This window comes from Mobula hypostoma, chromosome 4, assembly GCF_963921235.1.
Source record: "Mobula hypostoma chromosome 4, sMobHyp1.1, whole genome shotgun sequence".
Classification (NCBI taxonomy): Eukaryota; Metazoa; Chordata; class Chondrichthyes; order Myliobatiformes; family Myliobatidae; genus Mobula; species Mobula hypostoma.
This window is the reverse complement of record NC_086100.1, coordinates 193,922,236-194,066,414: the sequence shown is the minus strand read 5'-3', so window position 1 is coordinate 194,066,414 and position 144,179 is coordinate 193,922,236. Positions and strand designations below refer to the sequence as shown.

Below are 144,179 nucleotides of genomic sequence, written 5' to 3'. Positions count from 1 at the left end.
GCTGAGGTCATCCTTGTTGCCCAGCTCAGAGTCAGATCTGCAAGAAATTCTTTGAGTAAAGAACTAACACGCGGGTGCCATGAGTCATTAAAACCAAACCTGCCACGTTCATTGTCAACTCCGAGCTTCACTATACATGGCGCAGGCTCTCCCTCAGCTGGTGACGGACCAGCATTACACTGAGCAGCAATACTACCTCAGGTCAGTCCAAACTCTGCAATACTACTGTTGTCACAGTTAATTTATTTTCAAAGTATGTACCTGTCTCTGTACACCACCTAGAAATTAATCTTCTTGCGGGAAAATAAAGATTTACAATCAAACTTATGAAAAACTATACATAAAAAAGGGTCCTTGATGATGGATATTGTTTTCTTGTCCCAGTGCTCCTTGTAGATGAGCTCAGTGGTAAGGCAGGCTTTACCTGTGATGGACTGGACTGCATCTAACACTTTCTGTGGGCCTTTCTGTTCCTGGGCATTGGTGTTTCCATTCAAGATGAAGGGGAATTCATTAGACCAGAGAGTGGTGAATCTGTGGAATTCACTGCCACAGGCAGCTGTGAAGGCCAAGTCACTGGGTATATTTAAGGCAGAGGGTGACAGATAACCTGATCTGATGCAATCTCCTACTATCATGGAGGAGGTACAGGAGTCCAAAGATCCATACTCAAAAGTTTTAGGGTCGAAAGCCCATGAACAATACTATTTCTCTTTTGCATTATTTATAAGTAATGCCCTGGTTCAGGTGGTTCATATTTTTTTCTCTGGTACGCTGCTTGTTTGGGTTACTGTTGAAGATAAGAGTCAGGAGAATTGTATCCCATCCAATTAGGAAGGCTGGATTTAGGGGAGGTTTCTCCAGTGAGGGACATTAAGGGTGGGCCTGGAGGCTTTGTTGGGGAAGAAGAGAGCAGAGGTCGCAGGACTCACCCGGAGGGGGGCTGTGATTCGATGAAGCCTGCGGAGATCGAAAGAGGAGCGGCGAAGGGGAAACCGTGAGCTCCAGCTTCTGCATGTTAGATTGTTTCATTAAAATGGGCCCTTTTTATTTTTTTTTTGTTTATCTTTTACTGACCCTTTAGTCAAATTAAGAATGATAAAGCTAAGTCTTTTACTGTATGTGGCGTGCTGTCTGTTCTTTCGTGGTGCTGATTCGTAGCGGGGGAACAAGTCACGCAGTATCCACACAAACGGGGATTCGACGGGGGGCTTGTACTTCAATCTCCCACGTTTGATGGGGTTGGAGATTGTCTCCCCTAGACTGATGCAGCCAATGGAACCAGCGTGTTATGTATATTGTTATTTTTGTTTTGCACTGTACTGCTGCAACAAGAAAGACATTTCAGACATATGTCAGTGATAATAAACCTGATTCATCAAAGACTCTTGCAAATTTCTACAGATGTACGGTAGAGAGAGTCCTGACTGGTGCAAAACTACCTGGTAAGGAGGCTCCAATGCAGAGGATTGCAAGAGGTTCTCAGAGGATTGTCGACTGAGCCAGCTCATTCACAGGCACAACCCTCCCCAGCTGGTTGAGTGGTGTTAAAAACATAGAACATAGAACATTGAAAAGTACAGCACAGTACAGGCCCTTCGGCCTACAATGTTGTGCTGACCCTCAAACCCTGCCTCCCATATAAGCCCCCACCTTAGATTCCTCCATATACCTGTCTAGTAGTCTCTTAAACTTCACTAGTGTATCTGCCTCCACCACTGACTCAGGCAGTGCATTCCACGCACCAACCACTCTCTGAGTAAAAAACCTTCCTGTAATATCCCCCTTGAACTTCCCACCCCTTACCTTAAAGCCATGTCCTCTTGTATTGAGCAGTGGTGCCCTGGGGAAGAGGCGCTGGCTATCCACTCTATCTATTCCTCTTATTATCTTGTACACCTCTATCATGTCTCCTCTCATCCTCCTTCTCTCCAAAGAGAAAAGACCTAACTCCCTTAATCTCTGATCATAATCCATACTCTCTAAACCAGGCAGCATCCTGGTAAATCTCCCCTGTACCCTTTCCAATGCTTCCACATCCTTCCTATAGTGAGGCAGCAACAACCTTGCACTCAATATCAGCAGACCAAAGAATTGATTGTGGACTTCAGAAAGGGTAAGATGAGGGAATGCACACCAGTCCTCATCGAGGGATCCGAAGTGGAAAGAGTGAGCAATTTCAAGTTCCTGGGTGTCAAGATCTCTGCGGATCTAACCTGGACACAACATATCGATGCAGTTACATTGCAGGCACGATGGTGGCTACGTTTCATTGGGAGCTTAAGGAGATTTGGTATGTCACCAAAGAAACTCACTGATTTCTACAGATGTACCGTGGAGGGCATTCTAACTGGCTGCATCACCGTCTGGTATGGGGTGAGTACTCTGATCGGGTGCAGAGTGAAGGGAGAGGGTGAACAGCCAGAAGTCTTGGTACACGTAGGTATCAATGATATAGGTAGAAAAAGGGAGGAGGTCCTGAAGAGAGAATTCGAGGAGTTGGGTAGGAAGCTAAAAAGCAGGACCTCCAGGGTAATAATTTCAGGACTGGTGCCTGTGCCATGTGCTAACGAGCGCAAGAATAGCATGATCAGGCATATTAATGATGACTGAAAGACTGGTGTAGGGAGCAGGGCTTTGGGTTCCTGGATCATTGGAGCCTCTTCTGGGGGAGGTACAACCTGTACAAAAAGGAAGGTTACACCTGAACCCAAAGGGGTCCAACATCCTAGCAAGCAGGTTTAATAAAGCTGTCATGGAGGGTTTAAACTAATTTGGCAAGGGGATGGGAACCGGAGTGATAGGGCTGAGGAAGGGAAAAATAGAAATAAATCAAAGATAGTGTGCAACAGAGATGATAGAAAGGACAGGCAGGAGATGATGCATAATCACAGCCAGTTTGATGACGTTCAGGGCAACAGAGGCGTGGTGCAGTTAAAACAGAAAGCAGCAAATACTGGACTGAAAGTGTATTTTTGAATGCACACAGCATAAGAAATAAAATGGACGATCTTGAAATTCAGCTACAGATTGGCAAATATGACGCTGTGGCCATCTCTGAAACTTGGCCAAAGGATGGCTGCCATTGGGAGCTGAACATCCAAGTATATACGGTGTATCAGAAAGATAGTAGGCAGAGGGTGTGGTGTGGCCCTGTGTATAAGAAATAATATTAAATCATTAGAAAGGGATGACATAGGATTGGAAGGTGTAGAGTTTCTATGGGTTGAGTTAAGAAATGGCAAGGGTAAAAGGACCCTAATGGCAGTTGTATAGAGGCCTCCAAACAGCAGCTGGGATGTGGATTACAAATTATAGCAGGAGATAGAAAAGGTGTGTCAAAAGGGCAATGTCATGATAATTGTTGGAGATTTTAACATGAAAGTGGATTGGAAAAACAAGGCCAGTACTGGACTTCAAGAAAGTGAATTTGTAGAATGTCTAAGGGATGGCCTTTCAGAACAGCTTGGTGTTGAGCCCACTAGGGGATTGGCTGTGCTGGATTGAGTGTTGTGCAATGATCCGGAGATGATAAGAGAACTTAAGGTTAAGGAACCCTTAGGGAACAGTGATCACAATATGATTGAGTTCACTTTAAATTTGAGAAGGAGAAACTAAATTCTAACGTGTTGGTATTTCAGTGGAATAAAGGAAATTACAATGACATGAGAGGGGAACTGGCTAAGGTTGACTGGAAAGAGACACGAGCAGGAAGGACGGTAGAGCAGCAATGGCTGGAGTTTCTTCAAATACTGAGGGAAGTGCAAGACAGATATATTCCAAATAAGAAAAAATCTTTGAATGAAAGATGGACACTATCATGGCTGACAAGCGAAGTCAGAGCCAAAGTAAAAGCAAAAGAGAGAGCATACAATGAAGCCAAAGCTAGTGGGAAGATAGAGGATTGGGAAGCTTTTAAAAACTTTCAGAAGGAAACTAGGAAAGTCATTAGGAAGGAAAAGATGAATTATGAAAGGAATCAAGTGATTAATATCAAAAAAGATACGAAAAGCTTTTTTAAGTATATAAAGAGTAAAAGAAAGTTGAGGGTAGATATAAGACCAATACAAAATGATGCTGGAGATATTGTAATGAGAGATGCAGAGATGGCAGAGGAACTGAATGCTTATTTTGCATCAGTCTTCACAGTGGAAGACGTCTGCAGTATACCGGACATTCAAGAGTGTCAGAGAAGTGAAGTATGTGCAGTGAAAATTACGACTGAGAAGGTGCTCAGGAAGCTTAATGGCCTGAGGGTGGATAAATCTCCTGGACCAGATGGAATGCACCCTTGGGTTCTGAAGAAGTAGCTGGAGAGATTGCGGAGGCATTAACAATGATATTTCAAGAATCAATAGAATCTGGCATTGTACCGAATGATTGGAAAATTGCAAATGTTACTCCATTATTAAAGCAGGGTGAGAGACAGCAGAAAGGAAACTATAGACCTGTTAGCCTGACATCAATGGTAGGGAAGTTGTTGGAATTGATTATTAGGGGTGAGATTACAGAATACCTGGAGGCATATGACAAGATAGGCCAAAGCCAGCATGGTTTCCTGAATGGAAAATCCTACCGTGACAAACCTACTGCAATTCTTTGAGGAAATTACAAGCAGGGTAGATGAAGGAGATGCGGTAGATGTGGTGTACTTGGATTTTCAGAAGGCCTTTGACAAGATGCCGCACATGAGGCTGCTTAGCAAGATAAGAGCCCATGGAATTACAGGAAGTTACTAGCATGGGTGGAGCATTGGCCGGTCGGCAGAAAACAGAGAGTGGGAATAAAGGGATCCTATTCTGGCTGGCTGCCGGTTACCAGCGGAGTTCCACAGGGGTCGGTGTTGGGACCGCTGCTTTTTACAATGTATGTCAATGATTTGGATTATGGGATTAATGGATTTGTGGCTACATTTGCTGATGATATAAAGATAGGTGGAGGAGCGGGTGGTGTTGAGGAAGCAAAGAGCCTGCAGAGAGACTTAGATAGTTTAGGGGAATGGGCAAAGAAGTGGCAAATGAAATACAATGTTGGAAAGTGTATGGTCACGCAGGTTGGTGGAAAAAATAAATGGGTAGACTATTATTTAGATGGGGAGAGAATTCAAAATGCAGAGGTGCAAAGGGACATTTGGAGTCCGTGTGCAGGATATCCTAAAGGTTAACCTCCAGGTTGAGTCAGTGGTGATGAAGGCGAATGCAATGTTGACGTTCATTTCTAGAGGTACAGAATGTAAGAGCAGGGATGTAATGTTGAGGCTCTTTAAGACACTGTGAGTCCACACTTGGAGTATTGTGTGCAGTTTTGGGCTCCTTATTTTAGAAAGGATATACTGACTTTGGAGAGGATTCAGAGAAGAGTCATGAGAATGACTCCAGGAATGAAAGGGTTACCATATGAGGAACGTCAGGCAGCTCTTGGGCTGTATTTCCTGGAGTTCACGAGAATGAGGGGGGATCTCATAGAAACATTCCGAATGTTAAAAGGCCTGAACAGATTAGATATGGCAAAGTTAGTCTAGGACAAGACGGCACAACTTCAGGATTGAAGGGCATCCTTTTAGAACAGAGATGCAGAGAAATTAATTTAGTCAGAGAGCGTTAAATCTGTGGTATTTGTTGCCATGAGCAGCTGTGGAGGCCAAGTCATTGGGTGCATTCAAGGTGGAGATAGACAGGTTCTTGATTAGCCAGGGCTTCAAAGGGTATGGGGAGAAGGCAGGGGAGTGGGGATGACTGGAAGAATTGAATCAGCCCATGATTGAATTGCAGAGCAGACTCGATGGGCCGAATGGCCTACTTCTGCTCCTATATCTTATGGTCTCACTGTACAGGATCGAAATAAGTTGCAGTAAGTTGTAAATTCAGTCAGCTCCATCATGGGTACTGGCCTCCAAAGTATCCATGACATCTTCAAGGAGCGATGCCTCAAAAAGGCAGCATCCATCATTAAAGACGCCCGTCAGCCAGGACATACCCACTTCTGATTGTTACCATTAGGGAGGAGGTACAGGAGCCTGGAGACACACATCCAATGATTCAGGAACAGCTTCTTCCTATTTGCCATCAGATTTCTGAATTGGCATTGAACCCATGAACACTACCTCACCACTTGTTTTGCACAACTTATTTAATTTAACAACCTGGACTGGGACTGGGAGAAATTCAGAGTTCAGCAGAGGAGGACAAAGGGCTTAACTAGGAAGGGGAAAAAAGATTATGAGAGGAAACTGGCAGGGAACATAAAAACGGACTGTAAAAGCTTTTATAGATATGTAAAAAGGAAAAGACTGGTAAAGACAAATGTAGGTCCCCTACAGACAGAAACAGGTGAATTGATTATGGGGAGCAAGGACATGGCAGACCAATTGAATAATTACTTTGGTTCTGTCTTCACTAAGGAGGACATAAATAATCTTCCAGAAATAGTAGGGGACAGAGGGTCCAGTGAGATGGAGGAACTGAGTGAAATACATGTTAGTAGGGAAGTGGTGTTAGGTAAGTTGAAGGGATTGAAGGCAGATAAATCCCCAGGGCCAGATGGTCTGCATCCTAGAGTGCTTAAGGAAGTAGCCCAAGAAATAGTGGATGCATTAGTGATAATTTTTCAAAACTCGTTAGATTCTGGACTAGTTCCTGGAGGATTGGAGGGTGACTAATGTAACCCCACTTTTTAAAAAAGGAGGGAGAGAGAAACTGGGGAATTATAGACCGGTTAGCCTAACGTTGGTGGTGGGGAAACTGCTGGAGTCAGTTATCAAAGATGTGATAACAGCACATTTGGAAAGCGGTGGAATCATCAGACAAAGTCAGCATGGATTTGTGAAAGGAAAATCATGTCTGACGAATCTCATAGAATTTTTTGAGGATGTAACTAGTAGAGTGGATAGGGTGTGTTGTATATTTGGATTTTCAAAAGGCTTTTGACAAGGTCCCACAGAGGAGATTAGTGTGCAAACTTAAAGCACACGGTATTGGGGGTAAGGTATTGATGTGGATAGAGAATTGGTTAGCAGACAGGAAGCAAAGAGTGGGAATAAATGGGACCTTTTCAGAATGGCAAGCGGTGACTAGTGGGGTACCGCAAGGCTCAGTGCTGGGACTCCAGTTGTTTACAATATATATTAATGACTTGGATGAGGGAATTAAATGCAGCATCTCCAAATTTGCGGATGACACGAAGCTGGGTGGCAGTGTTAGCAGTGAGGAGGATGCTAAGAGGATGCAGAGTGACTTGGATAGGTTGGGTGAGTGGGCAAATTCATGGCAGATGCAATTTAATGTGGATAAATGTGAAGTTATCCACTTTGGTGGCAAAAATAGGAAAAGAGATTATTATCTGAATGGTGGCCGATTAGGAAAAGGGGAGGTGCAACGAGACCTGGGTGTCATTATACACCAGTCATTGAAAGTGGGCATGCAGGTACAGCAGGCGGTGAAAAAGGTGAATGGTATGCTGGCATTTATAGCAAGAGGATTCGAGTACAGGAGCAGGGAGGTACTACTGCAGTTGTACAAGGCCTTGGTGAGACCACAGCTGGAGTATTGTGTGCAGTTTTGGTCCCCTAATCTGAGGAAAGACATCCTTGCCATAGAGGGAGTACAAAGAAGGTTCACCAGATTGATTCCTGGGATGGCAGGACTTTCATATGAAGAAAGACTGGATGAACTGGGCTTGTACTCGTTGGAATTTAGAAGATTGAGGGGGGATCTGATTGAAACGTATAAAATACTAAGGGGATTGGACAGGCCACATGCAGGAAGATTGTTCCCGATGTTGGGGAAGTCCAGAACGAGGGGTCACAGTTTGAGGATAAAGGGGAAGCCTTTTAGGACCGAGATTAGGAGAAACTTCTTCACACAGAGAGTGGTGAATCTGTGGAATTCTCTGCCACAGGAAACAGTTGAGGCCAGTTCATTGGCTATATTTAAGAGGGAGTTAGATATAGCCCTTGTGGCTACGGGGATCAGGAGGTATGGAGGGAAGGCTGGGGCGGGGTTCTGAGTTGGATGATCAGCCATGATCATAATAAGTGGCGGTGCAGGCTTGAAGGGCCGAATGGCCTACTCCTGCACCTATTTTCTATGTTTCTATGTTTCTATGAGAGGTGATTGATAAGATTGTCACCTTACGAGGGGTGATTGATAAGTTTGTCGCCTCAGGTAGAAGGAGTCAATTTTAGAAAACCTAGCACATTTATTTTTCAACATAGTCCCCTCCTACATTTACACACTTAGTCCAGCGGTCGTGGAGCATACGGATCTTGGACCTTCAGAAAATGTCCACAGCAGGGGTGATTGATAAAGTCATGCCCTAAAGTAGAAGATGAGTTATTAACTTCAAACTTCCTGCATTTTCACTCAAAGAGTTGAACTGCACATGCATGTAACAAGAGCTGTATAATTCATCTCCTTCTGTAAAACTACTATATATTTAGCATAGTAAATTTTAAACTGTCCTATTCGGGCCTAAAGATTTAACCACCGTGGAGGATTGCTTACTCTTGTGGGATGAAGTCTGTCCTGACAAGAGGGATCACTCTGCTTGGCAGGTGAGACTTGTGGTGGTGAAAAATTCTCAGGTTCGGGGGCCGCCTCTGTGGTGGTTGTAGGAGTTGACTCTGAGACTGCAGGAAGTGGTTCTGATGGCTCTCAACACATTTCTTCTCCTTTTCCCGGCTTTTCTCTCTGGATCTACTTCGATCCTAAATTAACTTGTTTTTCTTTCACTTGCTTTCCCTCTTATTCTAATTTCTTGTGAGTATCTGAATTTGCTAATTTCTTGAAAATACGGTAGGTCTCGTTTATCCTTTTCTATTTCCATAGAAATTATGCCATCCTCCTTTTTGTTCTTTCCAGGGCGTACATCTTGATCTTGGCATAGCATATGTACATTTACATCACTGTAGTATTCTCAAATAAATCCTTCTAGTCATAGTCATAGTCATACTTTATTGATCCCGGGGGAAATTGTTTTTCGTTACAGTTGCACCATAAATAATAAATAGTAATAGAACCATAAATAGTTAAATAGTAATATGTAAATTATGCCAGTAAATTATGAAATGAGTCCAGGACCACCCTATTGGCTCAGGGTGTCTGACCCTCCAAGGGAGGAGTTGTAAAGTTTGATGGCCACAGGCAGGAATGACTTCCTATGACGCTCTGTCCTGCATCTCGGTGGAATGAGTCTCTGGCTGAATGTACTCCTGTGCCCACCCAGTACATTATGTAGTGGATGGGAGACATTGACCAAGATGGCATGCAACTTAGACAGCATCCTCTTTTCAGACACCACCGTGAGAGAGTCCAGTTCCATCCCCACAACATCACTGGCCTTACAAATGAGTTTGTTGATTCTGTTCTGCTCCCTTCTCAATCTGATCTCTCCTCTTGGTTTCCTCATCCACATCACCTGGCGAATCCTCTGTCTTCATATCTCCATTGACTCCGTTCTTATTGACCTTCCATTCATCCAGCTCAGCTTTGCTCTTTGCATCTACTTTTACAAGCAGCCTTGTGTCTCCCACATGACGTTTATGCAATAACCTTAATGCGTGCAGAGTAGATCCTGGTTCTTTATACTCACAAAAGCTGAAGGTTTGTAACTTTCCTGAAGCTCCTTAAACTCTCTTCCAGCTGAAAACCAAGCCACATTTCACAAGTAACTGCCCAATTAATGTATCAGAAGCTTTCTCAATTACGTTGCCTCCAAAAACTGTTCTAGTTGGGTCACTGCTTTCGTCACTTTTACAGTTCCTCTGAGCAGCATGGGCCTTCCTTGGTCCAATATGCTTTCCAAGCTGAGGAGGAGTTTGGCACCAACACGTATTTTCCTTCTGTTAGGCAACGGTTCGTGGTATACTGCATGTAGACAGCTGTGGCATCATTCGGTACCTTTCCTAATTCACTTTCAGTTGATTCTATTACAGAGGATGTGACGCGCAAATGGTGGATGGATCTCCAATCAAGTTGTAGTTGTCTCGGCCACTCACACTCCCAAAATGCTGACCCTCCTGTTTTTACCACATACAAGCTCAATGTGGCTTGTTGGTTGCTGTATTTCACTGTTACGAATGTTTTTCTCCCAGGAGTTATCTTTTCTCCAGTATAAATTCTTAATTAAAGTCAAAGTTCATTTCATTATCATAGTATGTATAAATTATATAACATAGAAACATAGAAAACCTACAGCACTATAGAGGCCCTTTGGCTCACAATGCTGTGCTGAACATGTACTTACTTTAGAAATTACCTAGGGTTATCCATAACCCTCTATTTTTCTAAGCTCCATGTACCTGTCCAGGAGTCTCTTAAAAGACCCTATCGTATCCACCTCCCCCACCGTCGCTTGCAGCTCATTCCATACACTCACCACTCTGCATAAAAATCTTACCCCTGACATCTCCTCTGTACCTACTTCCAAGCACCTTAAAACTGTGCCCTGTCATGTTAGCCATTTCAGCCCTAGGGAAAAGCCTCTGACTATCCACACGATCAATGTCTCTCGTCATCTTATACAACCTTGAGATTCGTCTGCTTAACAGGCAGCCACAAAACAAGGAACCAGAAAAAATCTAATTTTGGAAAAGAGACCAAAGTACAGGAGAGAGAAAAGAAAACAAATCCAGTCAAGTGCTACAAGACAATAAGGCAAACGTTGTCATTCATGGGCTCACAGTCGCAGTCTCAGTCCATCATACAGAGGCAAATCACAGCAAAGTTCACAGAAAAAGAACCCTAGGCACGACACAGCTTCAGCCTCAGGGCTGAGGAGAGTGGAGTAAAATGTCACAGAGCAGAATTGGCTCGATCCTTGCACCTGGTCCTGGCAGCTTCCCTTTTCAGTCTATCTGGCCCAGCGTTTAAATTGTCCAGGCACTGGGTTGTCCCCCGAACCTGAGCCCGAGCTCTGGCCCTGCCGCATCAATATGCTCCAGCCCGTATTCAACCTTTCTAAGTCAGCATGGTGCTTAGATGGATCAAACCTCGCTCCCAGTTTGGGCGGACAGGCTCTGAAACAGCTCAGCTTCAGCTTTTCTCCGCTCCGCTCGCTCCAACCGTGTCTTCGATTCCAACTCCATCTTCTCCAGGAACACGCCTCGACCTCTCTCCGGCTCTGCCTCGCACCCACGTCTCAACCCTCAGATCAGCCTTGATTTTTCTGTGGTGATTTTTTACCAAAATTTAATATATGAAAATGTTATTAAGAGAGTATTTAGTTGCATTTCATGCTTTGAGATCCGCCAGTTGGATCTGCAGGCTTCAGTTTAGTATTTTTGAAATGCCATTCAAATTCATTTTATTGGAATGACTGAAACAACGCAGCCAGTGTCCAATTCCATTTTAATTAATTTGCTGCTCACTTCTGGTGTAAACCATATTGCTTGTCTATTGTCAGTTTTCACATGTTAAATCTCAAGGCTATTCAGTCCTGTATCACTTTCATTGTTATCAGATTTTTCATCAACAGCGTGCAGATTAGTGTTCATTTTGAAACTGTAACTTGACTGTAAGTTTCTCCGTTATATCTGTATTGGTCTGATGTATGTGAGCCGTGCCACAATGGTAACACAATTTGTTTGGCCAGCTGGTTTTTGCTTAGACATTGAGACTTTGTTCACTCTTACATTCATTCTAGACTGCAACTCAATTGCATCTCTCTCTGCTGTTTCCTTTGATACAGCTATTTCAACTGCTCTTTTAAATGTAAGTTGCGCTTCAGTAGGAGCCATTTTTGAATGTTTTCTCATAAAATTTCACAAACTAAATGGTCTTTCAGTGCATCATTAAGCCCATTACTGAACTGATGATGCTCAGAGAACTTCTCCCTCAGCATACGCATCACCGAGGACCTCACGTGGTCGCTACACACCAGCTGTGGGGTGGAAAAGGCACAACAGCACCTCTTTCACCTCAGACAGTTGAGGAAGTTTGGTATGGGCCCCCAGATCCTAAGAACTTTCAACAGGGGCACAATTGAGAGCATCCTTACTGGCTGCATCACTGCTTGGTATGGGAACTGTACCTTCCTTAATCGCAGGTCTCTGCAGAGAGTGGTGCAGACAGTCCAGCACAGTAGTTGTGAAATTCCCATGATGCAGGACATTTACAAAGACAGGTATGTAAAAAGGACCCAAAGGATCATTGGGGACGTGAGTCACCCCAACCACAATCTATTCCAGCTGCTACCATCTGGGAAATGGTACCACAATATAAAAGCCAGGACCAACAGACTCCGGGACAGCTTCTTCCACCAGTCCATCAGACCGATTAACTCACGCTGATATGAGTGTATTTCTATGTTACATTAACTGCTTTATTTATTATAAATTATTATAAATTACTATGATTGCACATTGCACAGAGACATAACGAAACGATTTTTACTTCTCATGTATGTGAAGGAAATAAAGTCAATTGAATTGAATTTAATTCAATTTTTCAATTCAGTCATGTACGCTTCAATTTAACCCCTTCCTTTTGATTCCACTTATGAAACCTAAAGCAGTCTGCAACCAACAATAGCTTTGGTTCTAAATGTCCCTGCATTACTTTCACGATATTAGCAAAGCTCACTTCTGCTGCTTTGGTTGTATCAGTCCAACTTCAAAACAAACTGTATGCCTTTAAATCCAATGTATGCAGCAAAATTAGTGCTTGTTACTAGATGGCTATTACGTTTGCTTTAAAATACTGCTCAATCCATTCAATATACTGTATAATATCCAGTTATCTGTTGTGTAATCAAATGCATTGATCTTTCCCATGTAACCGGATATTTCTGCTCTTTTTTTAAAATGATCATTTTTACCTGGTGCCCACTGTTTATGAACCCGTGAATCCTTCCATTTCCCTGCCAGTTTTCTTAAACTGGATCATGTTTCCTTTTGCAAAACAAAAATGTTGTGCTGCTTTTTTTTACTCAACCGCTTCTTCTTGTGCTTTTTAAAAAACTCAAACATTTCACTGTGCTTCAAGAGGTGGGTAGTTGTCAAAGAGTTCATTTAAAACTTCCTCATCACCACTATCAACAAATAAGAGAAAATCTGCAGATGCTGTAAATCCAAGCAACACACACAAAATGCTGGAGGAACTCAGCAGCCAGGCAGCATTTATGAAAGAGTAAACAGTCGATGTTTTCGGCCCAGACCCAAAGGGCTTGCTGGGTTCCTCCAGCATTTTGTCTGTGTTGTTTGTCACCACTGTTACGTTTGTAACTTCAAAACATGAAACTAATTGAAAGGCAAAGACGGGAGTTTGAATTATGAGTCCAACTTCATTTTTTACTTCAAGCGAAGTGAATTTGTATCACATGGTGGTGTCATGACGTATGCAATACACTTATTTTTACACATAATCTGTAATGAACTACTTAAACAAACAAGAATGCTTAATCAACAACAAATTTACAATATTACTCAAATATTACCGAAATATTACATACACAATACCACCCAGTCTTAAAAAATACAATGGGACGATTAAGGAAATGCTTTATAATAAAGCAATCACAGTGTGTAGCATTACTGTGCATGTAAATGTCCATTGGATCGATGAAACCTTCGTAACATGACTGAATTTTATATTGAGTTTGGGGGAAAACAAGAACTAGTATTTCTTATTTTGGCTTCTTTCTGATTCTTTTCATTTCCTGATGAAAGGTTTTGGCCCAAAACATCAACTGTTTATTCCCCTCCATAGATGCTGCCTGACCTGCTGAGTTCCTCCAGCATTTTGTGCGTGTTGCTCGGATTTCCGGCATCTGCACAATCTCTTTGTGTCTAGTGTTCTATATTTAAAATGAGGGTTACTGACCACAGAGCTCACCAATGTGAATGGCAAGTTAGGTTACAGGATTGGGTAGCGCAGATGCAATGGCAGACCTGTTGGGAATTCTTTTGGAACACACAGAATGGATGTATTCCAACAAGAAAGAAAAGCGTCATCGCAAGGAACTGTTATCAATGGTAGTTAACAATTGTTAAAGATGGTGATACAAATGCTGGCTTATCTATTACAATCTTGTCCTGACCTAATCAAATTGAGGAAATTTATTTTACTACACTAATAACAATATAGAAACATAGAAACATAGAAAATAGGTGCAGGAGTAGGCCATTCGGCCCTTCGAGCCTGCACCGCCATTCAGTAGGATCATGGCTGATCATCCAACTCAGAACCCTGTACCAGCCTTCCCTCCATACCCCCTGATCCCTTTAGCCACAAGGGCCATATCTAACTCCCTCTTAAATATAGCCAATGAACTGGCCTCAACTGTTTCCTGTGGCAGGGAATTCCACAGATTCACCACTCTCTGTCTGAAGAAGTTTTTCCTAATCTCGGTCCTAAAAGGCTTCCCCTTTATCCTCAAACTGTGACCCCTCGTTCTGGTGCCTCATTCAAGTAAACACAGTCCTGTTTCACCTTCTGCTGTTCTTGGCAAAGCTATTGTTTGTCATCAATAGTCCTTTATATCCAGTTCTAGTCTCACCCAACCTCAGTGGAAAAAGCCTGCTTGCATTTACCCTATCTATACCCCTCAGAATTTTGTATACCTCTGTCAACTCTCCCCTCATTCTCCTATGAACCTCTGTGAATCTATATTCCAATTTCCTCATTCTCCTGTGCTCCGGGGAATGAAGCCCTAACTTTATTCAACCTTTCCTATAACTCAGATCCTCAAGTACCAACAACATTCTTGTAAATTTTCTCTGCACTTTTTCAATCTTATTGATATGAAATTGGTGTAGCTACAAGTGGAATAGAGTCGATCCTTACTTAAAGGAGGATTTAAATACACTGGAAACAGTTCAGAAAAGGTTTACTTTCTTAATAATTAGAAGGGGCGAGTTGCCTTATGAGGATAGGTTAGACAGCTCATCTGTCAAAGCAGATATGGAGAGAAAGATTCCCCTTGTGAAAGAACAGATCACTGAGAGTCACTGTTTGAAAATAAGATTCAAAACCCATGAAGCAAAAGGTTTTCTCTCAAAGGCTGTGGGTCACTGGAACACTCCCTGATACAGAGGGCTCTGTCATTACCTGAGAGAGTGTGAGAGAGAGAGAGAGTGAGAGAGAGTGTGAGAGAGTGTGAGAGAGAGAGAGTGTGAGAGGGAGAGTGTGGACACTTGCAGGCTGTCCCCAGCATACCCTTTGTGATGGTTGTTAACGTAAATGACATATTTCACTGTACATTTTAATGTATTCGTGATAAACAAATGAATCTGAATCACAAATCTCACTGTCCACCAGATGGCAGTGCTGCCCACTGCTGCCTCGTACTGAGCATTTTGAGCATTTTTTTGCTTTTCAGACATTTTCCGGGCCTAGAGTGTCCAGAAACAGAAATCACTGTGTCAGAGCAATAGGTTGCCTATTGATAGAGACATGCATGATAGAGTCTGGCCCTTCAGCCCAACATGCCAATTCTGAACATTTTGCCCTTCTACACTATGAGGCCTTCCATTGGTTGGGGTTGACCATGCACATTGTGTCCTAGCTGTCTACGTGATACACAAGCCAGGGTTGTATGATATGGAGAGCATGTTGCCCATATAGTAGGCTCCTCCAGTCCATGGAGCTGAAAGATCCAAAGGAACAACAAAGACCGATTCTGCAGGAACACCCATCTCCCCTTCCCCCTCCACCATTCTGCAGTCCCGTGTCTCTCAGGTCCTACTGCCAGCTCTTGGGTCCTCAGAGACTCTATCTTCCTCTCACCCCACCATCCCTGAATGCCCCAACACTCCCCTTTCCTCGGACGCTACCAACCCCCTTCCCCCCTCTGATCCCAGCTCTCATCCGTGCTGGGTCTTCACCATCCCCTCTCTGAGGCAGAACGTTCTGTCCTCAGTAAGGGTCTCACCTTTGTCCCCCTGCACCCAAGAAAAAAATTTAAAAAATAAAAAAAATCTTTTTTTCCTAGTCCTAGTGAAGGGTCTCAGCCCAAAACATTAACTGTACTCTTTTCCATGGATGCTGCCTAGCCTGCTGAGTTCCTCCAGCATTTTGAGTAGCAAAGCCCGACACAGTTTGGCACCAACAGCATTGCAGGAGTTGCCAGTCAACGCTCAATGCAATATAGGACTGCCTTAGGGACTTCAGATCCAGATTTTTCCTCAGGGTTTACTCCCAAAGCCTTCCCCCGAGTGGGTATAGTCGTGTGGCAGCGGAGGTTTGAGTTCAGACCTCCTCCTAGATGAGGTGCCAACCATGGCTTACAAGTCCAAAGTGACTGGTTTTAAGGTGCCAGTAACACACCTTTGCCCCTTTTCCTATCAGTAAAACTGGCTCCACCAGGCTTAGTAGTTAAGTTGGCATGTGAAGCCCAGGAATTGGACATGATTGTCAGAGACTATTTGGGAGCATTTAACCGGTCGTGAGAACTTGTCCCCATTACCACACCTGCCCCCCCCATCCAGGCTGTGACATTAAGGAACCCCATCTACACTAATTTGTCCACATTAGGACCACATACCTTGCCGACTAGAGTGCAAGCCTAAGCATCTAAACGCCTCTTAAAAGTAATTATTTTTTCTGGCTCCACAGCTCCTCTGGCAGCTTTCATCACCAACACTGACCTGCTGCTGAAAATAACAAACCCTACGCCATATAAACAGTGATAATACACACACCAAAATGCAGAAGAAACTCTGGTCAGGCAGCACCTGTGCACAGAAATGAATAGTCAATGTCATGAGTCCTGAAGAAGGGTCTTGGCCTGAAACATTGACTGTTTATTCATTTCCATAGATGCTGCCTGACCTGCTGAGTTTTTCCAGCATTTTGTGTTACTCTGATTCACATTCACATTCACATGCTTATGGTGACTCTTATAAAAAAAACTCTACATATCCCCTTTACAGCTTATTCTTTTCTCTTTAAACTGATGGCTATTTGCTTTTACCACTATTCTGGGAAAAGATATTGGCCATCTATCCTATCTTTGCCTCTCAATCTTATATACTGGGTGGTGGGGTGGAGATACATTTCTACCAAAGGAGGTGAAAGGTCCTTCCCTCCGCTAGCCTGCAGGTCACACTTGGGCAAGGTGTGACACCTGCTTAGCCCCCAATTCAGGGTCATGTGAAGCCATGGGAGCAGATGCTGGATAGTCGTATGAGCAGCTGGTGCATATCATAAGTCCTGGTTACGTGACCACTGATGCCAGGCAGACAATCTCTGAAGAGTATTGATAAAGGCTGTGGTCACCTGTCTTGTAAAGACCACTGCCTCGAAGAAGGCAATGGCAAACCACTTCTGTAGAAAAATTTGCCAAGAACAATCATGGTTATGGAAAGACCATGATTGCCTTCATCATATGACACAGTAAAATCTCCTGCCTTCTCTCCATATCTCTTCATGCCCTGACCAATCAAGAATCTATCAACCTCTGCCTTAAATATACATAAAGACTTGGCCTCCACAGCTGCCTGCGGCAACAAATTCCACAGATTCACCACTCTAATCAGAGACATTTTTCCCCATCTCCATTCTAAAATTATGCCCCTCTATTCTGAGGCTGTATCCTCTGGTCCTAGAGTCTCCCACCATAGGAAACATCCTCTCTACATCCACTCTATCAAGGTCTTTCATTATTTGATAGGTTTCAATTAGGTCACCCCTTATTCTTTTGAATTCGAGTGAATATAGACCCAGAGCCATCAAACAGACTTTATATGACAAACTGTTCAATTCTGGAATCATTTTCGTGAACTTCCTTTGAAACCTCTCCAGTATCAGCACAACCTTTCTAAGATAAGGGGCCCAAAACTGCTCATAATACTCGGAGTGAGGCCTCACCAGTGCTTTATAAAGCCTCAACATTATATCTTTGCTTTTATATTCTAGTCTTCTTGAAACAAATGCTAACATTGCATCTGCCTTCCTCAATTTGCAAATTAGCCTTTAGCAAATCCTGCACAGGGACTCCCAAGTCTCTTTGCACCTCAGTTTTTCTCTCCAACTAGAAAATAGTCTTCCCTTTTATTTCTTCTACCAAAGTGCAAGACCATACACTTCCCAACACTGTATTCCATCTGCCATTGCTTTGCCCATTTTCCTAATCTGTCTAAATCCTTCTGTAGCCTATTTCCTCAAAACTACTTGCCCCTCCACCTATCTTCATATTGTCCGCAAACTTTGCAACAAGGCCATCAATTCTGTCATCCAAGTCGTTGACATATAACATAAAAAGCGGTCCCAACACAGACCACTATGGAACACCACTAGTCACCAGCAGTCAATCAGAACAGGTTCCTCTTATTTCAACTCAGATTAACTGGCTGATAATTTCCTCTCTTCTGCCTCTCTTCGTTCAAGAGTGGAGTGACATAATATACAGTCAGTCCCTGGGTCACGCAAGGGTCTGTTCCAGAAAACTGCCTGCAATCCAGTTTTTCCAAGTGAGAAACATATTTTCCATAGTAACACATTATGGAGCTGAAGCTGGAGGAACTAAATGGGTCAGGAAGCATTTTTGGAGAAAATGGACAGTTGATGTTTCACAATTTGAGACCTTTCATCAGGATTGGAGAGAGAGGTGAGATAAGAAATATATTTACTGGTTTAATTGCAGGGAACAGTATCATTTTAATACAGTTGTTCTAAGAGACATACATTGCACTTCTTAAAGAGATCCTCTAGTTTATATTCAAATGCTCATAGTTTGTGTGGAGTTTACACATTCTCCCTGTGACTATGTGAATTTCCTCATGGGGGTGAAAGGCAGGTGAGGAGGAGAGAAGTAAGAGAGGAGTCAGAATGGGGAATGGAAAAAGAGAGGAGGTGGAGTGGTAGGAATTACCAGAAAGTTAGAGAATTCAATGTTCATGCTATCAGGTTGGAGGCTATCCAGATGGATTATGAGGTGTTGCTCCTTCAATCTGAATGTCCACATCGTGATAGCAGAGGCAGCCATGACTGACATGTCAGAAAGGAAATGGGAAATAGAATTAAAATAGGTGGTTACTGTGGATATCCCACCTGTTGTGATGGACGGAGTGAAGGTTTCAAACAAAAAGTAGGGAATTCTTGGTGCAATTTCACAGGGCTTTGGCAGGACTGCCCCTGGAGTATTACATACAGTGAACCTCTTGCTGAAGGCCAGGGACAGTTCTAACTCATCTTCAGAAAAATACCACCTTTCTGTACATTTCAGAGGCTGTGACATTCCTCACCTTGTCCACTGCCTTTATGTAGGCATCTATGGGAGAACATAGTTTTAACCCCATCCTTTTACACAATGGTGCTGAGGTGGAAATGGTTGAGGGCTTCAAGTTCCTGGGACTTATTACTGACAATTTGTGCTGGCCAAACCATGTCAATGCAATAGCTAAGGCATACCAACACCTCTACTTCCTCCAAACATCGAAAGTACGCGCAGTTCCTTCTGCCCACAATGTTCCGCTAACCTTTGAATTGACTCTAAGATCAACATAACCCTTCCCTCCCACATAACCCTACATCTTCCGATCATCTATGAGCCTATCTAAGGGTCTCTTTAATGTCCCTAATATATCTGTCTTTACTATCAGCCCCGGCAGCATCTACCATACACTCACCAACTCTGTGTGAAAAATCTACCTCTGACATCCCTTCCCTCACCTGACCATACTTTCCTCCAGACATCTTCTGCCCTGGCTGCCCATTTGATGCACGTCTGTCAAGTTTTACACGTATATAAAGTCACCTCATCCTCCAAAGAGAAAAGCTCTAGCTTGCTCAACTTGTCCTCATAAGACAAGGATAAGGAGACAACACCTGGAGTATTATGTATAGTGAACCCTTGCTGACAAGCAGAGACAATTCCCACTAATTTTCAGAAAAGTACAGCCTTTCTGTACATTTCGCTCTACTTATCCTCAGAAGGCTAGGGAAATTCCACATGCCCCTCATGATCCTTACCAATTTTCCTTTTTACAGCTGCACCATAGGAAGCATGCTGTCTGGGTACATCACAACATGGTAATGACAACTGCAGAGAGTTGTCAACACAGCTCATTCTACACAAACACCAGCCTCTCCTCCATGGACTTTATCCACACTTTGCACCGCCTTGGGAAATCAGTCAACGTAATCCAAGGCCCCTCTGTCCCTGCATTCTCTCTTCTCCCCCTTCCATTGGGCAGAAGATACAAAAGCTAGAAAACATGTACCACCTGTCTCAAGGACAACGGGTGGCTCGGCAATCTCTGTACAATTGCGGTTAGCACTGATCAGGGTTTGATTCCTGCTGCTGTCCATAAGGGAATATTACGGTCTCTGTGACTGCATGGATTTCAAAGTTCGAAGTAAATTTATTATCAAAGTACACATACGTCATCATATACAAGCATGAGATTCATTATCTTGCGGGTAGTCACAGTAAATACAAGAAACGCAATAGAATCAATGAAAGACCGCACCCAACAGGATGAACAAACAGCGTTGGTGTGAATGAGGTTACCCACTTCGGTTCAAGAGCCTGATGGCTGAGGGGTAATAACTGTTTCTGAACCTGGTTGTGTGGGTCCTGAGGCTCTTGTACCTTCTTCCCAATGGCAGCAGTGAGAAGAGAACATGGCCTGGGTAGTGGGAGTGCTTGATGATGGATGCTCCTTGCCTCGACATGTTCTGTGGATGGTAGGAAGGGTTTTACCCGTGATGGACTGGGCCATTTAGATAAGGGATTTTTCATAGATTTTTTCCATCCATGCATGGCATTGTTGTTTCCACCCCAATTCATGATGCAACAGAATACTCTTCACCACATATCTATAGAAGTTTGTCAAAATTTTAGATGACATGCCAAATCTTTGCAAACTTCTAAGAAAGTGGAAGCGTTGTCGTGCTTTCTTCATAATGGCACTTGCGTGCTGGACCCAGGACAGAATCTCTGAAATGATAACACCGAGGAATTTAAAATTCCTGAACCTCTCCACCTCTAATTTCTTGATGAGTCTGGCTCGTGTACTTCCAGCTTCCTCCTCCTGAAGTTAATAATCACCCCCTCAGCCCTGCTGAAATTAAGTGATAGGTTGTTGTTGTTGTGGCACTACTCAGCCAGATTTTCAACCTCCCTCTTATATGCTGATTTATCACCATCTTTGATTCGGGCAATGGCAATGGTGTCATCAGCAAACTCAAATATGGCACTGGAGCTGTACTCAGTCTCACAGCTGTAAGTATAAGGCGAATAGCCCAGTGGTGCACCTGTTCCTCCGGGTACTCCAGTTTTCTCCCACATGTCAAAGATGCTTGGTTAGGGTTAGTAAGCTAAGAGCCAGTTTTGTTGGTGCCAGAAGCATGGCAACACCTGTGGGATGCCCCCTGCACATGATTGCACTATGTTGATCGATGATACAATGTATTTCCCTCTATGTTTTGATGTACATTCGACAAATAAAGTCAATCGTAATCCATTGTTGAATATTAACCATTGTTAACCCAGTCTTGAATGGACCTCTTGGACTATAGTTCTGATCTCACAATCCAATTCATTGTAACCATTACACCTTATTTGTCGAAATGCAATCTGCCGTCTATTACTGCTTCCTTCTGTGCTACCTCATAGTAATTATGTTTAGAATGATCATGCAGAATAATGCCTTTCACTATCTTGGTACATACAGTGGCATGCAAAAGTTTGGGCACCCCTGGACAAAATTTCTGTTACTGTGAATAGCTAAGCGATTAAAAGATGAACTGATTTCCAAAAGGCATAAGGTTAAAGATGACATATTTCTTTAATATTCTAAGCAAGAAAACTTTTTTATTTCCATCTTTAATAGTTTCAAAATAACAAAAAAGGAAAAGGGCCTGAAGCAAAAGTTTGGGCACCCTGCATGGTCAGTACTTAGTAACACCCCCTTTGGCAAGCATCACAGCTTGTAAACGCTTTCTGCAGCCAGCTAAGAGTCTTTCAATTCTTGTTTGGGGGATTTTCGCCCATTCTTCCTTGCAAAAGGCTTCTAGTTCTGTGAGATTCTTGGGCCGTCTTGCATGCACTGCTCTTTTAAGGTCTATCCACAGATTCTCCATGATGTTTAGGTCGGGGGACTGTGAGGGCCATGGCAAAACCTTCAGCTTGCGCCTCTTGAGGTAGCCCATTGTGGATTTTGAGGTGTGTTTAGGATCATTATCCTGTTGTAGAAGCCATCCTCTCGTCATCTTTGGCTTTTTTTTACAGACGGTGTGATGTTTGCTTCCAGAATCTGCTGGTATTTAATTGAATTCATTCTTCCCTCTACCAGTGAAATGTTCCCCGTGCCACTGGCTGCAACACAAGTCTAAAGTATGATCGATCCACCCCCGTGCTTAACAGTTGGAGAGGTGTTCCTTTCATGAAATTCTGCACCCTTTTTTCTCCAAACATTGTGGCCAAAAAGTTCAAAGGAACATCTAAGCAAGCCTGATGCATTTTGGAAACAAGTCCTGTGGACTGATGAAGTTAAAGTAGAACTCATTATTTGAGTTATTAACTTCAAACTTTCTGCATTATCACTCAAAGAGTTGAACTGCATGTGCAATAAATGAGAGCATCTTGGACCTCCAGGTGGTCCACAGCAGGGGTGATTAATAAGTTCGTGGCCTAAGGTAGGAGATGAGTTATACAGCTCTCGTTACATGCACGTGCAGTTCAACTCGAGTGAAAATGCTGCAAGTTTGAAGTTAATAACTCATATCCTTCTACCTTAGGCCATGAACTTATCAATTACCCCTGCTGTGGACCACTTTCTGGAGGTCCAGGACACTGACGTCTACAAAGAAGGGACCCGTATGCTCCACAACCGCTGGACTAAGTGTGTAAATATAGGAAAAATAAATGTGCTAGGTTTTCTAAAATTGATGCCGTCTACCTTAGGCCACAAACTTATCAATGACCCCTCGTAATCCAAGTGCCTAAGTGTCCCTAATATAGGTCTTCACCACCATTCCTGGCACCTTGTTCCACGCGCCCACCACTCTGCATTGAAAAAAGGGCCAGTTCTGACTTACCTCCAATCACCTTAAAATTATACACTCTTGCATTAGCATTTCCACCTTGGGAAAAAGATGCTATCCACTCTATGTCTCTTATCATCACGTACACTTCCTATCAAGTCACCTGTCATTCTGCTTCACTCCAAAGAGAACAGAGAAAAGCCCCAGCTCACTCAACCTATCCTCATGACATGATTCTCCAGTCCAGGCAGTGTCCTGGTAAATCTTGTCTGCACCCTCTCTAAAGCTTCCACATTCCTATGATGAGGTGTCCAGAAATAAACACTGTACTTACTAAGAGTAGGCTCTTGAAGTCAGTAGGCTCCTGAGGCTCTTGAAATCAGTTCCCTGACAAATCATGACAACACACCATATCTCTTCTTAACCAGCCCTATCAAATTGCACTGCAACTTTGAGAAGTTGCATAGGGAACTTCATTGGTATCATATGACCATAAGACAGGGTATTGAATGTTGTGGAACAGAGACACCTAAGACTCCAGGCACATTATGAAAAGTGGCACCTCAGGCAGACAGGGTGGTGAAAAAGCCATTTAGCATGTTGGCCTTTATCAGTCAGGACACTGAGTATAGGGGTTGCGACAGTATGTTGCAGTTGTAAAGATATTGGTGTAGCCATTACTTGGGGTACTGTGTACAGTTTTGGTCGCCCTGTTATAGTAAAAGTATCATTAAGCTGGCAAGTATGCAGAGAAGATTTAAGAGGATGCTACCAGCACTAAAGGGCAGAAAGTTATAGGGAAAGGTTGGGCAGGCTGGGACTTTATTTCTTGGAATGAAGTCCATCAAACTTTACAACTACTCCCTTGGAGGGTCAGACACCCTGACCCAATAGGCTGGACCTGGACTTATTTCATAATTTACTGGCATAATTTACATATTACTATTTAACTGTTTATTACTATTTATTATTTATGGTGCAACTGTAACGAAAACCAATTTCCCCTGGGATCAATAAAGTATGACTATGACTATGACTATTGAGGTGTATAAATCACGAGGTATGGATGGGGCAAATGCACATAGTGTTTTTTCACAGGGAAGGGTAACTAAGAACTGGAGGGCAAAGGTTTTAGGTGAGAAGGGAAGGATTTCCAAGGGACCCAAGGAGCAACTTCTTCTTGCAAAGGATGGTGTGTATATGGAACAAGCTGCTGGAAGGGAGGCAGTTACGATAACATTGAACATACACTTGGATAAGGAACATGGGTAGGAGTGGTTAAGGTAGTAGATACAAAAGCCTGAAAGCACTTACTACCAGACTTGAACAGCTTCTCTCCCACTGTTAACAGACTCTGATGCAATAAGACGGACTGTTAGCCTCATAATTTACCTTGCTATGAGCTTGCACCTTATTGCTTACCTGCACACCACTTTCTCTGTAGCTCTCAACTTTATTCAGCATTGTTATTGTTTCTAACCTTGCTCCAGCTCAATGCACACCGTGTAATAATTTGAGACAAGCTTGGTGCATGTGACAATAATAACCCAATACCAAATGGAACTAGCACAGTAGGTACCATGAATGAGTTGGGCCAAAGGACTAGCTTCAGAGGTGTATTACTCTAAGAAAACAAGGGCAACAGTCAATATTCCACAGCTTCACGTGTCTGTAAGAGCAGCTTCAGACCAAAGTCCCAGCCTTCCAACAATCAGTACTGCGCCAGTAAACTAACAAGGTGAAGATGGAATTCATTACCACAGATGACTATGGAGGCCAAGACATAGAGTCATAGGAAAGTACAGTACAGAAACAGGCACTTCAGCCCATCTAGTCCACACCAAATGATTTAAACGGCCTATTCATATCGACCTGCACCCAGACGATAGCCCTCCATACCCCTACCACCCATGTACCTATCCAAACTTCTCTTAAATGTCAAAATTGAGCTTGCATGCACCACTTGTGCTAGCAGTTCATTCCACACTCTCGCCACCCTCTGAGTGACGAAGTTTCCTCTCATGTTCACCTTAAACTTTTCACTCTTAACCATGACCTTTGGTTTAGTCCCACCAAACACCAGTGGAAAAAGCCTGCTTGCATTTACCTATCAATATCCTCATAATTAAGTACCATATTGTAAGAAATGGGAATGTTTAGAGTGGAGATTGATAGGTTCTTAATTAGTAAGGATGTCAAAGGTTACAGGGAGAAGGCAGGAGACTGGGGTTGACAGGGATAATAAATCAGCCTTGATCGAATGAATTTCACCACGTATGCAGGAGGGTTGAGCATGGGGCTAGTAACCCTATCCCATAAAAACCTAGAGCTACAAAACACCAACAGAAGCTCCACAGACTTAATCCTCGGAAGGAAGAAGATAAATTAAAAGACTTGGGAACAACTTAAAAAGACTGTACCAAGATAAAGAACTCTTAACTAGCTGCAGTCAGTGGCCTATGCCCCGGTAGGGGTGATGGGTTTAACAGAGCAGACTGGAAGAGCTGAACAGCTTAATTCTGCTCCTATATCTTAACATGACCACTTGGATGAGTTGCACACTCGTATACAGGCTGTCCTCTGTGTCCCCACCCACAAAGACAAAAAATGATAATCTGAACAGAGTTGAGTTTAAGGTTCAGTAGAAGTTTTACAATAATACAGAAACTTTATTCACATACATTCATCACAACCTTTAAAATAAAGAAATAACATCGAAGAAGTGGAGCAACTAAGGATTGCAGACAAGTGTCAAAAACAAGAGAGGTTGATCTCCGCTTGTTGCTGGGTGTGATTTATTAATGGGAATGGGGCAGGTAGTCACCACGCTTTCCATTCCAGACTGCTGCTTTTCATTGGGCGAAAAGGGACGGTGTGGGAAATGGAGTAATGAATATTCGTTTCATTAAAAACTATCTTTAGCCCAAATTTCCTGATGGGCGGGTAACTTGGAATAAAGAAAATTAAAAGAGATAAATAAACAAACGAACAAAATGTACTTCTGGCTCCCCTCGGCAGCTTTACATTGAGCAGCTTGAAGGTGGAGTGGTGAATCCGAGACATTCGTCATCCAGGTCAACTTTGCTGTGCCAACGATATTCAGGGCTGTGGCTTGGGACCCTTTGGCATAACAGTGATTGGCATTTTGTGGGGTCATCGGGAATATACAGTTCCGTTTTCCAAAGGCTCATCAATACAGGCTGCTGATCAGAATGAGTACATTCTCAGGACCCAGTTCCTTAGGAAGAAGCGGTGGAGAAGGTGGGGTGCAGAGCGAGATGGGGTGAGCTCAGCTCTTTCACACATCAGAGCACAGAATAGTGGCGACTTCAAAGTTATGAGTGTTGCTGCAGCTCTGTTTAGTTCATTCAGTCTAGTGACGTCAGCGAACAGAGGTACTCTAGGACCGTATGGCTGCAGGATCAGTCCAGCCCAAGCTTGCTCACCCAGCCCACAGTTCAAACACACTGTGACATCTGGCAAATGGCACCAGAATGCAGCTTGTATTTCATCTTCCTCGCTTCTCCCTCACGCTGTACTGCAGGACCATTGGTGTGGGCTGAGGGAGAGAGAAGATAAGGAGAGGGTGAAATTTTTAAATGTACTGCACTGTACTTCTGCAACAAAACAACAAATACCAAGCCTGATTTTGATTCACTTGGGAGGAGATGCCTCTAAACGCTCCTAGCATGTATGTGGAACGAGCTGCCAAATGAAGTGGTTGAGGCAGGTACAACAGTAATCTTTATAAGACAGGTGGATAGATACATGGATTGGCAACATTTAGAAGGTTGTGGACCAAACACTTGCAAATGGGATGAATTTAGATAGGGAATCTGAGTTGATGTTGAAAAGGTAAAGGGCCGTAGGAGGAGAAATCTGACAGGAGAGGACAGTAGTCCATGGAATAATGGGGAGGAGGTGGGAAACCAGAGGGAAGTGATCTCAGGTTATGAGGGTGGAGTAAGGGATAAGAGAGTCATCAGTATGAGTGAAAATAATGGGGGGGGGGAATAGAGGGGAGGAAAAAAATGCTTCTCTCATCATTCCTTTTCATCCCCTTCCCCCACACACTTACCTTTCCTTCTCACCTGGTCTCATCTATCACCTGCCAGTTTGTGCTCCTCCCCCTTCCCACAGCTTTGTATACTGGCTTCAACCCCCTTCCTCTCCTGTCCTGTCCTGTCCTGATGATGGGTCTCGGCCTGAAACGTCAACTGCTTATTCCTCTCCATGGATGGTGGTCAACCTGAGTTCCTCCAACATTTTGTGTGTGTTTAGCTCAGGATTTCCAGTATGGGCAGAATCTCCAATACAGGTGATGAAAGCAGAGATTTGGGCCACAACAACAGATCCATTTATTTCCCAAGCATCCTTCAACATTCCCAGCTCAGAAAGTAGTCATCTTCAGAGGACCCAAATCACCCAGGACATGCTCTCTTCTCATTGCTTCCATCAGGGAGGAGAATACAGGAGCCTGAAAACTTACTCAATTTCAAGATTTCCGAACAGTCCATGAACTATTAGTCCATGAGCACTCCCTCACTATTTTTTGCTCTCTTTCGGCACTACTTATTTAACTTAATTTTTAAATATATATATATTTCTTATTCCAATTGTTTTATATGTATTGCACTGTACAGCAGCCGCAGAACAAATTTCACGACATACATTAGTGATATTAAACCTGATTCTAATTCTCATATACTCACTCACCTTGCCATACCATCTCGAGAGCCAGAGTTGCTTCATGGTCATGTGCTCAGGCAGAGGCTCGTTGTCGAACAGTATCTGTACCTGCAGAAAGAAACTCAATTATATTTTCATATGGTTTGTTGGAGAACAAACTCTGCACTTGCCTCCCAGTCCTCCCTCTACACTGGCCACCCCCACAACGTACCTGCTGCAGATCTAGTACATTTATTCTGTGGCACAGAACTCTCCTTAGATGTCTGATTTCAGCCCGGACTGAGCATCGCACATACTTTTGCTGAAATGGTCAAAGAAAAAAGTAAGTTTGGCAGAAGACTGACTGAGTTCTGGCTTAGACCTTCCACAAGCTACTGACTATTGCATACACAGAACAGTACAGCACTGCACAGGCCATTCAGCCCACAATCTTGTACTGATCTTGATACCGCTTTATATTAAATGTTCTCCTCCTATGTATCATCGATATCCCTCTATGTTTAGTTGTTATAACAAAAAATACGTTTCACTTTGATATACATGTGATAAATAAAGCTAATCTATATAGTAAAAGCTAAACTTTCTATCCATGTACCTGTCAAATGCCTTTAATGCTGCTAACATACCTGCCTCAACCACTTCCTCTGGCAGCTCATTCCATATAAAGACCAACCTCTGGATGAAAACGTTGCCCCCTCAGGTTCTTTTCCTCTCACCGTAAACCTATGCCCTCTAGTTCTTGATCCTCTATCATAGGAAAAAGAATGTGTGCATTAAATACAACTATGATGTTACATATCTCTGTAAGATTACCCTCATTCTCCAGCTTAAGGATATTTTTTCTGCAGTAGGGTGTCCAAACTTGAACACAATATTCCAAATACCTATATCTTGAGCGATGAAGGCCAGGATGCCAAAAGTCTTCTTCACCACCCTGTCTACCTGTCATTTAATTTTAATCAGCACACATAAAAATTGCTGGTGAACGCAGCAGGCCAGGCAGCATCTATAGGAAGAGGTACAGTCAACATTTTGGGCCGAGACCCTTCGTCAGGACTAACTGAAAGAAGTGTTTAACTTTAAATGTCATTTTCTTTGCAGTTTAACAATCAGTTATCTGCTTGTATTTTAAGTAGCCTTTAGATACGTAATAATTTAGTATACCTCTAGTGGCTATAGAAAGTATAATTTTGAAAGCTTTGTACTACATTAGGTGAACAAATGTTTCCTTCCACTGTTTAACTTTTCACTACAGTATTGAGTAAGTAGTTTCTAATTGGTTGTCTCTTATCTATGGAATTTTTCTTATCTCATGGGTATAAAAGTAGCCATTTTATGATAGGCACCATCTTTCACTTTCCTTTAGTTTCTCTTTTTCAAGAAGAAGTCTTCTGCCCATCTGTTTCAACTTCCCTTTGTTCTATCAACTCATAACAAGATGATCACGAAGCAGCCTTGCTTCAGACTTCTAAGAGAACCTTTGATTTAAACACCAGAATCCAACACTGTGATGCTATTCAAAATGGTTATAAACATGGAAGAACTCAGACAGACTCAACAAATGCCTGGTACTTTCTTGTGCTTTCAGAACATTTCAAAAAGGACATCAAGTGCATCATAGGCACTCCAATAATTTTGCTGTCTATCTTGGCGATATTGCTTGAAAATTGAACACCAGCCAGTACTGCCAAGGAGTTCTTTGAATTTAGAGAAGATGGTGGAGGGTTCTTTAAAACGTCTCACAGCCCTGATGACAGTATTATGTCGCATTCAAGTTCCGCAATCTCTGGAATGGGGCTTGAAACCAACTTCTGATCTGTGTGACAGTTGCCACACACAAGCCCAGGCTCATGCCAGCTGTGCATTGGAGGAGGGAAAGGAGTGAAGAGTGCTTTCGTAAATTGCTTGCAGGGCAGTAATATCAACTTACACCTCAGAAAACTGACTGGGTTTGCAGATGTGTGGGAAGAAAGAAGCTTGAACATAGAACACTTCTGTATGGTACAGGCCCTTCAGCCCATAATGTGCCGACTCTTTAACCTGCTCTAAGGACAATCTAGCACTTCCCTTGCACATTGTCCTCTATTTTTCTTTCACCCATGTGTCTATCATTCCACACACCCATCAATCTCTCTGTAATCTCTCTGACATCCCCAACATACTTTCCTTCAATCACTTTATAATCACATCCCCTCACATTAGCCTTCTCCACCCTGGGGAAAAAGTTTCTGGCTGTCCACCATCTATATTTCTTATCGCCTTGTACACTTCTATAAGTCACCTCTTGTCCTCCTCTCCAAACAGAAAAGCCCAAGCAGCACAGTAGTCAGTGAAGCAGTTGCATAATGTTATTACAATGCCAGAGATCACCTATAGGGGTTTAATTCCCACTACTACCTGTAAGGAACTTGTATGTTACAATGCCAGAGATCACCCAGAGGGGTTTAATTCCCACTACTATGTGTAAGGAACCTGCATTTCTTCCTGATGCTCCGATTTCCTTCTTTATTCCAAAGTAGCAGGGTTAAGGTTAGTGAGTTGTGGGCATGCTATTTTGGCATCAGAAGTGTGGTGACACTTGTGGGCTGCCCAGCACAACCCTTGCTAATTTGATTTGACGCAAACAACAGATTTCACTGTACGTTTCGATGTATATGTGACAAATAATGCTAATCTTTATGCCTTTACCTTTCCTTTTAAGAAATGCTCTCTAGTCTAGGAGCATCCTGGTAAATTTCCAGTACACCCTCCCTAAAGCTTCCACATCCTTCCTCTAATGAGGTGACCGAACTGAACACAATAGTCCAAGTGTGGTCTAACATTATCTTGAGCTCTTGAACTCAGTCCCTGTCTATGAAGACTAACACACCATAAGCCTTCTTAACTGCACTGCAATTTCGAGGGATCTATGGATCAGCTCTTATCCCATCTGATAACATACAAGCTGATGAGACATGTTCTTTTTCTTTACAATTAAGAAAATAACGCACAAATGAAGTAGTTATGAAAGTGTGCGTTTTGTTCACCTTCAATAGTTAGGGGACTTAATTTAAGAGCCACAAGGCAATGTTGCAGCTCTATCAAACTCTGATTACACCACACTTATTGTGTTCAATTCTCATTATAGGAAAGACGTGCAAGCTTTAAGAGAGGGTACAGAGGAGATTTACCAGGATGCTGTTTGGAGGGTGGGGTGGAGGGTTGAATTTTACAATATCAATACTCTCCAACAAGAAGCAGATAATGTTTGAATTCCACTGCTTGAGGTAAGCAGTGCATGAATCGTACAGCTCCAATATTATTGACTCTACGCACGTGCTCAGTGAATGGTGGGGGGAGGGAGTACTCAGACTGCCTCCTGACAAGAGTGGGAATAATTGAATTTACTTCAATGATCTGAAAACACAGGACGGAAAAAAAAATCAATAGACCCCCATCTGCTTCAGTGTAGCGATGTGAAATGATTTGTGACCCTTGAGCCTTCAGATTAACTGCAAGCTTTGTATCTACTTCATGTTAAATATGTTTTGGATTTACTGAGAGTCTGGCTATTGGAACAGACACACATGAAAACAGCTCCTGCATCTGGAAACAGTATCAGGGGAGAGCTGACTGTGCTGACGGAATGTTCTCCGAACAACGGACCAGAAGGGGAGAGGGCTGCAGGCAAATTTCAGTAGTCCTTATGGTTAAAGACCATCTGCACCCTTTCAGCTCCCAACCATCCCAATGGTGTAAATCTCACTTTGGTCTGTATGGTGCTGAACCAGTCACTTGGAGTTCAAACGAGGGGGAATAAAGCAAGGGGAAGGGGATAGTCTAAAGGAAATTTAAGTGACAGGCTTGATTTTTAGACAAAGTGGCAGATGCTTGGAATGCATGCCAGGGGAAATGATGAAAACACATATAATAGTACCACACAAAATGCTGGTGGAACTCAGCAGGTCAAGCAGCATCTATGGAGAGAAATAAACAGTCAACGTTTTGGGCCGAAATGCTGCCTGGCTTGCTAAGATCCATCTGAATTTTTATTTTATTTAGAAATACATCATGGTAGCAGGCCCTTCCAGCCCAATTACACCATTGTGACCAATTAACCCATTGACCCCATCGTCTTTGTGATGTGGGAGGAAATTGGAACACTTGGAAGAAACCCTCACGGACACAGGGAGAATATATACACAGCAGCAGGAATTAAACTTCGGTCACTGTAACTGCACAGGGTTACGCTAACTGCTAAGCTATCATGCTGCTGTGGTGAGCCTATGATTAGCAGAACTCTATTAAGATTATTGGATCATCCAAATGGCACATTTTCTGCATAGTAATAATGGGCTGAACCTTTACCAGCTACCGTAAGGTGCTATAACACTTGTCATTCACAAGTTACTACCTCATCAAAATTGGGACTTTCTACACTTCCAGTTACCAACCTGAAGATTGGAAAGGCTGTAGATTCACTCACATTTAAACAGAGGTGAAAGTATGCCAAAGTGATTGCAGATGGATGCCTGAATCAGATCAACAAACAAACAACCGGAAGAACACAGCAGGCGGAACAGCATCTCTATTCGCTGTATGGTCGACGTTTTAGGTTGACAACCTGCGTCATGAGGAAAAGGGTAACAGACAGGGAAGATTGCTAGTACATAGAGGAAAGGGAAGACAGAAACCTGCAGGTGATTGGTAGCTTGAGGTGGAGTAAAGGATGTTGGAGGAAAATAAGCAAAAATACAAAAGCTCCCAATGCTGGACTCTGGGAACCATTAATGGAGAGGTGCTAGGCAGATGGATTTATTTAGGAGAGGGGATTTGGTGGATGAAATGTACGTGTGCTAGGTGATTGGGACTGGATTTGGGGGGCAGGGGACAAAAACAGGAGGGCTAGAGATGGATCAGACGGGGAGGAAAGGACACAAAGAGAAAGAACATAGGAGGTAAAGGTTGGAAATTTGGAAATTTGATGCTCATACCATTGGGCTGCCAATATAAGCAAGTACTGACTGATGGAATCAATGTGAATGGGTTAAGCTGGCAATAAATTCAAGTTACTTTCACCTCTGCATTTAACCCACAGAACTGCCATTTGTGGCTGATCTAATGTTGGTACACAGAGCAATAAGCAAATTGTCCTAAAGTATTTCACATGGTGATCGTTGAGGCAAAACTTGTCTCCAAGCCATAGCAAAGCAGAGAAAGCTCTATGCAGTCAATGGTCTGACCAGGATTTGAAGTAAGAGAAAGAGTCAATGCTTTAACTCAAAGATCATTCATCAGAACTACTGGAATGGAAGTTTCGATGAAGGCTCTTTGATCTGCTGGCCCAAGTTGAGAGCAAGAGATGTAAACTAAATGCAGAGTGAAGATCACACATCATTGCCATTCAAGCTCAGAGACTTACCTGCAATACTAGTTTCCCTTTCTCCTTTCCCAAAGGGGAGCTACAAAACCCAAAAAAACAAAAAAATTATTAAATACAGATTTTAATTCCAAGATGCAATACATTGTCAAGACAGAGAGGGTACAGCAGAGATTTACAAGGATGCTGACTGGACAAGAGGGTCTATGTTATAGGCTGCGTTGGTTACAATGGATCTTTATTCCTTGGAGCATAGGAGTGTGGGAGGTTACCTTATAAGTTTATAAAATCATGACAGATTCAAAGTAAATTTATTATCAAAGTACATTTGTGTCACTGTATACAACCCTGAGATTTATTTTCTTGTGGCCATACTCAATAAATCAAATAACTATCATAGAATCAATGAATGACTGCACCAACAGAGCATACAACCAGTGTGCAAATACAAAAGTAAAAAGAAAAAATAGTAATAATAATAAATAAGCAATAAATTTCATGGAAATGAGATGAAGAGTCCTTGAAAGTGAGAACATAGGTTGTGGGAACTGTCAGTGATGGGGCATGTGAAGTTATCCCCTCTGGTTCAAAAGCCTGATGGTTGAGGGGTAATAACTGTTCCTGAACCTGGTGGTGTGGGTCCTGAGACTCCTGTACCTTCTTCCTGATGGCAGCAGCGAGAAGAGAGCAGGACCTGGTTGAGTTGAGTCCCTGATAATGGATGTTGCTTTCCTGGGATGATACTCCATATAGATGTGCTCACTGGTGGGAGGGCTTTACCCATGATGGACTGGGTACTTCTGGTAGGATTTTCCATTCAAGGGCATTCGCTGTTTCCATACCAAGTTGTGATGCAGCCAATTAATATACTCTCCACCATACATCTATAGAAGTTTGTCAAGGTTTTATATGTCATGCCGAATCTTTGTAAACTCCTAAGGAAGTACCTCCCAAATCAGCAACATCTTCTTAAATCTCCTCTCCACTCTCTCCAGCTTAGTGGCATCTTTCCTATAGCAATTTATTTCAAAATACAAGAGCTCTGCAGATGCTGGAAATCCAGAGTAATACACACTAAATGCTGGAGAAACTCCGTAGGTCAGGCAGCATCTATAGAAATGAATGAACATTTAACATTTCTGCCTTCTTCAGGACTGGAAAGGAAGAGGGAAGATGCCAGAATAAATAAGTGGGGGAAGGGGAAGTAGGACCAGCTAAGTGGTGATCGGTGAAGCCAGGTGGATGGGAAAGGTAAAGGCATGGAGAGCAGAATGGACCATGGGAGCAAGGGAAGAAGGTGGGGGAGGTGATAGGCAGATGAGGGGAAGAGTGGAAAACAGATGAAGAGGGAAGATAGAAAGGAAAAATGTTACCAGAAGAAGAAATTGATGTTCACAGGATGTTCATGAAGGCTGCGCAGATGGAATATGAGGTGTTGCTCCTCCACTCTAAGAGTAGCCTCATTGTGGCAAAAGAGGAAATTCCAAATATTCAAAATAAAATATCCAAATATTCCAAACGTGCCCTCACCAATGTCTTGTACAACAGCAACATAAACATTCTAATCTCCATACTCAAAGCCCTGACCAATGAAGAACTAGGGAGCCATTCAATAGTCTTATAACAGCAGGGTAGAATCTGTCCTTGAGCCTGGTGGTGTGTGTTTTCAAGCTTTTCAGGGTTGGGTGGGATTTTTGATTATTCTGGTTGCTTTACTGATGGCAAATTAAGTTAGGTGCAAGAAAGATTTACAAGGAAGACATAGACTTAGGAGTAGAATTAGACCATTTGGCCCAAACTCTGCTCTGCAATTCCATCATGGCTGATATATTATCCCTCTCAGCCCATTTCTCCTGCCTTCTCCCTGTAACCCTTAACATCCTCCCTTCACCAAACAAGAACCTATCAATCTCTGTCTTACAAATACCCAATGATTTGTCCTTCGTTGCCCTCCATAGCAACTGATTCAACAAATTCACCACCCTTTGGCGACAGAAATTCATTTCAGTTATAAAGGCATGTATAGCTTCTCAGCCTTTTGGCTAAGATCAAGTGTAGTTATAAAGGCATGTTCCTTTATTCTGAGGCTGTGCCCTTGGATCCCACACTCTTTTACTAATGGAGACATTCTCTCCATGCCCACATTTAGGGAACATGGGTCAAACATAGGTAAATGGAAGCACATCAGGTGTGTATGTTGGTTGGCAAGGATGAGTTAGGCCTAAGGGCCTGTTTTCCTGTGTAATAATTGATAAGTAGCACCTTTAAGTAGAAGAAAAAAATAAAGCAGAGAAATGCACAAAGCAAACTTGGACAGCTATTCATCAGGGTGCTTGAAGAAAGAGGGGAACATTGAAATATTTGGAGACACAAGACTGGAGATCTTGAGCAACACACACAAAATGGTGGAGGAGTTCAGCAGGTCAAACAGCACCTAAAGAGGGAAATAAGCTGTCAATGTTTCATCACCCTGATGAAAGTTCGCGGGCTGAAACATCAACTGTTTATTCCCCTCCATAGATGCCGTCTGACCTGCTGAGTTCCTCCAGTATTTTGCATGCACTGCAATATTCAAATGTGGTTCACCCCTCGTGCAGAATCTGCAGCAGAAATGGTCACAAACCAATTTATTTTTTTTAATGCATCGCATTAAAGCCAGATTGTGGTGACCCCATATTGTTTTCTTGATTTTGCACAAAAATTTTATCCCATGTGCAATGGTTGAATAATAAGCTGATTTACATCAGCCTGCCTGAGTCAGAACAAGGTTACCCCATCTCATGAATTAAACAGCCAGCATCAATTCTCATTACTCTGATGCAAGCATTAACTCAATATTTCTGATGAAATTTGCTGCGGAGCTATTCCCTCATTACTCACCCAGTTATAGACACACAAATAATGTTTGCGACCGTGTATGGATAGAATTAAGGGTGCATTTACACACCAGCTTTCAAGAAGGGGAACTTGACCTTCTGACCAGCACTAAACTGCTATAAGAAAGATGTCATTAAGCTGGAGAATGTGCAAAGGAGAGTTACAATGATGTTGCCAGACGGCAGGGACAGAGTTATGGAGAGAGATTGAGCAGATTGGCACTATTATTGTTGGACCGTAGGAAAATGACGAGTGATCTTAGAGGTGGTATATCAATTTGTGGGCATAGATTGGGTCTTTTTCTCAGAGTTAGGAAATTAAAAAAAAACTAGAAGGCATAGGTTTAAGGTGAGAGGGGAGACTTAACAGGAACTTAAGCAGTAACTTTTTCAACCAGAGGGTAGTTAAGTATATGAAATGAGCTGGCAGAGGAAGTGGCTGAGAAGGTACATTTATATTTGAAAGGTATTCTGAAAGGTTCATGGTCAGGAAAGGTTTAGTGCAGGACTTCCCAACCATTTTAATGCCATGAACCCCTACCATTAACAAGGGTCCGTGGACCCCAGGTTGGGAATCCATGGTTTAGAGATAAATGATCTGACAAAGGGTCACTGCGAGACCCAGGAAAACATGGACCACTCTATGGATTAGACCAACTTTCCCTGGTTTAACTTACCGACCAGTCGTCCAGTGATGACTTCACAAACAAGGGTACAAGTGGGATCTCCATACCCAATGATCTCTAACCCTCTAAACCAGGGGTTCCCAACTTGGGAGTCCATGGATCCCTTGCTTCATGGCATTGGTCCATCACATAAAAAAGGTTGGGAACCTCTGCTCTGAACATTTCCTATCAATATTCTCATCTAAAAGTTTTGAAAGAATTGTAATTGTACCCGTATCTTCTGGCAGTTTGTTCCATTTACTCATCATTCACTCTGTGAAAAAGTTGCCCCTCAGGTCCACTTTATTCACTTATTTTGAAATTTTATTTTTTATTTTCTGTAAGAGCAGAATTAGACCTCTCCACCTCATTCTCCCGTCTTCTCCCCATAATATTTGACACCCTGACTAACCAAGAACATATAAATCTCCGCTTTAAATATGCTCAATGACTTGGGCTCCACAGCTGTCTGTGGCAATAAATTCCAGAGTCACCACCCTCTGGCCAAAGTAATTCCTTCTAATCTCTGTTCTAAATGGACATTCCCCTATTCTGGGGTTCCTTCTGGTCCTAGACTCACCCACTATAAGAAACATCCTCTCCACATCTACTCTATCTAGGCCTTTCTATATTCAGTAGGTTTTGATGAGATCCCTTTTCATTCCTCTAAGCGCCAGTGAGTACAGACCCAGAGCCAAATGCTCCTGGTATGTTAATCCTTTTCATTCCCAGAATCATTCTTATGAACCTCCTCTGGACCTGCTCCAATGCCAGCTCATCTTTTCTTAGGTAAGGTGCCCAAAACTGCTCATGATACTCCAAGTGCTTATAAAGCCCATGCATCATATCCTTGCTCTTATATTCTGGTCCTCTCAAAATAAAATTGCATTTGGCTTCCTTACCACCAACTCAACCTTCAAGTTAACCTTTAAGGTATCCTGCACAAGGACTCCCAAGTCCATTTGCACCTCTGATTTTTGAATTTTCTCCCTGTTTAGAATATAGTCTTTGCCTTTATTTCTTCTACCAAGGTGCATAATCATACACTTCCCAACACTATCTGCCAGTCTGCCTATTCTTCGACAGTTTCAAAGTCATTCTGCTGACTCACTGCTCCCTCAACACTCCCTGCCCCTCTATCTATCTATGAATCATCTACAAACTTGGCCACAAAGCCATCAATTCTGTCAGCCAAACTGTTGACATACTATGTCAAAAGAAGGTTTTCCAACATTGATTCTTGTGGAACACCACTTGTCACCCGAAGCCATCCACAAAAGGCATCTTTATTCCATCTCTTTGCTTTCTGCCAATCAGTCAATGCTCTGTCCATGCTGGTGACTTTCCTGTAATTCTATTACATGCCGTAACTGGCCTATAATTTCTTTTCTTCTGCCTCCTTTCTGAAAGAGAGAAGTGACATTTGCAATTTTCCAGTCCTCTGGAACCATTCTAGAATCTGGTGATTTTTGAAAGATCACTACTAATGCCTCCAAAGTCTCTTCAGCTACCTCCTTAAATCTCTCTTCTATTATTTTAAACCGGGGGTTCCCAACCTGGGGTCCACAAACTCAAAGCTTAATGGCATTGGTCCCTGGCATAAGATAGGTTGGGAACCCCTGTTTTAAATCTATGCTGTCTAGTTTTAGACTACAGGAGAAAGACCATCCACCTTACCTGTGCCCTTCATGATTTTATAAAAATCTATAAGCTCACCCCTCAGGATAGAGTTCTAAAATTAGAAGACAGATTTAAAGTGAGTGGAAAAGATCAAAGAGAACCTGATGGGCAGGGTGGTGGCATGTGACACAAGCTACCAGAGGAAGTGGTAGAGCTGGGTAAAATTACAATATCTAAGAGACACTTAGGCAGGTACAAAGGAGGGTAAGAGAGGTCCAGATGGATGTAGGCCAAAGACAGGTAAACAGAACTAGCTTAGATAGGCACTTTGGTCAGCACTGTCGAGTTGGGCCAAGAGTCCTTTTCCCTGTAGTATAACGTTGAATAGCACGGGTTGGGAAAAGGCCCTTTGGCCCACAATGTTGTGCCAAACTAACTAGGCTAATAACACCCAACCCATCCCACTCCATTCTCTTCATATTTGTGTGCCAGAGAGCCTCTTAAATGCCTCTGTCGCAGGGTTCCCAACCTTTTTATACCATAGACCAATTCCATTAAGCAAGGTGTCTGTGGACCCAAGGTTGGGAACCCCTCCTCTATCGTACCTGTTCACCACCCACCCAGCACATTCCAGAGAGCTAAGAAAATGTACATAGTAGCGCACTGAGGAATGCAGTAGAACAAAGGGACCTGGGAAGACAGATCTTTAATTCATTCAAAGTGGCATCCCAGGTAGATGGGGTCATAAAGAGAGCCTTCATAAATGAAAGTATTGAGTATAGAATTAGGATGTTATATTGAAGTCGGATAAGACCTTGGTGAGACCCAATTTGGCAGTATTGTGTGCAGTTTTGGTCTGCTTACAGGAAAAAATGTAAATAAGGTGGAAACAGTACAGAATATATTTACAAAAATTTGCTGGGTCTGGAGGACTTGAATTATACAAAAAGATTGAATAGGTTAGGACTTTATTCCTTGGAACATAGAAGATTGACAGGAGATTTGACAGAGGTATACAAAATTATGAAGGGTATAGATTTGGGTAAATGCAAGCAGGCTTTTTCCACTAATGTTGGGAGGGACTACAACTAGAGATCATTGGTTAAGGGTGAAAGATGAAAAGTTTAAGGGGAACATGATGGGGAGCTTCTTTACTTAAGAGAGTGGTGAGAGTGTGGAGTGAACTGCCAGTGGAAATGGTGAATGCAGGTTTGCTTTCAACATTTAAGAGAAATTTGGATAGGTAAATGGATGTAAGAGATATGGAGAGCTATAGTTAGAATTCAGGTTGATGAGACTTGGCAGAATAATAGTTCAAAATGGACTAAATGGGGTGAAGAGCCTGCTTATGACTCTAAAATAACTTACCTACCCCCTCCCACCTGAAATGCACAGCCTCCTAACCCTATGAGAAATGCTAGGACCACCCTGCTTCACCAAAAGGAACCTGGCAAAGCTTCTGTCCATCCAGGAGCTATGCCACCTTAAATGCCAGTCACTGGGTTGGGTTCATTCTCACCCACCGAGACAAAATAAAAATCAAATTTGAAATTATTGGCAGGCAAGCTGAAAAGAAAAGAACCAGTCTCCTTAAACACTGGTGGTAAGCTGTTTATCAGAGTTTGCAGCAGCCCTGTGTGAGAGGTTTGCTGATAGCAACACATCCAAACTAATTGCTTTAAAATTAGTATCGACCCCAGTGCCTTCCAGCTGCTACAAATTCACCAGATTGAGTGATGAATCGAGACTCGGACAAGCCGTTCGATAGGAATTTTTCATTTTTACCCCCTTGGTGTATTGATTGAACATACTCTCTGCCTTCTGTGCTGTACAAAGCAAACTCTCCCTTCCCCATCCCTTTGCTGGCGTCAAGGTAACACTCCACAAGTGCTCTGTGCAGTAATTAAAATCGTTCCCGGCAAATCACAGTGCAGAGGGAAATGCCACCGGATGGTAGCGGAGAATAACACGGTGGAATGGACAGATGGAGAGGAGAGGAGAACCATACAGCTGGTTCTGAAAACTCAAGAGACTGCAGATTTCTACAGATTCTAACTGGTTGCATCACCGTGTGGCATGGAGGGCCCACTGCACAGGATGGGAAAAAAATGCAGAGAGTTTTAAACTCAGCCAGTTCCACCATGGTCACAAGCCTCCCCAGCATCTAAGACATCTTCAAAAAAAACCGATGCATCAAAAAGGCGGCATCCATCATTAAGGACTCCCATCTCCCAGGACAGCTCTGTTCTCATTGCTACCATCGTGGAGGCGGTACAGGAATCTGAAGACACAAACTCAATGTTTTAGGAACAGCTTCTTTCCCTCAATCATCAGATTTCTGAATGGACAAAGAACCCAAGAACACCGCCTCACAATATTTTTTGTCTTTGCACTACTTTATTTAATTATATACGTTTCTTATTATAATTGATAGTTTTTTTTAAATGTACTGCTTCCTAGAGACATTCAGCCCTTTGGCCCACTGAGTTCATGCTAACCATAAAGCTCCATTTACACTAGAACATGGAACGGCACAGTAAATATTGTAGGATTTAGTAGGAACCCAAGGGAGAAATTTTTCCACCCAGAGGGTGATTGGTACATGGAATGAACTGCCAGAAGTAGTGGTTGAGGCAGGAACGTTGAGAATATTTAAAACACTTGGACAGGTATATGGATGGGAAAGGCTGAGAGTGATTTGGGCCAAGTGTGAACAAAATGGCCCAAAAGGTTTAGATGGAAATTTTGGTCAGCATGGACCAGTTGAGCTCAAGGATTTGTGCAGTATGACGAAGTCTTTATAAACAACAAATATCAGACTGTGACTGATGCAATAAACCTAGAACAAGGATAAGTTGAGTGTGCTCAGTGTTTTCTCTTTGGAGTGATGGGGGAGGAGAAATGACTTGATAGAGATGTACATGATAAGGGGCATTAAAAAGAGTGCACAGCCAGAGACTTTATCCCAAGGTGGAATGGCTAATAACTTTAAGGTGTTTGGAGGAAAGTGCAGCTGAGATATAAGAAGTAATCTTTTTTTTGTTAGAGTGTGGTTAATGTGTGGTGCCAGTGGCAGACACATCAGGGAGATTTAAGACACTCTTAGATAGGCACATGAACGATAGAAAAATGGAGGGTTATATGGGAGGAAAGCGCTTGCTTGGTTTTGGAGTAGGTTAAAGGATCGTGGGTCACCTCCTTTTGTGGATCCAACATCAAAGGTCAAAGAGCCTGTATTGTGCTGCACTGTTCTACATTTTAAGAACGTAAGCACTGGAGGGCAATAGACAACCCCAAGACAGCTTTCCATAGATACCAAAACAAAATATTAAATGGCATTGCCACAATGCTGGAATGGAGAACACCAACTTAAGGCTGATTTATACTTCTGTGTCAAATGTACGCTGTAGGTACCGCGTACCCTACGCCATAGGGTGACATGCACCTCCCCAAAAATGTAACTCATGCGTCGCAGCGACGCAGACCGCAACAACTGTGATTGGTCCGCTTGGTAGCATCACATTTCCTCCTACGTATTTCCGGTTGCTTTTCTCCGCCATATCTGTACACTAATGCAAAATAGATGGTTGGAGACGATGAACCAAATCGTCAAATCTACCTGCTGACATCCGAAAATATTTGAAATGCATTTCCTCGTCCATGTCTCTCACGAAGAAACTCAACACAGTGGCATAGAAACCCCGCCGCCAACTAGCGTTTTGGCGGTGAATTGCAGAGTGACGCAGACACAACTATGCATGCGCGCTATGGCATAGGGCTACGCAAAAGTATAAATCAGGCCTACGGTGTAGCCCATACGCACAAGTATAAATCAGCCTTTACTGTCCCCTTGTCTTTTTTCTCAGATGTTGTGTACAAAGGTACCAACAAAGCAAGTCACTGAAGTAATTCTTGCTTGGGAAGCACTTTGAGATGTTAATGGTGGGTGGGGTGATGAGGCATTATGCAAATACAAGCCTTTTTATTCTGCCCCAGGCAGAGGAAGAGTCAGAGTTTCTAAACAGCATCAGATATCTACTTCCAAATTACACAGTTTGTCAGTCGCTCTTCAACACCGAATTCCACACTCAGAAACACAATTTATTTCCCGATTAGCCAGAAGGCAATTGGCCTCTGATTTAAGGTCTTTTCTTTAAAATTAGGTACAATATATGATTCACGCCAACTGTATACATTTTTAAACTGCAAAGGAATCCAACTGTCGCCCCCTGGCATTCAGTGGTATAACCATCACTGGTGGGTTGGCGAGGTGGAGATACGTCTCTACTAAAGATGTAAGGCGCTTTTTCCCTCCGCTAGCCTGCAGGTCACCCTTGGGCAAGGTGTAGCACCTGCTTAACCCCCAATCAGGGTCACGTGAAGCCACGGGAGCAGGTGGTGGATGGTCGTACGGGCAGCTGGTGCATCTGACAAGTCCTGGTTATGCGACCAACGCTAGGTAGTCAATCTCTGAAGAGGATTGATAATGGCTGGAATCACCCGTCTTATAAAGACACTGCCCAGAAGGCGGCAATGGCAAATCACTTCTGTAAAAAAATTTGCCAAGAACAATCATGGTCATACAGCCATGATCACCCACGTCGTACAACATAGCACATAATGATGATGACTACATCTGAATCCCCGACCATCAGCATCGTGGAGGTTACCATTGACCAGAACCTGAACTGGAGTAGCCCATACACACTATGTGGCTTCAAGAAAAGTTCAGAGGCTGTAAACCTTGTGGAATGTAACTCACCTCCCATCTCTCCAAAGCTGGACAACCATTTACAAGATTTAAGCTAGGAATGTGATGGAACACTCTCCACTTGTCTGGGTGAGTGCAGCTTTGGTAACACTCAAGAAGCTCGACACCATATCAGACAAGCAGCCCACTTAATAAGCACCTCACCCACAATCACTCACTCACTCACCCAGAATAATAGCAGCTTGTACAATCTACAGCATGCACTGCAGCAACTCACCAAGACTCCTTAGACAGCACCTTCCAAACCCATCATCTCTCCCAACTAGAAAGGCAAGGACAGCAAAAACATGGGGAACATCAGCCTCTGGAACTTGTCTTCCATGCCATACACTATCCTGATTTGGAAATATATCGCTGTTCGTTCACTGTTGCTAGGTCAAAATCCTGGAATAATGCACCCGCACCTCAAGGACTGCAGTTGTTCAATAAGCAAGATCATCACCACCTTCTCAAAGGCAAATGGGGATGGGCAACGAAAGACTGGCTCAGCCTATGAAGCCCATGTACCATGAATAAACAAATAAAAACATCTAATATTCATGTTCTTGGTGTCAGGGTCCAGTCACACAGGACATCTCTTTAAAGTGAGGTGCAAGATTCACTGAATTTGCATATATTTTCTTTAAATGGACCAATTTTCCCCTCTTCCCAAGTACAGTCCCTGGAGTCAAGGTCCAGTTACGAATATCTCAATAAAGCAATGTGTCATTTGAAGGCTCCGATTGACCTGCACATATTTTCATTAAATGCAAGTCAAACCCTAAACCAGGAGTTGCTAACAGGTTTCTCTGCAACAGGGTTTTAAAAACAAAGCACCTTGAGCCCATAGTAACGTTGTCGCATTTGGCTGTATTCATGTATGGCTGAATGACAAACTTGAATAGAATACGATTGAAAGCTTTCCAGTCAACATTATACCCAACTTCACAAAGCTCCCTCAGACAGAGTCATCATGTCTATAGACCCTTCAGCTCAACATGTCCCTGACAACCAAGAAGCTTTATGAGATAGCCTGCTCCAAACTTTTCATACAAAGTACAGGCTGTTCAGCCTATGATATTGTGCTGACTCTTTAACCTACTCCAAGATCAACCTAACCCTTCCCTTCCACATAACCCTTCATTTTTGTTTCATCCATATGCCTATTAAAGAGACTCGTACATTCCCTTATGTATCTGCCTCTACCACCAGCCCTGTTCCCCTCGCTTTCCAACAAAGAACTTCTATTTCCAACCTTCCTTGGCTTAGTTTGTGAGTACAAAGGTGTACTGATATTATTTCCAATTTCTCCTTGCTGCTGTTAACCATAGATGTGAACAGTACAGCACAGTATAGGCTTTTCGGCTCATGGTGCTAAGCCAACACTTTAACCTACACCAAGATCAATCTAATCCTTCCCTCACACATAGCCCTTCATTTTTCTATCATCCATTTGCCCATCTAGGAGTCTTTTAAATATTTCTTTTGACCCCATGAAACTGCCCAAATATCTTTTAAACATAATTGTACCCTCCTCTCCCAGTTCCGATCTCTCTAATGGAGCAAGCTTCCCATCAGCAAGACATTATTAGAACAGGAAGATGTCATTTCTTATGGATTCTGCTGGCCCTGACACAACAGGGATCTCCCTATAAATGAAAGAAGACATCAGCAGGTTTGATAAACACAAAATAATCTGCAGATGCTGGGGTCAAAGCAACACTCACAACACGCTGGAGGAACTCAGTAGGTCGGGCAGCATCCATGGAAAAGATCGGTCGACGTTTCCGGCCAAAACGTCGACCGATCTTTTCCACGGATGCTGCCCGACCTGCTGAGTTCCTCCAGCGTGTTGTGAGAGCAGGTTTGATGGACCGCTTAGTCAGGTGAACCAATTCTGATTATTCTCCACTGCTGCCTTGTATTAGTGCTGGTTCTGAGCTAATGAGCAGGCAGCTATTAGCAGCAAATGCTGTGCAAGAGCTCACCCATGCCTCTCCAAACAGAGCGAAACTTGTTCATCGTATCGGTAGTAGTGGGCTTTGGAGTGATCGAAGGTGGTGTACGGAGAACTGGCCAAGTCCGGTGACACTGCTGAGGAGAGAGAGGGACACATAGATTGCAAAATGTTCACAACTACTGAACAATCAAAATGCACACACTCTCTTCTGCATTATCCTGCATGTCAAAGTGAACTGGTCTGCTTAAAATTTACATGAGCTCATTGTGTGGTGGCAATGAAAATCACTCTGCCTCACTTTATTTATGCAGCAAATCAAGTTCAATATTGAGTTGTTTTACTTAAAAATGTAGGAATTTCGTGAAATGGTCAGATCAGGTTAATGTCTGAGCGAGACAGGCCAGCTTGGACACAACATGAGGCCACTTTCTGCTCCCTCCTGGGTTCTGGCTCACCTACTGCCTGTTTCTGGACACTTCTGGTGTGAGATTTAAAATAAATGTGGACATTTAATCTTCATCCATCAGTATCAAGATATATCGGGTCATCCAGTCGTATAGCGCAGAAAAGGGCCTATCAGCCCACTAAGTCCATGCCAACGCTGTTGCCCATCTACACTAATTTGCCCCCTATAGGATGGCACCCTCCTATGCCTTACCTATTGACTAAAGCAGCTGTATCTGATCCCATCCCCTCAACTGGCAGCATATTCCAGATACCAGACACTCTGTGTTAAAAACAATGTCTGTCTATGTTGTGGCTCAGACCTAGTTGTTGTTTAGATTCATAGCATGGGGCGGTTAAGCATTGTGGACAGTGATGAGGGGAAGTTAAAGGGCACGGGCAGTAAACAAAGAGTCACGGGCACAATGTGTTCAGTGTCCAGGTCAGAGCGCTCCGCAGTCAAAGATCAGTGAAGGTGGGAATGGCAGGTGATGAGGAGACAAGCAATCCCCAGGTTGGCAAGTCCCGGGTCAGAGGTTGTATGGGGAGGAGTCAGGGGGCCAGTCACTCCCCAAATCACCAGGGTCAGAGGTCCATGCGATGTGGAAGTTGAGATCTGAGGGTTAAACTCGTTATTGGCGAGTCCTGGGATTGAGCCCAGCGGTAGCTTGTCCTAGGGTAGGATGCCTGACTGGGGTTTGAGTGGGTGGTTGGGTGAGACAGAGACTTATTTTGAGATCTTTTGCTTTGTGCTGTTGTTGTGCTGAACATTGTGGGTCTGGTATGTTGGTGCCAGAATGTGCAGCGAATCTTGCGGGCTGCCTCCAGCACATCCTTAGGTTGTGTTGGTTGTTAACACAAATGACATTTCACTGTTTGTTTCAATGTACGTGATAAATAAATCTGAATTTGATTGACATTTTAAAACTCCTTCCTCTCATCTGAAACCTATTCCTTTGTTTTGATACCCAATGATAAGAAAAAAAAATTTTCACACCTATGCTGCCTTATGCAATCGAGACACACAGCAAACAGCCCCTTCCCCAACTAATCACTCCAAAATTCCACATAAACCACACTACCACCACTCCTCTCAACTTCCTGGGGTCTCCAGGAATTGAAGATTAAAACTCAGGACTCTGCTATATTTAATTCACTGTGAACTGTCAGGGTGAGGTGCTGGATATTAAAGAACTTGAGTGTTACAGGTGGTATAGCAGTTAAAATGGGAGATGGTATGGGAAAACCTTTAGCATCTCCCATTCTATCTGCCTAACCACCTGCAGGAACACGCTCACATTCAGTGATAAGGAAATCACGCACAAAGACTTGCGATTAACTGCCTAGCCTTACATTTCCCAGTGCAACCTCCCCCAATCTTCCTCCAGCTCTGAACTGCAATTAAATGAGGCCAGCCTAAAGAGGGCAACCGTCCCCTCAGACTGCAAGTCTCTTGCAATTTTATTTTCAAAACAGCAAGATGAATGAATTCCCTTCCTCTCAGTCCTCCTGTGGGCCTTACTTCAATATTAAAAAATCTGGTATTATTGCCTCAGTGCTGAACATTTCTCATTGGATCACCATGCCAGTAGACAGTCAGTCTGCATGTTATCTCCCTCTTTCTACTGTTCATCCTCAAAAGGTACTAACCCCTGCTCAGTTACACAGAAGTATGCCTCTGTACAGTACTCTGCAAATGTCTTAGGTTCATATACATAGGTAGGGTGCCTATGACTTTTGCACATTACTGTTGTAATGTTATGTATTGTACTGTACTGCTGCTGCATAAAAATTTCATGACCTATGTGAGGGATGATAAACCTGATTCTGATATGGGTCTCTATTGCAGACTGAGAGTGGGAAGGGGGCAGGGAGAGGGGAATCATGGTTGGGAAAAGGGGGAGGGAGCAGGAAGCACCAGAGAGACATTCAATAATGATCAATAAAACAATTACCTGAAATCAAGTAATCTTGCCTGGTGTCTCTGGTTTGGGAGTGTCTACACTCGCACCACCCCGGCCCCCCCCCCCCCGGGCACCTGTTCCACACCCTCCTGTAGTGCTCTACCCGCGCTAACCCCCACCCCCTGGCACTCCTTCTCTGGCACCTGTTCCACAACCTCCTGTGGCAATCTACCCGCGCCACCCCCCACCCCCTGGCACTCCTCCTCTGGCACCTGTTCCACACCCTCCTGTGGCGCTCCACCCTCACAATTCCCAACATCCTATGCTCCCAACAGATTTACAAACTCGCTCTTCCGCTCCATGTTGACAAATACAGTACTGTGCAAAGGTCATAGGCATCATAGCACCATAATAAATAAATATATACTCAGACATTTAAATATGCCTCAGATATTTGCACAGTACTGTATCTGGACAGCCAGACTTCCCCTCCCTCCCAAGGTGGAAATGGCTAATACCAGGGAGCATAACAATTCAAAGTTTAAAGTAAATTTATCAAAGCACATATATACTACCCTCAGATTCATTTTCTTGCAGACATTCTCAGTAAAACAAGGCAATACAATAGAGTTAACGAAAAGCCACACATAAAGACTGACAATGTGCAAAAGACAAACTGTACAAACACATAAAAAAGAAACAAAAATAATAATAATAGTAAAGGCATCTATTAGTCTTGCGAGACCATGGATCTGTGCCTGGAAAGCCTTCACTCTCCAGGGCACAGGCCTGGGCAAGGTTGTATGGAAGAACAGCAGTTGCCCATGCTGCAAGTCTCCCCTCTCCACGACACCAATGTTGTCCAAGGGAAGGGCGTTAGGACCCATAAATTACTGGCTTGGCACCAGTGTCGTCGCAGAGCAATGTGTGATTAAGTGCCTTGCTCAAGGACACAACATGTTGCCTCGGCTGGGGCTCGAACTCACGACCTTCAGATCACTAGTCCAATGCCTTAACCACTTGGCCACGTGCCCACACAGTAATAATAATAAATAGTAAATAAATACAACTGAGAATGAGTTGTAGAGTCCTCAAAAGTGAGTCCATGGGTTGTGGAATCAGTTCAGAGTTGTGGTGAGTGACGTTATCCACATTGGTTCAGGACAAATGACATAACTCCAGCTGACACACAGAGACAGACAGACAGACAGACACACACACACACACACACACACACACACACACACACACACACACAGACTCTACCTTCATTAACTGGTTGTATGACCCTGTCCAACCCTCGGGACTGATAAAATTCTCGAATTCGCTTCTCTTCACCTGCAGAAGGAAATACATTTCACACAGTTTAAGCAGTGATATGGAATAAAAGGGAAGGGAAGAGGGTGGGGAGGACTGGGAATAATAGGGGCCATTAATTGTGCTTTATATCTGGCATAAATAAGACATGGTCTGCAAGTGACCAGGGAAACAAAATCTAGCCCAACGGAATCCTATTTCCTTACAGATGGAAGCAGACACGACTGGCATTGCCTTGTGACATACCCATCCACAGATTATGGTTAAGAGCAAGGAAGCAAGGGAAATTTAAATCAAATTACATCCATAATATAGGAAAACAGAGGCTCTGCAAATCAGTATGAGTGGCAATTGTTAGAATTGCTTATTCACAGCTGCAATGACACCGGTACAATCCCAACATCAGAAATTCTCTGTGAGGAGTTTGCACTTTCTCCCTGTAACTGCAGAACTCCCCCCGACCCCCTATGCTCTGCTTTCTTCCCACATCCCAGAGACATACCAGTTGGTAGGTTAACTTGATACTCTAAGTTACTCCAAGTGTGAGGAGAATTGGAAGCATTTGATGGGTACAGGAGAGAGAATAGCTTACAGGTGAGGAGGGGAATGGGACTCAGCAGAGAACAGTACAACACAGGAGCAGACCCATTGGCCCACAATGTCTGTGTCGACCAAGATACCAGCTTAAGCTGCACACCTGCCTACATTATCATCATGTGCAACGCTTTATGATGTGGATGATCATGGTCTTTCCATGACCATGATTGTGTTTGGCAATTTTTTCTACAGACGTGGTTTGTCATTGCCCTCTTCTGGACAGAGTCTTTATAAGATGGGTGACCCCAGGTATTATCAATACTCTTCAGAGATTGCCTACCGTCAGTGGTTGCATAAACAGAACTTGTGATATGCACCAGCTGCTCATACGACAGTTCACCATATGCTCCCATGGCTTCACGTGACCCTGACCCTGATCGGGGGTGGGGTGGGGGGGAAGCAGGTACTATACCTTGCCCAAAGGTAACCTGCAGGCTAGCTGCGAGAAGGAGCACCTTACAACTCCTTTGGTAGAGACACATCTCTACGTCACCCAACAATGACCTCAAATCTTTAAACTTTCCTACAACCTTGCACCTTACTGTCTACCTGCACAAGATATTCTGCAGATGGTGGAGTTCCAGAGTAGTATACTCAGCATGGTGGAGGACCTCAGCAGGTCTAGCAGCATCTATGGAGAAGAATAAACAGTCAACGGATTGGGCTGAGACCCTTCATCAGCACTGGAAAGGAAGGGGTATGCTGCCTGAGGATCTGCTGTGTGTTACTCTGTCTATCAGCACTACACTTTCTCTGCACTGTAATACTTTATTCGGCTTTCTGTCACTGGTTTACCTTGTATACCTCAATGCATTGTTGTGCTGAATTCATCTGTATTGGCAGTACACAAGACAAGTTTCTCCACTTGTAAGGCCCTGGCTATGGGGGTGAGGTATTTTTATTTCAGCAGTTTTCTGCAAAAGGAGAGTGTCCTGTTAGTCAGTGTTTTGGCTTCAGCTAAAGATAAGGAGCCATTTTGTTCAGCTTAGGAATGTTGTATCAGCCACTCAGGATTGTACTGGTACGTGTTGTAACTTTCTGCCCAGTGGGATGCGATGGAAGATTCGAGATAGATGGGCGGGATTAGATTTCTGAAGGACAGTAGTCTAGTTTAGGGTTTTTTTGGTAGGAGCTGTGGAGTGGGGCACAAGGAAAGATGCCCGCAGAATGCTGTTCGAGGGAGAAACCCCATTGTAAAAGTACCTTGTGCTGATGAGTCGTTCCAAGGAGGAAGTGCCAATACTCCTGAGTTAGCCAGTTTGCCCAAGATGGTCTTCGAGGGAAGTTTGAACTATGACTGGTGTCTTTCACACAGAATGTGGGTTCAGCGCATAATTAAAGTGATACTAGTATAACTGAATTGGGCCCTTTTCTTCTTTTTTTTTCTATTAGCTGTTTGTTAAAGTTGATATATTGGTAAATATATTTCCTTTTGCAATTTTATGCTGATCTGTTATTTTTCTGGTGAATGATAACTCTGCATGGGGCAATATTTACACAGCATTCATTACAATCAATGTTCTTCCCTGGGACATTCCAACTTTGCTCTCTGGTTGAACCCCAAATCATACCGACCATAGACATACATTGCTCATGAAAGGTGGCCTTCTGCGTCGTCAGTCACATGGCTATTAGCAGTTCGCTAATGAGACAAATTTGTATACGAGTCCCAATGAGAGGGTTGCACACTTTACCTCAGTACGTGACGAAAATAAACCAATTTGTCCCCATGTAATGTAAATGTCTCTCTAGTGTTTGACACTTCCACTCTGGGGAAAGACTGACTATCTTATCTATCCAGTCCTTGCCACATGAACAGAGCATCGTTTAACCTCATTCTGCTTTTATAACCCAGGCGCACTCGCTCTTTACTGGCTTACCATTGACCTCTGATCCCAATCAGCATGGTTACTGCACAGACAGCGGCCATTTATCCGGTACTGGCTCAGTGTACAAGAATCCAAAATATTTCCATTCCCTTCCCTGTAGCTCGGCAGATTCCTCCTTTATTTACCTAAGCAACCCTACATTTATCTTAAAATGCTGGAGGAACTCAGGTCAGATAGCATCTAAGAAAATGAATAAACAGTCCTGAAGAAAGGTCTCAACCCAAAATGTTAACTGTTTATTCATTTCCATAAATGCTGTCTGACCTTCTGAGTTCTTCAAGCATTTTGTGTGTGTTGCTTTGGATTTCTGGCATTTGCATACTTTTCCCGTGTTTACGATTTCCTGCATTGGCCTCACCAAGACGGTTTGTACATAGAGGTGAGAGGGCAGGGTGAGGCAGGGTATGAGTGGATCCACCTCAGTCTGGCTCCATCTGCCCGTCATCTTTCACCTGCTGGCCTGTCTCATCCTCCATCTCTCCCTTAAGAGGCTGTCTACTCTCTCAATTCTGATGCAGGGTTTTGACCCAAACATTATCAGTTTTTCCCTCCTTTCCCCACAGATGCTGCTCAAGTTGCTGGAGTTGGTCCAAAAGATTGTTTGGTGCTCCAGATTCCAGCACCTGCAGTCTGATGTTTCCTGTATCACGGCTCAATCATCTGATCACCAATTACCTTTCAGGGACTTGCAAACTCATGATCTCCACCTTGCCACAAACAGTAACACCTCGGTAGCGTAGTGGTTAGCGCGATGCTATTACAGCTCAGGGCATTGGCGTTCAGAATTCAATCCCAATGTCCTCTGTAGGGAGTCTGTACGTCCTCTCCATGGAATACATCGGTTTTCCCCAGGTGCTCTGGTTTCCTCCCACAGTCCAAAGATGTAGCAGTTAGCGGGCTAACTGGTCACTGTAAACTGTCCCGTGATTAGGTTAGGGTTAAACGGAGTTGTTAGAATTTGCTCTGGTGATGCTGCTTGAAGGGTGGAAGGGCCTAACTCAGTGCCATATCACTAAATAAATAAACAAACATCTCCTTTATTCTTCTCACTCACTTCCATATTTAAAGTTCCTATTTCAGATCCCATTAACTGCTGTCTTCCAACTTCAGCCTTCCCCCTTATTCTGCCCCTTGTCCCCTTCCTCAGTTGGCTCCACCTATAGGTGGCCAGTCCCCTCCTCACTCATTCCTCTCACCCCTGCTTGATCAGTGAATTACCCACTGACCCATCTCATTACCCCCACCACCTCTTCATACAGGCAGCCTACTCTATCAGTCCTGATGCAGGATCTTGACCCCAAAAGATTGCTGCTCAACCTCCTGCGTATCTCCAACAGATTGTCTGCTGCTCGAGATTCCAGTGCCTTGTCGTGCGTCCTGTATGAAATTGGGTTTGTTTCAATGGGATCATGATTCAATTTCCTTTCATCTGACCAATCCTTGACCAGACATTGTGTTTGTTCTCCACATCTATTCCCAGTTCCGAGAACAGATCAAGGTTTCTTCTGTCTCCTAACTCCAGTTCCATCACCCCCTCATGGTTCCACCCATAGGTAGCCATCCCTGACTTACCCCTTCCTCTCAACTTTTTATACCTGCTATTGCCTCTCGATGCAAGGTCTTGATTGGAAACACTGAATACATGTTTGCCTTTTGAGTTCTTCTCGCAGCTTTCTGTTTTGTCTCAAGGTTCAAACATCTGCAGTTCTGTCTCATTTCTTCTCTCTCTCTCTTCTTCCCCCCCGCCCGCCATCCCACAGATTCAGCCTGACCTGTTGCTCCAGATTTCAGCATTTGCAGTCTGGTGTCTCCATCTATTGTACAGAGGAACCTAGTCTGCAGTTCACTGAACGTAGCCACACAGGAAGAGAGGGTGATAATGGCAGCATTTCGCACACTTGCACTCAGTGCCCCGTAAAAGTCCAGAAGTCACATTGCAGCTACTAAAATCTTTGGTTAGGCTGCATTTGGAAGTATTGCGTGCACGGTGTTAGCACAACACTTTACAGTACCAGTGACCCAAGCTCATTTCCCACTGTTGTCTGTAAGGAGTTTCCAAGGAGGAAGGTTTTCAAAGCTTACAGAGGTATTTAGACCAGCTGGAAAAATGGGCTGAAAAATGGCAGACGGAGTTTAATTCAGACAAGTGTGAGATATTGCACTTTGGAAGGACAAACCAAGGTAGAACATACAAGGTAAATGGTAGGGCACTGAGGAGTGCAGTAGAACAGAGGGATCTGGGAATACAGAGACAAAATTCCCTAAAAGGTAGATAGGGTCGTAAAGACAGCTTTTGGGACATTGGCCTTTATAAATCAAAGTATTGAGTATAAGAGTTGGAATGTTATGGTGAGGTTGTATAAGGCATTGATGGGGCCGAATTTGGAGTATTGTGTGCAGTTTTGATCACCAAATTACAGGAAGGATATTAATAAGGCTAAAAGAGTGCAGAGAAGGTTTACAAGGATGTTGCCGGGACTTGAGAAGCTGAGTTACAGAGAAAGGTTGAATAGGTTAGGACTTTATTCCCTGGAGCATAGAAGATTGTGGGAAATGGAGGGACATGCAGCACGTGCAGAGAGGGAGATTTAGTTGGCACAACATCGTGTTCCTTCAAGATTTTTCTATGTTCTAGGTTTTCTACCACACAGACACTGCCTAATCTGACAACGTCAAACAGCTCAGCATGGTAGAACAGTGGTTAGCACAACAGCTTACAGTGCAGGCGACCCAGGTTCAATTCCTGTCGCTGCCTGTAAGGAATTTGTATGTTCTAATGTCCAGGTGGGGTTTTCCCCCGGGTGCTCTGGTTTCCTACCACAGTGCAAAAATGTACCAGTAAGTAGGTTAATTTGTCATTGTAAATTGTCTTGTGATTAAGTTAGGATTAAGACCATAAGACAAAGGAGCAGAAATCAGCCATTCGGCCCATTGAGTCTGCTCCGCCATTTTATCTTGAGCTGATCCACTCTCCCATTTAGTCCCACTCCCCCGCCTTCTCACCATAACCTTTGATGCCCTGGCTACTCAGATACCTATCAATCTCTGCCTTAAATACACCCAATGACTTGGCTTCCACTGCCGCCCGTGGCAACAAATTCCATAGATTCACCACCCTCTGGCTAAAAAAATTAGGGGATTGCTGGACAGTGTGGCTTGAATGGCTAGAAGAGACTATTCTGTGCTGTATCTCAATAAGTTACTAAATAAATTTTATTTTAGATTCCCAGCACCTGCAGTTTTCTGCTTTATGGTTGTACAGGCCTGGATTGCCAATTCTCTCCTCATTAAGACTGGCTCTGGTCTGGTGAACCTTTGCTGTACCTCCCGTGTTGCGAGTGCACATAGCACATCAGTTCCTCCAAATGATGAGTTAATGTGCGGTGAGCATACTTACTCTCCTGCAAACCTGGGACTAGCTTGTAGACGATATCTTGCATCACTCGATCGAGCTTCAGGTTGAGGAGGGGCTGGGTCTCGTGGATTTTGATGTTGCACATTGGACAGTATTTGCTGGTCTGCAGGTACTTCACAATGCAACTCTTGCAAACTGGAAAGGAAGGGGGCATTTTGAGTTGTGTAGGTCTCAGCAAGCAAACTTCTCAAAGGACTCAGCACTGAAGTTGGCAAACGGATCGAGGCTACACCAACTCTTGGAGGTAACATCAAAACAACCCCTTGCCCAATAGGTCCATGCTGACCAAGAGCTAGTCCCACTTACCTGTGTTTGGCTCATATCTTTCTAAATCCTTCCTACCATGTACCTTTTAAAAGCTGCCTGGTTGTTCTGGTTTATTGTGTTTCTTGGTTCTACTGTGAATAACTGTAAATAAAATGAATCTCAGGGTAGTATATGGTGACATATACACACACTCTGATAATATATTTACTTTTAACTTTGCCTTAACTACATCCTCTGGTAGCACATTCCATATACTGACCACCCTCTGGGTAAAAACATTGTCCCTTACTCTCCTATTAAAAATCTCCCCTCTCATCTTTAACTGTTCCCTATGGTCATTGATTCCTCTTTGAAAACAATCTCTGATATCAAACATTAACCCAGTGTCTCTTTCCTCAGATGCTGCCTGTCTTGCTGAGTGTTTCTAATACTCTTGTCTTCACTTTGCATTTCCAGCTTTCATCAGACAACGACTGCAGAGATTGGGATGTTATGCTGCAGTTGTACAAGATGTTAATGAGGCTACACCTGGAATACTGCGTTCAGTTGTGGTTGCTATTTTACAGGAAATGTACCGTTAAACTAGAAAGAGAAGGAAAGATATACGGTAATGCTGCCTGGATTTGAGAGACTGGATTATAGGGAGAGGTAGAGCAGACTAGGACTTTATGTCTGAGAAGGTGCATGCGAAATTCTACAGCATTCAACCAGTAACAGACGAGCATTTGAATTACCCTGGTATAGAAGGCTAGGAGCCAAGAGATGGGGGAATGGGAGTAGGATTGAGAGGTACTTTAAGGATGGCATGGATAAGAGCAACTGAAGGGCCTAGTTCCAAGCCATATAACTCTAGATTGCATAGTGAACTGATCAATGCATTTTTGTAGGCCTGTTTCCCTACGTTAGCATGACAATTACTTGACAACACTAATTTCTACAGATGTACCATAGACAGCATTCTGACTGGTTGCATCACCATGTGGTATGGAGACGCCAGTGCACAGGATCAGAAAAAGCTGTAGAGTGTAGTAAACTCAGCCAGCTCCATCATGGGCACTAGCATCCTCATCATCGACAACATCCTTCATCCCCTCTGCCATCAGATTTCTGAATGGACAATGAACCCACGGAACACTGTATCAGCTTCACCCCCTCTTTTTTGTACAACATATTTATTTAATATATATTTTATATATACCTTATAACTTATATTTTTATAATATTTTGCAATGTACTGCTGTCACAAAGCAACAAATTTCACTACACATGCCAGTGTTCGGTGATATTAAACCTGATTCTGATTCACAGAATGATTTCTGGAGAAACAGCATCACCTTGTGGCATGATTGAGATTTGCAAGCAAGGTTTAAATTGGATTTAATATCACTGGCATATGCCATGCAATCTGCAATACACAATAATAAAAAACTATAAATTACAATTATAAAATATATTTAATTAAATAAAATTAGTCGTGTAAAATGAGAACAAAAAAGAGTTAGGAACTGTACGAGGAGTGATTGATAAGTTTGTGGCCTAAGGTAGAAGGAGTCAATTTTAGAAAACCTAGCACATTTATTTTTCAACATAGTTCCCTCCTACATTTACACACTTAGTCCAGCAGCCGTGGAGCATACGGATCTTGGACCTTCAGAAAGTGCCCACAGCAGGGGTGATTGATAAGTTTGTGGCCTAAGGAAAAAGGACATGAGTTGTACAGCTCTCGTTACATGCACATGCAGGTCAACTCTGAGTGATTATAAAGAAAGTTTGAGGTTAATAACTCATCAGGGGTGATTGATAAGTTTGTGGCCTAAGGTAGAAGGAGATGAGTTATTAACTTCAAACTTTCTGCATAATCACTCAGAGTTGACCTGCATGTGCATGTAACAAGAGCTGTACAACTCATGTCCTTTTAGCTTAGGCCACAAACTTATCAATCACCCCTGCTGTGGGCACTTTCTGAAGGTCCAAGATCCGTATGCTCCAGACCGCTGGACTAAGTGTGTAAATGTAGGAGGAGACTATGTTGAAAAATAAATGTGCTAGGTTTTCTAAAATTGACTCCTTCTACCTTAGGCCACGAACTTATCAATCACCCCTCGTATATGATTTATTGGCCATTCAGAAATCTGATTGAAAACTTAGCAGGTTAAGCAGCACTGTTGGGAGCAAGAATTTTTTGACATTTTGCCAGAGCGCTGTAAACCATTACGCCACTGTTCCGCCCTAACGTTGAAGTACTCTCTGAAGATTTAAAAAGCATCTGGATGAATCATCAAGGCACAGTGGTCTAGAGGTCAATGGTAAATGGGATTAACGCAGGAGGGTACTTGATGGTCACCATGAACAGGATGGGCTGAAGGGACTGTTTGCGCTATTTGACTCTACAACAAAGCACTCTATCCAGGTGCACCATGACTTGGTAAAGCAATTGCTCCTCCCAGTACCAGAAGAAACTACAGATGTATCAGAAACTTTAAGCCCCTGTATGTACCCTGGCCTTTGGCATGAAGCATTCACCCTTTCTTTCGTCACTGTTCCCTCCTGCCCTCAGGAAGAAAGGCAGAGTACAGAATAAGGAACCTTGATTAACCCTAACCTAATCACGTGACAATTTACAATTAAGATAATTGGTATGTCTTTGGACTACGGAAGGAAACTGGAACACCTGGGAAAAATTCATGCATTCCAAAGAACGGACGTACAGACACTCCCTACAGACAGTGATGGAATTGAACTCTGATGCCGTAATAGTGCCACACTAATTGCTACATTACTGTGGTAGCCCACTTTAGTGTAGATGCTCCATTCCCATCATGGTTGCCTACAACCAGTAGCACAGTAGAGTGATGGCCCCAAGCCTTTTTCTTTCCTAGTTTCCCATGAAGCTACTAAACAATCTTCTCCAAGGATCATCATTGTGTTGTAGTGGAGAGGCTTGTGTGTTCCTGAGATCCCAAGAATAATTCCACCTAAAACTTACCTACTGGTCGGGTCACCCCTGGTGATAACCATATACCATATAACAATTACAGCACGGAAACAGGCCATCTCGGCCCTTCTAGTCCTTGCCAAACTCACCAAGTCCCACTGACCTGCACACAGCCCATAACCTTCCATTCCTTTCCTATCCATATAGCTGTCCAATTTAACTTTAAATGACAACATCGAACCTGCCTGAACCACTTCTGCGGGAAGCTCGTTCCACACAGCTACCACTCTCTGAGTAAAGAAGTTCTCCCTCATGTTACCCCTAAACCTTTGCCCTTTAACTCTCAACTCATGTGAGGAGGATGTTATGAGAATGCATGGTGACTTGGACAGGTGGGGTGAGTGGGCAGATGCATGGCAGATACAGTTTAATGTGGATAAATGTGAGGTTATCCACTTTGGTGGCAAGAACAGGAAGGCAGATTACTATCTGAATGGTGTCAAGTTAGGAAAAGGGGAAGTACAACAAGATCTAGGTGTCCTTGTTCAACAGTCACTGAAAGTAAGCATGCAGGTACAGCAGGCAGTGAAGAAAGCTAATGGCATGTTGGCCTTCATAACAAGGGGAGTTGAGTATAGGAGCAAAGAGGTCCTTCTGCAGTTGTACAGGGCCCTGGTATAACCACACCTGGAGTATTGTGTACAGTTTTGGTCTCCAAATTTGAGGAAGGACATTCTAGCTATTGAGGGAGTGCAGCGTAGGTTCACGAGGTTAATTCCTGGGATGGCGGGACTGTCATATGTTGAAAGATTGGAGCGACTGGGCTTGTATACACTGGAATTTAGAAGGATGAGAGGGGGTCTGATTGAAACATATAAGATTATTAAGAGATTGGACACGCTAGAGGCAGGAAACATGTTCCCGATGTTGGGGGAGTCCAGAACCAGAGGCCACAGTTTAAGAATAAGGGGTAGACCATTTAATTGAGGAAAAACTTTTTCACACAGAGGGTTGTGGTTCTGTGGAATGCTCTGCCTCAGAAAGCAGTGGAGGCCAATTCTCTGGATTCTTTCAAGGAAGAGTTAGATAGAGCTCTTAAAGATAGCAGAGTCAAGGGATATGGGGAGAAGGCAGTACCGGGGTACTGATTGTGGATGATCAGCCATGATCACAGTGAATGGTGGTGCTGGCTCGAGGGGCTGAATGGCCTACTCCTGCACCTATTGTCTATTGTTTGAATCTCCCCCACTCTCAATGGAAAAAGCCTATCCATGTCAACTCTATCTAACCCCCTCATAATTTTAAATACCTCTATCAAGTCCACCCTCAACCTTCTACGTTCCAAAAAATAAAGACCCAACTTGTTCAACCTTTCTCTGTAACTTAGGTGATGAAACCCAGGTAACATTCTAGTAAATCTTCTCTGTACTCTCTCTATTTTGTTGACATCTTTCCTATAATTTGGTGACCAAAACTACACAATTCTCCAAATTAGGCCTCACGAATGCCTTGTACAATTTCAATATTACATCCCAACTCCTATACTCAATGCTCTGATTTATAAAGGCCAGCATAACAAAAGATTTCTTCACTACCCTATCCACATGAGATTCCAACTTCAAGGAACTATGCACCATTATTCCTAGATCCCTCTGTTCTACTGCATTCTTCAATGTCCTACCATTTACCATGTATGTCCTATTTTGATTAGCCCTACCAAAATGTAGCACCTCACATTTATCAGCATTAAAGTCCATCTGCCATCTTTCAGCCCACTCTTCTAACTGGCCTAAATCTCTGCAAGCTTTGAAAACCTACTTCATTACCCACAACTCCACCTATCTTAGTATCATCTGCATATTTACTCATCCAATTTACCACCCCATCATCCAGATCATTAATGTATATGACAAACAACATTGGACCCAGTACAGATCCCGGAGGCACACCACTAGTCACCGGCCTCCAATCTGACAAACAGTTATCCACCACCACTCTCTGGTGTCTCCCATCCAGCCACTGCTGAATCCATTTTACTATTTCAATATTAATACCTAACGATTGAACCTTCCTAACCAACCTTCCGTGTGGAACCTTGTCAAAGGCCTTACTGAAGTCCATATAGACAACATCCACTGCTTTACCTTCGTCAACTTTCCTCGTAACCGCTTCAAAAAATTCAATAAGATTTGTCAAACATGACCTTCCACGCACAAATCCATGTTGACTGTTCCTAATCAGACCATGTCTATCCAGATAATTGTATATACCATCTCTAAGAATACTTTCCATCAATTTACTCACCACTGATGTCAAACTCACAGGCTGATAATTGCTGGGCTTACTCTTAGAACCCTTCTTAAACAATGGAACAACTTGAGCAATACGTCAATCCTCCGGCACCATCCCCGTTTCTAATGAATATCCTGTCAGGACCCGGAGACTTATCCACTTTTATATTCCTTAAAAGCTCCAGTGCTTCCTCTTCTTGTGATTTGGAAAGCTCAAGAGTAGGTTCTAGACAAAAAGCAATCCAACCAGGACCTTAATGGTGGAGCTGGCAGAAGATGATAACACATCACAACTGCAGTGAAGGCTGAGGAAGACTGCAGCAGTGAAGGGTTGTCTTGGATGCAATGACACTGGACTCTGGCCTGTCAAGAACCATGTGGTGGATGCCCATGCATCAGCTTCCTCTATATTAAATAAAGTTACACACAGGCAGTCTGTATTAAGGGAATCCACCCCTTCGGAGAACATCATACTCGACTCAAGTGATTGCATCGCTACTAAACAATGGCAAAGGCTGCAGTTAATCGGAGCCAGACAGTGCTATGCACGAGGCTCGAGAAAAGGTCTTTCAATAGACTGTGGTTGAATGTCTCATTTTCTGCCATAAATATGGACGCAGACACAATAAACTCCTTTAATAGAGAGCTTTTTATTGGTCTTAAAGAAAGTAGAGTGAGAGGCAAGTTTCTTGGAAAAGACTCCACAGGCATCTCACCTTCTGTATCACCCCAGCAAACTCCTCAGGCCAAACCTCAATGAATGATAATGGATAAGCAAACAGCACAAATTTGTTCTCCACCCTGTCCACCTCTACAAATTTCTCTTTCAAACAAAATACAGGACTAGGATAAAAAAAAAAGTCCCTGCCTCACCCAAACATTCAAAACAGAATTTTGGACACATTTCAGCACATCACGAAAACCAACCTCCTCTGTCAACACACTGCCGCCTCGGTAAAGCAGCCAAAGACTCTTCCAACCCTGGACATTAGCTTTTCTCAAAGTCAAAGTAAAGCTTATTTTTATATGAACATGTATTCATAGGTGTAATGAAAAACTTACTCACAGCAGCATCACAGAAGCAACATTCACGAGAAAAATACAAATTAAGTTAAATTATACACTTTTTCTAAGAAAGAACAATTAGGACAATAAAAAAAGTCTATTTTAGTGCAAAGTGATCGAAGTGGTCAGAGCATTTTGACAGTTGGTTGAAGAACCAAATAGTTGAAGGGAAGTAGCAGTTCTTGAACCTAGTTGTGTGGGACTTCAAGCTCCTGTACCCCAGCCTGATGATAGTGATCTTTGATAATCAATGCCGCCTTCTTGAGAGAATGCCACCTGTAGATATTTGCCTCCCATCAGGCAGAAGTCACGTAAATTTGAAAATGCGTACCACCAAACTCAAGGTCAGTTTCTATCGCACTGTTGAACAGTCTTGTGGTACAATAAGATGCACTTTTGACCTCACCATCTTCTTTGTTAAGGCCTTGCACCTTACTGTCAGCTTGCACTGCACCTTTACTGTAACACTTTACTCTGCCTTCTGTTATAGTTTTCCATTGTACTACCTCAATGTACTGATGTGATGAAAGGATCTGCATGGATAGCATGCAGAACAGTTCTTCACCGTATCTCAGAACATGTACAGTACAGACCACCAGCAGTCCCAGGCATTTATAGGAACAAATCTGTAGAGAGCGCCGACTGTTGCAAGAGACACAAGGTTGTTACAGTAAGTGATTTTAACTTTCCACATATTGATTGGGACTCTCACACTGTAAAAGGTCTAGATGGGATCGAGTTTGTCAAATGGGTTCAGGAAAATTTCGTTAATCAGTGCACAGAAGTCCCAGCGAAAGAGTGTATGATACTTAATCTGCTATTAGGAAATGAGCCAGGGCAAGTGACAGAAGCTTATCTAGGGGAGCACTTTGCATCTTGAGATCGCAATGCCATTTGTTTCAAAGTAAATATGCAAAAAGATAAGTAGAGATTCTAATATTGCAGGCTGATTCTAAACTGGAGAAAGGCCATTTCTGATGGCATCAGAAATGATCTGGCAAGCGTGGATTGGGACAGACTGTTTTCTGGCAAAGATGTACTTGGTAAGTGCAAGGACTTCAAAAGTGAAATTTTGATAGTAAAGCTTTTGTGTGCATGTCAGAACAAAAAAGTAAGGATAACAGGTTTAGGGAACCTTGGTTTTTAAGAGATATTTTGGCCCTGGTTAAGAAAAAGGAAGGGCATAACTGGTATAGGCAAGCAGAAACAATTGAGGTGCTTATGGAGTATAAGAAATGCAACAGAACACTTAAAAAAGAAATCAGGGGTCTAAAAGAAGGGATGAAATTGCCCTACAGACAAGGTGAAGGAGAATCCCAAGTGATTCTACATATATGATAAGAGCAAAAGAACTGCAAGGGGCAATATTGGTTCTTTGCAAGATCAGAATGGTAATCCATGTGTGGAACCTAAACAGACAAGGGAAATCTTAAATAAATGTTTTGCATCTGTATTTACTCAGGAGGTGGGCAGTCTATGGAAGTGAAGCAAAACAGCACCAACTTCATAGCCCCTGTACAGATTGCAGGGAAGGAGGTGTTTGTTGTGTAAATCAGGGTGAATAAATCCCCAGGGCCTGTTAGGGCGCTCCCTTAGCTCCTATGGGAGGCAAATGCAGAAACTGATGGGGCCCTAGCAGAGATATTTAAATCATTCTTAGTGACAGAGGAGTTACAAGATGATTGGAAGATAGCCAATGTTGTTCCATTGTTTAAGAAAGGCTCTAAACATAAACCAGGACCTAAGCCAGTGAGTGTGACATCAATTTATGGGAAAGTTATTGGAAGGTACCAAAGGGACTAGATTACGCAGGTATCTGGATAGACATCGCTTTGTGCATGGTAGGTCATGTCTTAAAATGTGTTGAGGAAGTTACCAGGAAAGAGAATGAAGGCAAGGCAGCTGATGCTGTATTCATAGACATAAGCAAGGCATTTGACAAGGTCCTGTGTGGGAGGTTGGTGAAGAAGTATCAGTCACTCGGCATTCAAGATGAGATAGTAAAATAGATTAGACATTGGTTTGCGGGAGAAGCCAGGTAATGGTAGTAGATGGTTGCCCCTCTGACTGGAAGCCCGTAACTATTGGTGTGAAACAGGGATTGGTGCGGGGTTCATTGCTGTTTGTCATCTATATCAATGGTCTGGATGATAATGTGGTTAACCAGATCAGCAAATCTGCAGAAGACACCAAGATTGGGGATGTAGTGGACAGTGAGGATCATGACTTGCAGCAGGATCTGGACCAGCTGTAAAAATGGGCTGAGAAATCGCAGAAGGAATTTAATGCAGACAAATGAGAAGTTTTGCACATTGGTAGGACCAACTAGAGTAGGTCTTAAATGATGAATGGTAGGGCACTGAGGAGTGCAGTAGAACAAAGGGATCTAGGACTGGGACATAATTCGTTGAAAGTGGCATCACAGGTAGATAGGATCATAAAGAAAGCTTTTCGCACATTGGCCTTCATAAATCAAAGTGTCGAGTACATGAGATAGGATGTTAATGTTGAAGTTGTACAAGACATTGGTGAGGCCTATTTTGGAATATTGTATGCAGTTTTGGGAAAGATGTAAATAAGGTTAAAAGAGTATAAAGGAAATTTACAAGGATATTGCCATGTCTGGAGGACCTAAGTTTTAAGGAAAGATTGAATAGGTTAGGATTTTATTCCTTAGAACATAGAAGATTGAGAGGAGATTTGACATACAAAATTATAGTTTATACTTTATTGTTGCCAAACAATTGATAATAGAGCGTACAATCATCACAGCGATATTTGATTCTGTGCTTCACGCTCCCTGGAATACAAATCGATAGCAAATATTAAAAATTTAAATTATAAATCATAAATAGAAAATAGAAAAGGGAAAGTAAGGTAGTGTAAAAAAACCGAGAGGCAGGTCTGGATATTTGGAGGGTACGGCTCAGATCCGGGTCAGGATCTGTTCAGCAGTCTTATTACAGTTGGAAAGAAGCTGTTCCCAAATCTGGCTGTACGAGTCTTCAAGCTCCTGAGCCTTCTCCCGGAGGGAAGAGGGACGAAAAGTGTGTTGGCTGGGCGGGTCATGTCCTTGATTAACCTGGCGACACTGCTCTGACAGCATGCAGTGTAAAGTGAGTCCAAGGACGGAAGATTGGTTTGTGTTTTGAGGGCTCTAGATTAGCTAAATGCAAGCAGGCTTTTTCCACCGAGGTTGGGTGGGGCTACAACCAGGGGACATGGGATAAGAGTGAAAGATGAAAACTTAAGGGTAACATGAGGGAAGCTTCTTCACTCAGATGGTCATGAGAGTGTGAAATGAGCTGCCAGCACAAGTGGTGCATACGAGCTCGATTTCAACATTTAAGCGAAGTTTGAATAGGTACATGGATAATAGGGGTATAGAGGGCTATGGCCCCATGAAGGTTGATAAGAGTAGGCAGCTTAAATGGTTTCAGCATAGAATAGATTCACCGAAAGGCCTGTTTCTGTGCTGAACTTTTTAATGACTCTGTGACAATAATAAATAGTTTTACCAGTTTCATGCATATGGTATTTTTTCCTGACTGCAATCTGTGTAGGAAACATGGAAGTACATCTTGCAGGATAACAGTATTAAAGCAACTACTGAGGAAAGATGATGGGGTCACGACAAAGCAGTGGGTAACATAGTGATGTGGTGTTGTCAGGATATCCATTCAGCATGTTTTAAGACATTGCACTCTATAGTTACACATGGAAGAAATCTGTTCAATAAAGAGCTATACCTACATGGTAATAACTTCCGCTGTGCCGCAGAGAACAAGAGGCAGCTATGAAAGGAGAGACTGAAGAACCAAAAGACCCAACCACTAATCACAGCCACCACTTGCTCTTGCCCAGACTGCACCAGAATATGCTCCAAGTTCAGAGTACATACATGTCATCATGTACAACCCTAAGATTCATTTTCTTGTGGATATTCCTAATGAACTCAATAGAATAACAACCAGAAGAGAATCAATGAAAGACCGCAACAACTTGGGCATTCAATCAGTGCGCAAAAGACAAAAAACTGAGCAAATACAAAAAGAAATAGTAATAATAATAATAATACTAAATAAGCATATCAATATCAAGAACATGAGATGAAGAGTCTTTGAAAGTGAGTCCATAGGTTGTGGGAACATTGTGGGCCGTATCCTCTATGTTTTGTTGGATTTTCCCCCTCTACAGCTATCTGAGGACCTGCCAATACACAACCTCTTAGGAAAACATCATACTCGACTCCAGTGATCACTCCACTACCATCACACAAGAGAAAGAGAGGTAAGACAGATACTCTATTGATCCCAAAGGGAAGTACAGTGCCACAAGCATTACAAGTAAATAGATATAAAAATTAGAAGAGAAGTAGAAAGAATAACAAAATAAGTTTCACAGTCTAACAGGAAGGGGTCAACACTTCCCCGGCTAGAGGTTGAGTCATTATAGAGCCTAACGGTCGAGGGTAAGAATGACCTCATACAGTGCTCTTTGGAGCAGCCCAGTTGTCTTAGCCGATTACTAAAATTACTCCTCTGTTCAGCCACAGTGGCATTCAGAGGGTGAGAAACATTGTCCAGAATTGTCAGGATTTTCCATTGGGTCCTTTGTTCTACCACAGCCTCTAGTATGTCCAGTTTGACTCCTGTAACAGAACCAGTCTTTCTAATACCTATGTTGATGCCATTGCCCCAGCACACCACCACATAGAAAACTGTACTGGCGGCAACTGACAGGTAGAACATGTGAAGGAGAGGCCTGCATATTCCAAAGGACCTCAGTCTCCTCAGGTAGTGGAGGTGACTCTGGCCCTTCTTGTACACAGCTTCTGTGTTGTTACTCTACTCAAGTCTGTCGTCCAGGTACACCCTCAGGTACTTGTAGGTCCTATACACATGTACCTGGGATGCACCTGGATGACAACAAGGGCACATGGTGAAACAAAGACTCCAACAATTGTTATTGAGATACTGATGGATGCGATTAAGCTGAACATTTCCCTGTGCTTAATTTGCACAAAGTTCAACCTGTAAAATAATTTGCATAAGTCTCAACCACTTTTGCCCAACCCCACCCACCCCTTCCCCCCTCCACCCCCCACTCAGGGAGCACTGACACAACTCGTGTCCCATCAAGTGTCATAATGATCTCATCTCTGTTGTTCTCCTGCGCACTTCTGGGCATTAGGCAACATTTACTCCATGGGAACTTTTACAGTCTTCAGAAGAGGCACTGATTAAATTTCACAATCGTTTTCTCAAAATCCGCAACACTCATCTCTTCTCAGAGAAAGAGTGTGGAGATTTAAGTGCACCAATAAAAATTCCAATTGCTTTAAGATTTACAATGTATTTGGTTACTGCCAAGGCACAATAATATCAACTCTATTTATTGCAGGAGGTTAAGTTCACATATGGTGCAGATATTAATTGATTCACAGGAATGTTTCTCAAAAGGTCTGCGTGAAAGTTTTGAGCTTAATGAGGAAAATTGATATTGGACTGTACAGCACAGGAACAGGCCTTTCGCCCCACAGGAAGTGTTTCAAACCAATTAAATTAGTAATCAAATGGCCAATCTAGCTAATCTCTTCCTCCTACACAATGTCCATTTCCTTCCAGTTCCCTCACATTCGTATACCTATCTAAACATTTCTTAATAGAATAGAGATGGTCAACGAAAGGAAATAAGGATGTCAGCATCATGAACTTACAACTCAGATTCCTGAAGGATGGATGGATAAAGAGTAACAATTCTCAACAGTCCAGAATCAGGTTTATCATCACTGACTTAGATGATGAGCCCCAGTGAAGAGTCTCGGCCTGAAACATCGACTGCTTATTCCTATCCATAGATGCTGCCTGACCTGCTGAATTTCTCCAGCATTTTATGTGTTGATCTGGATTTCTAGTGTCTGCCGAATCTTGTGTTTATGAAGTGAAATTTGTTGTTTTATGACAGCAGTACCATGCAAAGATGAAATTATTGTAAATTACAGAAGTAAATAATGCCAAAGAAACAAATAACAAGGTAGTGTTCATTATTCCTATTGCGGCCATCATCCATATGAACGTGAAAAAGATCAGTTCTAACCCATGGGACCAGAGAGCTGGAAAGAGTCTGTATATTCACACACATTCTTACTGAGTCTTGCTGATAGATAGCCTACTTGTAAAAACTGTCAAGGCTTCCTGCTACTCTACTGGAACAGAGATTTAACATTGATTTAACGCAATTCCAAGAACGCTATTATGAACTAAGCACATACAGTGGATTCCAGTAACTGAGACACATTGGGGCCAGTACATTTTGGCAGAAGTAAGCGCATGCCCCAATTAACCGAAGTTTCACGGCAATAATTAAAAGGTATAAACAAGATAAACCACAATTTAACAAACAGTAGTCTACAATACTATAAAACTGTGTACTAGTTCCTAATAGTTAATGACAGAGGAATTCATCTGCCATGTTCTTTTGATTGATTGTAAATGAACAAAATTAGCAGAGACTCTTAGTGCAGATAATGCACTGCCCTCCATTGCTTTAGAAGCCTTAGACTACCTCCACAATAGACAGGATAAGTCTGTAACCAAAGCTTTTTCTCTTCGTTTTGACCCTCTGTCCACACTGAAACGGTGTTTTCCTCCCTAGAAAATGAAGCTTTTCTAAAACGCTCTCCAGAGTGTGTAAATCTGAAAACACCGGTTGGGCAGTGTAGTGTGTACAGGGTAACTGGAGCTTTTTTAAAAACGCTGTCATGACATGCCAGAACAGATGGTGACGGCAGAGCAGCATTTCACTGTTTTCTTGAACACATATAGCGTTCTTTATAGTGGTCGAGGACGTCATTGTATTTGGTTTGGCATGATTCCCACTCCCACGTTCTCCACTGCTTTGCTGACTTTGTAGTCATTTGTAACTCACAGAAGCAGCTCGACTTCATCATCTGTCCAAACAAGGAAGTCCAGTCTGTTTTTTCAAGTGATGGTTTTCTTTGTATTCCTCGAAGACATTGTTGAAAACTTTCTTTCGCTGTTGTTGTAGGTACTCTAGTTTTTGACCAATGGAAATAGCATGCTGCCGCCGCAGAAACGTTAATAGTATACCGTTTCCTCTTCGCTTGTTTTCTATAGATGTGTCCTGCACATGCCCAATAGGAGGAGATTCACCCAAATACCCGTTTTAATGTGGACGAACGTATTTTCATAAATGCCTGGTGTGGACGCCTATCGTTTTTACGCGAAACCAGCGTTTTCAAAATTATCCAGCCCAGTGTGGACGTAGCCTTAGACGATTGCATCCTACAAATCTTCATTTTCATTATCACATTTAAGACAAATGTCAATATATTCATGATACCTAACTTGGTGAAATAATAAAATCATTTCATTTCCACTCCGGGCTGTTTCTGGCATCTCCAGGCCTGGATGCCTGAAAACTGCACTGAGCAAAACAGTTCCGAATCGTCTTACTGCCTATTTCTTGCCAACTATCAGTGACAAAAATCACTGATTTTTAAAAATACTCACACAACTAACGCTATTTAAAAACTGATCACTTTAAGCATGGTTTAGCCACGCAAGTGCACATGACTGAAACTAGAGAAACTGTTTGACAACAGTCTCCCGCCCCATATGAGCCGCATAGTGTCCCAAATAAAATGAAGGGAATCCCAGTTATTTTTTTGATTTAGTTTTTGTTCTTTAAAAGCCATCCCTTCTTTAAAAAGCTTCTTGAAGTATATAAAGGGTAAAAGAGAGTTGAGGGTATATACAGGAACAATACAAAATGATGCTGGAGATATTGTAATGAGAGATGCAGAGATGGCAGAGAAACTGAATGCATATTTTGCATCAGTCTTCACAGTGGAAGACGTCTGCAGTATACTGGACATTCAAGAGTGTCTGGGAAGTGAAGTCTGTGCAGTGAAAATTACGACTGAAAAGGTGCTCAGGAAGCTTCATGGTCTGAGGGTGGATAAATCTAGACCTGATGGAATGCACCCTTGGGTTCTGAAGAAGGTAGCTGGAGAGATTGCGGAGGCATTAACAATGATCTTTCAGGAATCGATAGATTCTGGCATTGTACCGGATGACTCGAAAATTACAAGTGTTACTCTGCTATTTAAGAAGGGTGAGAGGCTGCAGAAAGGAAACTATAGACCTGTTAGCCTGACATCAGGGTTGGGAAGTTGTTGGAATTGATTGTTAGGGGTAAGATTACAGAATACCTGGAGGCAGATGACAACATATGCCAAAGAAAGCATGGTTTCCTGAAAGGAAAATCCTGTCTGACAAACCTACTGCAATTCTTTGAGGAAATTACAAGCAGGGTAGATGAAGGAGATGCAGTGGATGTGGTGTGTTTGGATTTTCAGAAGGCCTTTGACAAGCAGATGAGACTGCTTAGCAAGATAAGAGCCCATGGAATTACAGGGAAGTTACTAGCGTGGGTGGAGCATTAGCTGGTCGGCAGAAAACAGAGAGTGGGAATAAAGGGATCCTGTTCTGGCTGGCTGCCGGTTACCAGTGGAGTTCCACAGGGGTCGGTGTTGGGACTGCTGCTTTTTACGATGTATGTCAATAAATTGGACTAATTCATGGATTTGTGGCTAAATTTGCTGATGATACAAAGACAGGTGGAGGAGTGAGTAGTGTTGAGGAAACAGAGAGCCTGTAGAGAGACTTAGATAGTTTAGGGGAATGGGCAAAGAAGTGGCAAATGAAATACAATGTTGGAAAGTGTATGGTCATGCAGGTTGGTGGAAGAAATAAACGGACAGACTATTATTTAGGTGGGGAGAGAATTCAAAATGCAGAGATGCAAAGGGACTTGGGAATCCTTGTGCAGGATATCCTAAAAGTTAACCTCCAGGTTGAGTCGGTGGTTAAGAAGGCGAATGCAATGTTGGCATTCATTTCCAGAAGTATAGAATATAAGAGCAGGGATGTGACGTTGAGGCTCTATAAGGCACTCGTGAGACCACACTTGGAGTATTGTGTTTAAACGCAAACAACAGGAATTCTGCAGATGCTGGAAATTCAAGCAACATACATCAAAGTTGCTGGTGAACGCAGCAGGCCAAGCAGCATCTATAGGAAGAGGCGCAGTCGACGTCCTGACGAAGGGTCTCGGCCTGAAACATCGACTGCGCCTCTTCCTATAGATGCTGCTTGGCCTGCTGCGTTCACCAGCAACTTTGATGTATGTTGCTGGAGTATTGTGTGCAGTTTTGGGCTCTTTATTTTAGAAAGGATATACTGACATTGGAGAGGGTTCAGAGAAGATTCATGATAATGATTTCAGGAATGAAAGGGTTACCGGCAGCTCTTGGGTTGTATTCCCTGGAATTCAGAATGGGGAGGGGGGGAATCTCATAGAAACATTCCGAATGTTAAAAGGCCATAACAAATTCGATATAGCAAAGTTATTTCCCATGGTAGGGGATTCTAGGACAGGAGGGCACGACTTCAGGATAGAAGGGTGTCCATCTAGAACAGAGATGCAGAGAAATTACTTTAGTTAGAGGGTAGTAAATCTGTGGAATTTGTTGCTACGAGCGGCTGTGGAGGCCACGTCACTGGGTGCATTTAAGGCAGAGATAGACAAGTTCTTGATTAGCCAGGGCATCAAAGGGGAGAAGGCAGGGGAGTGGGGATGACTGGAAGAATTGGATCCGCCCATGATTGAAGTGTTTGAGTCTCAATCCAGAGACTTAATGCAGTCATCTTGGACTTTGCTCCTGTGCAATGGAAAAGAGACTGCTGTACTGTTAATGTCATGGAGATACAGCATGGAAACAAAGCTTTCAGCCCACCAAATCCACACTGGCCATCAGCCAGCCACATACACCTACTATATTCTCCCTATACTCTCATCCATCATCACACTTCAAAGTAAATTTACTATCGAAGTACATATATGTCACCATATATAACCCCGAGATTCATTTACTTGCAGGCATACTCAATAAATCCAATAACCATAGTAGAATCAATGAAAGACCGCACCAAATGGGCAGACAACCAGTGTGCAAAAGACAACACACTGTGCAAATACTAAAGGAAATAATATTAATAAGTAATAAATATTGAGAACGTGAGACATAGAGTCCTTGAAAGTGAGTCCATAGATTGTGGGAACTGTTCAGTGATGGGACAAGTGAAACTGCGTGAAGTTATTCCCTCTGGTTCAAGAGCCTGATGGTTGAGGGGTAATAACTGTTCCTGCACTTGGTGGTGAGTCATGAGGCTCTTATACCTTTTTCCTGATGGCAGCAGTGAGAAGAGAGGGTGAGATCCCTGACGATGGATGCTGCTTTCCTGCAGCAACATCCGTGTAGATGTGCTCAATTATGGGGAGGACATTACCCATGATGAACTGGGCCATATCCACGACTTATTTTTAGGATTTTCCATTCAAGGACATTGGTGTTTCCATACCAGGCTGTGTTGCAGCCAGTCAATATACTCTCCACTACACATCTGTAGAAGTTGGTTAAGTTTTAGATGTCATGGGGAATCTTCGCAAACTTCTAAGCAAGTAAGATACTGCCGTGCCTTTTTCGTAATTGCACTTACGTGCTGGGCCCAGGGCAGGTCCTCTGAAATAACACCCAGGAATTTAAAGCTGTTGACTCTCTCTATCTCCGATCAGGAATGTCTCATGGACCTCTAGTTTTCAACTCCTAACGTCAATAATCAACTCCTTGGTCTTGCTGATATTGAGTGAGATGTTCTTGCTGTTGCACCACCCAGCCAGATTTTCAATCTCCCTCCTATATGCTGATTTGTCATCACCTTCGATATGGCCAATGACAGCGAGGTTATCAGCAAACTTCAAAATGGGATGGGAGCTGTGCTTAGCCACACAGTCATAAGTGTAAAGCAAGTAGAGCAGGGGGCTAAGCACACAGCCTTGTGATGCACCTGTGCTGATGGAGATTGTGGAGATATTGTTGTCAATCTAAACTGACTGGGATCTGCAAGTGAGGAAAGAAGATTCAATTGTAGAAGGAGGTATTGAGGCCAAGTTCTTGAAGCTTATCAATTAGTTTTGAGGGGATGACAGTACTCAATGCCGAGTTGTAGCTGATAAAGAGCATCCTGACATATGCATCTTGGTTGTGCAGATGTGACAGGGTTGAGCGAAGAGCCATTGAAGTGGCATCTGCTGTGTCTGTAGGCATATTGGAATGGATGCGAGTTGCTTCTCAGGCAGGAGTTGATATGTTTCATCAACCTTTCAAAAAACTTCATCACTGTGCATGTAAGTGCCACTGGACGATAGTCACTGAGGCAGGTCAAAGACCCTCTCCATCTGAGACATACCTTCTTCTCATTATCATAGCCAGGAAGGAGGTTCAGGAGACTGAAGACACACTTTATCAATTCAAAAACATCTTCTTCCCCTTCATCATCAGTTTTATGAATGGCCTACAAACCTATGAACTCTTTGTGTTTTGCACTATTTTGTTATTTGTAATTTTGTCTTTGCACTGTACTGTTGCCACAAAGCAACACATTTCATGCCATGTAAAACAGTGATTTAAAAAAAACTGATTCAACACCTCCCAGATTCCACACACTAAGGGTAACTTACAGTGACCAACTGATCTACAAATCCATGTCTTTGGGATTTGGGACCCACCCAGTCATGAGAGTATGTGCTAACTCTGCAAAGACAGAACTCCCTTGTCCATTTGTCCCTCTCCACTAATCTCCCTCCTGGCACTTAACCCTGCAAGTGGAAAATAGTGCTACACTTGCCTATTCATCCCCTTCCTCACTTCCATGTAGGGCCCCAAACGGTTCTTCCAGGTGAGGCAACACTAGACTGTCAGGATTGTCTATTGTACTCAGTGCTCTTGGTGTGGCCTCCACTACATTGGTAAGACCGGACATATAGTTGCAAGTAAAGTTTGTAAACCCTTTACAATTACCTATTTTCTGCACTACTCATAAAATATGGCCTGATCTTCATCTAAGTCACAATAAAACAAACACTGTATGTCTAAACTGATAACAAACAATCATACTTTTCATATCATTATTGAACACATTGTTTAGTCATTCACAGTCCAGGATGGAAAAATTATGTGAACCCTTGTATTTAATAAATGGTAGAACCTACTTCAGCGGCATCAACGTTCAAACATTTCCTGTAGCTGCTGATTAGACTTGCACAATGGTGAGAAGGAATTTTAGACCATTCCTCCATACAAAACTCGTTTCAGTTCATCAATATTTCTGGGAACCTTGCGTGAACAACTCTCTTCAGGTCATGCCACAGAATCTCAATTGAGTTAAGGTCTGGACTCTGACTTGGCCATTCCAAAATATGAACTGTCTTCTTTTTAAACCATTCTGTTGTTGATTATTGTCTTGTTGCATCATCCAACTTCTATTAAGCTTCCTATGATGGACCATAACCCCGACATTTTCCTGTAAAATTTCCTGATACAATTTTGAATTCATTGTTCCCTCAATGACTGCAAGCTGTCCAGGCCCTGAAACAGCAAAGTAGCCCCAAACCATGATGCTTCATCCATCATGCTTCACAGTTAGGATGAGGTTTTTGTGCTGGTGTGCAGTGCCATTTTTCTTCCAAACATAGCAGTGTGCATTTCTGCCAGAAAGTTCTACTTTTGTTTCATCACTCCGCAGAACGTTGTCTCAGAAGCACTGTGAAACATCCAGGCGGTTTTTCGCAAAGTTGAGACATGCAGCAATGTTTTTTTGGAGAGCGATAGTTTCCTCCGTGGTGTCCTTCTATGAACACCATTCTCTTTCAGTGTTCTTATAATGGACACATGAACAGAGACTTTAGCAAGTTCTAGAGATTTCTGCAGGTATTTTCCTGTTCCCCTTGGGTTTTTTCTCACCTTGTTCAGCATTGCACGTTGTGCTCTTGGTGTGATCTTTGCAGGATGCCCACTCCTAGGGAGAGGAGCAACAGTACTGAATTTCCTCCACTTACAGACAATTTCTCTTACTGTGGACTGATGAACACTCAGGTCTTTAGAAGTGCTTTTGTAGCCTTTTCCAGCTTCGTGTATTTCTACAATTTTTCTAAGGCTCTCTGAAAGTTGTTTTGATTGAGACATGGTACACATATACAGATCTTTCCTGATAAGAGCAGGCTCTGTCAGTAACCTGACTTTGTGTGTCTTTTTTTAAATAGGGTAGGGCACCTCTACAACCCACAGCTCCAATCTCATCTCATTGATTGGAACACTTGACTCCAAATAGCTTTTGAAGGAGGTATTACATAGAAACATAGAAAATCTACAGCACAATACAAGCCCTTCGGTCCACAATGCTGTGCCGAACATGTACTTACTTTAGAAATTACCTAGGGTTACCCATAGCCCTCTATTTTTCTGAGCTCCATGTACCTATCCAGGAGCCTCTTAAAAGACCCTATTGTATCCGCCTCCACCCCAGTCGCCGGCAGCCCATTCCACGCACTCATCGTTCTGCGTAAAAAAGAACTTGCCCCTGACATCCCCTCTGTTCCAAGCACCTTAAAACTGTGCCCTCTTGTGACAGCCATTTCAGCCCTGGGAAAAAGCCTCTGACTATCCACACAATCAATGCCTTTCATCACCTTATACACCTCTATCAGATCACCTCTTATCCTCCATCACTCCAAGGAGAAAAGGCCGAGTTCACTCAACCTACTCTCGTAAAGCCTGCTCCCCAATCCAGGCAACATCCTTGTAAATCTCCTCTGCACCCTTTCTAGTTTCCACATCTCTCCTGTAGCAAGATGACCAGAACTGAGCACAGTACTCTAAGTGGGGTCTGACAGGGTCCTATACAGCTATTACCTCTCAGCTCTTAAACTCAGTCCCTTGGTTGATGAAGGCCAATGCACCGTATGCCTTCCGAACCACACAGTCAACCCACGTAGCAGCTTTGCGTGTCCCCCCAAGATCCCTCTGATCCTCCACACTGCCAAAAGTCTTACCATTAATATTATATTCTCCATCAACTTACCAACCACTGGAGTAAGACTCACTGGCCTATAATTTCCTGGGCTACCTCTACTCCCTTTCTTGAATAATGGAACAACATCTGCAACCCTCCAATCCTCTGGAACCTCTCCCGTCCCCAATGACAATGCAAAGATCATTGCCAGAGGCTCAGCAATCTCCTCCCTTACCTCTCACAGTAGCCTGGGGTATATTTCGTCCGGTCCTGGTGACTTATCCATCTTGATGCTTTCCAAAAGTTCCAGCACATCCTCTTCATTAAGCTTTTCTTTTCTTCTTGACTAGATTTTCAACAGCCTTTGTACACCATGGTTCCTGTACCCTACTATCCTTTCCTTGTCTCACTGGAACGTACCTATGCAGAACATCACACAAATATCCCCTGAACATTTGCCACATTTCTGCCGTACATTTCCCTGAGAATTTGCATCCAAGTTCCTGCCTGATAGCTTCATATTTCCCCTTACTCCAAATAAACGCTTTCCTAACTTCTCTGTTCCTATCCCTCTCTAATGCTATGGTAAAGCTGATAGAATTGTGATCTCTATCTCCAAAATGCTCTCCCACTGAGAGACCTGACACCTGACCAAGTTCATTTCCCAATACCAGATCAAGTATAGCCTCTCCCCTTGTAGGCTTATCTACATATTGTGTCAGGAAACCTTCCTGCACACACCTAACAAACTCCATGCCATCTAAACCCCTTGCTCTAGGGCGATGCCAATCAATATTGGGGAAATTAAAATCTCCCACCACGACAACCCTGTTATTATTGCATCTTTCCAGAATCTGTCTCTCTATCTGCTCCTCGATGTCCCTATTACCCGAGAGGTTCACATGCCTTTTTTTGAACCTAGACTGTGATTGTTTAATGGTGTACTCAGTATTGATGAGAAGTACAATTGCTTGTGTGTTATTAGTTTAGACAAATTTCTGTTTGTCTATTATTATGACTTAGCTGAAGATCAGAAGACATTTTATGAGTAATTAAGGCAGAAAACCATGTTAATGCAAAGGGTGCATAAACTTTTTTTTGCAACTGTAGATCAGGGAACCGCACTGTCAAGCACCTTTGCTCCATCCACAAAAAACAGGATTTCCTGGTGGCTAACTATGTTAATTCCAATCCCCGTTCCTCCACTGCCACAATGGGGCCAAACTCAGGTTGAAAGACACAACACCTCATATTCTGTCTGGGTGGAATAAACTGATGGCATGAATATCCATTTCTCCAGATTCCAGTAGTTTCCCTCTTCCTCTACCTTCCATCCCCCAGTCTGGCACCCCTCCCTCTTACTTCTATTTTCTTCACCTACCCATCACCTCCCCCAGTGCCCCTCCTCCTTCCCTTTCGTCAAAGGTCTACTCTCCTATCAGAGATGAGGTGCCTTTGGCTTATAACACAACCGGGAAGGAATAGAATTAACATAGAAGACATTACAGTGTTCCATTTTCAAGCCTAGGAATGCTGAGAACAGGCAGTTTCAAAGGAAAATGATGGAATTTTAGACCAAAAACTGTCCACTACATACAGTGGGTTGAATTTGGCCATGGATGGTGCCAAGCCCTTCTATAAAAGGAGGAGGGTCGGGCATTGGGCTAGCAACCGCATCTCAAACACCCAGAACTACAGAAACACCAATAGAAGCTGCAAAGACTCCAATCCTGGGAGAGGAAGAATCTTTGAAGGTGGGTTACACCTGGGTACAACTTCAAAGGCTGGTCCAGGACAAAGGACTTAAGAAGAAGTAGGAGTGGGTTGGGGGGGGGGGAGTGGGTGAGAAAAGAATGAACAGAGCAGGGGTCCTCAATCTGGGTTCACAGTCTCCTTGCTTAATGGTAATGGTCCATGGCATAATAAAGGTTGGGAACCCCTGGAATAGAAGGACCACTAAAATTGATCAAAGAGCACGTCTAGTTGATTACAAAAAATAATTTTCAGGCCTTTTTCTATCTCTTAACTTGTACTAGTGTCTTATGTTTATCTTGTTATGTACGATTTACATTAATTTAAGTCCATGTTAACAGTTTGTATTGTTTGTAGTGACAGTGCTGCTGCTGCAGAAAAGCTAACTTTCATGGCATCTATACCCAGCGTATGTCCACCTATTACAATAAATGAACAAGATGATTCAGAGCAGCTTCTTTAGAAGTGGGGGCTCTGGACTATTGCATAACATTGACAGGGTGATATTCCCAGCAGGTTCCGTGATACAGCAGCCCTCATTTGAAAGCTGAGCAGAAAGATCCTTTGCATCTCTACTCCTCCCACTATCCTAGATTCCCAGCCAACATTCCACGGAAGTCCTACATACACCCTTTAATGTTCAGCTTCCACAAGTCAGTGTCTCACAAAAGTTTGCTCTTCAAAAACTCACATGTATGTAAACACTCTGTGATAGTGGTCGCATCTATGAAGTAGCCAGCACACAGATAACAGACGATGTGTTCGTTCAGGTCTTTAATCTTCACTTTTACTTCTTCCTGCCAACGATAAAGCACAAGCCCACTAGTCACGCAATTGATCGTATCAGAGGCCAGTGTCAATACCTTCTCACGATGATACTTAATTGTTAATAACTTTCCTTTTGAAAAAGTTACAAACAGGAAAAAATTATTGCCAGGGACCTATGCAGCACAAGGGTCAATAGGCAGGAAGCAAAGATTTAAAGTTTGATTATAAAGATGGGTAGATGAGATTTTGAAAAAAGCAGTGAGATTACATTCTGAAATAAATAGGACAGTTTGGGCATGGGTGCTAATTCCATTGCACTTTCCAAAAGATAACAGGAAAATGTGCAGGTCTTTGCAAAAATGAGCAAATGTACTGCTAATTGGTCAGCATGCTTTATAGAACACTGTACCATAGAAAGCATCTTATCACAGATTGGAAAGGCAACTGCTCTGCCCAAGACCATAAGCAACTGCAGAGAGCTGTGGACATTGCCCAGTCCATGAAAACCAGACTGTCCTCCGTTCCTGGTCATTAACCTGTCCCCACCTCTCCCTTGCATGGAGCCAAGCAATCAAAGTTCAATTCCTACCACTGCCTATAAGGAGTTTGTACAGTACTGTCCAAACATCTTAGATATACATCTCTGGGGTGACTAAGACTTTGCACAGTACTGTAATAATTTTATATAGAGCACGATACTGCTGTGGCAAAAAAAAAGCAAATTTCATGACATACTTGAGTGATGACAAACCTGATTCTAATATGGATCTTTATTGTGGACTGAGAGTGGGAAGGGGGCAGGGAGAGGGGAATCATGGTTGGGAAAGGGGAGGGAGCGGTAAGCACCAGAGAGACATTCTGTAATGATCAATAAACCAATTGTTTGGAAGCAAATGACCTTGCCTGGTGTCATAGAGCTGGGTGTGTATGCACCCGCACCACCCCCTGCCACCCGTCCCTCACTCCACCATTGCCACACCCAACATCCTTTGCTCTCGCCAGATTTGCAAACTCACTCTCTGCTCCACATTCACAAGTACAATACAGTTCAAACACACACACACCTCCCTAAGACTTCTGCATAGTACTGTACATTGTCTCCGTGACACCATGGGTTTCCTCCGGGTGCTCCAGTTTCCCCCACATTCCAAATTCTTAGCAGGTAAGGTTAGTAAGTTGGTGCCGGAAGCGTGGTGACACATGTAGGCTGCACCGACCGGGTTCATCAGACTAAAGATAGCAAAGTTTGCAGACATGTACCACCAGGCTCAAGGACAGTGTCTACCCCTTCTATTATGGCTACTGAACAATCTCCTAGTACACTTGACCTCACAATCTATCTCATCACTGCCTTGCACCCTATAGGCTGCCTGTACTTTCCCTATAACATTTTATCCATACTTTATCTGTTGTTTTCCCTTGTACCACCTCAATGCACCAATGTGATGAAATAATCTATATAGACAGTAAGCAAAGTTTTCTCCTGCACCTCAGTCCATGTGACAATAATAAACCAATCACTAGTTTTGGGAACAGCTTCTTTCCAACTGTGATAAGACTGCTGAACGGATCCTGACCCGGATCTGGTCCGTACCCTCCAAATATCCAGACCTGCCTCTCGGTTTTTTTGCACTACCTTACTTTCCATTTTCTATTTATGATTTATAATTTAAATTTTTAATATTTACTATCGATTTGTACTCCAGTGAGCAGGAAGCGCAGAATCAAATATCGCTGTGATGATTGTACATTCTAGTATCAATTGTTTGGCGCCAATAAAGTATAAAGTTCTACTCCTGCTCTTAATTTTCTTTGTTGTCTTATAATAAACACCAATGTAAATATAAAACTATAATTCGCTGCATCTGCACGTTGATCTTCATTGTCTTGTTTACATGCATTATCTAGATCCTTTTATATATCTATAGTACCCTAACTGTTTGAATCAATATACTCCACTTTCCAACAGATGTACACTCACTGACCACTTTATTAAGTACAGGAGTGGAACCCACTGTGGTTTTCTGCTGCTGTAGCCCATCTACTTCAAAGTTCGATGTGTTATGCATTTAGAGATGCTCTTCTGCACACCACTGTTGTAATGCCTGGCTATTTGAGTTAGTCACATTTCTCTCAGCTTGAAACAATCTGGCCATTCTCCTCTGTCATTTCTTGTTAACAAGACATTTTCACCCATAGAACTACCACTAACTCAATGTTTTATGCACCATTCATTGTAAACTCTAAAGTAGGGACTCCAATCTTTTTTATGCCATGGACCATCAAGCAAGGGGGCCCATGGACTCCAGGTTGGGTACCCCTGCTCTAGAGTATATTGTGCGTGAAAACCGCAGCAGGCCGGTAGCTTCTGGGATACTCAAACAACCCTGCCTGCACCAATAATCATTCCACGGTCAAAATCACTTAGATCACATTCCTTCCCTATTCTGATGTTTGGTCTGATTAACAACTGAACTTCTTGACCATATCTGCATGCTTTAATGCACTGAGTTGTTGCCATGAGATTAGCTGATTAGATATTCGCGATAATGAGGTGTGGTATACCTAATAAAGTGGCCACTGAATGTAACTGTTGAATGGAATCTATGGTAAATTTAGAAAAACAGCATTATATACAGTAAAGTTGTAACAATTCTGTTTTGCCAAATGAGAGTCAACTGCAGGAGGTAATGTACTCAAATCCCAAGGCTTAAATGTAGTTATTATCAAATGGATCAAATTACATTCCATGGACACAGCCCCCCTCCCCAAGATAATCTTAAAGAAACTCACTCTTCATGCTCACAGTACTCCCTCCTGGTGCAATCTCTAAAGGAAATATCAAGATACATCTTTCAGGAAATCAGTGTCAAAGTAACAGCCAAAATGAGTCAATGACTTCCATTAATACAGATCCTACAATATTAGAGCGCCTCGGTAGCATAGCAGTTAGCCAGATGCTATTACAGCTCAGGGTGGAGTTTAGAGTTTAACTCTGACGTCCTGTGTAAGGAGATTGTATATTCTTCCCGTGACCCTGGGGTTTCCTCCCCTTTTCCAAAGACGTAGCAGTTAATAGGTTGATTGGTCATTGTAAATTCCTGTTATTAAGGGTCTTGGCCTGAAATACTCAACTGTTTCTGGCCGAGCCCCTTCATCAGAACTGGAAGGAGCGGGGCCAGAATAAGGTGGTGGGCGGGAGGGGAAGGAGTACAAGCTAGAAGGTGAAGCCAGTTTCACATTGCTGGGCAGTGCAGCTCGTTGGGCCTATTCCATGCTACATCTCCAAATACTGTAAATAAATAAAATATAACATCCCCTCACCCCAGAACAGTATTTAAAATGACACTGAGACACTCAAAAAGTAAATAACAGACAACCAAAGCATAGTCAAAGGACAAGATTTCAGGATGTTGAAAGGAGAGGTTTAGTAAGCAACTCCAGTGCTCAGGGCCTTCAGAACCAAAGGCACACCTGCCACTGGTGACATGATTAAAATCAGAAATTATTTAGACTTCAGCTAGAGGAACCAGATCTTGAGTGTAATAGAGCTGGAAGATATACAAAGATAAAAAATGGCAAGATCATACAAGGATTTGAAAACAACAGTCATAAGGGATGTTACTTAACCAAGAGTCAGGGCACATTAATAAGTTTGAGGGAGGTGATAGGTGAATTTAAGTTTGGACACAGGAGTTAGACAGCAGAGTTTTGGATGAATAAAAAAATCTTCTTCTTCATGTGCCTTGTCCGATACATGCTTGGGTGATCATGGCTCTCCACCTCGAATGATCCCTCACAGCGTCAATGATGCCTCGCACACTTAGATCTGTTAGTTCTTTCATAGTGTTCATATATTTTCTTCTTTGCCTTCCTCTTCCGTATTTCCCAGGCATACGGCCTTTTAATGCAAGGCATTCTATTTCTCCCTTTCTGATGACATGGCCCAGGAATTTAACTTTCCTCTCATTTAATGTTCTCATGAAAGATCTTTTTGTATAGGCATGTTGAACTTAATTTATTCTCGCTAAGAAAGTGCCACCAGGGCAAATAAGGGATATATTTGAACACCAGAAGTCAGGATTGAACATGGAAAGCCGGAACTCTGAGACAACAGGTCCACTACTCTGCTGCCATCTCTCTCTTATTTTTAAACATAGACAACTCATAAAAACAATGAAGGAGCTCAGTGGGTCAGGAAGCATCTGTGGTAGAAATGGATAATTGATGTTTCAGGTTGAGATCCTTCATATGGACAGATGATATCGGTCTTGTCCTGAAATGGTTGCCCAGCAAACTGACCCCACTCCCCCGCGGAGTTTCACCAGATTTTTGTGTTGCTCCAGATTCAGGCATCTGTAATCTCATGCAGAGATCTGTAGATAGCTCAACTATGATTACCAATGCTTCGTCATCATTCTTGTCACAGACTTTCCCAATGATGTTCCCTTCCTCTTTTTCTGCCACTGAAGCAGGCTTCAAGCTCTTATTAATCAAAAACATTAACTATATTCCCCATAGGGATTCTCTGATCTAAGGAAACTGAGAGGTACGCTTATAGAAATGCATTAAACCATTCCTATTCACAATATAGGGTGAATGCATGGTCTTTTTCACAGGGTCAAGAATTTAATGGCACAAATTTAAGGTGAGGGGGGAGATTTAACAGGAACTTGAGCATTCGTTTTTTTTTAAATTTAAATTTAACAGAATAAGTTGTATTGGTGTGGGATCAACTGCCAGAAGAAGTGTTGAGGCGGGTACAATAACAACTTTTTAAAAGAGTTGGGACAACATGTATGGGGAAAGTTGAGACAGTGTTGGGCCAAATGCTGGCAAGTCTGACTTGCTGGTACAGGACATCTCAGTTGGGCCGAAGCTTTGCGTTACTACTGCAACCAAGGAAGACCCAGTTTGCGATGATTGCTTGTACCACTGGACCTGGACTTTTCTAAGGTCGAGAGAATGGAACTGCTGCAGTGCAATAGCTTTTCCACTTTAAAAAATGTCAAACTCTCCCACACAGGATTCCTGTCATCGCCGGATACGACAATCGTTAATAATATATTGCTGCTCGTAAAGCACCGGCTGCAAACACGCCACATGCCTTTTGCCGCGAAGAACCAATTTAGCAAGACGCATGCGCGTGGTTGCCAAGACCAATATAGCGCATGCGCACCACAGACCCAATACGTCGTGTGACGTTCAACAACACCACCCTCCCACATCTCCTCCCGATCAACATGGCGACTGAGAGCGGAACCAGTGGCCCATCCACCGATCGCTACAGACTCTGAGAGGCCGTCCCTACCCATCTCCCCCGGACCGTACTAATACCCTACCCCGGCTCCTGTAAGGCCTCCCTTTCACACTTCCCCACCTCGTTCCGCAGCGGGTCCAGCTTGTAGACCGTTTGCAGCTGGTTCCGGAGCCGCATCGCGTTCGCCATCGGAGCGTCAACCGCCATCGCACTACGTCAGGCGATGCCGCGGGTGGGGGAGTGATGGTCGCCTTGCGTCATCACGCACTGCGTACGCTTGGCAATCCGGAAGGCGCCGGTAGGGGGCTGAGTGAGTGAGTGGGTGGGTTATGAAGTTATGCAGCGGGGTTCATGCTGATTTAAATTCCCATTTAAGCTAGTTCCATTTAGCAGTATATGGCCCATATCCCCTTAACCTTACCTAATCAAGTACCTTTTAAAAGTTACACCCACCTCAACCCCTTCTTGCAGCTCATTCCGTTTACCGACCACCGTCTGGCTAAAAATGTTACCTCTAGGTTCCAATTAAACCTCTTACCCCCCCCCCTTTAAATCTATGCTCTCCAGTTCTTGATTCCCCAACCCCGTGAAAAGACTGTGCACATTCACCCTATACACCTGATGATTTTATACACCGTCTAAGATCACCTCTCATTTTCCTACACTTCAGTGAAGAACGACCCAACTCATTCAAGCGTATTCCAGAACTCAGTCCCTCGAATCCCAGTAATGTCCTTGTAAATTACATGGGGGAGGGGTTGTCAGTGGATGTTCATTGTTGGCAACTGGAAGTGGGGCAGTGCCTATTCTTAGGGGAAAAAGAAACCACTCGGTTAAAGCTAGTAGTACCTGCACAAGGTGGATATGCAAATCGCACCCCAGTACTGGTCTGGAAAATCTCACGAGTCAAGGAGTCACAGGAGATTCTGCAGATGCTGGAAGTCTTCAGCAATATGCACAGAATGCTCAAGGAACTCATCTAGTCAGGCAGCATCTATGGAGGGAAATGAACAGTTGACATAGTTTGAGTGCAGACATTACAAAGGGTCTTAGCCTGAAACATGAAATGTTTGTTTCCCTCAGGCACTGCCTCAACTGTGTAGTTTCACCTTCATGTGTGGTGTAGAAGAGTCAGTCAGTCAGTCGAGTTTACACACAATTACACATGCACCATCATTATATGCTGTGTCGTATGACCTGAGCCATCATGTTCTTTGATCATGATTGTTCTTGGCAAAATTTTCGCCGCAAGTGTTTTGCTATTGCCTTCTGGGCAGTGTCTTCACCAGATGGGTGATCCTGGCTATTATCAACACTCTTCAGAGATTGCCTGGTCAGTGGTTGCATAACCCAGGACTTGTGAAATGCACTAGCTGCTCCCATGGTTTCATGTGACCCTGATCGGGAGCTAATCAGATGCTTCAGCTTGCCCAAGGGTGACCTGCCATCTTGCAGAGGGAAAAAGCACCTTACATCTCCTTTGGTAAAGATGTACTTCCACCCTGCCACACATACTTGTATGCACAGGTACAATAAAACGCTATTTGCAGCAGCATCACAGGTACATAGTAGAGGCACTGGTCATGTCTGACGATTACAGGAAACCTGTGTGGGAGAGTTTTAAAATGAAAAAGTCATCGCACTGGGGCAGTTCCATTCTCTCAACCTCAGAAGTCTGGGTCTGGTGGTACGAACAACCGTCACAAACTGGGTCTTCCTTGGTTGCAGTGGATGACCATGACTACTTCTGTGCTTTGTCATGTCTTTGCTCTCCACGGAGCATTGCAGTACCACCTTCCTGCCATTTGAATCTCATTGTTAGCTCATTTGCCCAATCCATTGGAGCTGACTTCACTTGCTAGGACAAACATGTCCTAATTTCACCAGGGTATGAGGCTGTCAGCTACCATTACCTAGTTTAACCTGCCTGTCAAAGCGCTATGCCTGCAAACAGCTACTTGGAACCACAGGTCAGAATTGAGTGTCCGGTGGGGACCAAAGAGAAATGAACTGCCTTGGAATGGATACAACAAGTCCTTTCACCAGAGGTGCTACCTCTCCTTGCTACCTGCACCCCATTTAGAGACACTACATACACAAGAAAAACAAGATACATATTTCTACAATAAACAAACACCATAAGAACAAAAGGAAGTCCACCTTAGTGTAAGGAATATTATAAAGTGGCTGTACTGTTGCTGGACTGGTGACTCGTGTACAATATTGACTAGAAAAATAAATTATATAAGAACAAACAATTAGAAAGTAAAAAATCCATTATAATACAAAGTGTTCCTGTACCAAGGTTATGATTAGGGTTGTGCAAATTGGTTTAAGAAAATTTGAAGGAGCTGTTCTTCAACCTGGTAGAGTAGGATTTCAGGCTGAATAAGGCATGCCTTATATGAAAAGATGGCTATAGCCCAGATAGTGGGAATCTTTGATAAGACCATTAGACATAGGAGCAGAATTAGGCCAGTTAGTCATAGTCATACTTTATTAATCCCAGGGGAAATTGGTTTTCGTTACAGTTGCTCCATAAATAATAAATAGTAATAGAACCATAAATAGTTAAATAGTAATATGTAACTTATGCCAGTAAATTATGAAATAAGTCCAGGACCAGCCTATTGGCTCAGGATGTCTCGGCCCTCCAAGGGAGGAGTTGTAAAGTTTGATGGCCACAGGCAGGAATGACTTCCTATGACGCTCTGTGCTGCATCTCGGTGGAATGAGTCTCTGGCTGAATGTACTCCTGTGCCCACCCAGTACATTATGTAGTGGATGGGAGACATTGACCAAGATGGCATGCAACTTAGACAGCATCCTCTTTTCAGACACCACCGTGAGAGAGTCCAGTTCCATCCCCACAACATCACTGGCCTTACAGATGAGTTTGTTGATTCTGTTGGTGTCTGCCACCCTCAGCCTGCTGCCCCAGCACACAACAGCAAACATGATAGCATTGGCCACCACAGACTCGTAGAACATCCTCAGCATCATCTGGCAAATGTTAAAGGACCTCAGTCTCCTCAGGAAATAGAGATGGCTCTGACCCTTCTTGTAGACAGCTTCAGTGTTCTTTGACCAGTCTAGTTTATTGTCAATTCGTATCCCCAGGTATTTGTAATCCTCCACCATGTCCACACTGACCCCCTGGATGGAAACAGGGGTCACCGGTACCTTAGCTCTCCTCAGGTCTACCACCAGCTCCATAGTCTTTTTCACATTAAGCTGCAGATAATTTTGCTCACACCATGTGACAATTAGCCATTGAGTCTGCTGTCATTCCATCATGGCTGACTTATCCCTTTCAACCCCATTCTCCTGCCTTCTCCTCGCAACCCTGGACACCCTGACTAATCCAGAATCTTATCAACCTCTGCTTTAAATATACTCGATGACTTGGCCTCCACAGCTGTCTGTGGCAATGAATTATACACCCTTAGGCTAAAAGAATTCTTTGTTATTTCTGTTCTGGGACATCCTTCAATTCTGAGGCTGTGCCCTCTGGTCCACTATAAATGATAGATGTTTCTTTGAGCCAGCACCTCAGGAATGTGCCCACAATATACTGAGCTCACCGGTTTATCACTGCTTGCAAGAGTAACTTTTCAAACTAGCAAAAAGCACTGCCAGTTCCTCCAATATCCAGACCATAGCATCCAATGCAAGGGTAGCTGTAACAGCCACATGCTCATCCCAGAAAATAAAGTCCAAATCGTGAACTAGCAGATTAAATTCCACACAATTGATTTAATATTGTTGCACATACCAAGATGTAGTAGTGAAAAACTGACTTTTTCAAACTGTTAGTACAAGAAAGGCAGTAACAGAATGCAGAATATAGTGTTGCAGTTACAGAGAAAGTATGGTGCAGGTAGATGCTGTACAAGGACCATAAGGAAGATTGAAAGATCAGGAGTTTATCTTTATGTGAATCAACATATGAACACTACATCACTATTTGTGTGCTGCCTATTTAATTTAATTATTCACTGCAGTGCAAAGGCACACATAAATAGCTAGGGTGCCCAAGACTTTTGCAGAGTACTGTAATTTTATATATTGCACTGTTTGCAGCCCAAAAAAAATAAATTTCAGGACATGTGAGCAATTTTCACAGCCTTTGTCAGGGATATTAAGATTCAAGTTTGTTTAATGTTATTTCCAGTACCAGAGTGTAAAGGAGAACACAATAATTGTATCTGCAGGATAAAAGCTATCCTCAAGTCTGGAGATGCATGCTGTAAAGCATTTTTGTCTTCTGCCAGAAGGAAGGGGGGAGTGGAAGAAGAGAAGAGCGAATCCCTCAGGTGAGAAGGTCTTTGGACTGAATAGGCTGGATGCAGTCCAATCTAAACTTTAAAATAATGTTTGAAGTGTTCATTATCTTTCAACAAGTAACGTGACCAGACACAGTTAAACCAGGTAGGAAATTCAATGGAGATTTCACTACCCAGAATGCAAAGTTCTCTAGCAAAATGGAGTATCTGAGCTGTTTAGCAGAGATTGTATTTAAAGGAAAAGAAGAATACACCCAAAGGGAAAGAGGAAGAACAGTATGGCAATAAAATTAAGGGAAAGAGACTCCTGTTGAGCAGGAACACATCCAGTGTTTGTAGATGCAGAAAAAAATGCAGGCTTACTGCTCAACCAGAAGAACATGAACAAAATTCAAGTGCTATATTTTCAATCCTCATTTTTAAAGTGTACAATAAATGAGGAAGAATTTTCACTACATAAACTAGAGCATTAAAATACAAGTTCAAGAAATATTTTGCCAAGTTTTGAAGGCATCAGGTGGTGGTACAGGAGCCTAAAGACTCGCACTCAACATTTTAAGGGCAGCTTTCCCCCCGCCATCAGGTTTCTGAACATTCCTGAACCCAAGAACACCACTTCATTATTGAGGTTTTGCAGAATTTATTTTTATAGCTTACAGTGTGTAGTCAAAACTGCTGAATGCATCACCAACACCAGCCTACTTGCTATCAAGGAGATGTATACAGAAAGATGCCTGAAAAAGGTCTGTAATATCATGAAGGATCCCACCCACCCTGCTCTTGGACTGTTTGTCCCACTCCCTTCTGTAGCATCCACACCAGGAACACCAGACTCAAAAACAGTTACCTTCCCCAAGCAGTAAGGCTGATCAACACCTCCACCCACTAACCCACCCCTCCATATCCCCAACCACCACTACTACTACTTAATCATTTCCTGTCAGAATCACCTTATGTACAGACACTCCTGTGCCTTGCTTCACTTTATAGACAATGAATATAAGCTATTGTATACTTATATTTATTGCTTTTTTAAATTATTGAGTGTTTTGTGCTGCGTCAGATCCAGAGTAACAATTATTTTGTTCTCTTTTACACTTGTGTACTGGAAATGACATTAAACAATCTTGAATATTAGAGTAATTTTCCTGTCTTGCACTGTACTGCTGCCATAAAACAATAAATTTCACAACATATGGCAATGATAATAAAGCTGAGTCTAGGCCATTAAACCAGTCAGCTCCAAGCTAGTAAAAACAATGCAGATGGTCCTCTTTACAAGAATTCCAACTTCTCTCAGTCTATAACTTAATTTCTCTATTCCTTGCAATCTTGTGCACCCTCTCAATCAATCTTTCTGGACACAGTACTTGAGCTGAGGCCGAATATTCATGATTTCCTTTCTTTTGTATCCCATAGCACTCTTGCCAAAACTTGGTACCTCATGCATTTTTACCCATAAGAATCAGTGTGACTCAACCTAGATTGTGGGACCACTTCATCGCGTGCCTTTGCTCCATCCACAAGAGGCAGTATTTCCCCATGGTCCACCATTTTAATTCCACTCCCCTTTCCGATATGTCAGTTCATGGCCTCCTTCTTCTCCCTTCCTTTCCAGTCCTGATGAAGGGTCTCAGCCCAAAACGTCTCCTGTTTATTCCTTTTCATAGATGCTGCCTGACCCGCTGTGTTCCTCCTGCATTTTGTGTGTGTTAGTTTGGATTTCCAGCATCTGCAGAATCTCATGTTTGTAAATTCAAATATTGTCAATGTACCTTGCAGTTCCAACAAGTTAGGCAAGTACGTATAACACCATCACTACACACCCAAAAAATTTGTATCAGTACCTTTATGACCAATTATACCCTCAACTTAATGTTGCTTTTTATAACATTAAGAAAATGTTGCCCTTCACATTCCTTTGTATTAAAATATCCAGCACCTCTCTGCTTAATCTCTTTGAGGTCTATTACTGTTGTCCACCCAGTTTTCTATGCCTCAAAGTTTTATTTTTTCTGTAAGTCAGGAATTATTTTTCACCACAAACATACATAAAATTACTCAAGTCAGGATGATACTAACCTCTTGGATAAATCTATTTGAGTTTAAAGGTTTGGCATGAAGCATCTCTTCCATAGCCCCCAATAATTTGTTCAACCGAGAATTTAGGAATTTCTGTTCAATTCCCAAAGATAATTCTTACTCTTCCTTAACCAAGTATCAAAGTGATCAATCCCCTGAAGAATTTCTCCCAGGTTCATTCACCCAGGTTAGATCACATCCATTCCATAATATGAACAAAATAGGAACAAATTACTAGGATTGGTGGTAATATAATGTGGAGAAGGTCATTGAATCCTTTTAGCCTACTAGATCTATTTGAAGATTGCTCAACCTTAAATCCATTTACTTGTTATTGTTCTCTAAATTGCAAACAATTAGCATCTGTTTTCAAGATTTTGTGGTGGTGTGTTAGTGGGAAATAACAGAGTGCCTTTATCTTTGGTTTAGGGAAAAAATGCTCCTTGAAGTAACCCCTGACTGATTTTGCTCTATTTTAAAATTATATCCCATTTACTAGACCACCCACACATGCACTTTTAAAAAAACTACCCAGTCTTTTAATTTGTTTAACAACCTTAAACATCTCAATACAATCAGCCATTAATCTTCTAATCTCCAATAACTATTACAACTTGACCTCGTAATTCAAACCTGTTAGTCCTCATGTTTTTCTGATCAGGAAAACCTGGATTTAGATTCTGGATTACCACTGCTTCAGTAAAGCAACCAACATAATCAAAGAACCTCTTTTCTGCCCCCTCCCATCGGGTAAAAAATACAAATGCCTGAATGCATATAACACCAAGCTCAAGAACAGCTTCTATCCTGCTTTTACAAGTCTCTTTACTTGTGCCCTAGTATACAATAAAATGGATTGTTGACCTTACAATATCCCCTCTCTTGCATTTTATTGTCTGCCTCCATGGTATTTTCTCTGCTGGAGGAACTCAGCAGGTCAGACAGCATCTGTAGAAGGAATTGAATAATCAATGATTTGCACTGAAACTTGTCATCAGAGTTGTCTCTACAGATGCTGGAAACCTTGAGCAACACACACAAAATGCTGGGTTAAAGGTTTCAGCCTGAAATGGCGACTGTTCATTTCCCTCTGTAAATGCTGCCTGACTTGCTGAGCTACTCCAGTATTTTGTGTGTGTTGCTCAAGATCTCCAACATCTACATAATCTCTTGTGTCTGCACTTTCTATGTAACTGTGTGATTGTGTGACACTTTATTCTCTTATTGTTTTCCCTTATACACCCTCAATAAACTGTTGTATTGAAATCTGTGTGTTTTTTCACTTTACTTCAGTTCATTGTGTCCAATGAAAACAGGAAATCTGTGCAGGAGAGTTTTTAAAGTGGGAAAACTTTTGCACTGGGTGGTAGTTCCACTCCATTGACCTCAGAAGTCTGGGTTCACTGGTATGAAAAAGCATCACAGTCTGGTGTTTTCCTTGGTTGCAGTGGTTGACCAGGTCGTCTTCTGTGTCTCGTCATGTCCTTTGCTCTCCATGGAGTACTGGTTTCTTGGTCATTGGTTCTCACAGTAGATCTCATCCTCCCAGTCCACAGGAGCTGACTTTGCATGCTGGGACAGGCATGTCCCTATCTCACCGGGGTATGAGGCCGCCAGCTACCTTCACTTGGTTTAGTTGTGTACCAAGATGTGTCCGCTGTCACATGCAAGCAGCTACTTGGAGCCTAAGATGAGAGCAGAGTTTCTGGTGGGACCAAGGGTGAGTGAGCTGCCCAGGAATGAACATGATAAGCCCCTTCACCAGAGGTGCTACCCCTCCCTGAACACCCCATGTGATGTTAAGCTAATACCAATTGAGGTGACTGAACTGCAAGGGGTTAAACTGTTGGTCATGGTGTAAAGGTTATATTATTGTCAGTGGCTTGTGCAGCAACACTGGTTTACAGCTGGGGGCGCAGAAACATTTGGGGAAACTCATCTGGCTCTTTGGCAGATTGCCAGCACCCTCTCCTCCTCTCCCAGTTACGGCTGCCTTACAGGGACAACTACTGCAGTTCTCCCTGGTGGGGTGTTTTTTTTAATCACCTGCCCTGTAACAATGGTGTTGACACCTTGAACAACACACACAAAATGCTGGAGGAACTCAGCAGGACAAGCCTAAGCAAAAGCAGAAACCGTCAACATTTTGGGCTGAGATCCTTTATCAGTTCTGGAAAGGAGGGGGGAAGATGTGAGAATAAGAGTGTGGAGGGGAAGGAAGACAAGCTAGAAAGTGATAGATGGGTGGGGGGGTAGAAGTAAGAAACTAGGAAGTAATAGGTGGAACAGGGAAAGGGCTGAAGAAGGAGAAATTGGAAAGGAGAGCAGAGTGGATACACCATCTGCAGAATCTCTCGTGTTGACACCTTGAAATTGTTTCTGACAAATACAAGAATCTATTCTGTCCTGGGCACTGTTGTGCACACCTATTAACCACATCTGGCAAACTCTTAATGTATGATGTCCCTTCACATAAACCCATAAACTAGACTGTCACTGTCAGTATCAACTATCAGATGAAATGTCAAACCATTATAAATGGACATACCATATCTTTTTTAGAGATACGGCGCAGACCAGGGCCTTCCAGTCCAGAGAGCCATGCTGCTCAGCAACCCACCTATTTAACACTAGCCTAATATCAGGGCAATTTACAATGACCAGTTACTAACCAGTATGTCTTTGGACTGTGGGAGGAAACCGGAGCGTCTGGGGAAACCCACAGGCTTCATGGGGAGAATGTACAAACTCAATAAGCTTTCTTTGAACTTTGAGTTCTTCCTGCAACTTGTATTTTTCATCAGATTCCAGCATCTGCAGTCTCTTATGTCTCCATTACAATAACACTGCGATCATTTTAGCTGCCGTGTTCAAAGTTAAAAGTAAATTTTATTATCAAGGTATGTATATACTGTATGTCACCATATACAACCCTCTTCTGGGCAGACTCATTAAATCTATAGAATAATAGCATTACAGAATCAATGAAAGCTTGCCCAGCTTGGGCGTTCAACCAGAGTGCAGAAGACTGCAAACTGCACAAATACAAATAGAGGAAATAATAAAAAAAACAAATAAACAATAAATATTGAGAACATGAGAAGTCCTTGAAAGTGAGTCCATTGGTTGTGGGAACATAGAATAGTACAGCACAGTACAGGCCCTTTGGCCCACAATGTTGTGCCTACCCTCAAACCCTGCCTCCCATATAACCCCCCACATTAAATTCCTCCATATACCTCCCTAGTAGTCTCTTAAATTTCACTAGTGTATCTGCCTCCACCACTGACTCAGGCAGTGCATTCCATGTTTCAATGATGGGGCAAGTGAACTCGACAGAAATTATCTCCTCTGGTTCAAGAACTTGATGGTTGAAGGGGTAATGACTTACTGACCCTGGTGGTGTGAGTCCAGAAATTCCTGTACCTTCTTCCTGATGGCAGTAATGAGAAGAGAGCGTGGCCTGGATGATGAGGGTCCTGGTATGTTCTGAATATTCAGTGCCTTACAACTGTAACTATACTTCCCAAACATTTCATTGGTTTTAATGTACTTTTTGGTGTCCTTATGGTAAAAGCTGCAATGCAAATAAAAGTCTTAATATCTCTTTTTATACACTGGAGATTTAATTCCCCAGAAGGCCACCAGGTGACGCCAGTTTTCAGGTAATCTGATCCAGAGGTGGTATAATAAGCTGCTCCTCTCTCCCCCTTAAACCTTATCCTTTCTGAACCCTCCACTCTCTCTGCACCAATCCCAACCCTATTATCAAACCCTTAGGGTGCTGTTGTAGCATGGCGGACTGACCATGTGCTGTGGCCAGGTGGCAACTCTCAGACACCTCCTCATACCTACCTCTTGAGGAGGACCCCATTCTGGCCATCAGAAAACTGTCTCTGACACCATCACTAACCTCATCAACTCTGGAGAACTCCCATCCACTGCCACCAAACTCATCGTTCCCTTACCCTGTGCTGCTCGCTTCTACCTCCTATCCAAGATCAACAAGCCTGACTGTCCGGTTAGGCCCATTAGCTCTGCCTGCTCCCGTCCCACTGAATAGCATGAATATTGATTTCTCCTTTGGGTAAAAAATCCTTCCCCCTTCCCTCTTCTATTTCCCGTCCTGGCCTCTTCTCATCTGCCTATCACCTCTCCCCGGTGCCCCTCCTCCCTCCCTTTCTCCTAGCTGTCCTCCTTACCCTCTCCCCCACCACCTTTTTATTCTGGCATCTTCCTCCTTCCTTTCCATCCCTGAAGAATCGCCTCACCCCAAAACGTTGACTGGTCATTCCATAGATGCTAACTGACGTGCTGAGTTCCTCCAGCGTTTTGTGTGTGTTGCTTTGGGTTTAGAATGAACCATATTTATTTTGCGTCCTCACTTGTGCCCTGCGATTCTTAGTTCACTGGAGGCTGAAGGCTGAAGACGGGCTATCCTTGGGTTGGAAGTCTGTGTATGTATGTGGGTGGATGGGAGGAAGGAATGGGGCTTGTTTTCCTTTGTTTTGTTGCCTATTTTGTTTGTTCTGTGGTGTTCTGCCAAGCATTGTGGGCATGCTGTGGGGGTGCTGGAATGTGTGGTGACTGTATATTTCGATGTATAAATAAATCTGAATCTTGAATTTTGAATAAGTGGCCTATCACTCTTTTATCTTGACTTTTCTCTTGACTTAAGATGATCTTTGATCCAGTGTGAGGATAAAGAGATTGCAGCTTAAGCAAAAAGATTTTTCAAAAAGTTAGAATTTATCAAATTCATAATAACTAGAATAAATTCCAATGGGAGTATTCAGTAGCTCTTCACAATCAGATCACATCTATTTTCACTTACTTATGATGTGGAATTTGTTGTTTTGTGACAGCAGTACAGTGCAAAGACAAAATTACTATAAACAACAAAAAACTAGTCCAGTAAAAGGAATAATGAGGTATTCATGGTTACATGGTCTGTTCAGAGGGGAAGAAGCTGTTGCTAAAATGTTGAGTGCCCTATGCCTCCTTCCTGACGGGTAGTAATGAGAAGAGGGCATGTCCTGGATGGCGACAGGCCTTAACGATGGATGCCACCTTCTTGAGGCACTGCCCGTGAATCAGAACTTCTAAAAAGTTAGTGAACAACACCTCGAGAGATCGAGAGACAATAAGATGGCACTGGTAAACCAGTGACGTTCTGTAGGCTACGTACAAAACCTCTAAATATACCCTTTTTGAATTCCTCTCTGCAGATCTGCAGCATACTGTTTCTCTTTAAGATTATTATTTCTTTTTTGTCCTTTCTTTTTGTATTTGCAGTTTGTTGTCTATTGAACACTGGATGTCCACCCTCCCTGTTGGTGTGACCTTCCATTGATTCTATTATGGCTATTGGATTTACTGAATATGCCCGCAAGAAAATGAATCTCAGGGTAGTATAGAGTGATATATATGTACCTTGATAATTATGAGAGAATTAGGTTTAGGGAAATCTGATAAATCCACACATTTTATACATAATCTTGCATCCTGAGGCCCTTGAAAAAGATGCAGAGATGATTGTGAATGTGTTTGTTATCTTTAGAAATTCCATAGTTCTAGAATGGTTGTTACAATTAGTAAATGTAACTATTATTTCATAAAGGAGAGAGATACAAATCAGGGATTTCCAGGCCAGAGAGTTTGACATCTGGACAATGCAATGAACTATAATAGAGGAAATTGTAATGGGAAATTTAGACAACAATAATAGAGGATTGGTTAATGGACAGAAAATGGTAGACATAAATTGGCGCCCACAGGCTAGAGCCTTCTATTGATTCGCTGGCTCTGACCTGTGGGTGCCAGTGGGGCTTCAGCTACTCACAGCCTTTATCATGATTTGACAGGATTGTAAGTGTAATAGATCCAAGAGATTCTGCAGATCCGGAGCAACACATGCAAAATGCTGGAGGAGTTCAGCAGGTCAGGCGGCATCTATGGAGAGGAATAAAAAATCATTATTTTAGTCCTGATGAAAGGTCTTGGTGTCTTCGAAGAGTCATCGACTCTTCCCTTCTCTCCTTAGCTGCTGCCTGATCTGCTGAGTGTGTGTTGTAATAGATTTGATGATGGATGAGTAAGTTATTGGGAGAAGCTACAGAAGGCATAATTTGGTTGAGTGAATAGGTGTGGATATAGCAGATGGAAAATATTGTGGAGAGAATGTGAGATCATCTACTTTGATGGAAATAATGGAAAAGTGGAGTACTTTCGAAGTGGCAAGAAGATGAAAAGCGTTGTTCATATGTTTTTGTATGTGAATGACTGTGAGTGTAGCAAAGAAGATAAGCTAGGTATTTGTCTTATAACAAGATTATACAATTGCAAGAGTAAAGATGTTGTACTGTGATTGAATAGGGTCTCAGTAAGGCCAAATTTGCAATATAATGTACATATTTGGTCTTCCCACCTAAGAATGATAGGAAGGGAGTGCATTGAATTTTCGCCAGTTGATTAGATGTTAAGGCCATAAGATATAGAAGCAGGATTAGGCCATTCGATCAGCTCTGATGTATAATCCCTCACATCCCCATTCTGCTGCCTTCTCTCCATAACCTCTGATATCCTTACTAATCAAGAATCTACCAACTCCTATTTTCAATATACCTGATGGCTTGGCTTCCAAAGTTGTCTGTGGCAATGAATTCCACTCTTTGGCTAAATAAATTACTCCTCATTTCTGTTCTAAAGGGACTTCCTTATATTCTGAGGCTGTGCCCTTACGTCTTGGGACTCTTGGGATTGGGTATGTAGACTGGTTCTGTATTCCCTATGGTTTAGAAAAAAATGATAGGCAATCTTAATGAAATGTGTAGTGTTTGAGAAGTAGATTTAGGGATGATGCTTTCCCTGGTTGGAGTGTCTAGAACAAGGTCCTAGTCTCAAAATAAGGATTCAGCTTTCAAGAATGAAATGCAAAGAAATTACTTCACCAAGACAGTATTGAATCTTTGAAGTTCTCTATCTAAGGGGGAGGTTGAGGTTCTGTCACTAATATTTTCAAAATTGATCAATAGATGTTTTGGGAGTCATGGAAAATGGGACCAGTACAGTGAAGTGCCACTAAAAGTTCAAAGTTGAAAGTAATTTTATTGTCAAAGTATACCTATGTCACCATATACAACCCTAAGATTCATTTTCTTGCAGGCATTACACAGTAAATACAAAGAAGCACAATAGGATCAATTGTGTTTGAAAGACAAACAACCAATGTGCAAAAGACAACAAACTATGCGTATACAAAAAGAAAACATAATAAATAAACAAGCAAAAATATTAAGACCATGAGATGAAGACTCCTTGAAAGTGAGTCCGTAGGTTGTGGGAACAGTGTTAGCACTGTTTAATTCAGAAATATGAAAGTTCTGCCTAAATCTCCTTGACTTATCAGAATAGAGCAAATGGCCTACTCTATCTCTTTCATATTCAACATCCTTCCTAATCTCTGAAGGCCATAAAGGACTTTAAAGCTTTGATATACAATCACTGGCCACTTTGTTAGGTGCTGGAGTGGAACCCAGTGTTGTCTTCTGCTGCTGTAGCTTGTCCACTTCAAGGTTCGATATGTTGTGCATTCGGAGATGTTCTTTTGCACACCATTGTTGTAGCACATGGTTATCTGAGTTACTGCCACCTTCCTGTCGGCTTGAACTTGTGTGGACATTTTTCTCTGACCTTTCTCATTAACAAGGCTTTTTTGCCCACAGAAGCACCGGTCACTGGATGTTTTTTTTTGTTCCTTGCACCATTTTCTGTACACTCTAGATCAGGAGTTCCACGGACCCCTTGCTTAATGATATTGGTCCATAGACATAAACAAGTTTGGGAACCTTTGCTCGATAGACTGTTCTGCATGATGTGACGAGAATACACATAAAATTAAGATGTTTGCTGGCCTGGGTTAGCATCAGTGACATCAGCAAGTGGTCTGCCACCTGCCCTCAGGGGAAGGAGAGATAAGGAACAATGGAGCAGCGTCTGGCGATGTGTAATGAAGGAACGGGGGAGAGAGAGCTGTCTGGAGCGGCTCCCCCCTTTGAACCTTGAACTGTTTGAAGTAATGGACAGGCGATGCCCCAGCAGGGGGATAAAAAGGGACAGGTTCGCTAAGGCAGACACACGCCACCCGAGGTAACGAGACCCTGAAAGCGGTGCGCCTCTCACGAGTGGGTGAGAAGTACCAGACAACGACGAGGGTGGAAAGGTACGATCAGCGGGAACCCGGTGTGTGTCCGCCCTTGCCTGGGTGCCGGGTTCACTGCAGAGGATCGACCGCATCTGGAGGAGGGGTCACAGTCGGTGACCTCAGGTGACATCACCAAGGACCCGCCCAAAAGCTGCTTGTGAGCCATCTCGCCGGTCTGTGAGTGAAGCCGTTCTGAATGATCAGTTGTTCCTGTTCTATCTCTCTCTTCCCCCACATTGTCCATCGCCATGGCAACGATTACTGCGAACTGAACTACTAAACTGGACTGAACTTTGAGTCACTTTGAAATTTGGTCATTTACCCCTAGACAACGATAGAGCTTGATTGATGCTGTTATCTTAATTCTGTGCACATGTGTGTTTATCATCGCTGAACTGTTGCATTTATTATCCTTTCGATTACTGTGTTGCTTATTTCTTTAATAAAACTTTCTTAGTTCTAGTGCTCCAGACTCCAACTGAGTGATCCATTTCTGCTGGTTTGGCAACCCAGTTATGGGATACGTAACAATGAAAATCCCTGGAGATCAGCAGTTTCTGAGATACTCAAGCCAACTATGCAGCACCTTTGGCCCATGACGTTATGCCAAACTTTTAACCTACTCTAAGATCAATCTAACCCTTCCCTACCACATAGTCTTCTATTTTTCCTTCATCAATCTGCCTCTCTAAGTTATAAATCTAAGAATCCCTGAGAAACTCTATTACCACCCCTGGCAGCGCATTCCACGCTCTGTATAAAATACCTACCTCTGACATCCCTCTTACACTTTCCCGCAGTCACCTTAGTATTAAGCCCCTCATATTAGTCATTTCCATCCTGGGAAAAAGAATACTGTCTGTCCACTCAGTCTATGCCTCTTATCATCTTAAGCTCCTCTACCAAGTCACCTCCCATTCTCCTTCAATCCAAAGAAAAAAAACCCTAACTCACTCAACCTATTCAGATAAGACATGCTCCCTAATCCTGACAGCATCTGGAACATCATAGTCATTCTTCATTTTCTTTCTTATGTTTCCTCTTTTTTCCCCCTAGTTTCTGTCACACTCATTGTGCTTTTTTTCCTCTGTTTCTACTCAAAGTGACAATAATAAACCAATTCCATTTCTAACTGCAATTTCTGCTTACTCCTTGTGGGTAGAAGGTCCTGCTGCTGTGCTGTACTTTTCTACATAGTATGTTTATCCTCAAATGGGAATGAAGCTTTTAGCAATAATAATCAAGGAAGACATTTATAGCCACTTAAAAATAATTTGATTTGATAAAGGAAAGCAGGCACAGATTACTTCTGACTAATGGATTTAGCATTTTCTGTTTTAAGTTTATAAATCAGTTCTAATCTGAAACACCAGAGATTCTGCAGATGCTGGAAGCCTTGAGCAACACACACTAAATGCTGGGGGAGCTCAGCTGGTCAAGCAACATCAGGGATTCTTCGATTTATAACTTAGATAGGCACACTGATGAAAGAAAAATAGAAGACTTTGTGATAGGGAAGGGTTAGATTGATCTTACAGTAGGTTAAACGTTTGGCATAACGTCATGGGCCAAAGGTGCTGCATAGTTGGCTTGTGTATCTCAGAAACTGCTGATCTCCAGGGATTTTCATGCAGAACAGTCTCTAGAACAAGGGTTCCCAACCTTTTTTATGTCTATGGAGAGGAATAAACAATTGATGTTTTAGGCTGAGACTCTTCAACAAAGACGTTATGTTTTCCTTCTTCATCTTCGGAGGATTTATGTTGGATGGCAAACAGTTTTTAAGATGCTTTACCACTATCTGTTGAACTAGAGTGTAGGTCAGGATATCTAAATCCTATATATTTATACTTGTATCAAATTTTATTAAAACTACCTGTATTCATAAGGAACTGCACTATACTGTATATTTAAAACAATAATCCTGCAATCCTTTCTGTAAAATATTGCAGGTAGTTTATTCTATTATTCTATTCTATTAAGTAGAATAAAATAAATTTTCTTGATAACTTTAGAATCAGCCATCACCTATCTTGATTATATCTTGGACCTCTCACCTGTATATGCTCAATCATTTCTTGTTGATTACAATACTCACACCTCCTATTTTTTGTGTTTCTTCATTAAAGACAAATTACTATTTATAACATGAGAAAGTCTGCAGATACTGGATATCCAGAGCAACACAAACAAAATGCTGGAGGAACTCAGCAGGACAGGCAGCATCTACTGAAAATGGCAAACAGCCGACGTTTTGGGCCGAGACCCTTCTTCGGGTCTGGAAAGGAAGGGGGAAGACACCGGAATTAAAGGATAGGGAGAGGAGAAGGAGGATAGTTTGAAGGTGATCAATGAAGTCAGGTGGGTTGGAAAGATAGAAGAGCTGGAGAAGAAGGAACCTGAAAGGAGAGGAGAGTGGACCATGGGAGAAAGGGAAGGAGAAGGGGACCCAGACTGATAGGCAGGTGAGATGAAATAGGAAGCCAGAGTGGAAAATAGAAGAAGAGAGGAGGGAAGGGAATTTTTTCACTGAAAGGAGACATTGATATTCATGCCATCAGGTTGGAGGTTATCCAGATGGAATATAAGGTCTCCTCCACCCTGAGGATGGCCTCCTCTTGGCACAAGAGGAGGCCATGGACCGACATATCCGAACGGTACCTATTTTACCCTGTTAATGTACTACTTAACCCTGTATGCCTAAACATCAATCTCAATATTATCATGTCCTCCCTTCTACTCTTTCTTGCATTCCTTGACCATCCCACTTCTGTCTGGATATTATGAAGATATCTTCCTGTTCTCTCTTCATCCTAGGTTTTTCTTAATGCTATTGTAAGGCCTTGTCCCAAAACTTCAACTGTTTATCTCCCTCATGTCTTGGGGTATGCTGCCTTCTCTTCAACATTGGCAGAGGATTTGATGCAGCTCTGGGACGAGGGTGCCCTTGGCACATTTGAGAACCTCAGGAGGGATGCCATCTTTTCCTGGTGCTTTCCCAGAAGAAAGTGCTTCTAGTGCCTCACTGATTTCCTCCGGTGTGGGGTCTACATCAAGTTCAATCATGGTGGGTGGAGATTCAATGGTGTTCAGAGCTTTCTTTGTATCGACAGTCTCTCTGGCATACAGTTCCTAGTAATGTTCTACCCAGAGTTCCATCTGTTGTGTTCTGTCCATGATGACCTCTCCTGTTGATGACTTTTGTGGGGCAGTCTTGCTCTGTAATGGACAAATGGCTGTTTCTTATGCCAAAGCCAACACCACGCTCCCTGGAACACACACAAAATGCTAGTCCTGACGAGGGGTCTCGGCCCGATATCTCGACTGTACCTCTTCCTATAGATGCTTCCTGGCCTGCTGCGTTCCACCAGCATTTTATGTGTGTTGCTTGAATGTCCAGCATCTGCAGATTTTATTGACAATGCTCCCTGGGCTCTTCTGGTGGCTTTCCATGCCAGATGAAGGAGAAGTCTTCCTCTAGGAGAGCCTTGTTTCTTGAAGGGCGACGATGTCCATCTGTAGACTGTTCAGTTCGTTGTTGATGACTATGGTCTTGCGGGCTTCACTCATATCTTGCAGGTCTTCTGTAAGGCCTAGTGTCATGGTCGGTACATTCCAAGTACATGTCTTGAGGGCTGGATACTTTTGATGTCTCCTTTTTTTGCCAGGTGTAAGTTTATTGATTCACCTGTTGGGGGTATTTACTATTTAACTATTTATGGTTTTATTACTATTTATTATTTATGGTGCAACTGTAACGAAAACCAGTTTTCTCCGGGATCAATAAAGTATGACCATGACTATGACTACTATGACTATGTATCCTGCACCCCACACACCCAGTGGAGCAAACGGACCGTGGCCAGGCAGCGCCGATTTGAGGCGGGCAGTAGCTGCCCTGTGAGGTCCTAGGACCTCTCCCACCATTAGAAGCAGCCCCGGTGCCTCACTCTGCACCAATCGATTGCAGTGGCTTATCACTGGTAACTAATGCTTTTTGTGTTGTGTCAACGCTGAGTAGCGGTGCTGGAGTGTCCTCTCCAGGGCGCAAGCGTGGGCGGGACGATTTGAAGAACCGGCTGTTGCCCATGCAGCAGGCTCACCCTCTCCACGTCACTGATGTAGTCCAAGGGAAGCACCGATACAGCTTGATACTAGTGTTGTCGCAGAGGCTGTTAGAGACGCACACCATTAGGAGCACTTTATAGATAGTGGGAGCTTATCCCCACTATCACCCCCGACTATGACAACCTTAGGAACCATACATGTGTGCCTAAGTTTTATGCACTGTACTGTATGCCCGTGATAATGAAACTGATTGTGAACTAAATCTGACCTGGGAAATAGTGAAGACTAGATCAACACAAGAGTGTGAGATGGCCATTTTCTGACCCTGCAGTTGGAGCTTATGGAAGAGACGATATAAGAGGTGTTAGCTATATCTCCAGCAATTCAGGAGTGCTGGAACGGTTCAGCGATGGGACGAGTGAAATTGAGTGAAGTTATCCCCATTGGTTCAAGAGCCTGATGGCTGAGGGGTAGTAACTGATGGTGGGGTCCTGGGGGGTCCTGTACTTTCTTTCTACAATCATCTCAGCAGCACAGTGAAAACTGTACAAATTGCAAGTATTTTTGTGTCTTATCTCTCCCGCAGCCACATCCAAAAGCAAATGGCAGGAGCAACTGCGGCCGCCAACATTTGTCATGTGGTGGGGCAAGAGACTAGGTTTCCTGTAACTAAAAAACGTATCACTAAACCATTGTATCTGAAACCACTTAGCACTGTCTCCATTTCTGTTAAGTACTGCCATCAGATCAAAGCAGGTGATTAATAAGACGGGAAAGAAATATAAAAAGCGACTGAAACATTGAAATAAATTGTAGCAAGGGGCGGAAGATAACAGTGTCTTTGAAGCTCTCTTGGGTTATTACTTCATTTTTTCTTTGCCTCGCTTTGTGCACAGGACCCATCTCCGAGGACAGATTAAAGGAGCCCATATCTTGTCGACCATCAATAATGGAACTCACTGTCATTGTATTCATTTCTGCATTCCTTTTAATCTTCTTGCAGCATGCAGGCATATTTTAATCTTTTCTTCATTCTCCATGTGTTCACCTCAAGGCACCGAGGGAAACAGCTGACTTACCCCACCCAGGTACACTCTCAAACAGAAACTCTCCTACTTGTAATCACCTTCGCTTTTTATCCCCCTCCTGCTCTCAGTTATGAGAAAGCTCCTGAAAAGTCTTGCCAGCAATCCACCCGTGTTATACATAGTAGCAGCAATTTGCTTATGAAATTGTTCCCTTTTTACCCTGGTCACAATTGAAGGGTAGGTCCAAGCCCCCAAACTCTGGTGAAAAACACTTGCATGACATTTAGATGTCACTGTGTCCATAAGACCATAAGATCTACGAGTAGAATTAGGTCATTCGGCCCATCAATCATGGCTGAATTATTATCACTCTCAACCCCATTCTCCTGCCTCCTCCATGTAACTTTTGACATCCTGACCAAACAAGACCTTATCAACCTTCACTTTAAATATACCCAATGTCTTGGTCTTTGCAGCCATCTGCGGCAATGAATTCCACAGATTCCGCACCCTCGAGCTAAAGAAGTACCTCCTTATCTCTTCCTTCTACATCCTTCTACTCTGAGGGCATGCCCTCTGGTCCTAGATTCCATCACTATAGGAAACGTTCTCTCCACATCCACCCTATCTAGACATTTCAGTGTTTTGTACACTGCTGAGGATAGATAGGGCCTATGATAAAATGGCATCCAAAGACATTGCCTTCTGAGGATACAACACTCCTCCAGTGCTAATATGTTGGTTTGGATTAAGACGTGGGTATCAGGGGTGGGTTTGACCCCACCATCTCATGATTTAGATGCAAGAATTCAATTCACTGAGCCACATCAAATGTTTATCTTCAAGTGTTTTCCAAGTGTAGCTAGATCCAAATTCCAATTAGTTTATTGTCCTATACTCTAGGGTGCAATTAAATTCCTTAACACAGGAGATTCTGCAGCTGAGTGTGAAGTGGTTCATTTTGGTAGGTCAAATTTGAAGACAGAACATAATATTAATGGTAAGTCTCTTGGCAGTATGGAGGATCAGCGAGATATTGGGGTCCACGTCCATGGGACACTCAAAGCTGCTGCACAGGTTGACAGTGTGGCTAAGAAGGCATATGGTGTGATGGCCTTCTTCAACCATGGGACTAAGTTCAAAAACCGTGTGGTGATGTTACAGCTATATAAGACCTTAGTTAGACCCCACTTGGAGTACTGTGTTCAGTTCTAGTCACCTCATCACAGGAAGGATGTGGATACTATAGAGAGAGTGCAGAAGAGATTTAGATTTACAAGGATGTGGCTTGGATTGGAGAGCATGCCTTATGAGAATAGGTTGAGTGAACTTGGCCTTTTCTCCTTGAAGTGATGGAAGATGAGAGGTGACCTGACAGAGGTGTATAAGATGATGAGAGGCATTGATCGTGTGGATAGCCAGAGACTTTTTCCCAGGGCTGAAATGGCAAACACGAGGGGCAAAGTTTTAATGTGCTTGGAAGTAGGTACAAGGGTGATGTCAGAGGTCAGTGCTTCACACAGAGAGTGGGGTCTTTTAAGAGACTCTTAGATAGGTACATGGAGCTTAGAAAATTAGAGGGCTATGTGGTAGGGAAATTCTAGGCAGCTTCTAGAGTAGGTTTCATGGTCGGCACAACATTGTGGGCCGAAGGGCCTGTAATGTGCTGTAGATTTCTATGTTCTATGCTTGAAACCCAGAGCAACACACACACACACACACAAAATGCTGGAGGAACTCAGCAGGTCAGGCAGCATCTATGGTGGCAGTCTTGCTGTTTTGGGCTGAGACTTAATCAGGATTTGCTCACATGAAGCCCACAGAGTAAACTGTATATATAAAATACAATGAAAAGTGCAAAATAGCAGAACAATGTGAATACTCACTTCTGCAGCAAGGTAGCATAGTGTTTAGCATAGCACTTGACAGTGCTGGTGACCCAGGTTTTATTCCACCGCTGTCTATGAGGAGTTTGCATGTTCTCCCTGTGACCACGTGGCTTAGCTCTGGGTGCTCCGATTTCCTCCAACAGTTCAAAACAGTCAAATTATCGGCAGTTATGGTTGGTAAGTTATGGGCCAGAAGATTGGCAACACTTGTGGGCTGCCCCCAGCACAACCCTCGGACAGTATTGGTTGTTGACGCAAGTGACGCATTTCACTGTGTGTTTTGAAGTTTCAAGGATCAACTTTATTTGCCAAATACATTTACATGTTTGGGAAAATTGCTGTGCTGTGTTGGTCAGGGAACAAACTACATGCAACAAAAAAAAATAGCATTCAATGATTATACAGAATAAAGAATTATATAAAATAAAGTTAGGAGTTATAGACATGGAATAAAATGTGCACTAATACACACTACCAGTATGTACTTACAGTGAAAACAGCATTATGAAAAAGTGGTTTAAAGTGTTTTTAGTTTTGGACAGTTATTAGATAGAGGGGGGTGGAAGGGAGCTGACTAGAATGGTTTATCAGTCAACTGCCAAGGGAAAGAAACCTTAAGATAACATGAAGTTTTTTTTTTGCCTTATTAGCCCTTTAGCACTTTCCAGATGGGAGCTTTTGGAAAAGGAAATTTGCTGAGTAGTTTCAGTGACGATTTTACTTACTCACTTCTTTGTCCTGGACACAGCCAAGTCCTGCAGTAATGGTGGACTGCAGCCAATGATGCGCATGTGACAAATAAAGCTAATCTTCTATCTTAAAAGACGTTTGTAGTGCAAATCTGAGTAGTGCAAAATGAAATGCGACAGTGACAATAACAAAATAATTACTGTACATAATTACTGTGGAGATGATGTTTCATGTCATGGGGGAATCTAGGACCAGAAGGCACAGCATCAGAATAGAGAGGTGTCCACTCAGAATGGACATCAGGTTGATAGGTTCTTGATTAGCAAGGGTGTCAAAGGTTATGAGTGTAGTGTATTCAATATCTGAATAATGTTTGAGTAATATTGTAAATATATAGTTTGATTAAGCATTCTTTGTTTGTTTACATAGTTATGGGTTATACGCAAGCAGTATGTGGATGGCGTACTGTATGTCATTACAGCACCACGTCATATGTGAGCACCTCACTGGAAAAAAAAGGAAAGAAAAATAAAGTAGACCAAACATAACCCGTTCCTGTGTTTCTCTTTCACTTAGTTTCTGGAATTACAAGACATAACACTGGGGAGAAGGCTGGAGATGGGGTTTGAGGGGGATAATAAATCAGCCATGATGCAATGTGGAACAAACTCAATGGGCCTAGTGACTTGAATCTGCTTCTATGCTGTATGGTCTAACTGAGACAGGTAGAATTAAGAAAATGATAACATAATACCACCAGTAGAAAGGGGACTGTGAAAGAGATGACCAGGAAAGCTGCTGCAATTCAGCTAACTAATATGAGACAGTATGCTAATGTGAAGCTCCCTATTGCTGATTATCTCGAGTCAAGTAGGTGATGCTATCACACGGATAGATATGGATGTAGTAACCCTGTAGATTACAATGACTTATCCCTCCATAGACAGATCTATGAAAGGTGTAGATAGGGTAAGTATTGAAATTCTTATTATGGTGATACAGGAAAATTACATGGAGGTATAGGGTCTTATTGAGAGGTGACTTGATAGCGGTGTACAATATGACGATGGGCATGGATGGAGTGGATAGCCAGAGACATTTTCCCATGGCAGAAATTGTTAATACGAGGCAGCATAACTTTAAAGTGATTGGAGAAAAGTGCGGGTGGGGTTGTCAGAGGTAGTTTTTTTACACAGAGAGTGGTAAATACATGGAAGACGCTGCCAGAGATGGTGGTAGGTGCACATCCTTTAGGAATATTTAAGAGACTCTGTTAGGCATGTGGGTGTTCGAAAAAAGGAGGGCTATGGAGGAGGGAAGGGTTAGATTGATCTTGGAGTAGGTTAAAAGGTCAGCACAACATTGTGGGCCTGTACTGTGCTAAAGTGCTCTAGGTTCGAAGATGAAGAAAAAGAGATGACTATATTCTGTAATCCATAAAACAGGAGTGGAAATCACTTTTTAAGGTAGATAAAAGCAAGAAGAGATGAAGAAGAGAGGACTGCATTACATAATTTATAAAACAAGGAGTGCAGTGGCTGAAAGAGGGAGATAGAAGAGCTCGAAGCCTGGTGTTGGGCAAAAACCTCTTCCTTAACGTCAACAAGACAAAGCAGATGGTTATCGACTTCAGGAGATCTCGCGCCACTCACACCCACTCTTTACATCGGAGGCACGACCATAGCCGTTTTAAACTCCTGAGAGTGCACATTTTGCACAACCTCTCATGGTCTCAGAATGCATCGTACACAGCCAGAAAGCTCACCAGTGCCTCTCTCTACTTTCTGAAGCTGGACTATAAACTCATGTTGTTGTACAGAAGCGCAGTAGAGAGCATCCTAAACTGCTGCATCACTGCACCACTATGGAAACTGCACTGCGGCAGACAGGAAGGCTCTGCGACAGGTAATACACAGTAATAAAAACTATAAATCATGATAATAACTATGAAAAAATAAATAAGTCGTGCAAAAAGAGAGCAACCAAAAAGAAAAATTAATAGCCATATAGTTAACATGGGTTCATAGCCCATTCCGAAATCTGATGGCAGAGGAGAAGCGGTTTCTGAAATGTTAAGTGTGTGTCTTCAAGCTCCTGTACCTCCTCCTCGAAGGTAGCAACGAGAAGAGGTTCATGAACTGGGTGATGGGGGGGGGGTTCTTAATGATGGGTGCCACCTTTTTGAGGCATTGCCTTTTAAAGATGTCCTTGACGCAGGGGAGGTAAGTACTCGTGATGGTGCTGGCTGAGTTTGTAACCCTCTGCAGCCTTTTCCGATCCTTTGCAGTGGCCCCCTCTATACCAGATGGTAATGCAACCAGTTAGATTGCTCTCTGTGGTACTCTGAACATCTAACAGAATTCCTTCTTAATCCCTCCATTTTGTGGCTTTCCTTTTAAATTGCTAAATTCCCTTAGATCCCTCACAGAACCGGAACCCCTCCTGAAGGGAACAGCCAAAGCATTCCACAGCTAGTTTTACTTAGTTGAAGAAGGTGTAGTGGGCCACTGGCTTAGGATGTTGAATCCTGTTGTTTGCATTTCACAGGGTTGAATATACGCACTTGAAAGTTTGGCCAGTGCACTTTCACAGATCTTTACACAACTGAAATAAAATAGGCCAAAGTTAATGAGCTCAGATAAAGGTGGATTAACGGTGAACGTCCTGAGTAAATTCAGCTGTAAAAGCCCTTGGTAATTCCTTTTAATACGCAAGTGGCTGAGTTGACAGAGATAATGGCCATAGATTTATTTTGTGCATTTTGTTTATTGTTATTTTTTTTTAAACTTTTTTTTGCACATAAGGCAATGATGTATCAGCATTAAGCACTCCCAAGCCATGAAATGGACACATACTAAATCTCTCTATGATTTGTTCCATCAAATGTATCCTCAATGGCTAGTTTATTAGCTACCTCCTGTATCTAATAAAGTGTCCACTGAGTCGACATTCATGGTGTTCTGCTGCTATAGCCTATCCACTTCAAGGTTTGAGGCGCTGTGCATTCAGAAATGTTCTTCTGCACACCATTGTTATAACGCATGGTTATTTGAGTTACTGTTGCCTTCCTCTCAGTTTGAACCAATCTAGCCATTCTCCTCTGACCTCTCTCATTAACAAGGCGTTTTTGCCCACAGAGCTGCCGCTCATTTGATGTTTTTTGTTTTTCACACCATTCTCTGTGAACTCCAGAGCAGGTGTTCCCAATCCAAGGTTCATGGACCACTTGCTTTACGGTATTGGTCCATGGCATAAAAAAGGTGGTTGAGAATCCCAGCTCTAGAGACTGTTGTGTGTGAAAATCCCAGGAGTTCCTCAGTTTCCTGGATACTCAAACCTCGATATCTGGCACTAACAATCATCCCAGAGTCAAAGTCAATTGGATCACATCTTTTCCCCACTGTGATGCTTGGTTTGAACAACAACTGAAACTCTTGAGCATGTCCGCATCCTTTTTTCTTTGCTTTGCTGCCACATGATTGATCAGATATTGGATTACTGAGCAGGTGTGCAGTGTACCTAATAACATGGACACTAAGTGTACCTTAGGCAGGTGCCACATGAGTCAGTTCCAGAGTAAAGCTCTTCCTACATTGTCCCATTAAACAGCGCAGTGCAGGGACAGCAGAGGCTAGGTGCAAGGTAGAGCAGCATAAAACACTCCCAGGGCAGATGCAATTGGGGTCAGTTGGAAAAGATAGCATATTGATTGGTGTAATGCTATTACAGTGACAGGGATCCGGGTTCAATTCTACTGCTATCTGTACGTTCTCCCTGTTTCCTCCCACATTCCAAAGGCGTTTGGTGTGTAGGACACTACAGCACAATACAGACCTTTTGGCCCATGATGTTAACTTTTTAATCTATTCTGAGACCAATCTAACCCTTCCTTCTAACATAGCTCTCTATTTTTCTGTCATCCATGTGCTTATCTCCTCCAAGGTAGGCCTTGTCATGGTTTGGAGACTTGCATGCCTCAATGACACAGAAAACAATGTTGGTTGGAGTCAGGACTTTCTGCTTTGGCTCTTGGTAGGTCAACCATGCCAAACAGGTCAAAGGGTAGAGGCCAAACTAAGAATGGTTCACTGGTCCTCCAGGTTCAGAGGTTCAGCTCAGGGCTAGCTAACAACCCTGACTGTTAAGGAAACAGCATAGAGGGGCTAAGGACAGACGAAGAACCTTCGTGCTTGCCCTAAACGCCAGTAGCATCATGAGCAAGGAGTAAGTTCTAACCTCAATGTAAAATGTATTATCAAAGTACATACATGTCACCACATACAACACTGAGATTTTTTTTCTGCGGGCATACTTAACAAATTTATAGAACAGTAACTGTAAACAGGATCAATGAACAACAAACTGTGCAAATGCAAATATAAATAAATAGCAAAAAATAATGAGCCTGAGATAACGAGATAAAAGAGTCCTTAGAGTGAGACCGGAAGTAGAATGAGTGTAGTTATCCTTTACCCCTTGGTTATCCTGGTCCACGGGGAAAACATACAAGCTCCTTACAGACAGTGGCAGGAATTGAACCTGGATTGCTGGTACTGTAAAGTGTTACGCTAACCCAGATGTTTCCGTTCTTATTTTCTGCTCATGACCATAGCTGTTGACTTCCTTGTACTCAAATGATAATTGCTGTGTATTAAAATCACACGACCCAGTTGTTTTGATGGCTGAGAACTATTTGTTTGCTTTGAATCTAGTAAAGAAGCCCTTGGACGAATATGTGAGTTCCTTTTAAAATGTTGTTTTATATTTAGAGATACAGCACAGTAACAGGCACTTCTGGCCCACTGAGTCGGTGCCGCCCAATTACACCCATGTGACTAATCAACTTACGAACCAGGACAGCTTTGGAATGTGGAAGGAAACCGAAGAGGAAACCCACAGAGTCACGGGAAGGACATATATTTTACTTATGCTTGACCATATAGGCAGATGAGTTCTCAGTTTAACATTGAAGCTGACCTGTGTCAGTGATTATCATCCACTAGCACTTAGATATGTCCACTGTGATGAAGTGCTTTGAGAGATTGGTGATGAAACATATTAACTCCTGCCTGTGAAGGGACTTGGATCCACTCTAATCTGTCCAACAGGTCCACAGCAAATCCCATTTTATGGCTCTTCACTCAACACTTGAACATCTGGCCATGCTCAACACCGGTGCCCCTCAGGGCTGTGTACTAAGCCCCTTCCTTACTCTCTCTATACCCATGACTGTGTCGCCACCCACAGCTCCAATCTGCTAATTAAATTTACTGACAACACTACACTAATTGGTCTAATCTCAAATAAATGTGAGGCAATTTACAGAGAGGAAGTCATCACCCTGACACAGTCATGTCAAGAAAACAATCTCTCTCTCAATGTCACAAAAAACAAAGGAGCTGGTTGTGGACTACAGGAGAAATGGAGATAGGCTAACCTCTATAGACATCAATGCATCTGGGGTTGAGAGGGTGAACAGCTTTAAGTTCCTTGGCATAAGCATCACTGAGGATCTCATGTGGTCCGTACATACCGGCTGTGTGGTGAAAAAGGCACAACAGCGCCTCTTTCACCTCAGACCATTGAAGAAGTTTGGTATGGACCCCCAAATTCTAAGAACTTTCTACAGGAGCATGATTAAGAACATCCTGACAGGTTGCATCACTGCCTGGTATGGAAACAGTACTTCCCTCAATCACAGGACTCTGCAGAGAGTGGTGTGGACAGCCCAGCGCATCTGCAGATGTGAACTTCCCGCTAGTTGGGACATTTCCAAAGACAGGTATGTAAAAAGGGCCTGAAGGATCATTGGGGACCTGAGTCACCCCAACCACAAACTATTCCAGCTGCCATCATCCGGGAAGTGGTACCGCCGCATAAAAGCCAGGTCCAACAGTCTTCAGGACAACTTCTTCCACCAGGCCATCAGACTGCTTAATTCATGCTGACACAACTGTATTTCTGTGTCATATTGCCTATCCTGTTGTACATAATATTTATTATAAATTACTGTAATTGCACATTTGAACGGAGATGTAACAGAAAGATTTTTACTCCTCATGTATATGAAAGATATAAGTAATATCAATTCAATTCAAAATAGTGAAGATTTCAGAATCAGGTTTATTATCACTGGCAAGTGTCATGAAATTTGTTAATTTCACAGCAGCAGTTCAATGCAATACATAATATAGAAGAAGAAAAAAATAATAAAATAAAATAATAAATCAATCAATCAATTACAGTATATGTGTATTGAATAGATTAAAATTTGTGCAAAAAACAGAAATAATATATATTAAAAAAGTGAGATACTGTTCAGGGTTCAATGTCTATTTAGGAATCGGATGGCAGAGGGGAAGAAGCTGTTCCTGAATCGCTGAGTGTGTGCCTTCAGGCTTCTGTACCTCCTACCTGATGGTAACAGTAAGAAATGGGCATGCCCTGGGAGCTGGAGGTCCTTAATAATGGACGCTGCCTTGCTGAGACATTACTCCTTGAAGATATCCTGGGTACTTTGTAGGCTAGTACCCAAGATGGAGCCGACTAAATTTACAACCCTCTGCAACTTCTTTCGGCCCCCCACCCCCATACCAGACAGTGATGCAGCCTGTCAGAATGCTCTTCGCGGTACATTTACAGAAGTTTTTGAGTGTATTTGTTGACATACCCGATCTCTTCAAACTCCTAATGAAGTACAGTCACTGTCTTGCCTTCTTTATAACTGCATTGATATGTTGGAACCAGGTTAGGTCTTCAGAGATCTTTCACCCAGGAACTTGAAACTGTTCACCCTCTCCACTTCTGATCCCTCTGTGAGGATTGGTATGTATTCCTTAATCTTACCCTTCCTGAAGTCCACAATCAGCTCTTTCGTCTTACTGACATTGAGTGCAAGGTTGTTGCTACGACACCATTCCACTAGTTGGCAAATCTCACTCCTGTACGCCCTCTCGTCTCCATCTGAGATTCTACCAACAATGGTTGTATCTTTGGCAAATTTATAGATGGTATTTGAGCTATGCCTAGCCACACAGTCACGTGTATACAGAGAGTAGAGCAGTGGGCTAAGCACACACCCCTGAGGTGCACCAGTGTTGATCGTCAGCGAGGAGGAGATGTTATCACCAATCCACACAGATTGTGGTCTTCCAGTTAGGAAGTCAAGGATCCAGTTGCAGAGGGAGGTACAGAGGCCCAGGTTCTGCAACTTCTCAATCAGGATTGTGGGAATGATGGTGTTAAATGCTGAGCTATAGTCAATGAACAGCATCCTGACATAGGTGCTTGTGTTGTCCAGGTGGTCTAAGAGTGAAGAGCCATTGAGATTGCATTTGCCATTGACCTATTGTGGCAATAGGCAAATTGCAAGGGGTTCAGGTCCTTGCTGAGGCAGGAGCTCAGTCTAGTCATGACCAACCTCTCAAAGCATTTCATCACTATAGATATGAGAGCTACCGGGTGATAGTCTTTAAAGCAGTTCACATTATTCTTCTTAGGCACTGGCGTAATTGTTGCTGTTTTGAAGCAAGTGGGACCTTTTGGCCATAGCAGTGAGAGATTGAAAATGTTCTTGAATATTCCTGCTAGCTGGTTGTCACAGGTTTTCAGAGCCTTACCAGGTACTCATTCGGGACCTTTCACCGTGCGAGGGTTCACCCTCTTTAAGGACAACCTAACATCGGCCTCTGAGACAGAGATCACAGGATTATCAGGTGCAGCAGGGATCTTCACAGCTGTAGTTATATTCTCCCTTTCAGAGTGGGCATAGAAGACGTTGAGTTCATCTGCTAGTGAAGCATTGCTGCTATTCATAGAAACATAGAAAACTTACGGCACAATACAGGCTCTTCGGCCCACAGAGTTGTGCCGAACATGTCCCTACCTTAGAAATCACTAGGCTTCCCTATAGCCCTCTATTTTACTAAACTCCATGTACCTATCTAAAAGTTTCTTAAAGACCCTATCGTATCTGCCTCCACCACCGTTGCCGGTAGCCCATTCCACGCACTCATCACTCTCTGAGTAAAAAACTTACCCCTGACATCTCCTCTGTACCTACTCCCCAGCATCTTAAACCTGTGTCCTCTTGTGGCAACCATTTCAGCCCTGGGGAAAAGTCTCTGACTATCCACATGATCAATGCCTCTCGTCATCTTATACACCTCTATCAGGTCATCCTCCGTCGCTCCAAGGAGAAAAGGCCGAGTTCACTCAACCTATTCTCATAAGGCATGCTCCCCAATCCAGGCAATGTCCTTGTAAATTTCCTCTGCACCCTTTCTATGGCTTCCACATCCTTCCTGTAGTGAGGCAGCCAGAACTGAGCACAGTGTTGTTATTGGGTTTCGCTTTGCAGGAAGTAATGTCTTGCAAACCCTACCAGGGTTGGCCTATATCCAATGTCACTTCCAACCCCGTTCAAAATTGTCTCTTCGCCCTTGAACTAGCCCTCCACAAATCATATCTGGTTTTGTGGTACAGACCTGGGTCACCAGACTTGAATGCTACAGATCTAGCCTTCAGCAGATGACGTACCTCCTGGTTCATCCACGGCATTTGGTTTGGGAATGTTCAGTAAGTCTTTGTAGGCACTTACTCATTCACAAAGGTTTTAATGTAGTCGGTATTAACTGCAGCATATTCACCCAGATTCAAAGATGAATCCCTGAATACAGTCCAGTCCACCAATTCAAAGCAGTCCTGTAATCACTCCTGTGCTTCCCTCGTCCATACCTGCTTGGTCTTCACCACTGGTGCTGCAGTCTTCAGTCTCTGCCTATACTCATGGAGTAGAAGTGCAGCCAGGTGATCAGACTTCCCAAAGTGAGAGTGTGAAATAGCACGTTAGGCATTCTTGATGGTCAAGATGCTCTTTATTGACTAGAGCTTGGCTTTCAATACAATCATCCACTCCAGACCTTGGTCTCAGTACTTCCTTCTGCAATTGGATCTTTGATTGCCTCGTTTGCAGACCCCAGTCATTTCAAATTGGCAACGACATTCCCTCCACAACCTCCATCTGCACAGGTGCACCACAAGGCTTTGTGCTTAGCTCCCTGCCCTACTCGCTTTACACTTACGACTGTGAGGCTAAACACAGCTCCAATGCCATATCCAAGTTTGCTGACAACACCTCTGTTGTAGGCCGAATCAAAGGTGGTGACATATCAGCATAAAGGAGGGAGACTGAAAATCTGGCTGAGTGGTGCTACAACAACAACTCAATGCCACCGAGACTAAGGAAATGACTATTGACTTCAGGAGGAGGAAACTGGAGGCCCATGAGCCAGTTCTCGTTGGGGGATCAGAGGTGGAGACGGTCAGCAACTTTAAATGCTTTGGTGTTATAATTTCATAGGACCTGTCCTGGGCTCAGCACATAAATGCAATTACAAAGAAGGCACAGCATCACCTCTACTTCCTTAGAAGCTTGCATAGATACGGCATGACTTCTAAAACTTTGACAAACTTCTGTAGATGTGCGGTGGAGAGTATACTGACTGGGCCTCAAGACCCACGCCACCAAGTGCAGGAACAGTTATTACACTACAACCATTAGGCTTTTGAACCAGTGGGGAGAACTTCACTCAACTTCACTCACCCCATCAGTAACCATGCCCGCAACCTAAGGACACACTTTCATGGACTCTTCATCTCATGTTCTTGATATTTGTTAATTATTTGTTTGTTTGTTTGTTTTTTTTGTGATGTATTTGCACATTGTTGTTGTTTATTCTGTGACTGATGGGGTCGGGCTCTGTTATTGTCATTGTTGTTTTCTGCTAGTGATAGGGTGGGGGACTGTTATTGTCACTGTTTTCTTGCTGTTGGGGGGGGACTTTTGGGGTATGTGAGTTTTGTTTCTTTTTTTTCCATTCCGGGGGTGGGGGAAGGAGTTGATGTCTATTTCTTTCTGCATTTAACGGCTATCTGGAGTAGACAATTATCAGGGTTAGATTATACACGTATACTTTGATGATAAAATGAACCTTTGAATCTTTGATGAAGGGTCTCGGCCTGAAACGTCGACTGTACCTCTTCCTAGAGATGCTGCCTGGCCTGCTGCGTTCACCAGCAACTTTGATGTGTGTTCTTTGAATCTTTGATTGTCCATCCAATTGGGTGTGGTCTTTCATTGATTCTATAGCGATTCCTGGATTTACTGAGTATACCCGAAAGAAAACAAATCTCGCGGTAGTATATGGTGACACATATGTACTTTGATAACAAATTTACTTTGAACTTTGAACTTTGAAGGACACTACCACTAATAGTTGAATATTCCCTCCATTAACCTCCTTTAGATCCATTAGACCTGGTCCTGGTTCTTGACACAATCCAGCTGCTTCCGAACTTTCTTTTTCTAAAATCCACAGAATAAAAATAATTCCTCAAAAGACCCCATTCATCCCATGTATCAATCTGGTGAATCTCAGAGTCAGGTTTATCATCACTGACGTATATCATGAAATTTATTGTTTTGTGGTAGCAATACAGTGCAAGACATAACTATTACTAAGTGTTGTAAATAAATAATGAAAAAGAGGAATAACGAGGTAGTGTTCGTGGGTTTTTGGACTATTCAGAAATCTAATGGCAGAAGAGAAGAAGCTGTTCCTAAAATGTTGAGTGTGTGTTTTCAGGCTCCTATACCTCCTCCCTAATGGTAGTATTGAGAAGAGGGCACCTCCCAGATGATGAGGGGTGTAAATGATGGATGCCGCCTTCTTGAGGCTCTGCATTTTGAAGATGTCCTCGATGGTGGGGAGTGTTTTGCCCGTGATGGAGCTCGCTGAGTCTACATTCATGTGCAACATATTTCAGTCCTGCACATTGGAGCCTCCATACCAGGCAGTGATACAACCAGTCAGAATGCTCAATAGAAATTTGCTGAAGTTTTTGATGACATACTCAAACTCCTAATGAAGCATAACCACTGCTGTGACTTCTTCATGATTGCATAAATGTGTTGGGCCCTAGTTAGATCCTCGGAGAGGTTGACAATCAGGGACTTGAAGCCGCTCTCCCTTCGCCGATTCCTCGATGAGGACTCGTGTGTTCTACGAAACATCTTTGCTGCATCTCTCTTAGGTAAAGAAATTATAACAGCAATCCAGGTGCATATATACCAAGCTTCCATGTGATTGCAGAGAGATTATCTTACTCATTTACTCCAACCTCTTTGGAGTTGAAAATAGCATATAATTTCTCTCCTAATTACTTGCTTGCACATTGGTTGTCTGTTAGTCTGTGTGTAGTTTCTCATTGATTCTATCTGTATTTCTTTGTTCTACAGTAAATGCCTGGAAGAAAATGAATCTCAGGGTACAATATGGTGACGTATCCAAACTTTGATAATAAATTTACTTTGAAATTTAAACTTTAAAAGACACCCAAATACTAATGAAGCACCATCAGAATCAGAAACAGGTTTAATATCACTGGTATATGTGATATGCAACAATATAAGATATGCAGACGATACCACCCTAACAGCAAGTGCTGCAGAAGACCTACAAATCCTCCCAGACAAAGTAGTACAAACAAGTGCAGATTTTGGTCTAACCATCAACTGTAAAAAAACCAAGTGTATGGTAATATCAAAACAGCAGGATACTCGCAACTGCCAATTGTACATCGGTAACCAAGAGATTGAACAAAAGACCAGCTTTAATTACCTTGGTAGTTTTATATCACAAGATGCTAGAAGTAAAGTAGAAATAAAAAGAAGAATTGCCATTGCCAAAACCAACTTCCAAAAAATGAAACCCATTTTTACCAACAGACACATTTCTATGACAACAAGGCTTAGGCTACTAAAATCTAAAATGTTACATCTGGTCAATCTTGCTGTATGCTTCCGAAACATGAACTACAACACCAGAACTCCAAAGAAACTTAGAAGCAACAGAAATGTGGTTTCTTAGAAGAATGCTGAAAATATCATATAGAGATAGGGTAACTAATGAGACAGTACTCCAACGTGCCCATACAAAAAGATCTTTAATGAGAACATTAAATGAAAGGAACTTAAATTCCTGGGCCATGTCATCAGAAAGGGAGAAATAGAATGCCTTACAAGGCCGTATGCCTGGGAAAAGCGATAGACGAAGGCAAAGAAGAAAATATATGGACACTGCGAAAGAACTAACAGATCTCAGTGTGCGAGATACCATTGACGCTGCGAAGGATCATTCGATGTGGAGAGCCATGATCACCCAAGCATGTAACGTGCAAGGCACATGAAGAAGAAGAAGGTATATGTGGTGAAATATTTTGCTATGTGGCAATACATAATAAAACAACTGTAAATTATAATATGTACAAACTTTGTAGATATATTATAAAAAGTTAAATGAATAGTGCAAAAAGGTAGTGTTCATGGGTTCAATGTCCATTTTGGAACCGGATGGCAGGGGGGAAGAAGCTGTCCTGAATCATTAAGTGTGTGTCTTCAGGTTCCTGTACCTCCTCCCTGATGGTAACAATGAGGAGAGGGCATGTCCTGGGTGATGGGCATCCTTAGTGATGGATGCCGCCTTTTTGAGGCATTGCTCCTTGATGATGTCTTGGATGCTGGGGAGGCTAGTGCCCATGATGGAGCTGAATGAGTTCACAACTTTCTGCAGCTTATTTTGATCCTGTGCAGCGCCTCCACCCCCACCGCCCATCAGACGGTGATGCAACCAGATAGGATGCCCTCCATGCTACGTCGACAGAGATTTGCAAGTGTTTTTGGTGACATACCAAATCTCCTCAAACTCCAAATGAAATATAGCCCCTGTCATACCTGCTTTGTTACTGCAATGATATGTAGGGTCCAGGTTAGCTCCTGAGAGACGTTGACCGCCAGGAACTTAAAACTGCTCACCCTTTCCACGACTGATCCCTCAATGACGACTGGTTATGAACTTCTCGCTTTCTAAACAATCTACAGAAAGGATATATTACTGAGTGATAGATTGAGTCACTCCGATGAATTTTAGATGAATTTACTTCAGGAGCTAATACCTTGTGATGCATGTGAATATATACGGTAAATAGAAGTGATGGACTATTTGACCTCTTCCAGGGACTCTGCCTTTCAGTGAGACCATTTCATATTTTAACAGGGCCTCACATTCCTGAATTAATTTATTGGTTTCTTCAACATCCAAACAGAAACAGGAGAGTGTCTTTGCTTGTTCAACCAGCAGTTTTCATGGCATTTAACAAAATCTAAGTGGAGTTTATTATCATCTGCACAAGTACATGTGTGCACAGGTGCAATGAAGTACTTACCTGCAGCAGCACCACGGGCAATAACTGATGGCCTTGCCTGTGATATCTACAACTTGTAAATTACTTAGCCTGTTGACTAGGGCTAGTTAATTCAGTAATTATTTTCCTTTTAAGCCCCATTTTTCTACCTTCACTCCATACTTTGATGCTTTGACTAATCAAGAACCAAGCAACTTTCTCTTTAAATATACTCTACTCCACACCTGCCTGCAGCAATGAATTTCGCAGATTCACCACTCTCTGCCTAAGGAAGTTCCTTCTCATCTCTGTTCTAAAGGAACATCCTCCTATTCTGGAGCTGTAACCTGAGTTCAGGACTCTACAACTAATGGAAACATCCTCTCCTGGTCCAGTCTATCTAGGCTTTCAATTTTTTGGTAAACCTTAATGAGATTCCCCCTCATTCTTCTAAACTCCAGAGTCATCATATACTCCTCATACGTTAACCCTTTCATTCATGGAATCATTCTCACAAACCTCCTGTGAACTTTTCTCCAGTGCTAGCACATCCTTTCTTAGATACAGGGCCAAAAACTGCTCACAGTACCCCAAGTGCTGTCTGACTAAACCCTTATAAAGCCTCAGCATTACATCTTTGCTTTTATATTTCAGTTCTCTCGAAATGAACGCTGATATTGCATTTGCCTTCTTTACTATTGACTCAACCTAAAAATTAACCTTCATGAAATCCTGCACTAGAACTCCCAAGTCCCTTTGCACCTCTGATTTCTGAAGTCAAGTCAAAAGAAGTTTATTGTCATTTAGCTATGTACATGTATATAACCATATAATGTATATAGAAATAAGACAATATTTCTCTGAACCAGGGTGTAAAGCACAGTAGTACACATAACACACATAACTTATGAAGGTAGGATAAAATCTACAGATGAGTCACACATAAATAGTGTGGTGGAATTACTGTACACAGTATATGTAATAGCCAACAGTGTTTTCTGATCATAACGTAGACGTACAGGACATGGACAAACTATTACACCCGGAGACAAAGTGGTTGTTGCATCTGAATGCGCCACCACTTTGAAATCCTTCCAACGCCATCTTGGGAAGCTTGAATTTGTTTCCTCTTTAGAAAATAGTTTATGCCTGTATCTCCTCTATCAAAGTACATGACTTTGAGAAGGACTGTCAAGGGTGCTGGTTTCAGATCATTCACAGGTACACTCACCGTCAGACATCGTGCTGCTGGAAGATCATCAACTTGGTGAAATACACCCCTTGTTCTGCGCAAAGCTTACTGGTCCTTTTTTGTGATGAAGATGAACTCTTGATATTTCAATCTACCATATTCTAGTGTTTGCACCTTATTGTTTGCCTGTTCTTTGCTTTCTCTGTAACTGAAACACTCTATTTTGCATTCTGCTATTGCTTTCCTGATGTACAGTACAGTGCGAAAGTCTTAGACACACACACACACACACACACACACACACACACACACGCGTATATATAGCTAGGGTGCCTAAAGACTTTTGCAGAGTACTGTATTTGTCAATGTGGAGTGGAAAACATGCGTATAAATCTGGTGGGAGTGGTAAAGGTGGAGTGCAGTGGGAGGGTTGTGGGACAGATGACAGAGAAGGAGTGACGGGTGGGGTGGGGAATGGTGTGGGTGCAGACACACTCAGCACTGAGACACCAGGCAAGGTCACTTGATTCCAAACACTTGGTTTATTGATCATTACAGAATGCCTCTCTGGTGCTTCCCACTCCCTTTCCCTTTTCCCAACCATGATTTTACTCTCCCTGCCCCCTCCCCACTCTCAGTCCACAATAGAGACCCAGATCAGAATCAGGTTTATCATCACTCACATATGTCATGAAATTTGATTTTTTTGTGGCAGCAGTACAGTGCAACACATAAAATCATTGTCGTGCTGTGCACTGCAGCTCAGAGCAGTCATGGTTAAGCCTCTGTGAGGAAAGGTCACAGCCTACCCTCCTTCCACTATTGCACATGGAGGGGGTGAGTTGAGTGGGGAAGCTCCTCAGACGTTGAAATGGTTTATCACTCCAGGCAGCCACTCCAGCAGCTTAAAACAATAGGTCAACACTATGGAATGTATTGGCCATGAATAGAAGCACCTTACACTGCTTCCTTTATACATTTTGTTTTATTATGAGTAAAGTTAATTTCTGTAATTTAAAAAGAGATTTAAGTTTATGAAGTGAGCTGTGTTTTTGCAGCCCACCTGAGCTCCATTACTGAGTGCTAGTTGATCCTTAGCCAGAGGGTGGTGAATCTGTGTAATTCATTGCTGCGGATGGCTGTGGAGGTCAGTGATGGTAGACGGCGGCCAATGTTGTACATGTGACAGACAAAGCTATTTTTTAATCTTTTTATTAAAAAGAAGGTTGCCGTCCAATTCTGGATAGAGTGAAAGGAAATTCTACGGTGCCAATAACAAAACAACTAGATGGAGTGGACACGGAGAGGATGTCTCCTACAATTGGGGAGTCTAGGAGCAGTGGGCACAGCCTCAGAATACAAGCATATCCATTTACCAGTAAATCAGTGGAATTCCTTGTCACAGATGGCTGAGGAGGCCAAGTCACTGACTGTATTTAAAGTGGAAGTTGGTAGGTTCTCGATTAGTAAGGGGAGAAGGTAGGAAAATGGAGTTCAGAGGGATAAGAAATCGGCCACGATGGGGTGGAGGAGCATACTTGATGGATTGAATGACCTAATTCTGCTCCGGTGTCTGACGGTCTTATATGTCATTTTGTAAGACAGGATCAAGAATGTTTTCTTCTTATCCAAATATTAACCATTTTGGAATTGGAAATGAGCACAATATATGGAGTGGTCATGGAGAGGATGTTTTTGATTAGGCGAGGATTGAAGGCACAGCTTCTGAATAAGTGGAAGTCCCTGTAAATCTCAGATAAGGAAGCATTACTTCAGCCAGCAGGTGGTTGATCTGTGTAATTGGTTGCCAAAGAGGATTGTGGAGACCAAGTCATTGAGTGTATTTAACGTTGAGATTCATTGGTTCTCGACTGGTAAGGGGGATATGGATTACAGGGAGGTGGCTGGAGAATGGAATTAATAAAAAAATCATCCGTACAGAACAAGTGGACAGTCAGAGACTGTTTCCCAGGGTGAAAATGGGTAATACAGGGGCATAACTTTAAGGTGATTGGAGGAAAGTATAGGGGAGATCTCAGAGTTAAGTTCTTTACACAGAGAGTGCATTGCCCTGCCAGGGGTGCTGGTAGAGGCAGATACATTATCTTGGATAGGCACATAGATGATAGAAAAATGGAGGGCCGTGTGTTAGATTCATCTTAGAGATTTTAAAAGGTCGACAGCAATGTGGGCTGTAGTGTTCTATGTTCTATGATTGAATGGCAGAACATTTTTGATGGACTGAATGGCCTAATTCTGCGCCTATGTCTTTTAGGATGGAAGAAGCTGGACAGCAAATGTGAGACACAGCTAAACTCCATGGGAAGAGCTTTTGATGTATATGGGTCTTATCTTTGCTTCATATCTTATCTATTTCAAAGACATTATCCTAATTGAAAATATCCTTTGAGATTCCCAATGGAATGATAGTGAGAGAGATGCAGGAACTTCCTGCACTGATAAAATCGCTCACAATTCAGGAGAGTTTATGAAACAGAACCAATGCACGTGCCTCACCCAAGATAAATACAAACGTTTGTAGAATCACAGAGCTTTTCAGTGCAGAAGCAGGACCTTCGGCCCATCTAGTCCATGCCAAACTATTACTCTACCTTGTCTCATCGACCCACACCAGGACCATAGTCCTCCATACACCTCCCATCCATATAATTATCCAAACTTCCCTTAAATGTTGAAATCGAACCCATGTCCACCAATTCCTGTGACAGCTCATTCCACACACTCAGCACCTTCTCAGTGAAGAAGTTCTCCCTCATGCTCCCCTTAACCATTTCACCTTTAATTCTCAACCCATGCTCTCTAGTTGTAGTCCCACCTGACCTCAGTGGAAACAAAAACCTGCTTGCATTTATCCTATCTATTCTCCTCATAATTTTGTGTACCTCTATCAAACGTCCAGCAAATTATGCCCCATTTTTTCCCTTAGGACTGTGTTAGTCCCAAACAATATTAAAGAAATTAAAATCTCCTGCTGCTACAGCCCTATTATTGCTACATCTTTATAGATAATAGAGCACTCTGCCTTTTACATCCACTGACTGAGCCCACTGAAGAAGACAGAACCCATCATCTTGCACACCGCATGCACATCCACATTCTGTATCCAAATGAACTCCTTTGATGCCACTTACATCGCCAGAGAAATCTTACCTCGAATGTGAGCTCCTTTGAATTTAAAAGCTAAACCTGAATACTCCGTAGGCTCAGAGACAAGTCATTTCTCAGCCCAAGAACACCCCAAAACGACAGCACGGGAATGGGGCCTTTCACTATAGTCTTGATGCCTAACGTGGTTTTTGAGTGAAATTACTGAGTTGATAGCTCCTCTGAATTTCTGAGGATGTTGCATAGAACCAGCTGTACACATCTCAATGGCTTCATTGAATGAGACCTTGAGGTGCTCATAAATTATCCAGTCCTATTAAAATAACTCTTCTCCACTCATTAATGGCTTTGCTCTGTTCATTCCTTCCCCTGTAATATTGAAAAAAACAACTCCATTCATTCTGGATAGGTAATGTGCTGTCACAGGAAAGCAGCATCCATCATCGAGGACTCCCATCTTTTAGGCCAGGGGTCCCCAACCTTTCTTGCACCGCAAACCGGTTTAATATTGACAATATTCTTGCGGACCGTTCGGGGGGAGTTCAAATAGGGTTAAACTCACCTCAACTTGTCTTTTACAGTTAGGGTTGCCAACTTTCTCACTCCCAAATAAGGGACAAAAGTAGCAGTCAAATCCCGGGACACTTTACCCCAGGAAAGAATACCATGACCATGAAGCCTTGCGCGGGCACCTGTTTGCGCATGCGTGTACGTGCCAATTGTTTCCCCCCCACAAATCGGTTTTGCCTTCATCTTCCTGACTATACTGTGCATACATTATTTCTACTTTATAGAGGCTGTGTATTTATCATATCATTCCTGCTTTTACTATATGTTAGTGTTATTTTCGGTTTTATGTGTTATTTGGTATGATTTGGTAGGTTGTTTTTTGGGTCTGGGAACGCTCAAAAAATTTTCCATATAAATTAATGGTAATTGCTTCTTTGCTTGACGCCATTTCGGCACGAAAGGTTTCACAGAAACAGTCTACCTCAGCGGGGGAAATACCGGACAAGGGCGGTCCCATATGGGACAAACCAATTTAGCCCAATATACGGGATGCCCCGGCAAATATGGGACAGCTGACAACTCTATGTTCAAGTTCAACAGTGCGTGACAGGGAATGAGGAAAGGTGCAGCTGACTCGTATCGTTTCTTCACGGCCTGGTAGCACATGCTTTACAGCCCGGTGGTTGGGGGCCACTGTTTTAGGCTATGCTCTCTTCTCATTGCTCCCATCAGCAAGGACGTACAGGAACCTCAGGACCCACACACCAGGTTCAGGAACTCAGGAACAGTTATTGCACTTCAACCATTAGGTTCTTGAACCAAGGGGGATAACTTCACTCGACCCCTCACTGAACTATTCCCACATCCTATGGACTTACTTTCAAGGACTCTTCATCTCATGTTCTCAATATTTATTGCTTATATATTTATCTATCATTATTTCTTATACTTTCCCTCACTTTTTGTATTTGCAGTTTGCTGTTTCATTTTTGCACATTGGGTGTGGTCTTTCATCGATTCTCTTGTGTTTCTTGTATTTACTGTGATTGCCCACAAGAAAATGGATCTCAGGGTTGTATATGGTGACATATTTTTACTTTGATAATACATTTACTTTGGACTTTGGACTTTGATTGTGCAGAGAAAGTATTGCTCTGGGAGTTTTTGATGGAAGAGTATTACTTTGTATCTAATTTTGCTAAACTTGCTTTGGAAATATTTGATAGGATAGCGAAGAGGGAGCATTTGTCTAAATGACTTGTGTTGTCTCTGCCCTGCCATAAATTTCTTCTCTGCATGTTCTCTGCAAATTGCAGTCACAGGCCAAGGATTTCTCAGTCTCATTGTTTCAGTTTCACGGTCAACTCCTCATGGAGAATAATTCCTTGTAATCCCCTGAGAGTGGTCACAGTGAGGGGTAGTTGGAGCCTAGGTCAATCTATCAAATTGTAGATGCAGGAGTTGTCCAAAACAGAACTGTTACAACATCTTGTTCATCAGCTGTGCTGCGAGTAGGCCTCCAAGTTCCCCTAAACATACTTGGAACATTTCCAATCAACTGATTCAGATGCTCATGCTAACCTCCGTCTGGGTGGAGAATGTCCTGTAGGATATTCATTACACACAAAGGCCACAGTCAGCTGGTGACGTTGGGCTTTCCAAAAAGACACTGTCTGTTTTTAACCACTGCTGGATTAACCTTTGGAGAACCAAGCCAGAATATCAGCAAACAACAGGAATTCTGCAGATGCTGGAAATTCAAGCAACGCACATCAAAGTTGCTGGTGAACGCAGCAGGCAGTCCTGACAAAGGGTCTCAGCCTGAAACATTGACTGTCCCTCTTCCTAGAGCCTGGCCTGCTGCGTTCACCAGCAACTTTGATGTGTGTTGCCAGAATATCAGCAAAATGTTTTTCTTTAATTATTCACCAAGCAAACACCTGGAAGGTGATCACACAGCTGGTTATGTTGTCAAATGATCCTCCTTTCATTTCTCCTTCAGGTGGGGAAGAAGTAATTGGGAATTTGGTCTGCTCTGCTTAGTTTTAGATTTGTACACGTAATGGCCACTTTGTTAGATACCTCCTGGACCTAATAAAGTGGCCACTGAGTCTATGTTCATGGTCTTCTGCTGCTGTAGCCTGTCCACGTCAAGGTTTGACATGTTGTATGTTCAGAGATGCTCTTCTGCATATCACTGTTGTAACACGTGGTTATCTGAGTTACTATCACCTTGTTTGAACCAGTCTGGCCATTCTCCTCTGACCTCTCTCATTAACAAGGTGTCTTCACTCACAGAGCTCCATTCACTAGATGTTTTCTTTTGTTTTTCGCACCGTTCTCTGTAAACTCAGGAGATTCACTGTTTCTGAGATACTCTAACTACCCTGTCTGGCACCAACAATCATTCCGTGCTCAGAGTCACTTAGACCACATTCCTTTCCCATTCTGCTGTTTGGTCTGAGTGACAACTACATCTCGAAGTCCAAAGCAAATTTATTATCAAAGCACATACACTATATGTCACCATATACCACCCTAAGATTCATTGAATGTGATCCTGAGTCAGTTTGAGGAGTGTAGAGCTAAACGGAGAGCACAGCAGACAGCTGACAACAATTCCACGACGCCCTACACATGCAGCAACTATGGCAGAGTCTGCCGTTCCAGAATTGGCCTCAATAGCCACAGTTGATGCTGCTCGACATACCAGTGACCACCAGAAGCGCAGTACCCACGGTCGACCGTGACCGACAGAGGCCACACACACACACAATAGCATCAGTGAAAGACCCCAAGCAACAGTGTGGACAAGCAAGCAATGTGCAAAAGACAATAAACTGTGCCAATACAAAAGAGAAAAACAAATAAATAAGCAATAAATATCAAGAACATGAGATGAAGAGTCTTTGAAAGTGAGTCCCTAGGTTGTGGGAACAGTTCACTGATGGGGCAGGTGAAGTTGAGTGAAGTTATCCCCTTTGGTTCAAGAGCCTGATTGTTGACGGGTAATAACTTTTCCTGAACCTGGTGGTGTGAGTTCTAAGTCTCTTGTACCTTCGTCCTGATGGCAGCAGTGAGGAGAGAGCATGGCCTGACGGGTGGGGGTCCCTGATACTGCTTTCTTGCAACAGCACTCCATGTACGTAGATGTGCTCAATAGAAGGGTGCTTTATGCATTGAGCTGCTGCCGTATGATTGACTGATTAGATATTTAGATTAATGAGCAGCCTTGTAAAGTGGGCACTGAATGTACTTCTATAACATAGTGATTTTATGACTTTGCCCTGTACTGCTGCCGCAAAACAAGAAATTGCGCCCCATTAAGTCACTAATAATAAATCTGATCCTCATTTTCATCTTTATAAGAACCAATATTCAAACGTTGGGGTTAATAAAATAGCAATCCCAACATAGACTGTCAAACAATTACTGAACGTCCGAGCATTATTCCACCATTGCCAGATGACTTGCATTGATATGATCGCAGCAGATTGTCCCTCTGATTGATGTCCACATCTGCAACTGTACCAGCAGATGGCAGAGTTGCACCATCTCCCCTCTAATCTCACTTCAGCGTAAATGAGGGCCATTTGTGAGGTTTATTGCCACTGATCTACGTCATGAAATTTGTTGTTTTGTATATATACACATACATATATAAAATAATTTATTGAGTGTCATGGTAGCATAGTGGTTAGCATGACCCAATTACAGCTCGCAGTGTTCTGCAGTTCGAAGTTCAATTCTGGTGCCATTCTCTAATGAATCTCTGTATATCCTGCCATGGCTTTTCTCTGGGTGCTCTGGTTTCCTCCCACAGTTGGAAGACATGCCAGAGAGGTTCATTGGTCATTGTAAGCTGTCCCGTGATCAGGTTAGGGCTAACCAGTTTTCTCGGGGGTTGCTGGCTCAAAGGAATGGAATGGCCGCCTCTGCATCACTAAAATAAAAAAAATGGTGCAAAAAGAGAGCAAAAAATAGTAAGGTAGTATACATGGAATCATTTTCCGTTCAGAAATCTACTGGCAGTATTTATGTATTTTGAGATACGGCACGGTAACAGGCCATTCTGGCCCAATGAACCCGTGCTGCCCAATTCCACCCATGTGACCATTAACCTGCCAACCCGTAAGTCTTTGGGATGTTGGTGGAAACTGGAGCACCCAGTGGAAACCCACCCATGCGGTCAATGGGAGAACGTAAAACTCCTTACAGACAGCAGTGCTATGTTATGGTGATGCTATATATATATATATATACGCTATGTTGGCACTGGAAACCGACAGCACTTGTGGGCTGCTCCCAGCACATCCTTGGGTGTGTTGGTTGGTGACACAGACAACACATGTCACTGCATGTTTGGATGTACACATGATAAATAAATCAGAATCTGAATTGACCTCTGTAATTAATCACAGACATAAGGATGAAGAACACACAAATATATACTTTCCAATTAAAACAAGGAAGGTGATAAAGTTAAATAGCGTTTCACAAGTCTAACATCACTGCACAAACTCTAACCCCATCACATCTACCACTCAGTCGGTTATACCCTGCTTGGTAAGATGGTTGAAGTTGGACGAAGTATCTCTTCTTTAATGAGTAATGAATTTATATGTATAAACAATGTGTGTACGTGTGTGTATATACTGTTTATATATATAAATTAATTACTCATTAAAGAAGAGTTGGACCTACTGAAGAGCAGCACCTCACACTTGTCTGCATTAAATTCTATCTGCCATTTTTCAGCCCATTTTTCCAGTTGGTCCAGATATTGCTACAAGCTCTGATAGTCTTCTTTGCTCTCCACTACTCTCCCAATCTTGGTGCCATCCATAAATTTGCTCATCCCATTAACCACATTATCATCTAGATCATTGATACAGATGACAAACAGCAATGGACCCAACACCGATCCCTTTGGCACTCCACTAGTCACAGGCCTTCAGTTAGAGAGGCAACCCACTCTCTGGCTTCTCCCACAAAGCCAATGCCCAATCCAATTTGCTACTTCATCGTGAGTGTCGAGCAGCTGAACCTTCCTGACCAACCTCCCATGTGGGTCCTTGTCAAGTGCCTTGTCGATAATATCCACTTTTGAAGATCTCCCACTTAGCAAGTACACCATTGCCAGAAAACAGCTTGTCCCAATCCACACTTGCCTGATCCTTTCTGATACCATCAAATTTGGCCTTTCTCCAATTTAGAATCTCAATCCACAGACCAGACTTATCTTTTTCCATATTTACTTTGAAACTAATAACATTCTGAATACTAGATGCAAGGTGTTCCCGGACACAAACTTCTGTCACCCTCCCTGTCTCATTCCCTAATAGCAGATTAAGTATTGCACACTCTCTTGTTGTGACTTCTATGTACTCATTAAGGAAACTTCCATGAACACATTTGACAAACTCTATCCCATCTAGACCTTTTACTGTATGGGAGTCTCAGTCAATAGAGAGAGCCAGCAAATTTCACATTCCTGGGTGTCAAGATCTTTGAGGATCAAACCTGGTTCCAACATATCAATGCAGCTATAAAGAAGGCAAGACAGTGACTATATTTCATTAGGAGTGTGAGGAGATTTGGTTTGTCACCTAAGACACTTGAGAACGCCTACAAATGTACCATGGAGAGCATTCTGACAGGCTGCATCACTATCTGATGGGGTGGAGGGGGGTCTACTGCACTGGATCAAAAAAAGCTACCAAAAGTTGTAAAATTAGTCAGCTCCACCATGCCTACTAGCCTCTGTAGTGTCCAAGACATCTTCAAGGAGCAGTGTCTCAGAAAAGTGGTGTCCATCATTCAGGTCCCCCATTATTCAGGACATGCCCTCTTCTTATTGTTACCATCAGGGAGGAGGTACAGGAGCCTGAAGGCACACACTCAGTGATTCAGGAACAGCATCCTCCCCTCTGTCATCCGATTCCTAAAAGGACATTGAATCCATGAACACTACCTCACTTTTATTATTTCTGCTTTTTCACTTTTTTGATTTAACTATTTAATATGCATATATCTAATTACTGTAATTAATTTACTTTTTTAAATGTTTTCCCTATATTATTATGTATTGCATTGCACTGTTGCAACTAAGTTAACACATTTCTCAGCATATGCCGGTGATATTAAACCTGATTCTGATTCTGATATGTGGAAAGTTAAAATCATCTACTATAACAACTTTATGTTTCTTGCAGCAGTCACCGACCTCTCTACAGATTTGTTCCTCTAAATCCTGTGACGAGGGGGTGGTCTATAATATAGCCCCATTAACACGGTCATACCTTTCTTATTCCTCAGTTCCACCCATAAAGCCTCACTACATGAGTTCTCCAGTCTGTCCTGACAGAGTACAGCTGTGACATTTACCCTGACTAGTAATGCCACCCCTCCCCCTTTAACCTCTCCCACTCTGTTGTGCTTATAACAATGGAGCCCCAGAATACTGAGCTGCCAGCCCTGCCCCTCCTGCAACCAAGTCTCACAAATGGCTGCAATATCATAATTCCAGGTGTTGATCCTTGTCCTGAGCTCATCTGCCTTTCCTACAATACGTTTTGCATTGAATATAAATAGCTCAGAACATCAGTTCAACATTTTGATTCCTGACTTTGTCTGAGGACTTAACAACATCTGCCTTCACATCCTCTCCACTAAATGTTCTGGCATTCTGGTTCCCATCCCCCTGCACCTCTAATTTAAATGCCACTGTGAAGCACCAGCAAATCTTCCTGCTAGGATATTAGTCCCCCTCCAGTTCAGTAGCAAACCATCTCTTCTGTACAAGTCTCACCTTCCCTGGAAGAGTGTTCAATGATCCAAAAATCTTATGCCCTCCCTCCTACACCAACTCCTTAGCCATTTGTTATAGTGTATAATCTTCCTAGTTCTGACCTCACCAGCACATGGCACAGGTAACAATCCTAAAATCACAAACCTGGCCTTTAACTTAGCACCTAATGCCCTGAAAGCACTTGGCAGAATCTTGTCACTCTTCCTCGCGATGTCGTTGGTACCTATATAGACCACGACCTCTGGCTGCTCACCCTCCCACAGTGCTGAGGACTCGATCCAAGACGTCCCGGGCCCTGGCTCTGGGAGGCGACATACCATCCAGGATTCTTGTTTTCGTCTGTACAGCCTCCTTTCTGTTCTCCTAACTAATGAATCCCCTATCAACACGGCATGCTTCCTCTCCCCCTTCCCTCCTGAGTCACAGAGGCAGACGCAGTGTCAGAGACCTGGCCGCTGTGACTTTCCTCTGTTAGGTCAACCCCCCCCACCCACAGCATCCAAAGTGGTATACCTGTTGTCAAAGGGGGATGTCCACAGGGGTACTCTGCATCGGCTCCTTAACCCCTTTCCCCTTCCTGAATGTCATCCAGTCTCCTGTGACCTGCACGTTGTGTGCAACTATATCTCTATTAGCGGATTGTTAGAAGCTGCAGCTGTATAATGAAAACAAGTTGTTTTTTCTTTGAGTAGGCAATGTTTTAGCAAGCTCTCACACAGGATGGTGGCATCACACTGCACATTGGCTGCGAAGCACTTTGATGTCAACCTCTTCTGGCGTGACTGGCATGGCTCCTGGAGTAACTGTCTCTGTGCTGTTGTGGCCCAGAGCCTAGAGTGGCTGAAATCCTGCAGATAGATATGACTGAAGGTTATCGCCGCAGTGTTGGCAGGGGTGCAAGGTGCCCCGTTGGATCTGTGATGTTGTAATTACCTCTAGGACCCACAGCGATATGTGCGGTATGATAACAAAGATGGCTGAGATAATTTCTGAGGTGGTTACTTCAAAGATTTCTGCATTCTCTGACAGCCCACTGCTCTATCAACCTTCATTCAAGATGAATCTCCTGCACATTGGCTGTTTGTCACTCTTTGCTAATGTATAGTTCCTCTTAAATTCTATTGTATTTCTTTATTTTCCTGTCAATAGCTGCAACAAAATGAATCTCAATGTCGTACCGAATATGGCAGCACTCAGATATGCTCTAGGCCTAAATTGGTTGCTTGATTGGTGTGCAATGCACACCCCTCTTTTTGAACATTGTTGAACTATCCTGGTGACATAGGGAGTAAATATACTGCTTACTATACGTGATGCCATGACATTTCTGTCAGGACTTCCTTACCCCAGAGAAAAGACCATGGCTATTAACACTATCAATACCCTTCATGATATTATCATCCACTTTAGGGTCATCTCTCAGTCCCTACACTTCTGGGGAAAAAAAAACATCCCGGCTTATCCAGGCTCGCAGGTATCCATATACAACTCTGAAATTTGTCTTCTCTAGTCAGCCATGAAACAGGGAAAGAGCATGAAAGTCATTTAGAGAGAAACATCAAACCCACTTCCCCACGGCATCCCAACCATCAACCCCCCAAAACCTCCAGCTGCCTGCACATAACAGAACAGGGACATCAACCCCCAAAAGACAATCCCACCCTGACACAAGTAAACTGGCAGAACACAACTGAACATCAACCTAAGCACTCTCCCCTCATACAACAAAATGGAAAAGGGATGGGTGAAAAAAACACACACAGCATGCAAGCACCATAAATCTGAAAACGTCCACAGTCCATAAATACAGAACCACAATGTCATCCTATGATACCACTGACATCCTTAATAATCAATTCCAACATCTTCCCAACCACAGAGGTCAGACTAACTGGCCTATAGCTTTCTTTCTTCAGCCTCTTTCCCTTCTTGAAAAGTGGAGTGACATTTGCAATTTTCCAGTCTTCTAGAACCATTGCAGTACCTAGTGACACTTGAAAGATCATTACTAATGCTTCCACAATCTCTTCAGCCACCTCTTTCTGTGCTCTGGGGTATACACCGTCTGGGCCAGGTGACTTATCTACCTTCAGATCTTTCAGTTTCCCAAGAACCTTCTCTCTGGTTATGGTAACTTCACACACTTCATGCCTACTGACACCTGGAATTTCCACCATACTGCTAGTGTCTTCCACAGTGAAGACTGATGCAAAATACTTATTCAGTTCATCCACTATTTCATTGTCCCCTATTACTACCTCTCCAGTGTTGTTTCCCAGCAGTCCCATATCCACTCTCACCTCTCTTTTACACTTTATGTATCTGAAGAAACTTTTGGTGTCCTCTTTAATATTATTGACTAGCTTTCTTTTAAATTCCATCTTTACCTTTTTATAGACTTTTTTAGTTGTCTTCTGTTGGCTTTTAAAAACTTCACAATCCTCTAACTTCCCACTAATTTTTGGTCTATTATATGCCCCCTCTTTGGCTTTTATGTTGGCTTTGACTTCTCTTGTTGGCCAGGGTTGTTTCATCTTTCCTTTAGAATACATTTTCCTCTTTGTGGGATAAGACAATAAGATATGAGACATTCTATCATGGCTGATCTTGGATCCCACTCAACCCCATGCACCTGCCTTCTCACCATATCCTATGACGCCCTGACCGATTGGGAAACAATCAACTTCTGGGTTAAATATAACCACGAACTTGGCAGAGACATCACAGTCTGTGGCAGAGTATTCCACAGATTCACTGCCCTCTGGCTAAAAAAGTTCCTCCTTACCTTGGTTTTAAAAGGTCATCCCTCAATTTTGAGGCTGTGCCCTCTAGTTCTGGATACCCCTATGACAGGAAACATCCTCAGCACATTCATCCTATCTAGTCCCTTCAACATTCGGTAGGTTTCAATGAGATCCACCCCCCCTCCCCCGTGGGAAGGCAGCAAGACCTGGCAATGTCCCTGACAACTACAACTGTGAGAAGTGCATCCATCTGCAACTTCTAACAAATTGTGTTAAGGAGTTGGAGCTGGAGCTGGATGAACTCCCGATCATTTGTGAGGCTGAAGGGGTGATAGATAAGACATGTAGAGAGGTAGTTAGAACCAAGGTGCAGGACACAGGAAACTGGGTGACAGTCAGGAAGGGAAAAGGGATTAAGGAGACATGGCAGAGTATTTCTGTGGCTATCCCCATCAACAACAGGCATAATCCTTTGTAAACTGTTTGGGGGTGCTGACCTATCAGAGGAAAGTCACAGTGGTCAGGTCTCTGGCATGAGTCTGCCTCTGTGACTCACAAGGGAAGAGGGAAGAAGAGGTACGATGTGGTGATAGGGCATTTGTTAGTTAGGAGAATGGACAGGAAGTTCTGTTGTCAAGAACGAGATTCCCAGATGGTATGTTGCCTCCTGGGTGCCAGGATCTGGGATATCTCAGACTGAGTCCTCAGCATTCTTAAGTGGGAAGGTGAACAGCCAGAAGTCATGGTTTATGTAGGTACCATTGACATGAGTAGGATGAGTGACGAGGTTCTGAACAGGGAGTTCAGAGAGTTAGGTGCTAAATTAAAGGGCAGGAACTCCAGGGTTGTGATCTCAGGATTGCTACCTATACCTTATGCTTGGGATGCTAGAACTAGGAAGATTATATAGTTTAAAACGTGGCTAAGGAGTTGGTGTAGGAGGGAGGATATAAAATTTTTGGATCATTGGGTTGTCTTCCAGTGAACGTGGGACCTGTACAGAAGAGATGGTTTGCACCTGAACTGGAGGGGGACTAACATCCTAGCAGGAAGGTTTGTTGATACTAAGTAGAGAGGTGAAGGAATAGTAGATGGAATACAGTGTTGGGAAGTGTATGGTTATGCACTTTGGTAAAGAAATGAAAGGGTTGACTATTTTCTAAATGGAGAGAAAATACAAAAAAACTGAGGTGCAAAGAGTTTTAGGAGTCGTTGTGTAGAATTCCCTAAAGGTTAATTTGCAGTGTGATGTTAGCGTTCATTTCAGGAGGACTAGAATATAAACTCAAGGATGTACTGTTGAGACGTTATAAAGCACTGGTGAGGCCTCACTTGGAATATTGTGAGCATGTTTGGGTGCCTTATCTTAGAAAGGATTTGCTGAAACTGGAGAGAGTTCAATGAAGGTTCATGAAAATGATTCCAGGATTGAATGGATTGTCATATGAAGAGCATCTAATGGGTCTGGGCCTGTATTCACCAGAATTCAGATGAATGCTGAATGACCTCATTGAAACCTATTGAATAGTGAAAGGCCTTGATAGAGTGAATATGGAGAAGGTGTTTCCTGTGGTGGGATAGTCTAAGACCAGAGGACACAGCCTCCGAATAGAGGGGTGTCCTTTTAGAATGGAGATGAGGAGGAATTCCTTTAGTAAGAGGGTGGTGAATCTGTGGAATTGTTTGCCAAAGAAAGGTGTAGAGGCCAAGTCTTTATCTATATTTAAGGCAGAGGTTGATAGATTCTTCATTGGTCAAGGGATGAGGGATACGGGGAGAAGGCAGGAGACGGGCTGCGAGAAATGGGCTAAATAGCCTAAATCTGCTCCTACATCTTATGGTCTAAGAGGAGCATCGTACTAGCCCACCTGACATCTCTACTGTCTTAGCTGAGTAGATATAAAGAAGAAAAGGATCTTTCCTGTGGGTAGGTGACCAAAACTGCACACAATACTCCAAATTAGGCCTCAACAATGTCTTATACAACTTCAACATAACATCCCACCTCCTATACTCAATACTTTAATTTATGAAGGGCAATGTGCCAAAAGACCCAATCTACCTGTGATGACACTTTCAATGAATTATGGACCTGCATTCCCAGATCCCTTTTTTCTACCACATTCCTCAGTGCCCTACCGTTCACTGTGTAACGCCTACCCTGGTTGGTCCTACCAAAGTGCAACACCTCCCAATTGTCTGCATTAAACTCCATCTGCCATCTGTTTTTCCAGCCATGATAGCCTTCCTCGCTGTCCACTACATCTCCAGTCTTGGTGTCATCTGCAAATTTGTAGATCCTCTTAACCGCTTTATCATCCAGATCATTGATACAGATGACAAACAACAATGGACCCAGTACTGATCCCTGTTTCATACCGCTAGTCACAGGCCTAAATTCAGAGAAGCAACCATCTACAGTACTACCACTCTCTGGCTTCTCCCACTGAACCAATGTCTAAACTAATTTACTACCTAATCTTGAATGCTGAGTGACTGCTCCTTCTTCACCAATGTCCCATGCAGGACTTTGTCAAATCTATTCATATTAATAGATACACTAAAAATATCTATAAGGTAAATCATATCTATTTATGTATCCTTGCTTCATCTGCAAATTTGGTACACAGTACATTTGGTCTCTTAAGGTAAGTCATGGCCATAAATCATAAATATTTGAGCAGTGAACACTAATCCCTCCGGAACACTCCTAATTACAGCTTGCAAACAATGTATCTCTGCTTTCTGCCTTCTGTCAATTAGCCAAACATCTCTCTGTACTAATATATCACTCAAATACTAAAATCTCCTCTCTTTAATCTGGCACCTTACCAAAAATCTCTTTGAAGTCCAGTCACAACTTTTACTGGTTCTCCATGATTGATCCTGCTCATGACACTTTCAAAGAACTCTAATAAATTTATCAAGCTCAATTTACCAGTTAGTAGGTTAATTGGTCATTGTAAATTGCCCCGTCATTAGGTTGGGTTAAGTCGGGGGATTGCTGGGTGGCGTGGCTTAAAAGGGCCGGAATGGCTTATTCTGTGCTGTACCTCAATAAATAAGTAAGTAAGTAATAAATAAATAAATAAGTGTTTTATAAAATCATGCTGATTCTGGTTATTTGTAATATAATTTACTGAGGGCCTGCTACAATTGGTTGATGGATTCCGGGGAGCGCCAAGGTAGTTTAGCGGTTATCGTGACGCTATTACAGCTCAGGCCTTTGGAGTTCGGAGTTCATTTCTGGCGCCATCGGAAGGGAGGTTGCACACTCTCCCTGAGACCTCATGTGTTTTCTGTGGGTGCTAGGGCTTCCTCCCACAGCCCAAAGACATTTTGGTTAGTAGGTTACTTGGTCATTGTAAATTGTCCTGTGTTTAGGCAAAGGTTAAATAGGTGGGTTGCTGGGAGATGAAGCACAGTGGGTTAGAAGGCCCTGTTCCATATGGCATCTTTAAATAAATAAACGAACAAACAAACAAACAAATAAATACAAATTCCCAGTGGCAAGGTTAAACTAACAGGCATCATGAATCTGAATGGCAAGTTCTATTCCTCTATATTTGAATTAGTTTATTATGTGCTCATCAACTAGCTGGAGTGTTCACTGATATCTTTAACCTCTTGCTTTAGTCGTTTGAAGTGCTCACCTGCATCAAGCTGGCTACAATTCTACCGGTGCCTAAGATATTGGTAACCTGCTTCAATGTTTATCGTCCGGTAGTGTTTACATCCACAGTGGTGAAGTGCTTTGAGAGGTTGGTGATGAAACATATTAACTCATGTTTGAGTAGCGACTTGGATCCGCTCCAATTTGCCCACCACAGGTCCACAGCAATCAGTTTGGATTGTCAACAACATCTCTCCACAGTCTCCATTAGCACAGGTGCACCACAAGGCTGTGTGCTTAGACCGCCGCTCCACTCACTTTATACTTATGGCTGTGTGGCTAAACACAGCTCCAATGTCGTATTTAAATTTATTATTATTATTATTATTATTACTTTATTGTTGCCAAACAATTGATACTAGAGCGTACAATCATCACAGCGATATTTGATTCTTTGCTTCGCACTCCCTGGAGTACAAATCGAAAGTAAAACATAATAAATATTTAAATTATAAATCATAAATAGAAAATAGAAAAGCGAAAGTAAGGTAGTGCAAAAAAAACCGAGAGGCAGGTCCCGATATTTGGAGGGTACGACCCAGATCCGGGTCAGGATCCATTCAGCAGTCTTACCACAGCTGGAAAGAAGTGGTTTGCTGACAACACCACTGTCATTGGCTGTATCAAAGGTGGTGACGTATCAGCATATTGGAGGGAGGTTGAAAATCTGACTGACTGGTGCTGTAACAACAACCTCTTACTCAATGTCAGCAAGACCAAGGAGCTGATTATTGACTTCAGGAGGAGGAAACCAGAGGCCCATGAGCCAGTCCTCATCGGGGGAGATCAGAGGTGGAGAAAGGTCAGTCACAGGGCCAGGCTCATTAGCCAACACCAGATCCAGTACGGCCCCTCGTATTGATTTATGAAACTTTCCTGGGCCCACTTAACCAATTCTGCCCCAGCTAAACCCCTTGCACTAAGATGGTCCCAGCTGAGTTGAATTGAATTGAATTGACTTTATTACTTACATACTTCAAATACATGAGGAGTAAAAATCTTTATGTTAAGTCTCCATTCAAATGTGCAATGTGCAACTACAGTAATTTATAATAAATATTATATACACGGGATAGTCAATATAACATAGAAATACAGTAGCGTTAGCATGCAGTCTGTTGGCCTGGTGGAAGAAGCTGTCCTGGAGTCTGTTGTTCCTGGCTTTTATGCTGTGGTACCATTTCCCAGATGGTAGCAGCTGGAACATTTTGTGGTTGGGGTGACTTGGGTCTCCAATGATCCTTTGGGCCCTACTTACACACCTGTTTTTCAATGTCCTGGTGGCTATTAGGGGCTCAGTAGTACAATCCCATCTGTGTGATTGCACCCTTCTTATTCCTGAGTTCTACATAAATGGACTCAGTGCCTGACACCTCCATTATGTCTCCCCTATGTGCAGCTGTGATTTTGTCTCTGATTAGTAGTGCAAATCCTGCCCCCCCCCGCACCTTTTACCTCCTCTCTTTCTTGTCTAATGCTTCAAAAACCTGATGCATTAATCACCCATTAATCATCCTGCCCCTCTCTCAACCAAGATTCAGTAATGGCCACAACATTAAAGTTCCATGTACTGATCCATGCTCGAAGTTCATCACACTTACTCATAATACTCCTTGGCATTTGATAAGGTGCCACATGTGAGGCTGCTTAACAAGATAAAACCCTATGGCGCTATAGGACAGATAGTGGCATGGATAGCAGAATGGCTGGCAGGCAGGAGGCAGCGAGAGGGAATATAAGGGACCTGGTTGGCTGTCAGTGACAAGAGGTGTTCCTCGGGGGTCAGTATTGAGACCGCTACTTTTCACAGTTTGTCAATAATTTGGATAATGGAGTTGATGGCTTTGTGTTAAAGTTTGCGGATGACATGAAGATAGGTGGAGGGGTAGGTAGTGCTGAGGAAGCAATGCGATTGCAGCAGGACTTGGACAAATTGGAAGAATGGGCAAAAAAGTGGCAGATGGAATCCAGTGTTGGGAAATGTATGATGATGCATTTTAGTAAAAGGGACAATAGTGCAGACTATTATCTAAATGGAGAGAATGTTCAAACATCAGAGGTGCAGAGGGACTTAGGAGTCCTCGTGGAAGACTCTCAGAAGGTTAATTCCCACAATGAGTCTGTGGTAAAGAAGGCAAATGAAGTGTTGTCATTTATTTCAAGGGGAATAGAATATAAAAACAAGGAGATAATGCTGAGGCTTTATAAGACACGAGTCAGGCTGCACTTGGAGTATCGTCAACAGTTTTGGGCCTCATATCTCAGAAAGGATGTGTTGTCATTGGAGAGAGTCCAGAGGAGGTTCACGAGGATGATTCTGGGAAGGAGGAGCATTTGACAGCTTTGGGCCTGTACTAACTGGAATTTAGAAGAATGCAGGGGGATCTCATTGAAACCTACTGAACATTGAAAGGATGAGATAGGGTGGATGTGGAGATGATGTTTCCTATGGTGGGGGTATCCAGAACTAGAGGGTACAGCCTCAGAATTGAAAGGTGACCTTTTAGAACAGAGGTAAGGTGGATTTTTTTAACCAGAGAGTAGTGAATCTGTGAAATGCTCTGCCACAGACTGCAGTGGAGGCCAAGTAAGTGGGTATATTTAAAGTGGAAGTTAATAGTTTCCTGATTGGTCAGGGTATCAACAATACGACGAGAAGGCAGGTGTATGGGGTTGAGTGGGATCTGGGATCAGCCATGATGGAACGGTGGAGCAGACTCAGTGGGCTGAGTGGCCTAATTCTGCTCCTGTGTCTAATGGTCTTAAGGTCTTATTGGTCTTACCCATTGCTCTACCTTCATCAATTTGTTTTGCCACTTACTCAAAGAATTTAATCAAGCTTCTGAGGCGTGACCAGCTGACAATAAGCTAACTGAAATTTAAATCTTACCACTATCATAAAGATTGCTGAACAAGAAAAACAATGATTTAAATGAAAGAAAATTCACAACAATTTTTAACCAGCATGCAGCAGATATATTTTCAGTGTTGCATACTTGTGCTGGCTCTTAGGTAGATCTCTGATGTTATTCCACAGTCCAGTTCCATAGCCTGGTAAAATTGTTACCTTTAATTATTTATCTGGTGCCGGCTTTGATCAGATTTACGAGGAGCGCTGCCACCGGAAAGCAGCATCCATCATCAAGGATCCCCACCATCCAGGCCAAGCTATTTCTTCCCTGCTGCCATTGGGAAGGAGGTACAGGAGCCTGAGGTCGCACACTACACTAGGTTCAGGAACAGCTGTTTCCCTTCAACCATCGGGCTCAGGAACAGAATCAGTTTAATATCGTCAGCATATGTTGTGAAATTTGTTGTCTTGTGGCAGCAGTGCATTGCGATACATGATAATAAAGAAACTGTAAATTACAGTAAGTATATCTATATTAAATAGTTAAATTAAATAAATGGTTCAAAAAGAGAAAAAAAAATAGTGAGGTGGTATTGATGGGTTTGATGTCCATTCAGAAATCTGATGGCCGGGCAGAAGAGGCTGTCCCTGAACCAGAGTGGATAACTTCACTCACCTCGGCACTGAACTGACTCCGCAACCTATTGGCTCACTTTCAGAGACTTGGCAACGCGTGTTCTCAGTATTATTTATTTACTTATTTCTTTTTATTTGCACAGTTACTCTTCTTTTGCATATTGGTTGTTTGTCAGTCTTTGTGTGGAGCTTTTCATTGATTCTATTGTATTTGTTTGATCTACATGCAAAGAAAAATGAAACTCAAGTTAGTATGTGGAGTTGTTTGTGTACTTTGATAATAAATTCACCTTTGAACTTTGGAGGTTTCTGCTGGCACCCCCTAAGTATCTGGCATTCATGATTGTAACAATTCACTGGCTAAAAGTATTTCTCTACCTTTTCTCCTTGACTTTGTATCAGTTATCTTACATCTTTGTCCTTTGGTTACCACGAGAAACATTTTCTCCTTATTTACTCTGTCAAAACGGCTCATAATAAATAACACGTAAGTGCATATTCCATTTACTGATAAGAAGGAAAATCGCTATAAATTAGATGGTATTATATTCAAAGTTCTGCAGGAACAGGTTCATTAGGATGGGAGTGCTTTTATGTTTATATTTATTGTGTTCCAGTTTATTCTATTCTTGTTGTGTTATTTAAGCTACATCGGATCTGGAGCAACAGTCATTTTGTTCTCCTTTACACTCGTGTACTGAACAATGACAATAAACAATCTTGAATCTTGAATTTATTTATTTCTCCTTTACTCTGGACTTGCTTACAAACCAATAAACCTCACAGGGATTGCTCCCTCCGTGATTCCCTTGTCCATTTGTCCCTCCCCACTAATCTCCCACCTGGCACTTATCCCTGCTATCGGCCTAAACGCCTCCTCCCTCACCTCCATTCGGGGCCCCAGACAGTCCTCCTAGATGAGGCAACACGGTGAAGTGCTGAGGTCGTCTGTTGTGTCTGGTGCTCTCGATACAGCCTTCCCTACATTGGTGAGACCCCATAGTAAACTGGGGGACTGTTTTGTCAAGCACCTCCGCTCCATTGACCCGTCTTGTGCCATGATGAGGCCACCCTCAAGGTGGAGGAGCAACACATACTCTATCTGGGTAGCCTCCAAACTGATGACATGAATATCGATTTCTCCTTCCAGTAAAAAAATTTCCTCTGCCTCCCCTCTTCTTCTATTCCTCTTGCTTCTTCTCACCTGTCCATCACCTCCCTCTATGTCCCCTTCTCCTTCACTTTCTCCTATGGTCCACTCTCCTCTCCTACCAGATTCCTTCTTCTCCAACCCTTTATATTTCCTCCCACCTGGCTTCATCTATCACCTTCTAGCTAGCCTCTTTCCCCTCCTCCTCCCACCTTTTTATTCTGGCATCTTCCCCCTATCCTTTCCAGTCCTGAAGAAGGGTCTAGACCTGAAACGTTGACAGTTTATTCATTTCCATTGATGCTGCCTGACCTGCTGAGTTCCTCCAGCATCTTGTGTCTGTTGCGGTGAACCTCTAACCACTTGTGGAGACCAGCTATTGACTGTGTCTCTTGCCTCAACCAGAGCTTCTGAGAATGGAATTTATTTCCCTTTGCAAGTTGCCCTGATGAAACCTTCTTAGATGACTGCAGGTGTTCTGGGATGTACTCCAACGTGGTTTAAGTATGGAGTGTCAGGGCTGTGTGGAGTCTTGGTTACCTTGTTACAGGAAATATGCCATTAAGCTGGAAGTGGTGCAGAGAAGATTCATGGACTGCATTGTCAATCACCTTTGCTCTGTCCACCACAAAAGGCTGGATCTCTTGGTGGCTTCTCACTTCAATTTGAATTCCCATTCTCATTCCATGGCCTCCTCTACTACCACGCTGAGGCCTAACTCAGATTGGAGGTGCAACATCTCAAATTCAGTCTGGGTAACCTAACCTGACAGTATAAACATCAATTTCTCTAGCTTCTGGTCATTTCTCCCCTTCCTTTCTTCACTCTTTTTCCATTCCTCATTCTGCTATCCCTCTCAACCCCTTCTCTTCTCGTCACCTGCCCGTCATCTCCCTTTAGTTTCCCTCCGTCTTCCCTTCCATCCATGGTCCACTGTACTGTCCTATCAGATTCCCTCTTCCTCAGCCTTTACCTCATTCACCCATCATCTCTCAGCTTCTTTCTTCCTCTCCCCTTCTCCATCCACCCATCTTCCCCCTCTCCTGGTCACACCCATCACTTGCCAGCTTGTACTTCTCCTCTTCACCCCACCATCTTATTCTGGCTTCTGACCCTCCCTTTCCAGTCCTGATGAAGGACCTTGTCCCGAAATGTTGACTGGTTATTCCCCTCCACAGATGCTGTCTGACTTGATGAGTTCCTCCAGTATTTTGTGTGTGTTTCTATGCAAGGATACTGTCAAGACTCGAGTGTCTGAATAACCAGGAGAGATGAGACATGCTGGGAATGTAGAAGATTGAGATGCGATCTTACAGAGGTGTATAAAATCACAAGGGGCATAGACAGAGTCATAGAATTATAGAAAAGTATAGCATAAAAACAGGCCCTTCGACACGTTTAGTCCATGACAAATCATTTAAACTGCCTAGTCCCATCAATTTGCACCCGGACCATAGTCCCCCATACACCTCCCATCCGATTACCTATCCAAACTTCTCTTAAATGTTGAGATCGAGCTCACATGCACCACTTGTGCTGGCAGCTCGTTCCACTCTCTCATGACCCTCTGAGTGAAGAAGTTTCCTCTCATGTTTCCCTTAAACTTATCACCTTTTACCCTTAACCCATGACCTCTACTTGTAGTCCCACCCACCCTCAGTGGCAAAAGCCTGCCTTAATTTAACCTATCTATACCCCTCATAATCTTTACACCTCTATCAAATCTCTCTCAATCTTCTACGTTCCAAGGAATAGGTCCTAGCCTAGTCAATGTTTCCTTAAAACATCGTAAATTTTCTCTGTACTCTTTCAATGTTATTTACATTTTTCCTGCAGTTAGGTGGCCAAAACTGCACACCACACCTAAATGAGGTCGAATGTACTCAGTCTTTTTCCCAGGGTTGGGGAAATAAAGGAACCTGAGGGGTCAACTCTTTCACACACTGACAGTGGTGAGTGTGTGGAATGAACAGCCAGAGGAAGAGTCTAGAGTGCTGAGAGGGGAATGGTTTAGGAGGGACCCAAGAGGTACGTTTTTCACACAGAGGGCTGTGGTTATTTGGAATGGGCTGTCAGAGGAAGTGGTAGGGGTGGTTCAATTATGGAATTTAAAATACACTTGGCTGAGAGCAAGGAAGACCCGAGGTTTGATCCATTTAAGTGCCATGCCGACTCGGAAAGATCAGGTATAGGCCGAATCGAGGCGGCTGAACCAGACGTCGATTTAGGCACTGGGCCTGACTGAAAAGGCCAGGGTGTCGTGGCCCGAGGTGAGGGACAGGCCAGTTCAACTTGCTGCTCTGCGATGTTTACTCAGCTCTGTGCTGAACTGAGGGGCTTGGATTCTCTCAGTGGACTTCAGTTCAGAACGCTATTTATTTGCTTTTATTGTTTCTATGATTTGTTCTTTTTTTCCTCTCTGCACATTGGCTGTTCAACAGCCTTCTTTTCTTATGGGTTATAAACATAGAAATGCTCTTTAGGGTGCTTTTGGGTTTCTTTGTTTTGCGACTGCCGGTAAGATGAATCTCAAGGTTGTATGATGTACGCTGTGCTGTGATAATAAATGTACTTTGAGCTTTGAGGAGCATAGAGAGGGAAGGAATGGAGAGAGAATTTGGGCAAAACAGAGGTTTAGGTAGGTAGCTTGGACAGCATGGATATGTTGGCTTGAAGGGTCTGGTTCCATCCTGTATTAATCTGTCACTCTCTGACACTGCTACGGTCAACTGAAAACATATAAGCATACTTCCAGGACAGGAATATGTTTGTCTTGGTGGGGAAGATGCAGGGTTAATAAGTGCCCGCTGCCCTTGTTCTTCTTAAAGATTAGCTTTATTTGCCACATGACCATCGAAACACCCAGTGAAATGTGTCGTTTGCATCGAATCAAATCAGCAAGCACGTCCAAGATGGTGGGGCTCCCTAATGACGCATGGTGATCACCTTAAAATTGTAAAGAACGTCGGCAGGAAGACCACAATATATTGCTAACATTTCTGGCCACACAGGTGGAGAGGGTGCAGCAAAAATTCACAAGGATGTTGGCAGGGCTGGAGAGCTTGAGTTATAAGGAGGGACCGGATAGGCTGGGACTGTTTTCCCTGGAGTGTATGAGGTTGAGAGGTGATCTTACAGAGTTTTATAAAATCACAAGGATAATAGATGAGATGGATGGTCACAATCTTTTACCCAAGGTTGGGCAGTCTAAAGCCAGAGGGCATTGATGTAAGGTGAGAGGGGAAAGACTTTAAAGGGCAAATTGTTCATATGGAGGGTATAGAATGAACTGCAAAGGGAAGTGGTAGAGAAG

General features: G+C 42.9%; 1 protein-coding gene across 1 annotated transcript; it reads right to left on the bottom strand.

Moving 5' to 3' along the window:
• Positions 1 to 25,432: 25,432 nt before the first annotated feature.
• On the bottom strand, positions 25,433 to 82,935 carry pcgf1 (polycomb group ring finger 1). Its single transcript, XM_063047151.1, has 9 exons — positions 82,806 to 82,935; positions 77,349 to 77,454; positions 54,393 to 54,545; positions 48,459 to 48,530; positions 44,873 to 44,978; positions 33,016 to 33,055; positions 27,826 to 27,915; positions 27,642 to 27,722; positions 25,433 to 26,484 (listed from the first exon to the last, which is right to left on the bottom strand). The coding sequence occupies exons 1-9, from the start codon at positions 82,890 to 82,892 to the stop codon at positions 26,434 to 26,436; spliced, it is 786 nt and encodes a 261-aa protein (XP_062903221.1). The 5' UTR covers positions 82,893 to 82,935; the 3' UTR covers positions 25,433 to 26,433.
• Positions 82,936 to 144,179: the final 61,244 nt, after the last annotated feature.

Coding starts and splice junctions, on each gene's coding strand:
- pcgf1 (XM_063047151.1), bottom strand. CDS start 82,892: ATGGCGGTTGACGCTCCGATGGCGAACGCGATGCGGCTCCGGAACCAG. Junction 77,455..82,805: donor TGGACCCGCTGCGGAACGAG/GTGGGGAAGTGT, acceptor TATCGTTGGCAG/GAAGAAGTAAAAGTGAAGAT. Junction 26,485..27,641: donor TCTCGAGATGGTATGGCAAG/GTGAGTGAGTAT, acceptor TCTCTCCCTCAG/CCCACACCAATGGTCCTGCA.